This window comes from Xenopus tropicalis, chromosome 3 (assembly GCF_000004195.4).
Source record: "Xenopus tropicalis strain Nigerian chromosome 3, UCB_Xtro_10.0, whole genome shotgun sequence".
NCBI lineage: Eukaryota > Metazoa > Chordata > Amphibia > Anura > Pipidae > Xenopus > Xenopus tropicalis.
In genome coordinates, this window is record NC_030679.2 from 141,198,883 (window position 1) to 141,341,121 (window position 142,239).

The 142,239-nt window shown below is 47.7% G+C and overlaps 9 protein-coding genes and 3 non-coding genes across 17 annotated transcripts in view; 5 read left to right on the forward strand and 7 right to left on the reverse strand.

Annotated features, from left to right (window-relative positions):
* Window positions 1-5,500: 5,500 nt before the first annotated feature.
* LOC116409567 lies at window positions 5,501-12,183 on the forward strand. Its single transcript, XM_031898247.1, has 2 exons — window positions 5,501-5,610; window positions 8,430-12,183. The coding sequence occupies exons 1-2, from the start codon at window positions 5,501-5,503 to the stop codon at window positions 9,235-9,237; spliced, it is 918 nt and encodes a 305-aa protein (XP_031754107.1). The 3' UTR covers window positions 9,238-12,183.
* Window positions 11,234-11,311, forward strand: mir23a-1 (microRNA mir-23a-1). The gene has a single exon (NR_049638.1). It is a non-coding gene; the product is annotated as a microRNA mir-23a-1 (primary transcript).
* mir27a (microRNA mir-27a) lies at window positions 11,842-11,917 on the forward strand. Its single transcript, NR_049553.1, has one exon. It is a non-coding gene; the product is annotated as a microRNA mir-27a (primary transcript).
* Window positions 11,978-12,045, forward strand: mir24b (microRNA mir-24b). Its single transcript, NR_049640.1, has one exon. It is a non-coding gene; the product is annotated as a microRNA mir-24b (primary transcript).
* Window positions 12,184-16,351: 4,168 nt separating the features above from the next.
* Window positions 16,352-30,598, reverse strand: zswim4 (zinc finger SWIM-type containing 4). The gene is made up of 14 exons (XM_002941011.5): window positions 30,210-30,598; window positions 26,924-27,125; window positions 22,991-23,338; window positions 22,730-22,878; window positions 22,299-22,449; window positions 21,960-22,136; window positions 20,405-20,728; window positions 20,167-20,304; window positions 19,784-20,044; window positions 19,513-19,648; window positions 19,272-19,426; window positions 18,850-19,013; window positions 18,660-18,741; window positions 16,352-18,495 (listed from the first exon to the last, which is right to left on the reverse strand). The coding sequence occupies exons 1-14, from the start codon at window positions 30,321-30,323 to the stop codon at window positions 17,618-17,620; spliced, it is 3,279 nt and encodes a 1,092-aa protein (XP_002941057.1). The 5' UTR covers window positions 30,324-30,598; the 3' UTR covers window positions 16,352-17,617.
* Window positions 30,599-35,575: 4,977 nt separating this feature from the next.
* Window positions 35,576-38,858, reverse strand: c19orf53 (chromosome 19 open reading frame 53). Its single transcript, XM_002941010.5, has 3 exons — window positions 38,649-38,858; window positions 35,960-36,015; window positions 35,576-35,831 (listed from the first exon to the last, which is right to left on the reverse strand). The coding sequence occupies exons 1-3, from the start codon at window positions 38,722-38,724 to the stop codon at window positions 35,685-35,687; spliced, it is 279 nt and encodes a 92-aa protein (XP_002941056.1). The 5' UTR covers window positions 38,725-38,858; the 3' UTR covers window positions 35,576-35,684.
* Window positions 38,859-40,661: 1,803 nt separating this feature from the next.
* Window positions 40,662-48,285, reverse strand: mri1 (methylthioribose-1-phosphate isomerase 1). Its single transcript, NM_001016877.2, is given in 6 exon segments — window positions 40,662-40,973; window positions 43,357-43,581; window positions 44,297-44,473; window positions 44,841-45,013; window positions 45,149-45,384; window positions 48,098-48,285. Coding segments are annotated over 6 exon segments (1,065 nt in total). The 5' UTR covers window positions 48,230-48,285; the 3' UTR covers window positions 40,662-40,851.
* Window positions 48,286-52,443: 4,158 nt separating this feature from the next.
* Window positions 52,444-70,736, reverse strand: khsrp (KH-type splicing regulatory protein). 5 transcript variants are annotated; one of them, XM_012953522.3, is made up of 20 exons: window positions 70,418-70,734; window positions 65,362-65,455; window positions 64,566-64,628; window positions 62,832-62,868; window positions 62,669-62,721; window positions 62,518-62,589; window positions 61,884-61,941; window positions 61,606-61,777; window positions 60,530-60,628; window positions 60,020-60,130; window positions 58,274-58,376; window positions 58,045-58,145; window positions 57,793-57,934; window positions 57,541-57,701; window positions 56,993-57,102; window positions 56,775-56,875; window positions 56,075-56,275; window positions 55,267-55,338; window positions 53,825-54,015; window positions 52,444-53,120 (listed from the first exon to the last, which is right to left on the reverse strand). In XM_012953522.3, exons 1-20 carry the CDS (start codon window positions 70,490-70,492, stop codon window positions 53,112-53,114), a joined length of 2,025 nt encoding a protein of 674 aa, XP_012808976.1. In that variant the 5' UTR covers window positions 70,493-70,734; the 3' UTR covers window positions 52,444-53,111.
* A 4,305-nt stretch (window positions 70,737-75,041) lies between these two features.
* Window positions 75,042-90,467, reverse strand: slc25a23 (solute carrier family 25 (mitochondrial carrier; phosphate carrier), member 23). Of its 2 annotated transcripts, NM_001142166.1 has the most exon segments (12): window positions 75,042-77,589; window positions 77,818-78,921; window positions 79,566-81,020; window positions 81,100-81,253; window positions 81,427-81,594; window positions 82,551-82,658; window positions 82,861-83,007; window positions 85,025-85,183; window positions 85,366-85,477; window positions 86,022-86,109; window positions 86,778-86,904; window positions 90,260-90,467. In NM_001142166.1, coding segments are annotated over 10 exon segments (1,404 nt in total). In that variant the 5' UTR covers window positions 90,416-90,467; the 3' UTR covers window positions 75,042-77,589; window positions 77,818-78,921; window positions 79,566-80,835.
* Window positions 90,468-99,152: 8,685 nt separating this feature from the next.
* Window positions 99,153-109,722, forward strand: crb3 (crumbs 3, cell polarity complex component; the record flags this gene model as incomplete). Its single annotated transcript, NM_001012688.1, is given in 4 exon segments — window positions 99,153-99,192; window positions 100,707-100,805; window positions 108,581-108,618; window positions 109,108-109,722. Coding segments are annotated over 3 exon segments (324 nt in total). The 3' UTR covers window positions 109,312-109,722.
* Window positions 109,723-111,057: 1,335 nt separating this feature from the next.
* The window catches only part of tubb4a (tubulin beta 4A class IVa), a gene marked incomplete at its 3' end in the record, with an annotated part of 40,742 nt that continues 9,560 nt past the window's right edge, over window positions 111,058-142,239 (reverse strand). Inside the window, 5 exon segments of the mRNA NM_001037268.1 lie at window positions 111,058-111,093; window positions 132,910-132,921; window positions 134,130-134,140; window positions 138,055-138,072; window positions 141,286-142,239. The exon segment at window positions 141,286-142,239 is cut by the window's right edge and continues 1,252 nt beyond it.
* Window positions 111,351-137,265, reverse strand: dennd1c (DENN/MADD domain containing 1C). Its single transcript, XM_018092563.2, has 22 exons — window positions 136,482-137,265; window positions 133,633-133,697; window positions 129,256-129,299; window positions 127,983-128,032; window positions 126,772-126,888; window positions 126,099-126,168; window positions 125,243-125,323; window positions 123,449-123,502; window positions 122,713-122,823; window positions 122,013-122,113; window positions 121,826-121,871; window positions 121,400-121,501; window positions 120,415-120,540; window positions 119,355-119,456; window positions 118,245-118,332; window positions 117,816-117,856; window positions 116,862-116,933; window positions 116,686-116,742; window positions 114,773-114,880; window positions 114,537-114,595; window positions 114,188-114,395; window positions 111,351-112,516 (listed from the first exon to the last, which is right to left on the reverse strand). Exons 1-22 carry the CDS (start codon window positions 136,496-136,498, stop codon window positions 111,686-111,688), a joined length of 2,550 nt encoding a protein of 849 aa, XP_017948052.1. The 5' UTR covers window positions 136,499-137,265; the 3' UTR covers window positions 111,351-111,685.

Genomic DNA, 142,239 nt, shown 5'->3' on the forward strand with positions numbered 1-142,239 from the left:
ATGTATAGCCATCTCTTTGGCCCCTGAGCCGCTCTATTGATCTCTATGGGCCACCTAACTGCCAGCTGATCCAGAGGAAGGCAAAGCCCCCTATCTGAAGCCTCTCTAATCTGCCCCCGAGTTGCCCCAAGGGATTGGTAAGGAATATAGAGGTACTTGTAGGAATGAGAGCTGGTGATGTTGATGCGCAAGAGGAGGCAAAGAGTTAATGCTGAGTATTTTGCCCAGAATCCGGGGGCGAGATGCAGCGCTACGAGAAAGAGCGGTTACACTCAGGGGGTGGGGCCCAGTCAGTATCGTTGCGTGTTTACTCTCCGCTTCCGTTTCACTTTCTCACAATCTTCCTGTTGCCAGGCAACCAAACAGTGACACAACACTTAGCAGAGTGTGCGAACACGTGATTGTGCCCTTCCACCTGTGTGTGTGTGTGTGTGTCCCCATGGGGGGGCCCCTATTCGTAGCCCACTGCTTAGCTGGGGTGTCAGGGGGAGTGTAACTGTGGGGAATGTGTATAGTAAGGCAAGATGGTGTCAGGGGGAGTGTAACTGTGGGGAATGTGTATAGTAAGGCAAGATGGTGTCAGGGGGAGTGTAACTGTGGGATAGTGAGTATAGTAAGGCAAGATGGTGTCAGGGGGAGTGGAACTGTGGGATAGTGAGTATAGTAAGGCAAGATGGTGTCAGGGGGAGTGTAACTGTGGGGAATGTGTATAGTAAGGCAAGATGGTGTCAGGGGGAGTGTAACTGTGGGATAGTGAGTATAGTAAGGCAAGATGGTGTCAGGGATGGTGTGTAAAAACACAAAATGGGGGTAACTTATGGCTGTAAAACTCCAGAACTGACACCCAAACTTGGGAAAAGCCGGCAGGTGTGAAGGTGCTGGGAGTGCCGCGCCGGTTCCTGCTCGGGGGAGGGGGGATAATAAATGCTGCGGGTAAGTGCAACAGGCTCACACTCGCCCCTACATATAGTGTAAGCACCGACACAGGCAAGCGAGGGTTAAGCACATCTCCTGCGGATATGAGGGATTCCCGCTCACACCCCCCCCTTGTGGTTTCCCTGTCTGAGCTTTGTTTTCTTGTTGCCATGGTGACTTCAATTGTGACGTCATTGGGGCGGGAGGCGGGACTGTCCTATGCTACTGTTTGGAGCGTTGTCTGTATACAGTAACACAGACACCGTATTGGCTCTAATATACAGGCTGCACCCAATCTGATTACTGCTCCCAGGGAATCCTGCCCTGCAGAGCTTACACTCTAATATACAGAGGGGCACAGATACAATACAGGGAGAGGGAACCATTGGGAGAAGGGAATCCTGCCCTGCAGAGCTTACACTCTAATATACAGAGGGACACAGATACAATACAGGGAGAGGGAACCATTGGGAGAAGGGAATCCTGCCCTGCAGAGCTTACACTCTAATATACAGAGGGACACAGATACAATACAGGGAGAGGGAACCATTAGGAGAAGGGAATCCTGCCCTGCAGAGCTTACACTCTAATATACAGAGGGGCACAGATACAATACAGGGAGAGGGAACCATTGGGAGAAGGGAATCCTGCCCTGCAGAGCTTACACTCTAATATACAGAGGGGCACAGATACAATACAGGGAGAGGGAACCATTGGAGAAGGGAATCCTGCCCTGCAGAGCTTACACTCTAATATACAGAGGGACACAGATACAATACAGGGAGAGGGAACCATTGGGAGAAGGGAATCCTGCCCTGCAGAGCTTACACTCTAATATACAGAGGGACACAGATACAATACAGGGAGAGGGAACCATTGGGAGAAGGGAATCCTGCCCGCAGAGCTTACACTCTAATATACAGAGGGACACAGATACAATACAGGGAGAGGGAACAATTGGGAGAAGGGAATTCTGCCCCGCAGAGCTTACACTCTAATATACAGAGGGACACAGATACAATACAGGGAGAGGGAACCATTGGGAGAAGGGAATCCTGCCCTGCAGAGCTTACACTCTAATATACAGAGGGGCACAGATACAATACAGGGAGAGGGAACCATTGGAGAAGGGAATCCTGCCCTGCAGAGCTTACACTCTAATATACAGAGGGACACAGATACAATACAGGGAGAGGGAACCATTGGGAGAAGGGAATCCTGCCCTGCAGAGCTTACACTCTAATATACAGAGGGACACAGATACAATACAGGGAGAGGGAACCATTGGGAGAAGGGAATCCTGCCCGCAGAGCTTACACTCTAATATACAGAGGGACACACATACAATACAGGGAGAGGGAACCATTGGGAGAAGGGAATCCTGCCCTGCAGAGCTTACACTCTAATATACAGAGGGACACAGATACAATACAGGGAGAGGGAACCATTAGGAGAAGGGAATCCTGCCCTGCAGAGCTTACACTCTAATATACAGAGGGGCACAGATACAATACAGGAGAGGGAACCATTGGGAGAAGGGAATCCTGCCCTGCAGAGCTTACACTCTAATATACAGAGGGACACAGATACAATACAGGGAGAGGGAACCATTGGGAGAAGGGAATCCTGCCCTGCAGAGCTTACACTCTAATATACAGAGGGACACAGATACAATACAGGGAGAGGGAACCATTGGGAGAAGGGAATCCTGCCCTGCAGAGCTTACACTCTAATATACAGAGGGACACAGATACAATACAGGGAGAGGGAACAATTGGGAGAAGGGAATTCTGCCCCGCAGAGCTTACACTCTAATATACAGAGGGACACAGATACAATACAGGGAGAGGGAACCATTGGGAGAAGGGAATCCTGCCCTGCAGAGCTTACACTCTAATATACAGAGGGGCACAGATACAATACAGGGAGAGGGAACCATTGGGAGAAGGGAATCCTGCCCTGCAGAGCTTACACTCTAATATACAGAGGGACACAGATACAATACAGGGAGAGGGAACCATTGGGAGAAGGGAATCCTGCCCTGCAGAGCTTACACTCTAATATACAGAGGGACACAGATACAATACAGGGAGAGGGAACAATTGGGAGAAGGGAATTCTGCCCCGCAGAGCTTACACTCTAATATACAGAGGGACACACATACAATACAGGGAGAGGGAACCATTGGGAGAAGGGAATCCTGCCCTGCAGAGCTTACACTCTAATATACAGAGGGACACAGATACAATACAGGGAGAGGGAACCATTGGGAGAAGGGAATCCCGCCCTGCAGAGCTTACACTCTAATATACAGAGGGACACAGATACAATACAGGGAGAGGGAACCATTGGGAGAAGGGAATCCTGCCCTGCAGAGCTTACATTCTAATATACAGAGGGACACAGATACAATACAGAGAGAGGGAACCATTGGAAGAAGGGAATCCTGCCCTGCAGAGCTTACACTCTAATATACAGAGGGACACAGATACAATACAGGGAGAGGGAACCATTGGGAGAAGGGAATCCTGCCCTGCAGAGCTTACACTCTAATATACAGAGGGGCACAGATACAATACAGGGAGAGGGAACCATTGGGAGAAGGGAATCCTGCCCTGCAGAGCTTACACTCTAATATACAGAGGGACACAGATACAATACAGGGAGAGGGAACCATTGGGAGAAGGGAATCCTGCCCTGCAGAGCTTACACTCTAATATACAGAGGGACACAGATACAATACAGGGAGAGGGAACCATTGGGAGAAGGGAATCCTGCCCTGCAGAGCTTACACTCTAATATACAGAGGGGCACAGATACAATACAGGGAGAGGGAACCATTGGGAGAAGGGAATCCTGCCCTGCAGAGCTTACACTCTAATATACAGAGGGACACAGATACAATACAGGGAGAGGGAACCATTGGGAGAAGGGAATCCTGCCCTGCAGAGCTTACACTCTAATATACAGAGGGACACAGATACAATACAGGGAGAGGGAACCATTGGGAGAAGGGAATCCCGCCCTGCAGAGCTTACACTCTTATATCCATAAGTAAGGCATGGAGGCTCCCATAGAGCTGTGGGTGCAGATATGGCGTCTTCAGTTGATGATATAAACACGTCGGGCCCCTCCCGAGCCTCGGGGCAGAATATTGTTAGCAAACAAGCAGAGCCCATAGGGAGTGCCCTCCTATTCCAGTAAGTACAGTAGCTGAGCCCCGCCCCCTCTGCTCTGTAATGACAGGAGGGAGGATGACGCTGGGAGCTGGGTTATAAAGGGATTTCCCCATGTCTGGGCAGTCAGTGACTGGGGAGCTGGGTCTGTGCTGCTGGGTCGGTACCGGCTGCTGCTGCCCACACGTGGCTGCCCATTGGGACCTGCAGGGTATAACTGGGGCCCCTTGCCCCCCATTACTGGATTACTTGCTGCCTAAAGTGGGTCCTATGTGCCAAGGGTAAGTTCCTCTCCGCCTGTGCCCCCCTCTCTGCCTGTGCCCCCCTCTCTTCCTGTGCCCCCTATCTGCACCTATCTGCCTGTGCCCCCCTCTCTTCCTGTGCCCCCTATCTGCACCTATCTGCCTGTGCCCCCCTCTCTTCCTGTGCCCCCTATCTGCACCTATCTGCCTGTGCCCCCCTCTCTTCCTGTGCCCCCTATCTGCACCTATCTTCCTGTGCCCCCCTCTCTGCCTGTGCCCCCCTCTCTTCCTGTGCCCCCTATCTGCACCTATCTTCCTGTGCCCCCCTCTCTGCCTGTGCCCCCCTCTCTTCCTGTGCCCCCTATCTGCACCTATCTGCCTGTGGCCCCTCTCCTGCCTTCCCCCCTATCCCTCTGAATGTAGCGCTCCCATTGGCTGGGTTAATATTACTGGGGGCCTGGGAATAGCTTGATAGTCACAACCTGCAGTTCTGCCAATCCTTGCACCCCTTGATTGCCAGGGGGCCAGGAGACCTTTGGCCCAGAACATTTCTCTAATGAGCCCCCTAAGTGTTGGCCGTAGACGCCTTCTAACCTTGGCCCCGCTGTGGCCCCCCAAGCTCAGGGATAGAAGGGTACAGTATTGGCTGGTAGAACCACTGGGCCCACTTGTGCAGCTATGGCTTTGCCTCCCCCACCACTGGCCAATGGTGCACCCCTTGCTGCCGCGTTGGACCTGTATGGCCCCCAACAGTAATTTCTCTTTGGGGCCCCACAAACCTTGCCCTAGATAAAAAAAAAATCTTCAAACGCTTTGGGCTGTGAGCATATTAGGCGCCACTTTAATTACAGCTTTCTGACTGGGAGGCGCAGCCGCTCCCAACAGGGGATGGGGCCCAATTGTCTGGCCCATTAAGCCTTGTACTGAGATGGGACACTGGGCAGCGGTGCTGTGTCGCTATGGAGGTGCAATTTTAATAGCCGCCCTATGGGGGTCCCTGGGGCAGCAGCAGCTGTGGGCCTCATATTATCCATAATGGTAGCGGTGCCAGTGTAGGGATTGGCAGAGTGGCACGGTATTGCTGTTTCTATGCAAGATACCCCCACTAACCCACCTTCACTTTGGCCCCTCGGCCCTCCTGTTGCCCCAGCCCCTATACAGGCGGCCATGTCTGGCAGTCAGGGAATCTCTGTGATCTTTACCTGCCCCGCCGGGGAGAGGAGGGAAAAGCAGCGAGGCAGCTCCGCGCCACCTGGGCAAGTGGTGCTGCAGGGAGGGTAACCTTTCATCTTTATTGCCTCTGTCTGCATTCTTGCCCTGCCCCAAACACCTGCTCGTCTGTAGGGAAGGGGGGGAAAAGCAGCTTTGTTTGGGCTCTGCCCTACCCTGCGGGGTATCTGCATACTTAGGTGCAACCCACAGCCGCACAGCTTGATATATGTACAGTGCGAGTATTGCCCAACGGGTTTGGCACCTCTGGGGGCACTGATACCAGCCATCAGCCTCCCCTACGGTGGCCATACACTATAAGCTTAGGCGAGTGGATCTTCTCCCAATATGCCCACATACAGGTGGCCAATATCGGGCTCATTTGGTCGTTTGACCCTAGGGTCAAACAACCAAATTACACCGGTGGGTATAGGCGCCACCGTACCGAAGACCATCAACAAACCAACGTAGTCCCCGATCCAATGGCCCTGTATTGGCAGCTGTATGTATGGCCACCTTTATACCTCTGTAGCTTTAGAGCAGGGGCACCCAAACTGTGCGCAGGGTCGGACTGGGCCAATCACTGCTGGGTGCCCCAGGGCCCACAGGTCCCCCTCTTCTGACGCACCTAGTATGCACACTCAGGGGAGGGGATTGGGTGGGCAAGGGGGCCCAGGGGGGGATGTGTAGGGACCACAGTGAGGTCCCTTAGGGGGGTGCAGGGCCCCTGCGGTGGCAGCCCCTGTGGCCCCTGCTACCCCCCCCCAGTCCGACCCTGACCCAAAGCAGTGGCTGGGAGGGCCCAGACTGAAGGTCAGTTAGGGTGAATGTCTCTTTTACTGCAATCCTGGAAAGGTGGGGCATGAACCATGATATAAAGTGCCCGGCTCATTTGCCCCCAGGTATCTATATCCTGGAGCAGCCAACATTGCTCTTATGGGATCATTTCACCCACAGGCTCTGTTAGAAGAGTGCCCACTAGTGGGCAGAATAGCTTTAGGGTGCCCAGCTGTCGGTTCAGACTTGGGAACACTGTAACAGAGCAACACTGCGGCCCCTAGTACAGCTGCTGGAGGGGACGGAGCTCAGAGCCTCGGGGGGATCACACGTGTGCCTATAAAGAATGATATCCGCATTCTGGCCTGGGCCCTGCCCCGGGGGTGTTTGGGTCAGAGGGGGACACGGCGCTGATCCATATGGCTGTGCTTTGTGCTTGGGAGTGTTCTTACTCCGGGCTACACAAGTGTTTTGGAAAATTCTGGTATGTTCCTTGGTGGGTCCCTATACTCTCCCTCCCCGAGGCCCCTGGGTCTGTAAGGGGGACAGTGCCACTGTGCCCTGTGCCTGCCACCCACAATACTCGCTGCTGTTCTCAGGAGGGGAGACTTTCTGCCCCGTGTTACCACTGAGAGGAAGGAGCTCATTATTCTGCCCCTGGGGTGCCTGTGCCTAATGGATGTGCAGCAGTTTCCTGCTCCTGCTGTGCCTGCGGCCTGTTTCCTGCTCTTAGCGTGTATCTGCCCTGTTTCCCACTCTTAGCGTGTATCTGCCCTGTTTCCCACTCTTAGCGTGTATCTGCCCTGTTTCCCGCTCTTAGCGTGTATCTGCCCTGTTTCCCACTCTTAGCGTGTATCTGCCCTGTTTCCCACTCTTAGCGTGTATCTGCCCTGTTTCCCACTCTTAGCGTGTATCTGCCCTGTTTCCCACTCTTAGCGTGTATCTGCCCTGTTTCCCACTCTTAGCGTGTATCTGCCCTGTTTCCAGCTCCTGCTGTGCCTGCGGCCTGTTTCCCACTCTTAGCGTGTATCTGCCCTGTTTCCCACTCTTAGCGTGTATCTGACCTGTTTCCTGCTCCTGCTGTGCCTGCGGCCTGTTTCCCACTCTTAGCGTGTATCTGCCCTGTTTCCCACTCTTAGCGTGTATCTGACCTGTTTCCCACTCTTAGCGTGTATCTGACCTGTTTCCTGCTCCTGCTGTGCCTGCGGCCTGTTTCCCACTCTTAGCGTGTATCTGCCCTGTTTCCCACTCTTAGCGTGTATCTGACCTGTTTCCTGCTCTTAGCGTGTATCTGCCCTGTTTCCCACTCTTAGCGTGTATCTGCCCTGTTTCCCACTCTTAGCGTGTATCTGCCCTGTTTCCCACTCTTAGCGTGTATCTGACCTGTTTCCCACTCTTAGCGTGTATCTGACCTGTTTCCAGCTCCTGCTGTGCCTGCGGCCTGTTTCCCACTCTTAGCGTGTATCTGCCCTGTTTCCTGCTCCTGATGCATGTGTGGCCTCCTTATTGCTCCTGGTGTGTCTTTAACCAATATATTTGTAGCCTGTTTCCTGCTTCTGTGGCTTCTGTGGCCTGTTCCCTGACCCTACTGAGTCTGTGGCCTGTTCCCTGACCCTACTGAGTCTGTGGCCTGTTCCCTGACCCTACTGAGTCTGTGGCCTGTTCCCTGACCCTACTGAGTCTATGGCCTGTTCCCTGACCCTACTGAGTCTGTGGCCTGTTCCCTGTTCCTGATGCATCTGTGGCCTTCTTGCCCCTGGTGTGACTTTAATCTATGTGCTGCTTCTGATGTATCTGCCGCCTGTTTCCAGCTCCTGATCTCTTATTGAACTGTTTCCTGCTTCTGATGTATTAGTGGCCTGTGTCCTGCTCCTAGTGTGCCTCTGGCCTGTGTCCTGCTCCTAGTGTGCCTCTGGCCTGTGTCCTGCTCCTAGTGTGCCTCTGGCCTGTGTCCTGCTCCTAGTGTGCCTCTGGCCTGTGTCCTGCTCCTAGTGTGCCTCTGGCCTGTGTCCTGCTCCTAGTGTGCCTCTGGCCTGTGTCCTGCTCCTAGTGTGCCTCTGGCCTGTGTCCTGCTGTTAGAATGTATTTGGCCTGTTTCCTGCACCTGAAGCATCTATGGCCTCCTTCTTTCTCTTTCCTGGGGTGTCTTTGGCCTGTTTCCTGCTCCTGGTGTATCCGGGGCCCGCTTCTTCTTCCTGGTAGGCCTGTTTCCTGCTCCTGGTGTATCTGGGGCCCGCTTCTTGTTCCTGGTTGGCCTGTTTCCTGCTCCTGGTGTATCCGGGGCCCGCTTCTTGTTCCTGGTAGGCCTGTTTCCTGCTCCTGGTGTATCTGTGGCCTGTTTCCTGCTCCTGGTGTATCTGTGGCCTGTTTCCTGCTCCTGGTGTATCTGTGGCCTGTTTCCTGCTCCTGGTGTATCCGGGGCCCGCTTCTTCTTCCTGGTAGGCCTGTTTCCTGCTCCTGGTGTATCTGGGGCCCGCTTCTTGTTCCTGGTTGGCCTGTTTCCTGCTCCTGGTGTATCCGGGGCCCGCTTCTTGTTCCTGGTAGGCCTGTTTCCTGCTCCTGGTGTATCTGTGGCCTGTTTCCTGCTCCTGGTGTATCTGTGGCCTGTTTCCTGCTCCTGGTGTATCTGTGGCCTGTTTCCTGCTCCTGGTGTATCTGTGGCCTGTTTCCTGTTCCTGGTAGGCCTGTTTCCTGCTCCTGGTGTATCCGTGGCCCGCTTCTTCTTCCTGGTAGGCCTGTTTTCTGCTCCTGGTGTATCATCTGTGGCCTGTTTCCTGTTCCTGGTAGGCCTGTTTCCTGCTCTTAGTATGTATTTGGCCCTTTTCCTGCTTCTGATGTATCTGTTTCTGTTCTCTGATAAATCGGTGGCCTGTTTCCTGCTCCTGGTGTATCTGTGGCCTGTTTCCTGTTCCTGGTAGGCCTGTTTCCTGCTCCTGGTGTATCCGTGGCCCACTTCTTCTTCCTGGTAGGCCTGTTTCCTGCTCCTGGTGTATCCGTGGCCCGCTTCTTCTTCCTGGTAGGCCTGTTTCCTGCTCCTGGTGTATCCGTGGCCCGCTTCTTCTTCCTGGTAGGCCTGTTTCCTGCTCCTGGTGTATCCGTGGCCCGCTTCTTCTTCCTGGTAGGCCTGTTTCCTGCTCCTGGTGTATCCGGGGCCCACTTCTTGTTCCTGGTTGGCCTGTTTCCTGCTCCTGGTGTATCCGGGGCCCGCTTCTTGTTCCTGGTTGGCCTGTTTCCTGCTCCTGGTGTATCCGGGGCCCGCTTCTTGTTCCTGGTAGGCCTGTTTCCTGCTCCTGGTGTATCTGTGGCCTGTTTCCTGCTCCTGGTGTATCTGTGGCCTGTTTCCTGTTCCTGGTGTATCTGTGGCCTGTTTCCTGTTCCTGGTAGGCCTGTTTCCTGCTCCTGGTGTATCCGTGGCCCGCTTCTTCTTCCTGGTAGGCCTGTTTCCTGCTCCTGGTGTATCCGTGGCCCGCTTCTTCTTCCTGGTAGGCCTGTTTTCTGCTCCTGGTGTATCATCTGTGGCCTGTTTCCTGTTCCTGGTAGGCCTGTTTCCTGCTCTTAGTATGTATTTGGCCCTTTTCCTGCTTCTGATGTATCTGTTTCTGTTCTCTGATAAATCTGTGGCCTGTTTCCTGTTCCTGGTGTATCTGTGGCCTGTTTCCTGTTCCTGGTAGGCCTGTTTCCTGCTCCTGGTGTATCTGGGGCCCGCTTCTTCTTCCTGGTAGGCCTGTTTCCTGCTCCTGGTGTATCCGGGGCCCGCTTCTTCTTCCTGGTAGGCCTGTTTCCTGCTCCTGGTGTATCTGTGGCCTGTTTCCTGCTCCTGGTGTATCTGTGGCCTGTTTCCTGTTCCTGGTGTATCTGTGGCCTGTTTCCTGTTCCTGGTAGGCCTGTTTCCTGCTCCTGGTGTATCCGTGGCCCGCTTCTTCTTCCTGGTAGGCCTGTTTCCTGCTCCTGGTGTATCCGTGGCCCGCTTCTTCTTCCTGGTAGGCCTGTTTTCTGCTCCTGGTGTATCATCTGTGGCCTGTTTCCTGTTCCTGGTAGGCCTGTTTCCTGCTCTTAGTATGTATTTGGCCCTTTTCCTGCTTCTGATGTATCTGTTTCTGTTCTCTGATAAATCTGTGGCCTGTTTCCTGTTCCTGGTGTATCTGTGGCCTGTTTCCTGTTCCTGGTAGGCCTGTTTCCTGCTCCTGGTGTATCCGTGGCCCGCTTCTTCTTCCTGGTAGGCCTGTTTCCTGCTCCTGGTGTATCCGGGGCCCGCTTCTTCTTCCTGGTAGGCCTGTTTCCTGCTCCTGGTGTATCTGTGGCCTGTTTCCTGCTCCTGGTGTATCTGTGGCCTGTTTCCTGTTCCTGGTAGGCCTGTTTCCTGCTCTTAGTATGTATTTGGCCCTTATCCTGCTTCTGATGTATCTGTTTCTGTTCTCTGATAAATCTGTGGACTGTTTCCTGCTCCGGGTGACTGGCTTCCTGATGTTGGACTACCTGTGTTTTTTCCCTGCTCCAGGTGTGTTTGGGGCCTATTCCCTGCAGTCACTGCCCCCCCCACCCATGTATAAATGACCCCCTGCTCAATATTGCAGCCTCTTGTTTCTGCCTCGTGCCCCTTACTGACTCCACCCTTCTCTGGCTCCAGGCTCCGCCTCCTGATTTGTGTGACGCTCGCAGTTCTGTGTATTCCCTTATACTGTAACTGCTAAATATGATAACTACAACTCCCAGCATCCCCTGTAGGCTTGTAGGTGGATGCTGCATGTTAGAGTAAAGAAATAAGCTGAATAAGCTATACACACTGTCCCGCAGTTGCAGCCATTCAGAGGTTTATCTTCCCCTTTCTTTCCTTCATCTTCACTCTCACCTTTCCCTCATTACAGCCCTCCGCTCGTGGCCCCAAACATCCGCCCCCGTGGGCCCTTCTTGCTGCTGACAGCGGGGGATTCCTGGAGATGGGATTTTATTTTGGCAGCCAATAAATCACATTGCCAGGGATTTCCAACTGTCGGCCGCCCGGTCAGCGGCGCAACTTTCCCCGGACAGCAGATCTGCACAGTAGAAGCCAATCAGGAGCCAAGGACGAGCAACGTGATGGAGACGGGCTTGGTTACTATGCTTACTATATGGGGGTACGTGCATAGAGTATGTGGGGGCTTTAGAACCCAGGGGCCAAACCTATTTAAAGGGGAAGTACAACCATTTAGGGTCTATTCTCTACCTTCTTCCTTTGCTTCACACAGCCCCTGCCCGTGACACCCCCTTGCCTTACTATACACTGGTCCTACAATTACAGGCCTTTATAATGGGGCCCCATAAGGCATAGGGCCCAGGGAAACCCCAATAATCCCCATTTCCCCTGGGAGAAGCTTTTCCTTACAGATTTAATGTTGCCAAGTCCCAGAATGCAAGCCAGCTTCCCGCCGTACGGCAGCCCCGGGGGGGCGGATAGGAATAAAGTCACGGGTGGCGATTACACGGAACTTTCCATGAGGATTTGCATGTGATTGGACGCCAAGCTCAGAGGAGACGTGCCCAGCCGGCGGCCCAGGGCTTAGCTGTATTGTGAGCACTGTCACTCTCGCACCTGTTCACAGTGGCTAAGTTCCGCGCCTCTCTGGCACACCCTTCCCTCTGGCCACTCCCACTGAAGTCATAGCGCCTGACTGGCTCCGCCTCCCGTACCTACTGGGCTGATAATCAGTGGTTATATCTTCCCCTGGCTCAGTTCAGCAGGACAGGAGTTGCAGCCGAGTACCTGCCGACCGAACCCCAGTGCTGGGGGGCTTTTCTGCTGGGGGGCTCCGAAAAAATGCCCTTTCTGCCCAACCCACTGCAATCTATGTCTGCCTTGCCTGTCAATAAACGATACAGAACTACAACAGAAGTCGTTATTATTATTCGTTAAATTATTTGCCTTCCTCTTCTGCCTCTTTCCAGTGGGGGTCGCTGACCCCGGCAGCCATTGTGAGGCCACAATGTTATTGTTATTGTTACTTTTTATTACTAATCTTTCTACTCAGGCCCTCTACTATTCATAATACCATCTCTTGTTTAAACCACTGTCTGGTTGCTAGGGTAAACAAGACCTTAGCGACCAGACAGCTGCTAAAATACCAAATGAAGAGCTGCTGAACAAAAAACAAAAAACTAAATCACTGAAAAACCATAAAAAAATAAAGACCAATTGCAAATTGATCAAAGTTTACATCGTATTAAAAGTTAATGTAAAGGTGAACCAACCCTTTAAAGGGGAAGTTAAACTCTTAAGTCTGTTGCGGTTGTTTGCAAACAGACATCGCTTTTGGGGATGTCATTGTCTCTGTCAGACTTGCCCTTTACTATCTCCCAATCACGCCACGAAGTATTCCGCTCCGGCGCCAAGTGGTTAAATCATGGCGGCTGAGTTTATTATTCCGAATGACTCAGGTCCAGTCTCCCGAGGTCGGAAAGTTCTGATTTCCTGTTTAGATGGCGATGAGTAATGGAAGAGCCTTGCCAACCTCTCACAGTCTCCATAGCTTGCCACTCCATAATAGGCGCCACGCCTTGCTATTTCTGGGACAAGAGGGGCAGCGCGGTGGCACGGGGCAATGAGTCATTGGTGGGCCCACTCAGAGGAACAGCCGGTGAGTCACTGGTAAGGGCCCCCGGGGGAGTCGGTGAGTCATTGGTAGGGGCCCCCGGGGGAGCCGGTGAGTCACTGGTAAGGGCCCCCGGGGGAGCCGGGCCATGGGGAAGGGAACAAAGTGGCAGTAGCTGGAGGGGAAGGAAGGTGGCATGGAAAGGGATGGGGCGGAGATGATGGGTGAGGAGCGCTGTGTGTGTGAATGGACTGACCATTGTGTCTCTATTGGGTTGGGCACCAAATCCAGTCAGCTGAGGTCTCTATCAGCCCATATATGTGTGGTTGTTGGCCAACCCCTACCATACACGGGCAGATTGTAGCTGCCGATAACGGTCCCTTAGACCCATTCGGCAGCTAATCAGCCTGTGTAGGGGCAGCAACTACAGGCCTGTCCGACCGATATCTGGCCTGAAATTGGGCAGATCTCGATAGGGCAGGTTAGAAAATTTAGTTGGATCGAGGACCTCATCGGCTCGTTGATGCAGTCCCTGGACCGACTTTTCCTATGCCCGTCATCATAATTCGATCATTTGGCCCCAGGGCCAAACAACCGAATTAGCCTGGATTCTCCAGATATTGCCCACCCGTAGGTGGGGATATCGGGAGAAGATCCGCTAGGTGAATGGGCACCTTTAGGCCTAAGGAGCAGATATGGACCAGATGTGACCCAGAACATGGGTGGCTCCATTGAGCGGATATCATTGCCCAGTAACAAGGTTCCCCACATAAAGGAATCCATCCCTGCCACAAGGCCTGGAGACCCCACGGCTACAATGTTTAGAGGGGTGCAAATAGGGGCAGAAGCCTTCGTGCCCCATTAATAAGGCTTGAGGGATAACAGTGTTGTCCATCCTGTAGCCCATTGGTTCATGTTAGAGATGTAACCTTATAGCACCACCTTCTCCACGGTAACCTGAACCTCACTGCAACCCCCACGCCCCATTATCAACTCTCAACTACTCCTGCTTTTCTCCTGGACAGAACTATTATTGCCCTGCAGAGGGCGCTCTACATCTGACTGGGGGAGGCAAGAAACGATGCAACCATATGGTAGTGAGTGCTAATTTGTGCGCTGGGTACCCCTGGAACTATAGCGGGGTGACTGTTACCCCAATGTTTCTATATATCTGTAACCTTGTTATGGGCTAAGGGGGCCCAGCCTGAAGGCCAGTTAGGGGGGGGATTTGGGGTGAGTGCTTATTTGTGCCCTGGGTACCCCTGGAACTATAGCAGGGTGACTGTTACCCCAATGTTTCTATATATCTGTAACCTTATGGGCTAAGGGGGCCCAGCCTGAAGGCCAGTTAGGGGGGGATTTGGGGTGAGTGCTTATTTGTGCCCTGGGTACCCCTGGAACTATAGCGGGGTGACTGTTACCCCAATGTTTCTATATATCTGTAACCTTGTTATGGGCTAAGGGGGCCCAGCCTGAAGGCCAGTTAGGGGGGGATTTGGGGTGAGTGCTTATTTGTGCCCTGGGTACCCCTGGAACTATAGCGGGGTGACTGTTACCCCAATGTTTCTATATATCTGTAACCTTGTTATGGGCTAAGGGGGCCCAGCCTGAAGGCCAGTTAGGGGGGGATTTGGGGTGAGTGCTTATTTGTGCCCTGGGTACCCCTGGAACTATAGCAGGGTGACTGTTACCCCAATGTTTCTATATATCTGTAACCTTGTTATGGGCTAAGGGGGCCCAGCCTGAAGGCCAGTTAGGGGGGGATTTGGGGTGAGTGCTTATTTGTGCCCTGGGTACCCCTGGAACTATAGCAGGGTGACTGTTACCCCAATGTTTCTATATATCTGTAACCTTGTTATGGGCTAAGGGGGCCCAGCCTGAAGGCCAGTTAGGGGGGGATTTGGGGTGAGTGCTTATTTGTACCCTGGGTACCCCTGGAACTATAGCAGGGTGACTGTTACCCCAATGTTTCTATATATCTGTAACCTTGTTATGGGCTAAGGGGGCCCAGCCTGAAGGCCAGTTAGGGGGGGATTTGGAGCGAGTGCTTATTTGTGCCCTGGGTACCCCTGGAACTATAGCAGGGTGACTGTTACCCCAATGTTTCTATATATCTGTAACCTTGTTATGGGCTAAGGGGGCCCAGCCTGAAGGCCAGTTAGGGGGGGATTTGGGGTGAGTGCTTATTTGTACCCTGGGTACCCCTGGAACTATAGCAGGGTGACTGTTACCCCAATGTTTCTATATATCTGTAACCTTGTTATGGGCTAAGGGGGCCCAGCCTGAAGGCCAGTTAGGGGGGGATTTGGAGCGAGTGCTTATTTGTGCCCTGGGTACCCCTGGAACTATAGCAGGGTGACTGTTACCCCAATGTTTCTATATATCTGTAACCTTGTTATGGGCTAAGGGGGCCCAGCCTGAAGGCCAGTTAGGGGGGGATTTGGGGTGAGTGCTTATTTGTGCCCTGGGTACCCCTGGAACTATAGTGGGGTGACTGTTACCCCAATGTTTCTATATATCTGTAACCTTGTTATGGGCTAAGGGGGCCCAGCCTGAAGGCCAGTTAGGGGGGGATTTGGGGTGAGTGCTTATTTGTGCCCTGGGTACCCCTGGAACTATAGCAGGGTGACTGTTACCCCAATGTTTCTATATATCTGTAACCTTGTTATGGGCTAAGGGGGCCCAGCCTGAAGGCCAGTTAGGGGGGGATTTGGGGTGAGTGCTTATTTGTACCCTGGGTACCCCTGGAACTATAGCAGGGTGACTGTTACCCCAATGTTTCTATATATCTGTAACCTTGTTATGGGCTAAGGGGGCCCAGCCTGAAGGCCAGTTAGGGGGGGATTTGGAGCGAGTGCTTATTTGTGCCCTGGGTACCCCTGGAACTATAGCAGGGTGACTGTTACCCCAATGTTTCTATATATCTGTAACCTTGTTATGGGCTAAGGGGGCCCAGCCTGAAGGCCAGTTAGGGGGGATTTGGAGCGAGTGCTTATTTGTGCCCTGGGTACCCCTGGAACTATAGCAGGGTGACTGTTACCCCAATGTTTCTATATATCTGTAACCTTGTTATGGGCTAAGGGGGCCCAGCCTGAAGGCCAGTTAGGGGGGGATTTGGGGTGAGTGCTTATTTGTACCCTGGGTACCCCTGGAACTATAGCAGGGTGACTGTTACCCCAATGTTTCTATATATCTGTAACCTTGTTATGGGCTAAGGGGGCCCAGCCTGAAGGCCAGTTAGGGGGGGATTTGGAGCGAGTGCTTATTTGTGCCCTGGGTACCCCTGGAACTATAGCAGGGTGACTGTTACCCCAATGTTTCTATATATCTGTAACCTTGTTATGGGCTAAGGGGGCCCAGCCTGAAGGCCAGTTAGGGGGGATTTGGGGTGAATATGTATTTGCCCCCTTGAAACGATGACTGGCAAGGACACACTTATTTACCCAAAGAAAAACCAAAACACCAATTCTCATTAAAATGTTTTTTTTTTTTTTTCCTTATCTTCATTAAGAAACAACTGTGACAGATGGATCAATAAATAAAAACAGGTGAACTCAGTCATTATATATATATATATATATATAAATATATATACTTTTATATATATATTTATATATCATAGGAATCCTCCCCCCGCAGCACAGAAAATGGTATTTCCTACGGAGAGACATTCAGATCATAAACGGGATTTCAAAACCTTCATTTTACTACGGAAAGACAGAGGGGTCAGAGGGTGGGGGGAGCGGTGAAACGTGAAGGGAATTAATGTGGGGGTTCAGTGGGGCGGGAAGACACATGTAGGATTAGTCTGGGGGGGTGACAACGTGAAAGCGGCATCTTCCTGAGTTAGAATTCCAGTGTTTACATTGGAACGTGATCACACTTATGGGGGGGGGGGGGGGGTACTGTGAGGTATAAAGCTGAAATATGACCACCACCTTATCCGGAACACTTCATTCAATGCAGAGACCGACGCTGCGGCGCTTTTCCTCCATATAGAATTTTCTCTTTTTTTTTTACTATTTTTTCCTTTTTTCTTTTTGGTAATATACATTTATATATTAAGTATATATTAATATACAATATTTATACATAGCGATCCGGCCACTGGTCGGGCCGACCCCGCAAACTCTTGGTCAGGACGGCCGCCAATAATACTGCTTCACAATCCGCGCAGGCCAGATCTGTCCCAACTCCATGCAGCTGGCCCGCGGTTTGTTTTGTTTTTTTCCTTTTTTCCAGGGCGGGGCAGCGTTTGGGAATGATGTCGGTCGACGCCCATTAAATTAGAACCAATTGAAATTAACCATATTAGAAAAAGTACAAAAAAAAAAATAAGTTAATACAGATTAATCCTTCAGAAATAAATACCCGAGTCCGCGCGCCCTGTGGGGCCCATAGCCGTTCCCCAAAAAAATCCATCCGCCATGGCGCATATGGAGGGACGGCCTGCCCAACGCAGAGGGAGGGGAAATAAAAAAACGAAATCCATAATTATATAAATAAATATAAGTTACTAAAAGCCACAGGCTCCTTGCAGGGATTCTTCAGTACTTCAATGTCCGCCACTATGGCCCCCGCTACCAGCAGGAAGTCCGTTAAGTGTCCAATACTTGAGGGGGGGTGGGTGCAACAGATATTGATGCCCCTCTGGAAGAGAATCTCTATAAAGGAAGTGAGTGTTCTCTCTGCCCTCTCTCAGGCTTCCCTATCCATGGTTCCTCCCGTGGCATCAGCCGAAGCGCTCTCGCACCAGCAGCATCAGCTTCTTCTTCCCTTTGTACGTCTGCTTCAAGTTGTCCAAGAACTGAGAGAACTGGCGGTGCCCGTCGGGCGCCAGCAGGAATGTGTCGCGGGCTTTGGCCAGGAACTCTATGAATTCCCCGTAGTGGCGCGGGCTGATGTGGGTGAGGCGGGAGTGCGTGGTGCTGATGTAGGCTCCGACGGCCGCTTCGAGCAGCTGGCAGAGAGGCGGCTTGTCTGCCCGTCCTCCGGAGCCCCTACCTCGCCCTCCACTGGAAGATGAGAGTGCCTGTGCCAGTCCTGGGGGTGCCAGGCTACACCGGCGGAGGATATCCGAGAGAACAGGGGCACACTGCACACTTTTGATCACCAGAGGTACCACCGTGCTTAACTCCACCTTGCCCAAGGAGTGAGCCAATGAGCAGGCCCACAGCACATCGCTGACAGCCGGGTGGGTATCCTGGCTAAACCCGATGCTAAGGTTCGACAGTGCCAAGGTGGCAAGGGTAAATGCTCGTAGCGGGAGGCCTCGGTGCTCCATGTATCGTGCCACGGTGAAGAGGTGGGAGTGGGTGCCAGGGCCCGAGCTGGCACTGTCCAATACGATCTGGTAAGCAGCCTCAAAGGAAGTGTGGTCCTTTTCACAGAGGGTGAGGGCGGGCAGGGCGCAGCTCTGGGGGTCCTTCATGGCGCACTGCAAAGCCAAGGCGCGGGCGCACGAGCACAGCTCCTCCCGTTGCCGGGGGTCCGGACTGAAGCGCAACAGGGTGGCGGGGGATGTGCAGGTAACGGCAACTATGGTGGTAGCCTCGATGGGGGTGAAGAGGGTGTACCAGTTCTGCATGATGCTGATCAGAGCTTGGGCACCTGTAAGAAACGAGGAAAAATACGGTCAATGTGGTGCAGAGGCCTCAATGCTGCCCCCCACAGTGGCACATCCGGCCAATCAGCCTCTAATACCCCCCATGTGCTCAGTCTCCCTATCCCACAGTGCCCCCCCGTCTGTCAGTAACATTAGTGCAGCCACTTACCAATCTCGGTGGCGCAGGACACGAGCCATCGCACCATCTCTCGGCGTCGCCAGGTCAGGGTGGTCAGAGTCATTCTCATCACCTGTGAAACATAAAGAACGTGCTTGATGTTAGGAACATTGACCAATGAAAGAGAAGCTTTCCCTCCCGCTTGGGCGCCGTGGTACAGGTGCCAAGCATCGGGTCTCACCTGCAGTCCCAGTTCCAGAGAGATATTTAGTAGGGTGGTGTCCGGGGGAGCATTAGGGGGCGTGGCGGTTTTGCAGGCATCCTGGGCCAACTTGAAGAGCAACGCTGGGGAGTGAATGTGCTGCTGGATGGAAGCCAGGACGGTGTGAAGCCACTTGGGGTCCCCTAAACATGCAAAAGCAGAAAAAAAGATTAGATTAACCACTGCCATAAAGCAAGACTGGGCTGCCGAACATGCACTATAGCCTAGATATCAGCCCATCTTACAAATGAGCAGCCACGATTTATGTACAGGCCAAAGCCAATCTCCAATGGGCAGCAAGGGATACACTAAGGAACAGTAGCTAAGGGGACTCTGCCATGGAAAGCAGAGGGGCTACACAAAGAGAGACTCCAGGAACTTATGGGGGCACCAATACCTACCCTTGGCGGTGGTCAGCATGGCAGACGCAAGCTCACACTGGCGAGTCTCCAGGTGTCCCAGGATGAACCAGCGAGGGAAGCGACTAGTTAACATAGAGTCCAGAGGCAGAATGTCGGAGCCGTGGGGTGGGAGGATGGACTCCAGGACAGGGAGCCTGGAAAGAGACAAAGGGTAAGTAAGACCCTCAGGCAGGAGAACAGAGTCCAGGGAAGGACAATGACTCCCTAACAGCGCACTCACCTCATGGCTCTCAGTGCGATCCGATAGGCCAGGTCTGTGTCGTGTGGGAGGAGCGTGGTGAAGAGGAAGCGTGCAAAGGTGTGCATAGGGACGCTCTCGCGGTAGATCACCTCCCCGAAGCCGCTGTAGGGGCCACCTTGGGGAAAAGAAGCGACACGACGTGAGATAAGAACTGGAAACCTATTCAGAACTACAACTCCCAGCAACCCCTGTGTCAGGCTGCGCCCTCCCCCAAATACCCCTAAGCCCTGTGATCGTAACAGATTGCTACCTTCTAACAGCAAGATGGACTGCTTCCTCAGCACTTGTATCAGTCGCTCGCCCATGTCCAATGTGCCCAGGAGCCCGATAATCTGTTCCTCGCTCCGCACCAGCTTGTCCTGGGCATAGAGACCCTCGGGCATTGCCCGCTGCTGCCCCAGGCCCATAAGAGCCACCTCCAGCGCCAAGCACAAGTAGGACTCTCCATTGGCAGTGGCACCGGGTAAGGGCACGTGCTGGTACATCACTTTCCTCTGCTCCCCGCCAATATCTGAAAGAGAGACGGCCTGGCGTTAGCGTGGGTAAGGGGAGGGGTTACCTATACCTTTGTCTGGGGTTTCTACCAGTAGAGCTGCTCCTGGGAGCCAAATGCACAGCTGCCGATATAGGTACCTGGGTATAGCGAGAGTCCCTCGTCCTCGGGCAGGCTGGCCTCTAGGAAGGTGCGGCAGAGACAGCCAATGGGATCCAGCGGGTGCCCCACCCAGCCCTCCAAGTTAGTGAGAGCAGTGCTTCCTTTCAGCTGCAGTTCTGCAAGCACAGGGCAAACGGATTAGCGGGAAGTTTCACATTGTACCGACAGGTTCCAGCTCCTCTCTCTCTAGCGCCCCCTAGTTGTACCCCTTCTTACCTTTCCTCTGCTGCTTTACACTCTCCAGCTGGTGTTGGCGCTGCAGCCTCATGGTGTTTACAATGCAGACGGCGAGTCTGAGCGCTTGTTGTGCGTATCCATGGGAACGCAGGGCGTCAACGCGGGCACAGGCCACGGGAAAGTGGTCTCCCAGCCACAGCGGGCGGCCTTGGGGGTCGTAGGAGAGCATATCTGTGCTGCTCTTTACTCCGCTGCTGGGGGCACCCGTCTCTCCGCTCAGCACCCGCTGAAGGTGCGCGTCTGTCCAGCGAAGCTCCCCGGCCTTTAGGGCCCGAGCGAATACGGTCTGACGTGGAACAGGAGCTGGGGGCAAAAATAAATATATAAACAAATGGGGCAATAGGGGGGTATTAGGCCTTGTCTGTGTCACCCTGCAGTGGGAGGGGCAGACTTCATGTCCCATAGCCCCCTCCTGTCTGTGTCACTGTATCACCCTGCAGTGGGAGGGACAGATTCAATGTCCCATAGCCCCCTCCTGTCTGTGTCACTGTATCACCCTGCAGTGGGAGGGGCAGACTCCATGTCCCATAGCTCCCTCCTGTCTGTGTCACTGTATCACCCTGCAGTGGGAGGGACAGACTCCGTGTCCCATAGCTCCCTCCTGTCTGTGTCACTGTATCACCCTGCAGTGGGAGGGACAGACTCCATGTCCCATAGCCCCCTCCTGTCTGTGTCACTGTATCACCCTGCAGTGGGAGGGACAGACTCCATGTCCCATAGCCCCCTCCTGTCTGTGTCACTGCATCACCCTGCAGTGGGAGGGACAGACTCCATGTCCCATAGCCCCCTCCTGTCTGTGTCACTGCATCACCCTGCAGTGGGAGGGACAGACTCCGTGTCCCATAGCCCCCTCCTGTCTGTGTCACTGTATCACCCTGCAGTGGGAGGGACAGACTCCATGTCCCATAGCCCCCTCCTGTCTGTGTCACTGCATCACCCTGCAGTGGGAGGGGCAGACTCCGTGTCCCATAGCTCCCTCCTGTCTGTGTCACTGTATCACCCTGCAGTGGGAGGGGCAGACTCCGTGTCCCATAGCTCCCTCCTGTCTGTGTCACTGTATCACCCTGCAGTGGGAGGGACAGACTCCATGTCCCATAGCTCCCTCCTGTCTGTGTCACTGTATCACCCTGCAGTGGGAGGGACAGACTCCGTGTCCCATAGCTCCCTCCTGTCTGTGTCACTGTATCACCCTGCAGTGGGAGGGACAGACTCCATGTCCCATAGCTCCCTCCTGTCTGTGTCACTGTATCACCCTGCAGTGGGAGGGACAGACTCCATGTCCCATAGCTCCCTCCTGTCTGTGTCACTGTATCACCCTGCAGTGGGAGGGGCAGACTCCATGTCCCATAGCCCCCTCCTGTCTGTGTCACTGTATCACCCTGCAGTGGGAGGGACAGACTCCATGTCCCATAGCTCCCTCCTGTCTGTGTCACTGTATCACCCTGCAGTGGGAGGGGCAGACTCCATGTCCCATAGCTCCCTCCTGTCTGTGTCACTGTATCACCCCGCAGTGGGAGGGACCATTTGTTCATACCTTGGTTGGCACTGTAGCCCTGTGGTTGAGTCTGTGCCCCAGGTCCATCCAAGCTATAGTTCCCCTCCTCCAGAGGACAGATATCCAATGCATTCCATCTCCGAAGGAGCTCGAGCCAGGATTCCCTTTCTTCTGTCCGACAGTGAGGGCTCAGCACCACACACACCCACAGGGCACCTGTGACAGGAATGCAGAGGGGGGGGGGGTTATTCATGGGGAAAAATGAAAGTTTAGGGCACCGTGTGCCAGTTACAGTATCAGGCCCGCAGCGGCTTTGCCATTAATCCTAACAGAGGCACAGTTATGGCCGCTGTACAGTATTTATGGGTCATATCTCACCGAGCTCATCCCATAGCTGCCGGCACTTGTCCGTCATCCCTGCCCCCTGCTGGCGCCACAGAGCCAGGCGCGGATCCTCCAGGAACTGCTCCGTCATTAGGATCAGCATACGGGCCCCATTGGAATCCCTCATCCGCAGCATCTCCCTCACCTGCACAGGAAGGAAGTAGAGGAATGAGCGGGGCAGAAGGAAGTGCAGTGGGTTATACCACTGGGGGCGGGGGGGGGAACTATACCACAAGCAGTTGTATCAGGGGGGGAACTGTACCACTAGCAGTTGTACCAGGGGGATCTATACTGTATATTATCATATATATATATATATATATATATATATATATATATATATATATATATATATATACACACACACACCGCTGGAAGTAGAATGGGAGGGGGGGGGAGAATGTAGGAAATTCTGGGGAACCCACCTTGCTGAACATGGACTGTAGCTGTTTGCTGGCCCCATAGTAGCCGCCGTTGGCCAGGAGTAGCTTCACCTGTTCCTGAATCTGTTCCTCGTCGAGGTGCCAGCAGTTCTCATCTTCTCGCCCGGCGCCCGCGGTTGGATCTGGGGCCCCTGAGAGTAATGAAGGCAGCGTGTTAGTTTGCACAGTAACACCCATCAACCCAAAACCAGCCAACCAGATCGCCCCACTCCGTAACCCCAGGAACCCAGCGGGTGAGCTTACCGTGCACCCTATTTATCTCCGAGCCCAGCTGTAGGATCTCGTCGGCCAGTCTCTGCGCCGTGGGCAGCACCTCGGTGTGGTGCTCGCTAATAAGGTACTGGACAAACTTCTGCAGTTGGTCTCTGTTCATCTGGGACAGCGTCTCTGAAATAGGGAGGCGTAGCTCCACCCCCCGGGCCCTGCGGATCCGGTGCAAGGACAGGGCCACCACGTGGGCGCAGTAAAAGATGTCTCTGTTCTCGCAGCCGCAGCTGACGGACGTGATCTTGCAGCGGTCGAAGCTGATGGACACTTGGTACGTCCGCTCGGGGTCACCTGACTCTGTCACGGATCCGCTGAGATGGAACCCTGAGTGGGAAGGGCAGAGACATTAGCCACATTTACGGGATTGCTTGTCCGCTCAGAAAATGACAACATGGCATCTTATTGGGCATAGACTGGCAACCAGGGACATGCCAGGGGGGCTGCTGTAAGGTGCCATAGACACTCACTATTTATTGGGCCTATGGGGGGGCTGTTTGGGCCTCTGTGTACTGAAAATCAGGCCCGGACTGGCAATCTGTGGGTTCAGGCAAATGCCAGAGGGGCTGCTGTAAGGTGCCATAGACACTCACTATTTATTGGGCCTATGGGGGGGCTGTTTGGGCCTCTGTGTACTGAAAATCAGGCCCGGACTGGCAATCTGTGGGTTCCGGCAAATGCCAGAGGGGCTGCTGTAAGGTGCCATAGTCACTCACTATTTATTGGGCTGCTGGGGGGCTGTTTGGGCCTCTGTGTACTGAAAATCAGGCCCAGACTGGCAATCTGTGGGTTCAGGCAAATGCCAGAGGGGCTGCTGTAAGGTGCCATAGACACTCACTATTTATTGGGCCTATGGGGGGGCTGTTTGGGCCTCTGTGTACTGAAAATCAGGCCCGGACTGGCAATCTGTGGGTTCCGGCAAATGCCAGAGGGGCTGCTGTAAGGTGCCATAGTCACTCACTATTTATTGGGCTGCTGGGGGGCTGTTTGGGCCTCTGTGTACTGAAAATCAGGCCCAGACTGGCAATCTGTGGGTTCAGGCAAATGCCAGAGGGGCTGCTGTAAGGTGCCATAGTCACTCACTATTTATTGGGCTGCTGGGGGGCTGTTTGGGCCTCTGTGTACTGAAAATCAGGCCCGGACTGGCAATCTGTGGGTTCAGGCAAATGCCAGAGGGGCTGCTGTAAGGTGCCATAGACACTCACTATTTATTGGGCCTATGGGGGGTTGTTTGGGCCTCTGTGTACTGAAAATCAGGCCGGGACTGGCAATCTGTGGGTTCAGGCAAATGCCAGAGGGGCTGCTGTAAGGTGCCATAGTCACTCACTATTTATTGGGCCTATGGGGGGCTGTTTGGGCCTCTGTGTACTGAAAATCAGGCCCAGACTGGCAATCTGTGGGTTCAGGCAAATGCCAGAGGGGCTGCTGTAAGATGCCATAGTCACTCACTATTTATTGGGCCTATGGGGGGCTGTTTGGGCCTCTGGGTACTGAAAATCAGGCCCAGACTGGCAATCTGTGGGTTCAGGCAAATGCCAGAGGGGCTGCTGTAAGGTGCCATAGGCACTCACTATTTATAGGCCGTTTGGATATATTTGTAGACCAGACCAGCACCCTAGAACAGATCTATTCCAGATGCAGAAGTTACAAAATACCGCAGAACATTCCATGCATTGGGGGGTCACTTCCTTGTGCAACAGAAATTCCTTCCCCCGGCCGGCTTTATTCGCACAATAATAAGACATGAGGAAATGCGGCCTTTGTTTTAAAGTGTATGATTCCAGACCCTATATCTGGGAATCTTTAATCATCCTTACAATACAGAGAGAAGGGAGGGGGGGGGATCATAATAATCCGACGCCTCCCCATCTCATGTATAATTCGCGCATCTTTGCATTAAAAGATTGGATGGAGGGTATTTGAGAAAAGCTCCATTACCCATCTGTTCAGACAAACTGACCCCCCGCCCCCCCCATTGACCGCAAACAAGACGCAGATAAGAAAAGGGAACAGCAGGGGAAGCTCTACTAGAATTTCAGCCCCCCTCCCCCAATTACCCTAAGGACACAGGTCTGGATTATTGGCTCTGCATGGGGCAGATTTCCCCCCCCCCCCAAGCCTGAGACTGTTATGCGGAACACTGGTGCAAAACCTATGTCTGGGTGTGGGTGCGTGGGTCCCTCTGTGGGAAGGGGGGGGGGGGTTTAATACAATAAAAGTCACATAATAGGTGAGACCTTTGGAGGAGCAGTCAAGCTGAACTAAAACCCAAAACACAGTGCTTTAGTAGGACACACAGCAGCGCCGGAGCTGTAACCCAAGCCCAGGGAGAACAGTGCCATCTGCCGCCGCTGCTGCCCTGGGACAGCCAAGCAGTGTAGCACGAAACGCGTCGTGGCAGCCATTATCATTATCAGCCCCCGGAAATAATCAAGCTGTAGTGGTTGGATACTAGATTATATATCCCCTTAACTAGGCCAAAAATGACCCCCCCTTCACCCTCCCCTCCTATAATGCATATATCATTATTAAGGTTCATCTTCTGTATCACATGACCTGTGCGTTCATTACATAAGCATAAGAGTGGGCCTGTCCCAAATCTGGAACTGAACCGCAACTCCCATCATCTTCTATGAACCGAAAAGGATGATAAGACAAGAACAAGAGCCGCAGACATGGCCAGGCTGACCTACCCCGCAGTATTACCCCAGCAGCTGGGGGGACAGCCCCCTCCGTGGCATTTATAGGGAGGAGGAAACATGAAATAAATGAATTGTTGACGTGGGCCGGGATAGAGGAAAATGTTAGAAATGGAATGCTCTATTGTAGCGTCACTGCCCCCTGTAACTGATAACACAATGTACAGAGCTGCCATTCAGGAAATGCCGGCTGCCCGAAGCCTGGAGAGCCGCGGCCGTGTGTGGGATCTGTGACGCATGACAGCCTGGTATTGTCCCCGTCACACGCCTCGGGCCTCGGCCGCTCAATGGGACTTTTATCTGCCGTGTACAAAACAAAAAAAATGGCAGGGCGGGGGCCGCCCGGGGGCTCTGTCCGTGCAGAGAATCCAGAGAGAGGATTTAGACAAATCCTAACGAAGAGAAATGGGAATTTCTTCCCAAAAACAATGATGGAGGAGGGGGGGGGGGGGGGAAAGCCGATTTGGGCACTTGTGCCAAGGCCATGCCAGCACTAATTAACTGGGATTGTTCTAATTGAGCTCTAATTGCAGTCGGAGCAACGAAAACAATAAAACCCAGATTGTCATGGCCGGAAATGAGGGCACGGAGTCGGCTGTACCCACAAGCCCCCTGGCACTAGAAGTGCCCATACATGCGAGGGCTGGGAGGTGCCCGGTATCAGCAGAGAGACAGGCCGGGACAGGCGACTGACTCAGCTAGGGGCAAGATCACGTCACCCCGATACGAGGAGTGTCGCCAACTGTCACCAACATGTCACTGCCTGCGCCCGCAGGTGGGGAATGTGCTGCGGCCGAGTCACAGGCAAATCCGGACTTGGGAAAGCGCGGCCGAGGGTGCACCTGTCTGTACAGGTTACGGCTGAGCGGCTTCACCCTAGAACTGGGTCCCCATCCAGTTGTTCAACTGCAACTCCCAGCGGCCCTACATGGGGGGGGGGACAATAAAGGAGTTTTGCTTCCAAAATAAGCAGTTTCAGTTAAACCAGATCTACAAGCCCAGGGTGACTCCGACCCAGGCAGGTAGCCTGTGGGCATCCAACAAAGGGGCGGAAGCAACTGTCACAATCCATAAAGGGCAAGCGAAAGAGAACATATCCTTCTCACGCAGAGTTGGACTACAACTCCCAGCATCCCGCACAGTCAATGAAGTTTTACAGAGCATGTGACATATATAAAAGCAGCATGGTGGAACGTCAGGCCCAGACACTTACCCACTTGTAGCACGCGCTGCACAGCTCCAGACTGCATCAACTGCAGCCCTCGGTTAAAGGGAACCCGGGAGTCCCTCTCCCCCTCGGGAGGGTGGTAACCGAGAGACGAGTACATACATATCTCCTTCTCGCTACGAGGGAAACTCCAGAATATGATTCGCTTCTGCACGGGTTCCGGGACCCTTGAAAAGCGCTCCTCGACCTGAAACAGAGGGAACGGGACTGTGAGAACTGGGGTATCATGCAGCCGCCTCCATTGTAGCGTCACACAGGCTGTATCTATGGTTACAGTATATACACAGCACTCACCCGAACTCTACCCCTAACTGGCCTTCAGGCTGGGCCCCCTTAGCCCATAACAAGGTTACAGATATATAGAAACATTGGGGTAACAGTCACCCCGCTATAGTTCCAGGGGTACCCAGGGCACAAATAAGCACTCACCCCAAATCCCCCCCCTAACTGGCCTTCAGGCTGGGCCCCCTTAGCCCATAACAAGGTTACAGATATATAGAAACATTGGGGTAACAGTCACCCCGCTATAGTTCCAGGGGTACCCAGGGCACAAATAAGCACTCACCCCAAATCCCCCCCTAACTGGCCTTCAGGCTGGGCCCCCTTAGCCCATAACAAGGTTACAGATATATAGAAACATTGGGGTAACAGTCACCCTGCTATAGTTCCAGGGGTACCCAGGGCACAAATAAGCACTCACCCCAAATCCCCCCCTAACTGGCCTTCAGGCTGGGCCCCCTTAGCCCATAACAAGGTTACAGATATATAGAAACATTGGGGTAACAGTCACCCCGCTATAGTTCCAGGGGTACCCAGGGCACAAATAAGCACTCACCCCAAATCCCCCCCTAACTGGCCTTCAGGCTGGGCCCCCTTAGCCCATAACAAGGTTACAGATATATAGAAACATTGGGGTAACAGTCACCCTGCTATAGTTCCAGGGGTACCCAGGGCACAAATAAGCACTCACCCCAAATCCCCCCCTAACTGGCCTTCAGGCTGGGCCCCCTTAGCCCATAACAAGGTTACAGATATATAGAAACATTGGGGTAACAGTCACCCTGCTATAGTTCCAGGGGTACCCAGGGCACAAATAAGCACTCACCCCAAATCCCCCCCTAACTGGCCTTCAGGCTGGGGGTCCATTCCAATACGCTCCACCCTAAGGGGGCAAGCTGCCCAGTATACCCATACAGCAGGGGGGAGGGGCTAAGACATCACAAACAAACAATAATATTTAACTGTCAGCTCTGTGGCACAGGGACAAGCCTTACTGACCATATGGAGTCAATATATCAATGCCGCTATGTCCATCCCCAGCCGGACTATCAATCACTATGAGGAATAACCCATATAGATCAACTTGGGGCTCAGTTAGACAGGAAGTGGGGGGCTCGGATAACAGGAAGTGGCTGCTACAAACTATGGAGATGGTTAAATTGAATAAAACACATCTTGGCTTTATTTCCCCTTTACACGGACTCCCTGCAGAATAGAGAGGAATGTACCTAGCCGTGACATCACGGGAGACAGGTGACACGCCGGCCCCTCCCCTGTCCCCACCTGTGCTGATTAGGCCCTGGGTGCTGATTGATGGGCAGGGAAGCGATGATGCAGGGATGATACTCGGCTGGCACAGATACCGGCGCGCCAACTATACCCTCCCCGGGAACGGGGTGTGTGCCTATTTATATATACACGTAAGGCCCACTCGCTGGTATTTATAGATCCCTGCGCCACGCCAGATGATTATCCTATTGCCCCACGAGAGCCACCCCATTGGCTACCAGCCCAAAACCACATATTATTTATATACATATATAGACAGATTGTAAGCTCCTATGGCCAGGGACTTCTCTGCTACATTAAGTGTATTTGTGACACAGACAGTATTTAAAGCTGTGGGTGAGGGAAACCCCCCCACCAATCTGGGGTAAATGTCACCATCAAGTCCCTTTTCCTATTCAGCCAGAAAAACCCACATCTGACTGTAAGCTCTGTGGACCAGGGACTTAATGCACCCCCCCCAGAGAAACCCACACCTGAGTGTAAGCTCTGTGGACCAGGGACTAAATGCACCCACCAGAGAAACCCACACCTGACTGTAAGCTCTGTGGACCAGGGACTAAATGCACCCCCCCAGAGAAACCCACACCTGACTGTAAGCTCTGTGGACCAGGGACTAAATGCACCCACCAGAGAAACCCACACCTGACTGTAAGCTCTGTGGACCAGGGACTAAATGCACCCCCCCAAAGAAACCCACACCTGACTGTAAGCTCTGTGGACCAGGGACTAAATGCACCCACCAGAGAAACCCACACCTGACTGTAAGCTCTGTGGACAAGGGACTAATTGCGCCCCCTCCCCGGAAAAAAACCCACACCTGACTGTAAGCTCTGTGGACCAGGGACTAATTGCACCTCCCAAGCAAAACCCACACCTGACTGTAAGCTCTGTGGACCAGGAACTAATTGCACCCCCCAGCAAAACCCACATCTGACTGTAAGCTCTGTGGACCAGGAACTAATTGCACCCCGCCAGAGAAACCCACATCTGACTGTAAGCTCTGTGGATAAGGGACTAACTGCACCCCCCAGCAAAACCCACATCTGACTGTAAGCTCTGTGGACAAGGGACTAATTGCACCCCCCCATCCAGAAAAACCCAAGCCAGACTGTAAGCTCTGTGGATAAGGGACTAAATGCCCCCCCCCAGCAAAACCCACACCTGAGTGTAAGCTCTGTGGACAAGGGACTAATTGCACCCCCCCATCCATTCCCTGTGCCTGGGGCTGGCTACACACATGGAGGGGCCACATCCAGCCCCAGGGCCCCCAGCTGTTGAGTGAATGGCTCCATATAAAGGGGATATTATACATGGGCCAATCCCAATATGAGTCATACAAAGGGGCCAATTGAAACCCCTGAGAGGTCTGGGGGGGGCACAATAAGCTCCTGGGGGCCCTGCAGCCCTGATCCATTGCAATGCAGTGTTTGCTATAGAAATGCCCCCCCCCCCTCCCTCCCTCCCTGGGGGCAATGTACAAACACAATGTCACACACTCACACTGATACCCCCCCCCGGGACACATGGCAGCCCCCACTGCCCCCCATACCCAATGCATTAGCACATCATTACATACAGAGATAGAGATATGATAGGAAAATGAGCGCCCCCTGTGGCCGCTGTGGCAGTACAGGCGCTGCGGGGGATGCTGGGAGTTGTAGTCCCACAAGAGCCGAGCTCCGCTAGCCCAGAGGATTCTTACCTGCTCGAAGGCCCAGCACTCGGCCACCTTCTTGGCGCTGAGATCCAGCAGAGAGTCCGGTCGGTACCTGGGGCTGAGGCCCGGGCACCTTCTCTTGGGGGCCGGAGGTTCCATGTCGCTGGCCGGCCCGGGGGTTCGCTGCTATATCCGTCCCAGCCACAATCCCACGTACCTCCGGCACAGGCCCTGCCGTAATCCCCTGGAGCCCCCCCGCGTTATCCTGTTGGGCAAGGCCGGAATTCCGCTCTCCCTGCCCGGCCTGTCCGCGGCCCCTTTAAATCACACTAACAATGGGGCTTGGGAGCTTTATCCTGGGATCCCCGGCCCCGCCCACCAACCTGCGCTTCCGAGTGCTCATTGGCCGGCGCCTCTTGTCACTCTACGCGGGGACCCGCCCTTCGCCTGACCCTGTCTAGGTCAAGCGAGTTAATAGATTGTCATTCATATGGAGCAGCAGCCAATCATGGGCGGCGCTAGGGCTCTTTAACTGAACGGATGCGCCTAATAAGGAATGGAAGGGCGGGGCCAATAATCTACTCATTCATGTGTTCGCCTTGGGTCAAACAGTCGTGTTTGTGTCCGTACCCAGCGCCTCCCTATTCTTTCCCTATTGCTTCATCCTATTCACTGTGTATTAGCCCCGCCCTGTCCCTTCCTATACACACTGTGTATTAGCCCCGCCCTGTCCCTTCCTATACACACTGTGTATTGCACTTCCATATCCCTCATGTATTATAAGGGATAATGTACCCCCTACTGTAAATGATAAGGATATTAGCAGTCACTGAGGGGTTCTGTGCCCCTATAAAGGCACAAGGCTGCAGGCTGAGTTATACAGGGAACTCTGAGTATCACTCATGTATTATAAGGGATAATGTACCCCCTACTGTAAATGATAAGGATATGAGCAGTCACTGAGGGGTTCTGTGCCCATATAAAGGCACAAGGCTGCAGGCTGAGTTATACAGGGAACTCTGAGTATCACTCATGTATTATAAGGGATAATGTACCCCCTACTGTAAATGATAAGGATATTAGCAGTCACTGAGGGGTTCTGTGCCCATATAAAGGCACAAGGCTGCAGGCTGAGTTCTCTCTCTCTCTATATATATATTTATATTGGGGGCCAGTACATTGGGCTACAGTAAATACAGTGGAGGGCATAGTTACACAGTTTGGAGCATGGCCATCTCTCTGGGGTACAGTTATATACATTGGGGGGCCCGGCTGTCTCTCTGGGGTACAGTAATGTACAGTGGGGGGCACGGCCATCTCTCTGGGGTACAGTAATATACAGTGGGGGCACGGCCATCTCTCTGGGGTACAGTAATGTACAGTGGGGGGCCCGGCAGTCTCTCTGGGGTACAGTAATATACAGTGGGGGCACGGCCGTCTCTCTGGGGTACAGTAATATACAGTGGGGGGCCCAGCTGTCTCTCTGGGGTACAGTAATATACAGTGGGGGGCCCAGCTGTCTCTCTGGTGTACAGTAATATACAGTGGGGGGCACGGCCATCTCTCTGGGGTACAGTAATGTACATTGGAGGGCCCGGCTGTCTCTCTGGGGTACAGTAATGTACATTGGGGGGCCCGGCTGTCTCTCTGGGGTACAGTAATATACAGTGGGGGGCACGGCCATCTCTCTGGGGTACAGTAATGTACATTGGAGGGCCCGGCTGTCTCTCTGGGGTACAGTAATGTACATTGGGGGGCCCGGCTGTCTCTCTGGGGTACAGTAATATACATTCGGGGGCCCGGCTGTCTCTCTGGGGTACAGTAATATACATTGGGGTGCCCGGCTGTCTCTCTGGGGTACAGTAATATACAGTGGGGGCCCGGCCATCTCTCTGGGGTACAGTAATATACAGTGGGGTGCCCGGCTGTCTCTCTGGGGTACAGTAATATACATTGGGGGGCCCGGCTGTCTCTCTGGGGTACAGTAATGTACATTGGGGGGCCCGGCTGTCTCTCTGGGGTACAGTAATATACATTGGGGGGCCCGGCTGTCTCTCTGGGGTACAGTAATATACAGTGGGGGCCCGGCCATCTCTCTGGGGTACAGTAATATACATTGGGGGCCCGGCCATCTCTCTGGGGTACAGTAATATACAGTGGGGGGCACGGCCGTCTCTCTGGGGTACAGTAATATACAGTGGGGGGCCCGGCCGTCTCTCTGGGGTACAGTAATGTACATTGGGGGGCACGGCTGTCTCTCTGGGGTACAGTGATGTACATTGGGGGCCCGGCCATCTCTCTGGGGTACAGTAATATACAGTGGGGGGCACGGCCGTCTCTCTGGGGTAAAGTAATATACAGTGGGGGGCCCGGCCGTCTCTCTGGGGTACAGTAATATACAGTGGGGGGCACGGCCGTCTCTGGGGTACAGTAATGTACATTGGGGGGCCCGGCTATCTCTCTGGGGTACAGTAATGTACTTTGGGGGGCCCGGCTGTCTCTCTGGGGTACAGTAATGTACATTGGGGGGCCCGGCTGTCTCTCTGGGGTACAGTAATATACAGTGGGGGGCCCGGCTGTCTCTCTGGGGTACAGTAATGTACATTGGGGGGGCCCGGCTGTCTCTCTGGGGTACAGTAATATACAGTGGGGGGCCCGGCTGTCTCTCTGGGGTACAGTAATGTACATTGGGGGGCCCGGCTGTCTCTCTGGGGTACAGTAATATACATTGGGGGGCCCGGCTGTCACTCTGGGGTACAGTAATGTACATTGGGGGGCCCGGCTGTCACTCTGGGGTACAGTAATGTACATTGGGGGGCCCGGCTGTCTCTCTGGGGAAGAGAATAGGCAGGATTACTAGCAGACAGGATATGGCTGGGATCCACTAAAAGGGATAAAAGGGTCCCGGCGCATTTGGATAAGACCCCCCTGGGGGGGCTGGAAGCTCCCAAACTCATTGTGTTAGCGGCCCCTTTGTGGGGGCTAATTAATCACATTATCTGTGAGCAGACATCACACACAATCCACATGCTGGTGTGTACACGCACACATACACGGGGGGGCACACACATGTGCGGGGGGGGGGAGCTCACACTCAGGAAGTGCCGGCAGCCTATTGTGAAGGAGGAGACATTTATAGGGGTCCATTTGGGCTCTAGATTAACCCCCCGCCCCTCCCTTAAGACTTTCATCCTTACCTAAAGCTATTGTGGTTGCCATGACAATGCAGCACCTGGGATTCTCAATGGCAGCCGGGAGGGGGGGGGACAATAGGTGCCTATTTGCCTGATTAGCCTATGAAGGCGCAGGGATAAAGCCCAAGCACTCGGCCAATTAGAGCCTTTGTGAGGTGCCCGTTAAGCCCCATTCAGCCATAATGCCCGGGCTAGACGGCCCACTGATAAATGGCCAAGCACAGACGCCCAGTAACATGAATGGAGGCTTAGGGGGGGCTGCTGGGAGTTGTAGTACAATGGCCTGTGCCATACACTATGGCCGCTGACAATGGCATTATTATATACGTGCATACCCAGAGTTCCAAGGGGCAGGCTATTGGTTATTAAGTAGCCATATGTGCATCTCTGGTTACATAGCCAGGAGCCATGAGTATAACAGCAGCGTTGCCACAGGGCAGGGGGGGGCGGGGAGAAGAATAAGAGCTGCCCCCCCCCCCCCCCCATTCATTTAATACACATGAAATGTCTATTGTCCGGCAGAGACAATGACCTCAATAACTGGCCGGGCGGATAATGTGACTCCCAGGGGATTGTGCTGAGCTCAGCCCGGGGCAACTCTACTGCGGGAAACCCACTGTGCCCAGCGCATACAGGGCGCCACCTACTGGCCAGGCACAGTAATACCCCAGTGCATACAGGGCACCACCTAGTGCCCAGGCACAGTAATACCCCAGCGCATACAGGGCACCACCTAGTGCCCAGGCACAGTAATACCCCAGCGCATACAGGGCACCACCTAGTGCCCAGGCACAGTAATACCCCAGCGCATACAGGGCGCCACCTACTGGCCAGGCACAGTAATACCCCAGCGCATACAGGGCACCACCTAGTGCCCAGGCACAGTAATACCCCAGCACATACAGGGCGCCACCTACTGGCCAGGCACAGTAATACCCCCAGCGCATACAGGGTGCCACCTACTGGCCAGGCACAGTAATACCCCAGCGCATACAGGGCACCACCTACTGGCCAGGCACAGTAATACCCCCAGCGCATACAGGGTGCCACCTACTGGCCAGGCACAGTAATACCCCAGCACATACAGGTACAGGGTATAGTGCCACCCAATGGCCAGACACAATAATACCCCAGAACATACAGGTACAGGGTATAGTGCCACCCAATGGCCAGACACAATAATACCCCAGAACATACAGGTACAGGGTATAGTGCCACCCAATGGCCAGACACAGTAATACCCCAGCACATACAGGTACAGGGTATAGTGCCACCCAATGGCCAGACACAATAATACCCCAGAACATACAGGTACAGGGTATAGTGCCACCCAATGGCCAGACACAGTAATACCCCAGCACATACAGGTACAGGGTATAGTGCCACCCAATGGCCAGACACAGTAATACCCCAGCACATACAGGTACAGGGTATAGTGCCACCCAATGGCCAGACACAGTAATACCCCAGCACATACAGGTACAGGGTATAGTGCCACCCAATGGGCAGACAACACTACAGCATAGAAATACCTCAGTACATACAGGTACAGGATAAGGCACCACCTAGTGGCTAGACACAGTAATACCCCAGCACATACAGGTACAGGGTAGGGCGCCACCCAGAGGCCAGACAACACTGCAGCATAGAAATACCCCAGAATATACAGGTACAGAGTAGAGCGCCACACACTGGCCAGACAACATTACAGTAAAGAAATTCCCATCTCCTCACTTTTAATGCTGTACTTTTCACACACTCATCGTAGGCTTAAACTTTTTAACCCTTGATTTTATGCAAAAGGATTCTGGGATTTGTAGTCCAGCAATATCCAGAGCCCCAAGTTTGACTGACGAGTAAAAACAGGCTTGGGCATGCAGCTGTGCAAAAGGAGCCATTTGCAACAGGGATACCGAGCTTGACTCTTTCCAACTGGTGTTGAACTTCAACTCCCATAATCCTCTAACAACTGCCTACCATCAACGGGTTGTGGGGATTCGTCCTTCAGCAACCAGTGGAGAAGGACAAAGCCTGATCTTTAGTGTTTATTTACACAGAGCAGGAATAATCCAGCTCAGAATAGGATTACAGGAACGCCTGCCATAAAGCAAGTTAGCGCTGCTGTTTTCTGCCAGAGAGGAAGTAGAGTTACAAGTTGCTGGAAATACCCTCCCAATATAAGTTGATATTTAATAGTAAAGGAAAACGTAAAGCACATAAGAATTGGGAAATATTTACTGGATAAAACACAAGAGGCCTCCCATTATAGGGTCCTGCCCCAGCCGGGGCAAACTGTCCGTATCAAGGGCAGCCCCCCCCCTTTGCTTCAAGCCTTGCTCCCTCCGGCCGCGCTCCCTTTATCCTTCTTGCCCTGATCCGGAGCCTTAAGCAGCGCCAGTTTCTTGGGCATGTTGGAGCTGGCTTTCTGGGTCACGTCGTGCTCAATCTTCTTCCGGATTTCCACTTCCAGGTTCTGCCAGACACAGGGAAAGGAACATTATTGTGTGGCCCCGGCACCCCCAGTCTGTGTGCGAGGATACCAACGCCCAGAGGTGCATTGTGGGCTGAGCCCAACCAGCCCTATGTCTCGCCATACTGTACCTTCTTTAGTTTCTGTTGGTGGATTATGCGCGATTTCTTTGGTGCAATAATTCGGCCTGCAGGGGGCAGAAAAGAGCAAGAGAGTTTACATGTTAAAGGGATGCAGGCATCAAATGGTTACATTTTATTTTCTCAGCAGTCCTGCCCTGCTTTATGGCTGAGATTCTAGCTATCTGTATAACAGAGCATTCTGTCACAGTGGCACAGATCCTATCTGATCCCCCCCATTGTAAGCAGCAGTCCTGCCCTGCTTTATGGCTGAGATTCTAGCTATCTGTATAACAGAGCATTCTGTCACAGTGGCACAGATCCTATCTGATCCCCCCATTGTAAGCAGCAGTCCTGCCCTGCTTTATGGCTGAGATTCTAGCTATCTGTATAACAGAGCATTCTGTCACAGTGGCACAGATCCTATCTGATCCCCCCCATTGTAAGCAGCAGTCCTGCCCTGCTTTATGGCTGAGATTCTAGCTATCTGTATAACAGAGCATTCTGTCACAGTGGCACAGATCCTATCTGATCCCCCCATTGTAAGCAGCAGTCCTGCCCTGCTTTATGGCTGAGATTCTAGCTATCTGTATAACAGAGCATTCTGTCACAGTGGCACAGATCCTATCTGATCCCATTGTAAGCAGCAGTCCTGCCCTGCTTTATGGCTGAGATTCTAGCTATCTGTATAACAGAGCATTCTGTCACAGTGGCACAGATCCTATCTGATCCCCCTTGTAAGCAGCAGTCCTGCCCTGCTTTATGGCTGAGATTCTAGCTATCTGTATAACAGAGCATTCTGTCACAGTGGCACAGATCCTATCTGATCCCCATTGTAAGCAGCAGTCCTGCCCTGCTTTATGGCTGAGATTCTAGCTATCTGTATAACAGAGCATTCTGTCACAGTGGCACAGATCCTATCTGATCCCCCTTGTAAGCAGCAGTCCTGCCCTGCTTTATGGCTGAGATTCTAGCTATCTGTATAACAGAGCATTCTGTCACAGTGGCACAGATCCTATCTGATCCCCATTGTAAGCAGCAGTCCTGTCCTGCTTTATGGCTGAGATTCTAGCTATCTGTATAACAGAGCATTCTGTCACAGTGGCACAGATCCTATCCCCCCCATTGTAAGCAGCAGTCCTGCCCTGCTTTATGGCTGAGATTCTAGCTATCTGTATAACAGAGCATTCTGTCACAGTGGCACAGATCCTATCTGATCCCCCCATTGTAAGCAGCAGTCCTGCCCTGCTTTATGGCTGAGATTCTAGCTATCTGTATAACAGAGCATTCTGTCACAGTGGCACAGATCCTATCTGATCCCCCCCATTGTAAGCAGCAGTCCTGCCCTGCTTTATGGCTGAGATTCTAGCTATCTGTATAACAGAGCATTCTGTCACAGTGGCACAGATCCTATCTGATCCCCCCCATTGTAAGCAGCAGTCCTGCCCTGCTTTATGGCTGAGATTCTAGCTATCTGTATAACAGAGCATTCTGTCACAGTGGCACAGATCCTATCTGATCCCCCCATTGTAAGCAGCAGTCCTGCCCTGCTTTATGGCTGAGATTCTAGCTATCTGTATAACAGAGCATTCTGTCACAGTGGCACAGATCCTATCCCCCCCATTGTAAGCAGCAGTCCTGCCCTGCTTTATGGCTGAGATTCTAGTTATCTGTATAACAGAGCATTCTGTCACAGTGGCACAGATCCTATCTGATCCCCCCATTGTAAGCAGCAGTCCTGCCCTGCTTTATGGCTGAGATTCTAGCTATCTGTATAACAGAGCATTCTGTCACAGTGGCACAGATCCTATCTGATCCCCCCATTGTAAGCAGCAGTCCTGCCCTGCTTTATGGCTGAGATTCTAGCTATCTGTATAACAGAGCATTCTGTCACAGTGGCACAGATCCTATCTGATCCCCCCCATTGTAAGCAGCAGTCCTGCCCTGCTTTATGGCTGAGATTCTAGCTATCTGTATAACAGAGCATTCTGTCACAGTGGCACAGATCCTATCTGATCCCCCCATTGTAAGCAGCAGTCCTGCCCTGCTTTATGGCTGAGATTCTAGCTATCTGTATAACAGAGCATTCTGTCACAGTGGCACAGATCCTATCTGATCCCCCCATTGTAAGCAGCAGTCCTGCCCTGCTTTATGGCTGAGATTCTAGCTATCTGTATAACAGAGCATTCTGTCACAGTGGCACAGATCCTATCCCCCCCATTGTAAGCAGCAGTCCTGCCCTGCTTTATGGCTGAGATTCTAGTTATCTGTATAACAGAGCATTCTGTCACAGTGGCACAGATCCTATCTGATCCCCCCATTGTAAGCAGCAGTCCTGCCCTGCTTTATGGCTGAGATTCTAGCTATCTGTATAACAGAGCATTCTGTCACAGTGGCACAGATCCTATCTGATCCCCCCCATTGTAAGCAGCAGTCCTGCCCTGCTTTATGGCTGAGATTCTAGCTATCTGTATAACAGAGCATTCTGTCACAGTGGCACAGATCCTATCTGATCCCCCCATTGTAAGCAGCAGTCCTGCCCTGCTTTATGGCTGAGACTCTAGCTATCTATCTTTAACTACACTTCCCATCAGTACAAATCCTAGCAGACCCAGAATTCTAGCCTAGGAGACACACACACAGACTGAGTCTGTATATAGAGCTAATGCGGATAGAAGCTGCGCAAACACGTTCCCCTCACCTCCTTTCCTCATAGGCACGGACTTTTTGGCAGGCTTCTTGGGTTTAGCTTTGCCTTTTACCGCCCCCTGTGCCATGGCGGAGTACAGCCGTGTGAGGAGACTGACACGATACCGGCACGTATAACTCTAATTCCCTCCGCAGGAACTGATCACAAGTGCGTACTAGTTACATGTGAGGCGGCAGCCATATTGGTAGGGGAAATAAATATGCGCGCAAACTTCCTGTCGCATACGTCACTTTCTGGGAGGCGCCATTAAGCTGGTGAGGAGCCGGACGCTTTGGCCGCCATCTTGGTGGAGGCACATTTGAAAACTGCACCAATTACAAAATCATAAATCTCTAGAAGTTCTGTATTACCAGCATTGACTTTAGGGAAAGCTATAAGTGCTGCAGTCTTAAAGTCTCTGTCTGATTCATTATGAAACATTGTCTGCAACTGAGTTTTACTTCATAGATTCAGAGCTCCTCAGTAACTCTAGAGCCCAGGCATGTTAGCTTCTTTATACTACAACTCCCAGGCACCTTTAAAGTGACATGGAAACCATACCTCACCCCTACTGTAAATGATAAGAATCTAAGAAATCACTGAGGGGTTCTGTGTTATACAGGGAACTCTGAGTATCACTCATGTATTATAAGGGATAATGTACCCCCTACTGTAAATGATAAGGATATTAGCAGTCACTGAGGGGTTCTGTGCCCATATAAAGGCACAAGGCTGCAGGCTGAGTTATACAGGGAACTCTGAGTATCACTCATGTATTATAAGGGATAATGTACCCCCTACTGTAAATGATAAGGATATTAGCAGTCACTGAGGGGTTCTGTGCCCATATAAAGGCACAAGGCTGCAGGCTGAGTTATACAGGGAAACTCTGAGTATCACTCATGTATTATAAGGGATAATGTACCCCCTACTGTAAATGATAAGGATATTAGCAGTCACTGAGGGGTTCTGTGCCCATATAAAGGCACAAGGCTGCAGGCTGAGTTATACAGGGAACTCTGAGTATCACTCATGTATTATAAGGGATAATGTACCCCCTATTGTAAATGATAAGGATATTAGCAGTCACTGAGGGGCTCTGTGCCCATATAAAGGCACAAGGCTGCAGGCTGAGTTATACAGGGAACTCTGAGTATCACTCATGTATTATAAGGGATAATGTACCCCCTACTGTAAATGATAAGGATATTAGCAGTCACTGAGGGGTTCTGTGCCCATATAAAGTCACAAGGCTGCAGGCTGAGTTATACAGGGAACTCTGAGTATCACTCATGTATTATAAGGGATAATGTACCCCCTACTGTAAATGATAAGGATATTAGCAGTCACTGAGGGGTTCTGTGCCCATATAAAGGCACAAGGCTGCAGGCTGAGTTATACAGGGAACTCTGAGTATCACTCATGTATTATAAGGGATAATGGGATAATGTACCCCCATACAAGCTACCTCCAAAAGTACTTACTACTCATGTTGACCGTTTTCCCCGGAAAGCACTTGTTTTTTAAATAAACGCTTCTTAATATCCTGGACACAACTGTGAGACAAACCTGTCTCTGTTCCTGAGCGCCGACGTGTACGTGATGACATTGCGCACTGAAGCAAGAAAGGGCAGCGCAGGACCCCTCGCCGATTGGTGGAAAGGTAAGCATTTTTTTTATTGCAGGGGCGGCGGTTCCAGGAACCCGGAAGAGAAGAAAGAAAATGGCGGCCTCGTGGGACTTAGATTCAGAAGGTGCGGACCAGCTGGACCGTGGGATTTTTTTCAATAGCGTTTCAGAAGCTATCAGGTAAGTACATAATATGGCAAGATAAAAAAAAAAATATTCTAACTCTGTCACAATCGCTTTAAGGGATATATATTACAGGATATGCATTACAGTTGTGTATTATATTGTGATTGTGTCACAGTTTAGTCTCAAAATGACCCAATAATTATAAAATCAGGGAGGAAAGGGACACATATGGCCAAAACAGAGAAACAAATATACAATCACTACGTATCATTCGCTCTATTTTTTAATTCCTGTAAAAAACTAAAGTCACAGTTACAGATTCGGATGATTTCTTACAAAGCATTTGCCCATCAAGTGCCGCAGACTAAGGGGCAATAAGGGCAGTAAGTGTAGGAAGGGCAGTTCCTTGGCTCCATGCTGAGCCCCCAGCCCTGGGAATACTGGTCTCAGCCCCAATTTCTCACTGTCCCTTTGTCAGTCCGTCTCTCAGCTCCTCGGGTTTAAAGACCCCTCGCTCGGTTATTATCCCAGTGATCAGCTCGTGGGGGGTGACATCAAAAGCCGGATTCCACACACCAATCCCTGCAGGAGAAGGAATAAGCAACAGCTGATAAGACACATTGGGAGGAGAGGAAATCCCTACTTAGTTGCCTCCCCGCCCCCTGCTCTCTGGCACTCCTGTGTTTGTACAGAGCCCCAGTGCAACCAGCACCTCATTATTGGGCGTTAAAGGGGTAGGTTCCCCTTTAATTTACCTTTTATTAAGTTATAGAATATCCCATTCTTTAATTGGTCTTCATTTTTTTCACTTTCCAGCTTTCAAAATGGGGGTCACTGGTCACTGACCCCGGCTGTTCAGGTCCTCTCCTATTTTTTTTTATTACTTTTCTTTTTGTTCCGCCAAATTCAATCGAATGCCTGGTTGCTAGGGTCGTTTAAACCCTAGCAATCAGTTTAGTGCTTAAATTCCAAACTGGAGAGCTGCTGAACAAAAAGCTAAATAAAAAAAAAATAAGAAAATAGAACTGTAATATAGAATACAGTGGTGTGAAAAACTATTTGCCCCCTTCCTGATTTCTTATTCTTTTGCATGTTTGTCACACAAAATGTTTCTGCTCATCAAACACATTTAACTATTAGTCAAAGATAACACAAGTAAACACAAAATGCAGTTTTTAAATGAGGGTTTTTATTATTTAGGGAGAAAAAAAATCCAAACCTACATGGCCCTGTGTGAAAAAGTAATTGCCCCCTGAACCTAATAACTGGTTGGGCCACCCTAAGCAGCAATAACTGCAATCAAGCGTTTGCGATAACTTGCAACGAGTCTTTTACAGCGCTCTGGAGGAATTTTGGCCCACTCATCTTTGCAGAATTGTTGTAATTCAGCTTTATTTGAGGGTTTTCTAGCATGAACCGCCTTTTTAAGGTCATGCCACAACATCTCAATAGGATTCAGGTCAGGACTTTGACTAGGCCACTCCAAAGTCTTTCATTTTGTTTTTCTTCAGCCATTCAGAGGTGGATTTGCTGGTGTGTTTTGGGTCATTGTCCTGCTGCAGCACCCAAGATCGCTTCAGCTTGAGTTGACGAACAGATGGCCGGACATTCTCCTTCAGGATTTTTTGGTAGACCGTAGAATCATGGTTCCATCTATCACAGCAAGCCTTCCAGGTCCTGAAGCAGCAAAACAACCCCAGACCATCACACTACCACCACCATATTTTACTGTTGGTATGATGTTCTTTTTCTGAAATGCTGTGTTACTTTTACGCCAGATGTAACGGGACACGCACCTTCCAAAAAGTTCAACTTTTGTCTCGTCGGTCCACAAGGTATTTTCCCAAAAGTCTTGGCAATCATTGAGATGTTTTTTAGCAAAATTGAGACGAGCCATAATGTTCTTTTTGCTTAAAAGTGGTTTGCGCCTTTGGAAATCTGCCATGCAGGCCGTTTTTGCCCAGTCTCTTTCTTATGGTGGAGTCGTGAACACTGACCTTAATTGAGGCAAGTGAGGCCTGCAGTTCTTTAGATGTTGTCCTGGGGTCTTTTGTGGCCTCTCGGATGAGTTGTCTCTGCGCTCTTGGGGTAATTTTGGTCGGCCGGCCACTCCTGGGAAGGTTCACCACTGTTCCATGTTTTTGCCATTTGTGGATAATGGCTCTCACTGTGGTTCGCTGGAGTCCCAAAGCTTTAGAAATGGCTTTATAACCTTTACCAGACTGATAGATCTCAATTACTTTTGTTCTCATTTGTTCCTGAATTTCTTTGGATCTTGGCATGATGTCTAGCTTTTGAGGTGCTTTTGGGCTACTTCTCTGTGCCAGGTAGCTCCTATTTAAGTGATTTCTTGATTGAAACAGGTGTGGCAGTAATCAGGCCTGGGGGTGACTACAGAAATTGATATTGAAATTGAAAATTGAAATTGATAAACCACAGTTAAGTTATTTTTTAACAAGGGGGGCAATCACTTTTTCACACAGGGCCATGTAGATTTGGAGTTTTTTTTCTCCCTTAATAACGTAAACCTTCATTTAAAAACTGCATTTTGTGTTCAATTATGTTATCTTTGACTAATAGTTAACGGTTTTTGATGAGCAGAAACATTTAAGTGTGACAAACATGCAAAAGAATAAGAAATCAGGAAGGGGGCAAATAGTTTTTCACACCACTGTATATAGTAGGGGGTACATAATCCCTCACAGAAACCCTTGGTCACTAAAATATCCTTATATTACACAACAGGGGATACATTATTTCCTATTTAAATCACATTTAATAAGATCACTCTGTATCTCTCTCCCATTAGATCGCTAGGCAGACTATACCCAGGCACATCGGCATATGTTTTGCCAAATGAGGCCACCTTAAGCTCGAGCGGATCTTTGCCCGATATGCCCACCTACTGGTGGGAAACATTGGCTAATTCGGTCGTTTGGCCCGAGGGCCACCTTTATTCACCCACCTGGTGCTGCTATCCTGACGCCATTGATATCTGTTAGTTCATGGCTGGGCCTCTCCTCAATGACAATGCTGCCACCTGTTGGCAGGCTGAGGTCACATGATGTGCTGGGCGCAGCCACATAGAAAGGGATTCCATGATACCTGGCAGTGATGGCCAACTGGTATGTTCCAATTTTATTGGCTGTGTCTCCATTTGCAACCACCCTGTCTGCACCCACCACAACGGCTGGGGATAGAAGAAAAAGGATAGGAGACATAACCATACAAGAAACCGTATTAGAAGTAGGCTATTGAGCAGTTTTCACTCACCCCAAATCTCCCCCTAACTGGCCTTCAGGCTGGGCCCCCTTAGCCCATAACAAGGTTACAGATATATAGAAACATTGGGGTAACAGTCACCCCGCTATAGTTCCAGGGGTACCCAGGGCACAAATAAGCACTCACCCCAAATCCCCCCCTAACTGGCCTTCAGGCTGGGCCCCCTTAGCCCATAACAAGGTTACAGATATATAGAAACATTGGGGTAACAGTCACACTGCTATAGTTCCAGGGGTACCCAGGGCACAAATAAGCACTCACCCCAAATCCCCCCATAACTGGCCTTCAGGCTGGGCCCCCTTAGCCCATAACAAGGTTACAGATATATAGAAACATTGGGGTAACAGTCACCCCGCTATAGTTCCAGGGGTACCCAGGGCGCAAATAAGCACTCACCCCAAATCCCCCCCTAACTGGCCTTCAGGCTGGGCCCCCTTAGCCCATAACAAGGTTACAGATATATAGAAACATTGGGGTAACAGTCACCCTGCTATAGTTCCAGGGGTACCCAGGGCACAAATAAGCACTCACCCCAAATCCCCCCCTAACTGGCCTTCAGGCTGGGCCCCCTTAGCCCATGACAAGGTTACAGATATATATGGGGTTTGCAGGGATGTACGTACCGGTAACCTTGCGATCCCTGATAGCGGCGGAGGCCATGCTGTCGGTGATGAGTGTGGCTGGGATCTTCTCATACACCAGTTCATAAGCCGTAAGCCTGGAGCCCTGGTTGTAAGGACGGGTCTCAGTGCAGAATACGTGAGAGAGGCGGCCAAGCACATGGAGGGAGCGCACCACACCTACCCCAGCGGTGGAGAAACAGGGTAAGAAAGCATCCTGCCCACAAACCTAGGAGAGACAGGTTTAAGAGCAAGAAAAAGCAAGGAGCGGTGTATCGAGGGGGGCACCATTAGCAAGGAGTAAAGTAATAACAGAGCATAACTTGCCTAGGTTTCAGTTATACACATCAACCAATCAGCATAACCAACTAGTCCGCTGCAACAAAATCTAATATCTGATTGGCTGCTGTGGAGAACACCACCTGGACAGGATTGGCCCTTGTTATTACATTTTGCAACGCAGCAGGAAAGGAAAAGAAGACCAGATTTAGAGAGGGCCAATCATTCTTTTCGTTGTTGATTAACCCTTTGATAACTGGTGTCTCACCTAGCGCAGTCCCATAGCCTGCAGTCGCCAGCGAGCCAGTGTTACAGTGAGTCAGCATGCAGACTTTCTCCGTGGGCCCTGCCGTCTCCAGTATGTGCTTAGCACCGAAGTCCCCAATCATCTGATTATCCTCCACGTCCTTCTTCAGGAGGGCCTCTGCCCATTGGATGACACTGAGGAGAAAAATGGGAGGCTTCTAAAGTAATACCATACCAGGATAACACACATTGAGTTTTCCATAAGGGAATTTTAGTTCAACAGCATCTACAAACTGCCCGTCCCTGGCCTAGGGCCTGATCCAGACTCACCTTTCAGCCAGCCCTTGAGTAGTGGCTCCTGCTTTCTCAGCCTCCTTAGCCAGGAATGCATTTAGCTCATCTGCTGCCTTCTTCATATTGACGGCCGTGGGGCGGGCATCCACCAAGTGGCACAGAGACTCCTGGACAAACGCGATGAAGCTGGGCACATCCTGGCACGTTCTGCTGGTCAGTTCCACAGCCAAGCTCAGCACCCCCACAATGGCGATAGCCGGGGCCCCACGAACCTGAAGGTACAGCAGATTAAGATATACATGATTAACAAGGGCTATGTATTAGAATTAGGGTAAAACAGTGATAGCACCCATGGGTGCCAAGTCCAAGGATGTGAGTGCACTAGGGGAATTAAGACCAGGACTGGCAATCTGTGGGTTCAGGCAAATGCCAGAGGGGCTGCTGTAAGATGCCATAGACACTCACTATTTATTGGGCCTATGGGGGGGGCTGTTTGGGCCTCTGGGTACTGAAAATCAGGCCCGGACTGGCAATCTGTGGGTTCAGGCAAATGCCAGAGGGGCTGCTGTAAGGTGCCATAGACACTCACTATTTATTGGGCCTATGGGGGTCTGTTTGGGCCTCTGTGTACTGAAAATCAGGCCCAGACTGGCAATCTGTGGGTTCAGGCAAATGCCAGAGGGGCTGCTGTAAGGTGCCATAGTCACTCACTATTTATTGGGCCTATGGGGGGGGCTGTTTGGGCCTCTGGGTACTGAAAATCAGGCCCGGACTGGCAATCTGTGGGTTCAGGCAAATGCCAGAGGGGCTGCTGTAAGGTGCCATAGACACTCACTATTTATTGGGCCTATGGGGGGCTGTTTGGGCCTCTGTGTACTGAAAATCATGTGACCTGTGCTCTGATAAACTTCAGGCACACTTTACTGCTGCGCTGCAAGTTGGAATGATATCCCCCCCTCACCCCCAGAATTTTTTTGGCCACGCCCACTTTGTGGCCACAACCCAATTGCCACACCCCATTTTAAAAATAGTTAAAATAGTGCCCACGATGGCCGAATAGACAGCACCCCGATAGACAGTGCCCCCCATACACAGTGCCCCATTTGCCCCCATAAACAGTACCCCCCCATAGGCAGTGCCCCCAATTGACCCCACAGACCATGCCCTCAATTGACTCACAGACAGTAGCCCCCATAGAAAGTGCCCCCATACACAGTATCCCTCCTTACAGTGTCCCCCCATACAGTTCCCCCCATACACAGTAGCCCTCCTTACACATTGCCCCCCCATACACAGTAGCCCTCCCATACACAGTGCCCCCCCCATACACAGTAGCCCTCCTTACACAGTGCCCCCCATACACAGTAGCCCTCCACACACAGTGCCCCCCATACACAGTAGCCCTCCTTACACAGAGCCCCCCCATACACAGTGCCCCCCATACACAGTAGCCCTCCTTACAGTGCCCCCCCCATACACAGTAGCCCTCCTTACACATTGCCCCCCCATACACAGTAGCCCTCCTTACACCGTGTCCCCCCATACAGTGCCCCCCATACACAGTAGCCCTCCTTACACAGTGCCCCCATACACAGTAGCCCTCCACACACAGTGCCCCCCATACACAGTAGCCCTCCTTACACAGAGCCCCCCCATACACAGTGCCCCCATACACAGTAGCCCTCCTTACAGTGCCCCCCCATACACAGTAGCCCTCCTTACACATTGCCCCCCCATACACAGTAGCCCTCCTTACACAGTGTCCCCCCCATACACAGTGCCCCCCATACACAGTGCCCCCCATACACAGTAGCCTCCTTACACAGTGTCCCCCCATTACACAGTAGCCCTCCATACACAGTAGTCCTCCACACACAGTGCCCCCCATACACAGTAGCCCTCCTTACACAGAGCCCCCTATACACAGTAGCCCTCCTTACACAGTGCCCCCCATACACAGTAGTCCTCCTTACAGTGCCCCCCATACAGTGCCCCCCATACACAGTAGCCCTCCTTACACATTGCCCCCCATACACAGTAGCCCTCCTTACACAGTGTCCCCCCATACACAGTAGCCCTCCTTACACATTGCCCCCCCATACACAGTAGCCCTCCTTACACAGTGTCCCCCCATACAGTGTCCCCCATTCACAGTGCCCCCCCATACACAGTAGCCCTCCATACACAGAGCCCCCCCATACACAGTAGCCCTCCTTACACAGTGCCCCCCATACACAGTAGCCCCCCAATTGCCCCCATAGTGAGTACCTCCAATAGAAAATTCCCCCATACATAGCGGCCCCCATAGACTTCTTGGGCTCCTGCTCCTTATTTGGTTCCTTGTACGGCGGCGACAGGACCTTTTTGTTAAGGTTGCGCCCGTGCGTACGTGTGACGTCACACCCACAGGCGCAACCTTATAAAAGGACCTGTCTCCGCCGTACGAGGAGCCGAATAAGGAGCAGGAGCCCAAGAAGAAGGAGCCGGAGCGCTCTGCTGTAGCCAGCGCGTCCCACTGGCCTGGATAGTTTAATGAATGTTCTACATTTCCGTAATGCGGGACATTCATTGAACAATCCGGGACAGCGGGGACGCGCTGTAAAAACCGGGACTGAAAAGCGTGACAGTTGGGGGGTATGGCTACAAATACATTGTTGGTTCAAGTATAAAAGGTTAAATGGCAGAGGGAATTATTTGCTGTGTAACAGTGTCATTTAGAAATACAAAGTGCCCCATAAATGTCAATATCCCTTTAGGGACCATGCGAATCATGCAGTGGGTAGCAGTGTATGAATGGCTGCCTTTGGGGAGTGGGACTTTTACATTACACAGACTTCCCACATGGCTTCGCCACACAAACCAACCACTCCCAGCATGCATAGCGCCCCCGCCCTTTGCCGCTCATTCATTCGACCGCAACCACGCCCACTGCACGCATGCGCACTCCCATCCCCATGAGGATTTTTCTGCTGGCATTTCCCTTGCCTTCATAGTCCGGATGGCGTCGGCCCCCTGCTGCACCCCTGTAACGGGCTCATACTCGCTCTTGTGCGGGAGCAGCAGTTGGTTGAGCACTTGCAGGGAGCCGCGGCTGTACCGCACCGATTCCAGAGACATGGCGGCTGCGTCACTTCCGGGGGCGGGGATACGGGTTCAGGCGCTTACTGTTCCGTGGGAAATGATACCCGGAAGTGAGGGAAGCCCAGCAAGGGGGTCACAGTTGTAGTTTCCTGGGGTTGTGTTTTTTAAATGTTTAGAATCGTGTAACAGTTTCCTCTGAGGCTCCCTGGTTTGGAATTCAAGCTGGAGAGTTTTACATACCATAGCAACCAGGGAGTGTGTTTAAATGCAAGACTAAAACCTGCTAGGGAGGCTCTGCATAGAAACGTTGCCTCTATGGGACAGGTTGCTAAGGAGAGTTTTACATACCATAGCAACCAGGGAGTGTGTTTAAATGCAAGACTAAAACCTGCTAGGGAGGCTCTGCATAGAAACGTTGCCTCTATGGGACAGGTTGCTAAGGAGAGTTTTTACATACCATAGCAACCAGGGAGTGTGTTTAAATGCAAGACTAAAACCTGCTAGGGAGGCTCTGCATAGAAACGTTGCCTCTATGGGACAGGTTGCTAAGGAGAGTTTTACATACCATAGCAACCAGGGAGTGTGTTTAAATGCAAGACTAAAACCTGCTAGGGAGGCTCTGCATAGAAACGTTGCCTCTATGGGACAGGTTGCTAAGGAGAGTTTTACATACCATAGCAACCAGGGAGTGTGTTTAAATGCAAGACTAAAACCTGCTAGGGAGGCTCTGCATAGAAACGTTGCCTCTATGGGACAGGTTGCTAAGGAGAGTTTTACATACCACAGCAACCAGGGAGTGTTTAAATGCAAGACTAAAACCTGCTAGGGAGGATCTGCATAGAAACGTTGCCTCTTGCCTCTATGGGACAGGTTGCTAAGGAGAGTTTTACATACCATAGCAACCAGGGAGTGTGTTTAAATGCAAGACTAAAACCTGCTAGGGAGGCTCTGCATAGAAACGTTGCCTCTATGGGACAGGTTGCTAAGGAGAGTTTTACATACCATAGCAACCAGGGAGTGTTTAAATGCAAGACTAAAACCTGCTAGGGAGGATCTGCATAGAAACGTTGCCTCTTGCCTCTATGGGACAGGTTGCTAAGGAGAGTTTTACATACCATAGCAACCAGGGAGTGTGTTTAAATGCAAGACTAAAACCTGCTAGGGAGGCTCTGCATAGAAACGTTGCCTCTATGGGACAGGTTGCTAAGGAGAGTTTTACATACCATAGCAACCAGGGAGTGTGTTTAAATGCAAGAGTAAAAGTTGCTAGGGAGGCTCTGTATAGAAATGTCCCTTGCCTCTATGGGACAGGTTGCTAAGGAGAGTTTTACATACCATAGGAACCAGGGAGTGTGTTTAAATACAAGACTAAAACTTGCTAGGGAGGCTCTGTATAGAAACGTCCCTTGCCTCTATGGGACAGGTTGCTAAGGAGAGTTTTACATACCATAGCAACCAGGGAGTGTGTTTAAATACAAGACTAAAACTTGCTAGGGAGGCTCTGTATAGAAATGTTGCTTCTGTGGGACAGGTTGCTAAAAAGAGTTTCACATATCATAGCAACCAGGAAGTGTGTTTAAATACAAGACTAAACGTTGTTAGGGAGGCTCTGCATAGAAACGTTGCTTCTATGAGACAGGTTGCTAAGGACAGTTTTACATATCACAGCAACCAGCAAGACTAAAACCTGCTAGGGAGGATTTGCATAGAAATGTTGCCTCTTGCCTCTATGGGACAGGTTGCTAAGGAGAGTTTTACATACCATAGCAACCAGGGAGTGTGTTTAAATGCAAGACTAAATGTTGCTAGGGAGGCTCTGCATAGAAACGTTGCTTCTTGCCTCTATGGGACAGGTTGCTAAGGAGAGTTTTACATACCATAGCAACCAGGGAGTGTGTTTAAATGCAAGACTAAATGTTGCTAGGGAGGCTCTGCATAGAAACGTTGCTTCTTGCCTCTATGGGACAGGTTGCTAAGGAGAGTTTTACATACCATAGCAACCAGGGAGTGTGTTTAAATGCAAGACTAAATGTTGCTAGGGAGGCTCTGCATAGAAATGTTGCTTCTTGCCTCTATGGGACAGGTTGCTAAGGAGAGTTTTACATACCATAGCAACCAGGGAGTGTGTTTAAATGCAAGACTAAAACTTGGCTAGGGCGGCTCTGCATAGAAACGTTGCCTCTAGCTCTCCAGAATATCTATGGGACAGTTACATTTTAGGGGCAAAGCGCTTTCTGCCAATCCCTTGTTATGGTAAACCCCTAGCAACATTAGACTAGACCATGGCTCATAAAGGACACGTTAACCCTCAAAACAAGTGTATCATCTTTCAGAGCCCTCTTATAAGCATTTTTACAACTTACACAATTGAATTCTAGTTTTCAAGATATTAGCATTTTTAAAAAGGAACACAATTTGAGAAAACAGCACCACCTGCTGGTCATGCCAGGGAATGTCAGGTTACACTGAAACATCATTATTTTATCCTACACGCAGTCAGTGATTACACGGAGCGGAATTTGCACTCTCGGTGCTGCTACAAGTCTCTCATTGGGCCCAGTGCCTCCTGATGGATTGTGAGCGTCTGTATAACTCTATAACTATATAAAATACACTGAAACAGGCCTAAATAAATCACTGTTTCACCTTTGCATTAAGGAGTGCTGCAGTATTGCTTCTTCTATACCAGTGATCCCCAACCAGTGGCTCAGGGGCCACATGTTGCTCCCCAACCCCTTGGATGTTGCTCTCAGTGCCCCCAAACCAGGGAGTTATTTTTGAATTCCTGACTTGGGGGCAAGTTTTGGTTGAATAAAAACAAGATTTCCTACCAAATAAAGCCCCTGTAAGCTGATTGGCTATTAGGGGCCTCTATGCACCCTATCACAGCCCTTATTTGGCTCCTCCATGAACTTTTATGGTGCTTGTGTTGCTCCCCAAGTCTTTTTACATTTGTCTGTGGCTCCCGAGTAAGAAAAATTGACCCCTGTTCTAGTTGAATGTCTCAGCATAAAAGTGCATTTTTATTGATCCTCAGTCTCCATATTTTTGATCAATGATTTTGCAAGGAAGGGAACAGTCTGTGGAACATGTGGATTCAGAATTTCCATGTTCAAGGTCACGTTATAGAACAGCAGTGCCAACCTGGCATAACCGGAATCCTTTACCGTCTCCTCATCCAGCAGAAAAGACCATTGCACTGTATTTTTCATTAGTCACTAAGTAACAAATTACCCACTACTTTATAAGGGCCAGCGGCAGCAGCCACTGTGGGATACCGCTCATGTTACACCAGCTAAATAGCTGCTCTGTAGTCATAAAACAGTACCTGATCCCAACTAAGATATAATTACCCCTTATTGGGGCAGAACAGCCCTATTGGGTTTATTTCATGGTTAAATGATTCCCTTTTCTCTGTAATAATAAAACAGTACCTGTACTTGATCCCAACTAAGATATAATTACCCCTTATTGGGGCAGAACAGCCCTATTGGGTTTATTTCATGGTTAAATGATTCCCTTTTCTCTGTAATAATAAAACAGTACCTGTACTTGATCCCAACTAAGATATAATTACCCCTTATTGGGGCAGAACAGCCCTATTGGGTTTATTTCATGGTTAAATGATTCCCTTTTCTCTGTAATAATAAAACAGTACCTGTACTTGATCCCAACTAAGATATAATTACCCCTTATTGGGGCAGAACAGCCCTATTGGGTTTATTTCATGGCTAAATGATTCCCTTTTCTCTGTAATAATAAAACAGTACCTGTACCTGATCCCAACTAAGATATAATTACCCCTTATTGGGGCAGAACAGCCCTATTGGGTTTATTTCATGGTTAAATGATTCCCTTTTCTCTGTAATAATAAAACAGTACCTGTACTTGATCCCAACTAAGATATAATTACCCCTTATTGGGGCAGAACAGCCCTATTGGGTTTATTTCATGTTTTTTAGTAGACTTGTTATAGTAAGGTTACCCGTTATCCAGAATGCGCGGGACCTGGGGGTTTCCTGATAAGTGTTCTTTCTGTAAATTGGGTCTCCATACCTTATGCGGAAAACCCCAGGTCCCGCACATTCTGGATAACAGGTCCCATACCTGTATACAGAGCAAGAGAACAACTGGTTCCCCCGGGGTATCCCGAAACACACATTGCAAAGTATTCATCACGAGAAACTTTTATTAACAGGCATTTCTCACGGAAAAAAAAAAGGGAGGAAAATAAAAACCTGGAGAGAAAGTAACGTGGAAGCTGGGAGAGTTTTCTCATTGGTTTATTGTGAAGTTAAAAACAGGCAATAAAAAGTAAAAACTCAGCGTACAGTTTCCATGTCTCTGAACAGACAAAAACACATCACGACCCCCCCAGCTGTGAGACGGACCAGCTGACTCCACCGCCCCCCCGAGGCACTGGGGAGGGAGCTGCAGCCTTCACGGGACCCCAGTCGTAGGGGAGGGAGCAGCAGGCAGCATGGGGGGTGATACCAGGGAATGTTCAACTAAAAGCACAGGGACATGGGGAGGTAACCTTTACTTTAAAAAAAAAAAATAACAAAAAAATTTATATATTATATATATTACTCACAGGACGGTTCCAGTGAATAAAACCGTGTGTCTTTGCTGGGGAAAGAAGGTTTGTAAGGGGGTTTCGGGGGGGCGGGTTGCGCTCAGATTAGTCCTAATTCCTACACCTGCTTTGCACTGAACAGGCCTCTGGGGGCTCGCGTTTGGTTTCTTTTTGGAAAAAAGATGACATCCTGGGTAAAGTGGAGGAGAGGGCGGGTCCTAAAAAAAATAAAATGATAAAATAAAAACGACTAGACGACTCTTCAAACAACTTCTCCCCACTGTGAGAACAGCAGCAGCAGAGGAACGCTCTCCATCAGACTGGCAACGGGTCAGGGGACATTCATTGGGCCTGTGGGGGGGGGGAACCAGAACACGGATATTAGAAATAAGCCACTCGTTTAGTGGTACATGCAGTCAGGAGCAGCAGTGCAGAGACATTAAAATGGGTGGTTCATCTTCAGGTTAACTTTTAGTATGTTATATAGAGTGGCCCTTTCTTTGCAACTTTTCAATTGGTCTTCATTTTTAATTTGTTTTTGAATTATTTGCCTCCATCTTCTGACTTTTTCCAGCTTTCAAATGGGGGTCACTGACCCCGACAGCCACAGAACTGCTGCTCTGTGAGGCTCCAGTTCTATTGTTACTGTTTATCTTTCTATTTATGCTGCCTTCTATTCATATTCCCCTGTCTTTCAAACCACTGTCTGGCTGCTAGGTTAAACTAGACCCTAGCAACCAGATAGCGTCTGAAATTCCAAACCGGAGAGCTGCTGAATAAAAAAAGCTGCAAACAATGAAGACCAATTGCAAATTGCCTCAGAATAGCCCCCTCTACATAATACTATCTTTTTATTCAAAGGTGAACAAACCTCTTTAATAGGGGTTTACAGCCCACAAGTCAGAGGCTTGTGGGGGCTATAGGATTATTCAATATACAGCAATATACAGCTTGGAACAATCCAAATATGGCAACAGAATAATGACTGCCACATACAAATGCTATGTAAGTAAGAAGCCATTTCCAAAGAATAAGAGCTGTTATTGAATGCATACCTGTGGCCCCGGCTGTGCCGGTGGGGGCTGTGTGGGGGGAGCTCCCGGTGCCTGTCCGTAATATGCTGCTTGCTGTCGGTAATATTCTGCCCATGCCGCGCTATAGTCTGGCTGTGCTGCAGGTGGAGCCGCTGTTGCTGCTGCTGCCGCCGCCGCCGCCGGTGCTCCTGGAGTTGCTGCTGCTTGAGCGGCTGCTGTAAGGGAGTCCAAAGAGTTAAAATTGGCTGCACAGCCACCAATCAGCATCCTGTTGCTGAAATATTTACTTACAGTTTAAGAGGAAAGTTACTTAATCTCAATTTTTTTTATAATGGACAATTAAAAGTACCGGTTCTCCAGCTGGCACTAACGCAGGACTGCTCCAAGAGCCACAGCTAAAACTACACAGCTGACAGTTGGGTTTGGCACAGCTATCTGACTAATAAACCCACGGACCCCAGCAACCAATGAATTATGAATACGGTGGCCAGGTTGGGGAGCAAATTTAATGGGAACCACCAAACCCCAACCAGTGGTGGCAGTACAGCCCCATAGACTTCTCACGCTAAAGGCCATACACGATACGTTCTGCTCGCTTGGATCTTCTACTGATGGCCAAATGATCAAATTAGAACGATTGGTATAGGTGCCGTAGGTTTGGGGGCGGCATCAATGAACTGATGCAGTCCTCAATTCAATGAAAATCAAACCTGCCCGATTGCAGGCCCATCATTTGTGCCCATACACTAAAGGTCTAAAGGGCCAATATATATGGCCAACTTAAAGGAACATTTCAGCGTAAAAATAAAACAATATTTCCAATATAGTTAGACAAAAAAATGTAATCTATAAAGGCTGGAGTGGGCAGATGTCTAACATAATAACCAGAACTTTACTTCCTCCTTTATAGCTCTCTAACCTCTTAGTCAGTGACGTTAGTGGGGGACTTAACTGTCAGTTTGTGAGCATGCAGGTCAGATTCAAATGCAAACTGACCGTTATGTCCCATGTGGCCTCCACTAAAGTCACTGATTGGCTACCGACTACTAACAGCTTACAGAGTTGTAAAGCAGGAAGTAGAGTTCTGGCTATTATGTTAGACATCTGCCCACTCCAGCCTTTATAGATTACATTATTGCCTAACTATGTTAAAAACATTTATTTTACTCAGTCTATTTTACCCAGTTTCATTTTTACACTGAACTGTTCCTTTAATAAACAGGTTGGTCCAATTTTCAGTCAACGGAAGGCAGCAAGGGTGGGATTAGGGCAACCCACTGGGCCTATTTGATTCAACCAGTCTACAGCCTGAAGAGAACACTGCTGATGCCCCCCCATCACTGTTTAATGTCCATTGCCCCCCAAATGACTGCAGCAGCATCCTATCCTATTCTTCATTTGTGAAGATGAGTGCAATTTGGCAGCAAAGCCCCGGCCTATTGCCCCAATACTTCCCAGCTCACCTTGCTTCTTGTAATATTCCTCCCATGCTTTTGTGTAGTCTGGCTGCCCCGCCGGCTGCGGAGTTTGCTGACCTATTAGGAAAGAGGAGACAATATCAGCATCCAGTCAGGATACATCCTCATAACACAGATGGATTAGCACAACATTAAAGGGGTTGTCCACCTTTGAGTCCGAGTAGGATGTAGAGTGATATTCTGAGACAATTTGCAATTGGTCTTCATTTATTTGTGTATTTTTTGTTATTTCAGTTTTTGTTCAGCAGCTCTCCAGCTTGGAGATTCAGCAGTTATTTGGTTGCTAGGGTTTAAATTACCTTAGCAACCAGGATGAAAGATGGATCTCTATCATCATCATCATCATCATCTATCTCTAGCATCATCATCATCTACCTACCTCCATCATCATCTGCTATCTCCATCATCATCATCATCTATCTCTCTATCATCTATCTAAACAGGAGAGGACTCAAATGGAAAGATAAGGAATATAAAGCAACTATAACAAGACTGGAGCCTCACAGAGCAATAGTTTTTGGCTGCAGGGGTCAGTGACCCCTGTTTGAAAGCTGCTAAGAGAAAAGAAAACTAAAAAAAAAAAAAAAAAAAAAAATGAAGACCAATTGAAAAGTTGCTTAGAATAGGCCTTTCTATAATGTACTAAGAGTACTAAGAGTTTCTTGGCAACAAAAGTCCTTTTTCTATCAGGAAAAAAAAAAAGTTTATTCCATAGACCTATGACAGATTTTTGGCGTTTCTGGCCCTTTATTTGCTGGGCAGAAGCATTTCCGTATAGCTGTAAGGAACTCACCCATTTTCTTGTAATATTCCTCCCAGGCCTTTGTGTAGTCAGGCTGGCTGGCAGGCGGGGGCTGTTGTGGGGGTTCTCCTTGGGGTGGGGGTACAGGAACAGCTGGGGGTTGCCCTGGGACGGGAGCAGGGGGCTGTTGGTAGTAGTGAGAGTAGTAAGCAGCCCATGCAGCGCTGGGGTCCGTGGGAGCAGGTGGTTTTGCTGGAAAGGGAAAGTCAGAAAGTACAATGAAATCCTCAGGCAGGCAATGAGCCTGTAATAAAGGGGTGGGTTCCCCTTTCATTTAACTAAGTATGATACAGAATGAACAAGTCTAAGCTACTTTCCAACTGATCATTATTTCTTATAGTTTTTGATTTGCCTTCTTCAAACTTAGGGGTCACTGACCTCAGCAGCCAAATAACTATTGCTGCAGTTTTATTGTGAATATGTTACTTTATAACTTTCTATTCAGTCCCTCTCCTATTCATATTAACCTCCCATTCAAACTACACTGGTTGCTAAGGTAATTTGGACCCTACCAACCAGATAACCATTATAACTCCAAACTGGAGAGTTGAATAATTAAAAAAACCACAAATTAAAAATGAAGACCAATCGCAAATTGTCTCTGAATATTACTCTTTCCATCATACTAAAAGTTAACTCAAAAGGTGAACAACCCCTTTACGATTCCAATACACACAGAGAATAAACTTACTGGGGTCGTGAGGTGCTGGGGGCTGGCCCCACTGGGGATATGTGCTTCCCCAGCCTTGAGGAGGGTACTGATGAGGTGGAGGAGGAGGAGGGGGTCCTTGGCTGAAAGATAAAAACATCAATGTCAGTCTGTCAACATTAGCAGAACTACAGCTCCCAGAATGACCTTCCTGCACAGTAGGTTGTATGCTAAAGGCATTATGGGTGTCTCATACTTACTGTGGAGGGGCTCCTGGAGGACCGGGCTGGTAGGGGCCTGGGTTATAAGGTCCCATGGGACCCGATGGGCCTGGGCCAGGTGGACCAGGTCCGATTGGACAAAGAGGACCCTGTAAAGAATAAAGTTCTCTTTAAGTATAGTAGCAGTGCACACATTTTGTCCATTATATATAAATAACTTCAAAGATCTGCCCTAAATTCAAAGCCATTTACACAGAGCTCCCCAGCCTCACAATAAAGTAGAAGTCCAACCCCCTCTTGTTTAGTCGGCTGCACCGGTACCACCCATTACCTCAATCTTTTCAACCGCTCTTTATGGTTTAAACCACATGTAGATAAGGCTAGGAGTACTAGCAACCCGAAACCAGCATGATATTAACTGCTTGTGTTTCTAATTATACCCTCATCTCATTCAAATATCCAGATGCCAGGGCCAGCGAGCCGAGCAAGCAGTTGAAGATTTAATGCTCGGAACGCACAGAACCGACACCCAAAACACAGGCAACTGAAAGAACAGCTTGGAAGGGAATTACAGTGGTTCTTATTACCTCAATCTTCTCCTCAATCAGCTGCTTGGCGTGGTCGATCTGCTGGGGGTTGCCTCTAATAGTAAACATCTTGAAATTGGGGTCCCCGTTGGGCGGCGGCTGCCTGGAGATCTCCACAAATGCTCCAGTCTGCTGATTAATTGCCTTCACATTTTCCCCACCTTTTCAATAGAAGAGAAGTTAATTGGCTGACCCTTCTTCTTGCTCATCCCCAGATATCCATTAGTTCTTGGCTGATAAAAAGGGGCTTACCTCTTCCAATCACCAGTCCACACTTGTGAGTGGGTATAGAGAACGTCATTTCACCACCAGGAGGACCCCAAGGACCCTGCCCCCGACCCCTTCCTCTGCCACCAGGAGGCATTCCTGGACCTGGAGGACCCGGGGGCCCAGTCTGAAGATAACGAAATACAAATTTTAAAAACCACCAATGGCCTACCCCGAGTCCCAATGCCAGTTATTGTTCTAAACAAACAGAACTACATGAAACCTTGTGCTGCTCACCTTTAAACTCTGAAGGAGATCGCTAATAATCCTTGCTGCGTGCTCGCACCTATCTGGGGGCCCCATGATGTGAGCGATTTTGTCAGGACCTGTCCCATCATCTGCAGATGGAAGAAGTAATTCAGTACAAAACTCTGCACAGCAGTTCATGTAAGGGAGGAACCAAGAGAAATAAACCCCCCCCCCCCCCCCCCCTGCAATTTTATCAGCTCTGTATCGTTCTTTTTACCTTGTTTGAACTGTATCCTGACACCGGCATCATTCTGGATCTTCTTAATCATATCCCCATTGCGTCCTATAACAACCCCCACGGAGTGTCGGGGGACAGGTACCTGCAGGCACGAGAAACACAGTGGATAGTAAAGGATCAGTATTGCCATAAAGTGAATAGATTTCGAAGTTTATATCAGTTCAATCAACCTTATGTCATATAAGGTCTATAGTTCTGTTTACAGGGGTTTTGCACGATTTAGTATGTTATAGAATGCACAATTCTAGGCAACTTTTCAATTGGTCTTCATTATTTCTTATAGTTTAATTATTTGCCTTCTTACAACTTTTTAAAAGCAGGTCACTGCCCCCATCAGACAAAAAATGATTGCTCTGCGAGGCAATAGTTCCATGGTTACTTTTTGTAACTTTCTTTTCTATTCAGCACCTCTCCTATTCATATACCAATCTCATCCAAACCACTCCCTGGTTGACAAGGTAATTTGGACCCTAGCAACCAAATAACTGCTGAAACTCCAAACTGGAGACTTCCTACACTGAAAATGAAATAACTACAAAAAAAAAATAAAATAAAAATAACGAAGACCAATTGCAAACTGTCTCAAAATATTACCCTCTACATCAGTAATCCCCAACCAGTGGCTCAGGGGCTCATCAACACCTTCGATGTTGCTCCCAGGGGCCTCAAAGCAGGGGATTATTTTTGTTTCTGGCTTGGAGGCAAGTTTGATAGTACACTTGGCCTAGAGTGTACTGTAGGCTGCCAGTCCACATAGGGGCTACCAAATAGTCAATCACAGCCCTTATTTGGTACACCCAGGAACTTTTCTCATACTTGTGTTGCTCTCCATCTTTTTTTTTTATATTTGAATGTAGCTTACAGGTCATATCATACTAAAAGTTAACTTAAACTGAACAACCCCTTTAAGAGTCTAATTGTTTCATCTCTGGTTTGTCTTTGCTCCTTGAACATCCTAATAACCCCCCCCCCCCCCCATGTGCGCCCTACCCTGGCCATTACACAGTGCAAGGAGTAACATAGTAAGTTAGGTTGAAATAACATGTCCATCACGTTCAACCATAATGCCTATATATAACCTGCCTAACTGCTAGTTGACCCAGAGGAAGGCGAAAACCCATCTGAAGCCTCTCTAATTTGCCGCAGAGGGGGAAAAATTCCTTCCTGACCCCAAGATGGCAATCGGACCAGTCCCTAGGGCAACTTGTACAGAGAGCCATCTCCCCTACCCCTGTATTCCCTCACTTGTACTGAGAGCTATCCCCCCCTACCCCTGTATTCCCTCACTTGTACTGAGAGCTATCCCCCCTACCCCTGTATTCCCTCACTTGTACTGAGAGCTATCCCCCCTACCCCTGTATTCCCTCACTTGTACTGAGAGCTATCCCCCATACCCCTGTATTCCCTCACTTGTACTGAGAGCTATCCCCCTACCCCTGTATTCCCTCACTTGTACTGAGAGCTATCCCCCCTACCCCTGTATTCCCTCACTTGTACTGAGAGCCATCTCCCCTACCCCTGTATTCCCTCACTTGTACTGAGAGCTATCCCCCCTACCCCTGTATTCCCTCACTTGTACTGAGAGCTATCCCCCCTACCCCTGTATTCCCTCACTTGTACTGAGAGCCATCTCCCCTACCCCTGTATTCCCTCACTTGCTAAAAAGCCATCCAGCCCCTTTTTGTATCTATCTAATGTATCATATCCATTAAATCTTCCACTTACATCAATACCACCTCCTCCTCCTCCTCCTCCACCTCGTGAACCATACTCATTTCTGTCAAAGTTGGCCTGGTCCCTTTCCCGCAGAAGATCCATCACCATTTCACAGGCTTGCTGTTGCAACACAAAACACAGAAGGTTAACGTGAGTTTAATCAATATGCCAAGTGCAAGATATAACATTAGGGAAAATATAAAACATTATCTATTACTATCTTATAGGAGCACTTCCGTCTATGCAGACACATTCAACTCTTACAATATGATTAACACAGGAGATACAGAACTGGTTTTGAAGTAGCCTGCCCCCAAGTGGTGGAAGCTAAAAGTGCCCTAAAGAGACATTGCAGCTTTTATTGCCCTCAACCTGAAAGGTTTATTGTTAGTGTATTTCATTTATTGTCCAGATCCCTGTTTAACAGCCATGGTGCAGAAATGATGTTATTTAGAAAACACACATCGTGGGAAATATTGGCTGGCAAGGACATAGAACATGCAATTAAAACTTAATTACCTGCACTTTGAACGGTTCTCCCACTATACGCAGAGGCTTATCCATGTTGGTATTTTGGGACCCGTCCTGTATCAGAATCATCTTGACACCAGCTCGTTCCTGGGAAGAGAAGGCAAGGAATATAGATGCCACTGCTATAATACTGATTTTAATTCTGCAATACTGGACTTTGCACTGGGCATAATACAAACCATGACAAGAGAACAAAACATGAGGCAAGAGGGACAGGACACCAGAGCTTACACTATACTGCAGGACACACTACGCTTGCATGGATTATTTTTATTTCTAAATGACACTGTTACACAGCAAGTAATTCCCTCTGCCATTTAAACTTTTATTCTTGAACCAACAAATGTATTTGTAGCTGTAATATTGGTGTGTAGGTGCCATCTCAGTGCATTGTGCCTGAGTCTGAGCTTTCAGCCAGCGCTACACATTAGAACTGCTTTCAGCTAACCTATTGTTTCTCCTACTCCCATGTAACTGGAGGAGTCCCAAGCCGGACTTGGATTTCTTACTATTGAGTGCTATACTGATACCTACTGGGAGCTGCTATCTTGCTCCCTTCCCATTGTTCTGCTGATCGGCTGCTGGGGGGGAGGGGGGATATCACTCCAACTTGCAGCACAGCAGTAAAGTGTGCTTGAGTCTGAGCTTTCAGCCAGCGCTACACATTAGAACTGCTTTCAGCTAACCTATTGTTTCTCCTACTCCCATGTAACTGGAGGAGTCCCAAGCCGGACTTGGATTTCTTACTATTGAGTGCTATACTGATACCTACTGGGAGCTGCTATCTTGCTCCCTTCCCATTGTTCTGCTGATCGGCTGCTGGGGGGGGGGGGGGGGGGGAGGATATCACTCCAACCTGCAGCGCAGCAGTAAAGTGAGACTGAAATTTATCAAAGCACAGGTCACATGGCTGTGGCACCCTGGGAAATGAATATGGCTAGCCCCATGTGAAATTTCGAAATAAAAAAAAAAAAAACGGACAACACGATTTTCCATGACAATATTCCTTTAAAATATACCCCAAGAATTAAGTTCTATTAAGTTCTAAAATTCTTTCAACTCACCTGTAACTGCTTTATGGTTTCTCCACCTTTGCCAATAATCAGTCCGGCTTTACCAGCAGGGATCATAATTTCCTGTAAGGATCCATTCTGCCCATTGGAGTTGTCATGGAATTGGCTAGGGGGACCACCTCGACCTCTTGCAACAATGTCATCAAGCAACATCTTAGCTTTCCTAGACGCAAAAGGAGCGCTAGTCAGACATTTAACAGAAGACACGTGGGTAGGTGTGGCAGAGGTGTACACTTGTGTTGGCCCAAAGATACACAAAGTCTACTCACTGCACAGAATCAGGGCTTCCAGTCAGGGAAACTACCCTCTCAGGCATCCCGCCGCTGTCTGAAAATCAAAAGGAAGAAAACTTTAGGTTTTTGCTTCTTTCCAAACAAAAGTCAATCTTTAGGACAACCTGCCGACATAGGCAGCACCTCCCAAAACAGACACTTTTACACCATTAAAAGGGGTGGTTCACCTTTAGGTTAACTTTTAATATGGTATAGAATGGCCTATTCTTAGCAACTTACCAAATGGTCTTTTTTTTTTTTTATAGACTTATGACCTATTTGCTTCTCTCTTCTGACACTTTCTAGCTTTCAAATAACTCTTGCTCTGTGAGGCTAGTTTTATTGTTATCGTTACTTTTTATTACTTATTAGTCTATTTAGACCCTCCTCTATTCATATCCCCGTCTACTTTTCAAATCACTGCCAGGTTGCTAGGTTAAACTGGACCCTAGCAACCAGATAACGTCTGAAATTCCAAAAGGGAGAGTTGCTGAACAAAATGCTAAATAGTTCAAAATCCGCAAATAAAAATAGAAGGACCAACTGCAAAATTTTCTACATCATACTGAAAGTTAATTCAAAGGTGACCATCCCCTTTTACTGTGCAACGTGGTACAGCACAAGCGCTCACCTGGTGATATCTGTACTTTGCACCCAGACTCCTGCTGAATCTTATTGATCTGTTCTCCTCCACGACCAATGACTGCAATGGAAGGGAACGTTTACCAAAAATGCCACCTAATAAGCCCACAGTGTGCAGTAAGTAGCAAGTATATACTCACTGAGTCCCACCATGCCATCTGGAACACGATACTCTTCTGTCATGGAAGACGACCTGGGAATGGCACATCAGTGGGATTAAAGCAAGTTGACTAAAAGGTGATTCAAGCAGGATACATAACAATGGATAAGAGCTATTTATTTGCTGTGGGGTTAAGTGCTTACCTTGGAGGATGAACTGGAGCAAGCGGAGGGGGAATGGCTAGGAGAGGAGGAAACATATGGGTCACAATATTATCACCTTGAAGGATTGGAAAAATCTGTTATCTAGCCTTATTTATAAGCATTCAGCTTCAACATTATTCATATGGGAGAGCTACAATATTACTCATCTTCTATATAAAAAAAAAAGTTATATATTAAAGGAGAACTAAAGAAACAGGCTGGTTTTCTGTACCAGCCCAAATCTAATTAAGATTCACATTACACAGCAGCTCACATATTAGCACATTCTGCACCAGCACTGAATAATCAACCCTGAACCATCAGCTTTACAACCATTCTATTGTCTGTTGGTGATTTCCCACAATCCCTAAACTAGTCTTCTCAACTGCAGCCCAGAGCACACTGAGCATGTGCAGTGCCGCCGACACAAAAGATGGTCTAACAAAACCCAAGATGGGGAGTGACTGAACAGCACTGAATGTATGGATCATTACGGTTATAGGGCTGCCGTCCCTGTAGACTGGTTACTAAATAAAAGATTTACTAGCCACGGGCTTTACTTCTCCTTTCTAGCTAATATTATTTAAAAGTACAAAAAGGATTGTTCAGTGCACATTATCCAAATCACGCCTGTCAAGCTGAGGCCAGAAGATTTACCAAGATGCCCATGAACTACCAAGACGTCATTTGCCAGGGGCCACCAAGCGAGCGGATCTTCTCCCGATATCCCCTTCTCCCTTTTAGAATGTAAGCTCTTGTGAACAGGGCCCTCCCCCTAGTGTCTCCAATCCTCATCCAAATGTAACTGTAAACCGTTTTTTTGTGAATCGTCTATATGTACATGTTAACTGTTTTGGCTTTTCTACCCCTTTATTCTGTAAAGCTCTGCGTGAATTGATGGCGCTATATAAATAATATGATGCTAATTTGGTCGTTTGGCCCTGGGGCCCGGAGGGTATAGGTGCCGTCTGTTCAGGGACCGCATCAATGAGCCAATGCGCTCCCTGATCCAGGCCGGCCCATGGTCAGTGCCTATATACAGGCCAATAAGCTGCTGAATCGGTCTAACGGACAGATATCCGCAGCTAGAATCGGCCCGTGTACGGCCACCTTTACAACATAGTCTTATTTTTTTGGGGGGGCGGTGGGCAAGACTAGAAAATCCCATAGATGACCCACAAAAAGAAAAAATTCTGCCCAGCGCCGTTATTCAACTTTTGTGCTAACACGCATAACAACAAAACACTAAGAAAAATGTTAACCTTGATAGACGTTTGTCTTTTTCCACATCAACTATGCAAAAAATATATTTTTTAAATAAAAGAACTAGCAGTACATACAGCAGAACCCCCACCCCAGTAAAACCCCAATTTTACACTTTCCTGGAATAAAACACATCTTTTCCCAGATCCATACAAGAAAACTCCATTTTTTCTTTCTTGGATTTTTTGGGTTTTCCAGGTGTCAAACACAGTAAAAGCCTGATTTTCAATGGGCCCTGCTAAGCAAAGGCAGAGTAATAGCTTGCACACCTTAACCCACAGGGACTACCACTTCTTTAAAAAGTTCTGTTAATATTGTGACAAAAAGGGTTGCCTCAGTGGGAATTGTCTGCTTGATGGCAGATATATAGCACCCAGGCCGAGGTACTGGCTCCTAGTACTACTGGCCGCTAGTTTTTGTTGCAAACCAGAGTGGCCTTTATTAATACCCTAGTAAGCTTTGGCTACTTACGTTCAGGTTGGGTTGCCAGTTTCTTACACTCTGGCTGGTCTGGAGAAGGAAACCCAAACACATCTAGAATACATAAGTACAATATGAAGCCAAAGACAAGACACCTTCATTTACGGATTAAAGGGGTGAATGTGACAGTGCAGTGACCCACATTAAAGGGGATGTTCACCTTTTCCATTAACTTTTAGTATGATGTAAAGTCATATTCTGAGACAAATTGCAATTGGTCTTATTGTGTTTAGTTTTTTTTTATCATTTCAACTTTTTGTTCAACAACTCTCCAGTTTAGAATTTCTGCAGTTATCTGGTTGCTAGGGTTCCAGTAACCTTAGCAACCAGGGAATGGTTGGAACGAGAGACAGGAATATGAATAGATGGGGGCCTGAATAGCATGATAAGTAATGAAAAGCAACAACAGCAATAATATTGTAGCCGCACAGAGCAAAAGTCTTATGGCTGCTGGGGTCAGTGACCCCCATTTGAAAGCTGAAACAGTCAGGAGGCGGCAAACAAATTATAATAAATAATGATGACCAATGGAAAAGTTGTTTAGAACTGACCATTCTATAACATATTAAAAGTTAAAGGTGAACCACCCCTTTATCCAGATATTTGATTCCATGCTTGTTGCTGTGGGTAATGCACAGCAGTAATGGCAGGGCCACTCTGGAACACTGCATGGTGAGCCACTTGGGCAGCAGCATGGGGGGGGGGGGGGGGACTGCACGTGATCTAGCTGCACCACGCAATGTTACATGCGACCACGGTATTGCAAATTCTCATAAGCGCAACTTACCTCCATCCTCTAACTGCCTTTTCTGCCCTCCAAAGTTGAACTCTGGGGTGTTGTTAACTCCGCCGGTGGCTTCGCCTCCTATCTTCGCGGCAATCTGTAGGAAGGAACGAGACCGATATCAAATGGCTGCTGATCAATTACATAAGTGTCTGGCACAAACTCCTACATACACCCATACAAACATCCTGCCGTCTCTTCACAGCAAGTAAATGGCAAAAACTGGCAGTTCATAGGCTACACAGTGATTAGGGGCTACGGCTTAAAGGAACAGTTCAGTGTCAAAATGAAACTGCGTAAAATAGACTGTGCAAAATAAAAAATATTTGTAATATAGTTAGGCAATAATGTAATCTATAAAGGCTGGAGTGGGCAGATGTCTAACATAATAGCCAGAACACTACTTCCTCCTTTACTGCTCTCTAAACTGTTAGAGCAGTCATTAACCAATCAGTGCCTTGAGGGGAGGCCACATGGGACATAACTGCTCAGTTTGCATTTGAATCTGACCTGCACCCTCACAAACTGAAGTTATGACCCATGTGCCCCCCCCCTAAAGTCTGCCCCTAAACACTGCACGTGCTCAGTGTGCACGGGGCAGTCGGAAGGTCAGCTCAGGGGGGGGTCACTGCAAAAGTAGAAAATAAGGTTTGTCTATCATAGAAAATGATTATTCAATTCTGGTGCCAATTGGCCCGGTTTCTGCCAAGTAATAATATGAATGACTAATCAGCCTTGTATTGTGACTTAGGCTCCATATATACACACACACAGTGTATTGTGACTTAGGCTCCATATATACACACACACAGTGTATTGTGACTTAGGCTCCATATATACACACACACAGTGTATTGTGACTTAGGCTCCATATATACACACACACACACAGTGTATTGTGACTTAGGCTCCATATATACACACACACACACAGTGTATTGTGACTTAGGCTCCATATATACACACACACACACACACACACAGTGTATTGTGACTTAGGCTCCATATATACACACACACACACACACAGTGTATTGTGACTTAGGCTCCATATATACACACACAGTGTATTGTGAGTTCCTAAGCCCAGGTAAGCAACAGTAGCACAGAGACTGTGCAGTGAATCAGCAGGGGAATTTACTTTTAGTATGATATAGAGACAAATTGCAATTGGTCTTCATTATTTTTGGTTTTTGAATTATTTAGCTTTTTGTTCGGCAGCTCTCCAGTTTGGAATTTCAGCGGCTATCCAGTTGCTAAGTTCCAATTTAACTTAGCAACCAGGCGGTGGTTTGAAAGAAAGACAAGAACAGAATAAATGAATAGAGGAGGGCCTAAATAGAAAGATAAGAGATAGAGAATACAAAATAAAAATACAATGGTGGTTTCCAAAGCAATTACGGCACACCAAAATATAATATTCAACATTTCTCCCCTAAATCCTTGTTACGCTTTAAGGTGCCCATACACCTTCAGATTCGCTCGCTTGGCAATGTCGCCAAGCGATATCGGGAGAATCCAGGCTAATTCGATTAAATTATAATGACAGGTATAGGCAGAGCCGACGCGGCCCCAGATCCGACTAGATTTTTTAACCTGCTCAATGGTTTTTTGGCCGATTTCAGTGCCCATACACGGGCCGAATCTAAGGGACCTATATCGGCAGCTAGAATTGGCCCGTGTATGGCCACCCTTAGTTACCCTTTAAGCAGAGGGTTGCCTGCCACTACAATACCTGCTTTAGGCAACACTTTCCCCATGGATCATTGAGAAGGGATAACAGGCACTTGGGGGTGGGGAGGCTCTAACCACAGCTGCTTACAATAGTAGTCAACTTGCCCCAGGTGCCATTAGCCAAAAAGGCAATCTTAGTTTTATTGTGCTCTAGACAGAGCTAGTGTGTGCAGCTAGCCCTCAGGCTGATTTGTGAATCCTTCGCTTTCTATTTAGTCTTTAAAATGTCATTTAGTATGCCTTGTGGTTGCTATGTCCACTGACCTCAGCAACCATAAAGCAGATTGACGGTCAGGTTATTCTTCATCTCAATCTCTCCCAGCAGGCACCTGTTATTTTCTATTAGGAGCCAGTGGGCTGTTTAAAACACCAAAATGGAGAGCTGAAAATAAGTGAAATCAAATGAAAATGACTAAAAAGTCTGATGTATGTGATCCATGCGTTTCCTTTAGTCGCAGCAGGGCAAAGTACGACCAATATAAAAACATAGAAACAATGAAAACCCTCAATGCGTTGTAAAAGCCTAGTGGGTTGTTCCCCTTGGAATTTACAATGTAGTAGACAGTAGTCTGACAATTTGCAATTGGTCTTCAGTTTTTTGTTTTTTTTTAATTATCCCACTTTTTGATCAGTAGCTCTCCCGTTTGGAATTTCAGCAGCTATCTGGTTGCTAGGGTCCAAATTACCTTAGCGACCAGGGAGTGGTTTTAACGAGAGACTAATATGACTAGGAGAGGAATACAAAAATAAGTAATAAAAAGTAACAATAATAAAGCTGTTGGGGGGGGGTCAGTGATCTCCATTTGAAAGCTGGAAAGAGGCAGAAGGCAAATAATTCAAAAACTAAAAAAAAAATAATGAAGACCAACTGAAAAGCTGCTTAACACTGACTGCTTAACATTCACTGATATTACTGGTAGTTCCCCTTGGCTTGAAAAACAGAACTCGCCCAGAATAGTTCCACCATTGTCTCACTTGTGTTCTAGAACTGCGCTGCCTCCTCTCTCCTGGGACAGCACCCAATGCCGGTAACCCAAGCTGCTATTATTCCTACCCCATCTGTCCCGCCTTAGCCAAGGCCTGATAACCCAGCATGCAATGCTGTTAGTAGGGGGTCTGTGCTTAAGATTGGCTATCTGGGATAGAATAGAGCTGCTAACCAGCAAGGGGGAACCAGCCTATTCTTAGCAAGTGGTCTTCATTTCTTATAGTTTTTGAGTTATTTGTTGTCTCATTCTATTTCCAGCTTCCAAATGGGGGTCACTGACCCCAGCAGCTAAAAAAACTATTGCTCTGTTTTATTGTTAGTTATTTTTTATTAGTTATCCTTCTCTTTTAGCCATTCACTATTCTTATTTCTGTCTCTCTTTCAAACCACTGTCTGGTTGCTAGGTTAAATTAGGACACTAGCAACCAAATAGCTGCTAAAAGTTCCAAACTGGAGAGCTAGAAGCTAAATAATGAAAAAACTGCAAATAAAAAATGACGACCAATTGCAATTTGTGTCAGAATAGCACTCTCTATAGCCTACTAAAAGTTAATCGGAAGGTGAACAACCCCCTTAATATACGGTCTAACTCAAGGAAATATGAAACTTTCTAAATGTAATCAATAAAAAAATTCAGCAGTTTGTATAACATTCAAGTTCTTCGCTGTTCCCCTCTGCGCAGCCGCTCTCTCGTCATGCAGAAGTCAGGGTCTGATTTTGATTGACAGATTGGGCTAGTACGTCTCTTGCTTCTTTTCTTCTTTCATTTTTAATTGGATTATATTTAGAAAGTTTCTTATTTCATATTAGTTTCATTTTATTTAATAGTTCCCTTTTGTGCAAATTCCCTAATTCTTAATATCCTTGTTTGTAATCAACAGGGAAAGAAACTGCCAAAAAGCAAGGATGTGCTTATAAACTAACTCCCCCTATCCAACCCCCCCACAATGAGCACAGCCATATCAGCCCTTTCTGCCAGACTGTCCAAAGCCACTGACCCAAAAGCCCATACAGTATACAGGCCACTGACCCCCTACCCATTGCCCACTGTACCCCTACTCAAGCCCCATACAGTATACAAGCCATTGCCCCCCTTCCCACACAGTATACAAGCCATTGCCCCCACCCAAGCCCCATACAGTATAAAGCCCATTGTACCCAACTCAAGCACCCTGTAGTATAAAAGCCCCTGGCCCCCCTACAAGCCCCTGCCCCCCCCCTACCCCATACAAGCCACTGCCCCCCCTACCCCATACAAGCCACTGCCCCCCCCCCTACCCCATACAAGCCCCTGGCCCCCCCTACCCCATACAAGCCCCTGGCCCCCCCCTACCCCATACAAGCCCCTGGCCCCCCCCTACAAGCCCCTGGCCCCCCCCTACAAGCCCCTGGCCCCCCCCTACAAGCCCCTGGGCCCCCCCCCTACAAGCCCCTGCCCCCCCCCTACAAGCCCCTGCCCCCCCCCTACAAGCCCCTGGCCCCCCCATACAAGCCCCTGGCCCCCCCTACAAGCCCCTGGCCCCCCTACCCCATACAAGCCCCTGGCCCCCCCTACCCCATACAAGCCACTGCCCCCCCTACCCCATACAAGCCCCTGGCCCCCCCTACCCCATACAAGCCCCTGGCCCCCCCTACCCCATACAAGCCCCTGGCCCCCCTACCCCATACAAGCCCCTGGCCCCCCTACCCCATACAAGCCCCTGGCCCCCCCTACCCCATACAAGCCACTGGCCCCCCCTACCCCATACAAGCCCCTGGCCCCCCCTACCCCATACAAGCCCTGGCCCCCCCTACCCCATACAAGCCCCTGGCCCCCCCTACCCCATACAAGCCCCTGCCCCCCCTACCCCATACAAGCCCCTGCCCCCCCTACCCCATACAAGCCCCTGGCCCCCCCCTACCCCATACAAGCCCCTGCCCCCCTACCCCATACAAGCCCCTGGCCCCCCCTACCCCATACAAGCCCCTGGCCCCCCCTACCCCATACAAGCCCCCGGCCCCCCTACACAAACCCCCCTCACGGTACCAAGCAATAAGCCCAAACACACCACAAACCTAATCAGCCCCTAGTTCCCCGGTTATAAAGGGAACTACAACCCCCAGCAGCCCCCGCTCGCCTGAGCTTCCCTTTGGCTCCGGGCACCATTATCTCAGAAGCAGATAAAGGGCCTCCCCATTCCCGGCAGCACAGCGGGCCTGAGGCGCCAAACACAAGCCCCAGCACTGTGCCGGGACCATAAGGAAGCGCAGCACACCCGGCCCGGCCGCCACACGCTTCCATGGCTTCCCGCTCCCCATTCCAGCCGCCCCTCTATCTCCCCATTCCGGCGGCCTTACCTGGCGGGCCCTCTGCACAGCATCGGCAAACGCATCCTTGCGGTTCCCGGTCTGGGCTCCGGGATACTCTGACATGGCGGCAGGGGCTCTCCGCGGGCTGAAGGCGCGAACAAGGCCGCGACACGCACAGCACCCTGGGAAGAGATGGGGGAGAACGAAGAGCGCTGAGCGACAGGGGTAAAAACCAACCACGGCTCCGAGACGTTTTGCAGCCAACCAACTGCAGAGCTGGGGCGGTGCTTGTAAAAATCTGACTGACACCCACTAGAGGCCTATAACAAGAGGAAACGCTGCGTCGTAGGGAACAAAGACAAGAGGGTGGGAAGGCGCTGATTGAGACGCGCAATAGCCATTCAGCGCAGAACACGGGGGTAATTGACGGACAGTGCGACCAATAGTTTGGGCATAAGCGCCGAAAGGCGGAGCTATTCTTTGTTTTATTCACTGGATTGGCTACAAATAAGAGACTGGCACCACAGGCCTCCAATCACAGTTTAGAATTTTACATTGGCGAGGTACCGTAATACAGCCGTAACTGTAGTCACCATATAATATTAGATGTTCGCGTTTAGCTTATGAATTGGTAATTTAAACAATCGTTTTACCGCATTCAGTTGCAATTTGCCCACTACAAGGCGCTTTCTTATTGCTCTCTGCGAACGGCATGGCTTTGTGTGACTAGCGCAACCAGTATGGCAGCTCCAGCAGATAATGATAAAGACAACATATTAGTTTAGGAGAGGATGCTGGGATTTGTAGGCCAACTGTGCCTGGGAGTTGCAGGTTGGATAGTTAAATGTGGGGGGTTGGTATTGTGTTAGGGCCTTTCCCACTGCATTCCACCTGTGGCCCCTTCCTTGTTGCCACTGAAATACCTGCCCCTAAACGTGGCTGTACATGTTACAATAGCGATCCTTTGGCAACCATTGGTTAAATTGCTAGGTTAAATTGGACCCTAGCAACCAGATAGCTGCTGAAATTCCAAACTGAAGACCTGCTGAACAAAAGGCTAAATAATTCAAAAACCCAAAATAATAAAAAAATGAAGACCAATTGCAAATGGTCTCAGGATAGCTTTCGCTTTATCAAACCAATAGTTACTGAATCGTCACATATGCAGGTGGAAACAATAGGAATTAACCCCTATGTGAGGATTCAGCACTAACATACAGGCGAAGTTTGGGCACCTGATCCAAATTTTCAGACCTGCCCGGTCAATGAGACGACTGGTATCCAAGGCTTTTGCCATATCAGTCGCCTCGTCCACACACCATACATGCACTGAATACTGTGGGAAACCTTCGCTCATAATAGGGATGCACCGAACCCAGTTTTTCAGATTTGGCCGAACTCTCGAATCCATTGTAAAGGATTTGGCCGAATACAGAACCAAATCCTAATTAGGATGCACACGCGGCAAAAAAAAAATCCGCTTTCGGAAAAGGCCGAATCCTGGCCGGATACCGAACTGAATCCTGGATTCGGATTTCATACAATAATATCAGTGATTCGGACAAATTCTGAATCCTGAATGAAAGATTTGGGCAAATACCGAATCGGATCCTTCAAACGCTAATTCGGATTTGGTTAGGCCAGGACCATGGATTCGACCAAATCCGAACCCTGCTGAAAAAGGCCGAATCCTGGCCAGATACTGAACCGAATCCTGGATTGGGTGCATCCCTATTTCGTACGATAATATCGGTGTGTGTATGGGCAATAGGAATGCACCGAATCCCATATTATTTTGGAATTCAGCCGAATCCTGAATGAAAGATTCAGCCGAATGCCGAACCGGATCCTAATATGAATACACAAATCAGAAAAAGGAAGGGTTAAAGGGAACCTTGCGCTGTGTGCGTGGCAAAAAAATGTCAACTTCCACGTTTATGTGACAAAAAGTCATGTGATTTTAAGGATTCGGTTCAGCCAAATTCTTCTGAAAAAGTCAAAATCTGGAACTGAATTCTGGATTCAGTGTATCCCTAATGGGCAACTCTATATCTCCCTTAACTTCTGCACTTGGGCTGGGTTATGTGTTTGACCCTTGAAACTGAGATGAATATACAGAATCTTAAGGTGGCCATACACGGACCGATTTTTTACTTACAAACGACCGATTCCCGAACGATCCGATGCTATCGTTAAGTTATCGTATAGTTGGTGGTGTACGAACGATCGTCGGCCCACTAAACGAGCCGACATTATCGTCCCCAAAATCGATCGGCCAGGTTTAAAAATTTTGGTCGTTTAACGATAAAATCTGCCAGTTGGTGTGAGTGTCAGACATTTGTCTTTCAACGATTGTTCTCTGCGCATGTCACGATTGCCAGCAACGACATCGATCGTACGTAGATGTACGATCGTAGGTATTTTACGATAATGATGCGACAAAATCTTTCCCGAATTATCGTTGCCCGTGGATGGCATATCGTATGGGAACTCGATCGCCATACGATCGTTTGTCGATATAATCGTTCATCGCACAACGAGCGAAATCGCCTCGTGTATGGCCACCTTTAGTTTCCTAGATCCTAGGTTCCAAAGTAGAAGGAAAGGTAAGGGGGGGGTGCCAAAATGTTAATTACCCTAATTGTGTATTTGTACCCAGATGAGCACTATGTCGCCCTCTCCTGGAGATTTCTATTATTATTATGAACATGATGACTGTGCCCCGCACAGGTTATTTTTTGCTGCTTGTAGGGATAGGGCATGCTGGGATGTTCTTTGACCTTGCAGCCTTTTGGTAAATAAGATACATTCTCCTTTTTGTAATGTATCGGCATATGTTTTATTGCCTGATGCCCGACGGACCCACTGTGGCTGGGAAGCTGTCCTATTGAGGGACTCATTTGCTGTTTTCTCTGGGACCCATAGATCCCACTGGGGCTCGATTCCAAAGCAGGTGAGTTCTGGTGAAGGAGGAATATTTGGCCATGCCTTCCATGGTATGGGCTAGGGCCCCCGCTGCCACCATATTGCACTACTGTTACCATTTTGCACTACTTGTTCATCTCACGCTGCTGTATTTATACTACCCTACTGGCATCTTGTCATACTGTATCTACATAGCCATGGACAGCTGCCACAATTTTGAATGACTATATATATAAATTATGGCAGGGGTGGGCAAAACGTCAATTGTGGTCCACCAGTCGATCCCCCGAGGATTTCTGGTAGACCGCGTTGAAGCCAGGAAGCAGTTCCGTGTGTTTATTGGGTATGTGTATATACGCTGCGTCACATACTTACGCAGGGAGAAGTCAGAAGTTGATCGCCGCGGGAAAAAGTCTTATGCTTTATGGCATAGGCCTGTAAAAATACGGGCAACAGCAGACTATTAAATGTTAACGTCTGATATGCTGCTATGAGTTAAATAAACAAACATGGCTGAAGGTTAATTTATATCAACCAATCAGATTGTTGCTTATAGCATTTAACACAATCCTGATATCCTTATATCTAGGTGGGTTTTCACCTCCCAAATAACACCAGGGGTGGGCAAACTACCGTTGGTCTTTTTAATCCGGCCCGCCAAGGATTGGTGTGTCTCACTCTTCCTCACAGAGACCACAGTCCGCAATCTTCTGTCTTTCATAAAATCCCGACTCCGCAAGTCTCATCACACGAGACTTGGAGTAAAGACTGCATGTAAGCGCAGCGACGCAGAACCTAGGGGACTGACGAGCGGAGATGGCGCTGGCTCGGCCCATCTGTCAAATTTTAAAAGTCAATGTGGCCCCTGAGCCTAAAAGTTTGCCCACCCCTGCAAATACCATGTCACACACATATAAAATAATGGGAGGGGCCTGTAACAAGTAGTTTATATGAGGCGGTCACCATATCTAGGCAGGTTTTACCTCACAGATACACTTATACCATGTGACACATACACCTAGAATGATGGGTAAGCGGGGGTCTGTTTCTTGAATCTTGGTGGATTTTCACCTCACAGATACACTTATACCATGTGACACATACACCTAGAATGATGGGTAATCGGGAGGGGCCTGTAACAAGTAGTTTATATGAGGCGGTCGCCATATCTAGGCAGGTTTTACCTCAGAGATACACTTATACCATGTGACACATACACCTAGAATGCTGGGTAATCGTGAGGGGCCTTTAACAAGTAGTTTATATGAGGGGTTCCCCATATCTAGGTGGGTTTCACCTCACAGATACACTTATACCATGTGACACATACACCTAGAATGATGGGTAATCGTGAGGGGCCTGTAACAAGTAGTTTATATGAGGCGGTCGCCATATCTAGGTGGGTTTTACCTCAGAGATACGCTCATACCATGTGACACATACACCTAGAATGATGGGTAAGTGGGAGGGGCTTGTAAAAACTCTTTTATATGAGGGGTTCCTCATATCTAGGCGGGTTTGCGCCTCACTGATACACTTATACCATGTGACACATACACATAGAATGATGGGTAAGTGGGAGGGGCCTGTAACAAGTTTATAGGTGGGTTTGCGCCTCACTAATACCACATGACACTAAAACAGAATGACATTTACATACAGGCTAGAGTGGAAGGTGTTGATAGAACATATGGACAGTCACATGTGCCTTCCCAAAGAAGAATATAATAAAAAACACAAAGACGACTCCATTGAAATGGTGTTTATTTAGTGAACTAATAAAAATCTGAGCGTGCCAAGATCCCCGGCTGCCCCCCACACCACAGTGGAAACAGCAAAGATGGTGACAGTACAGTACTATGTGTGGGGCCCTTACCTGTGACAGGCCGAAAAAGCATTTCTCTACATTACAGTACCGGATAGTGCAGGAACCTCAGGGTCATTCTGTTCATGGGCATGGATTGTGCGCTGCGTTTACCTAATCGCTACCTACCCATGGGCCTTTACTGCTGCCCCGTGGCACATTCCAGCGGCCGGCAAGTTACTGTACCATTCAGCCATATGGCTCTGTACCCATTGCTGAGGTACAGAAACATGAAACTCAATGTGGAAAGCTGATCCCACTAGAACCCACTGGAATATGCAAACCAGTGACTACCATCCCATTAGCTGGCTAGCCGATGGCCTAGTCCAGGGGTGGCCAAACTGTCGATCGTGGCCCACCAGATCCCCCGCGGATTTCTGGTTGGGAGGGGTCAAAAGTGACCGCCCGAGGAAAAAGTCTGGGCACCCGTGGCCTAGTCAGATACCAGAACCCATTGGTTATTTACCATAGTACAATACTGCATCTGCCGTAGACAGTGTGTCCTCCATACTTTGGGAAGCAGCGACAGCCAGTCTGTTCTAAATGCAACTATTTTCCTCAAAAGCACAGAATACCCCATATGCTACATGCCCAGAAACAAAATGGAGGCCTCCATAATAAACAAGTACAATGCCAAAAGGTACAGTTCTACATAACAAAATGAATATTGCCGACATGGACATACTTTCCTATCAAAAGTGAAACTGCTACCTGAGACAGAAGGAGGTTCTGGGGTGAAAAACAGGCAGGAAAGAAAGTTTGTTCAGAGGCTTAGTGCATCGTCACTAGACATGGCAGCTCTGGGTTACTGTGGGGATCAACCACATCCATGCATTCAACAAGTTGGCCAAATTCTACAGGCCACTTTGGTCACTGTTTGACCAAACAGGCCAGAGACTGCACCAGAGCATGGTCGGCACAGGTCAGCGCTGCACAATAGAAATTAACTATAAATAAATAGGGTTTGTTCTGCAGCTTCAGCAATCGGATCCGCTCTCACTCAACATCAGAATAAATACACATGCACACATCTCTTCTCTTATGGGCGGCCAGTTCCACTCCCGTCACGCAATCCCCCCACAGGTTAAAAAAAGCTGAGCAATATGTTCTTTGTTCTATGCATTAAATAGACTCCCCGTAGGAGTAGAAAATACCATGGCAGTGCTTTGCAAGTCTGCAGGGTTTCAGAGCTGCCTGCTGTAACATGGGACTCTATAGGGGCACAAATGAAGGCTCAAAGGGGTAGTTCAACTTTAACTTTTAATTTGTTATAGAATGGCCAATTCTAAGCAACTTTTTAAATGGTCTTCATTATTTATTTTTTATCGTTTTTGAATTATTTATCCCTATTATTTCAAATGGGGGTCACTGACCCCGGCGCAGGTCTTTGCACTCTGCAGTATGCTCGCGGGGTGGGGGCACAAATGGAGGCAGCCTCGGTGCGCCCCGATAACAAATCCGGCGCTATGTGTGTTGCAGGGGTCACTGACCCCCAGCAACCATAAATCAAGAATACAAAATAAAGACCAGCTGCAAATGGCACCCTCTTCATCCTAATGCATGTGAATTTCAAGGTGAACTTCCCCTTTGAAACTGTAAGGCCCAGAATCCATTGCACCAGCAGGACAATCCTTTACATTCATAGCACAGAAAAGTAGTACATTCAGAGGCAATGGCCTCACATTAAGCCCTTTTAGGGGGTAATGGCAGCGATTTTCTGCCATTTCTATTTATTTTAAAGGGGAACTCTACCTAAAGACACAAGCTTTTTTGCAAAATGACAGAAATGTCATTCTAAGCAGCTTCCTAATATACATTCATTACTTATATTCACTGGTTATACAGGTATAGGACCCGTTATCCAGAATGCTCGGGACAAAGGGTATTCCGGATAAGGGGTCTTTCCGTAATTTGGATCTCCATACCTTAAGTCTACTAAAAAATTAAAAAAACATTAATTAAACCCAATAGGATTGTTTTGCCCCCAATAAGGGGTAATTATATCTTAGTTGGGATCAAGTACCGGTACTGTTTTATTATTACAGAGAAAAGGGAATCATTTAACCATTAAATAAACCCAATAGGGCTGTTCTGCCCCCAATAAGGGGTAATTATATCTTAGTTGGGATCAAGTACAGGTACTGTTTTATTATTACAGAGAAAAGGGAATCATTTAACCATTAAATAAACCCAATAGGGCTGTTCTGCCCAATAAGGGGTAATTATATCTTAGTTGGGATCAAGTACAGGTACTGTTTTATTATTACAGAGAAAAGGGAATCATTTAACCATTAAATAAACCCAATAGGGCTGTTCTGCCCCAATAAGGGGTAATTATATCTTAGTTGGGATCAAGTACAGGTACTGTTTTATTATTACAGAGAAAAGGGAATCATTTAACCATGAAATAAACCCAATAGGGCTGTTCTGCACCCCATAAAGGGGTATTTATATCTTAGTTGGGATCAAGTACAGGTACTGTTTTATTATTACAGAGAAAAGGGAATCATTTAACCATTAAATAAACCCAATAGGACTGTTCTGCCCCCAATAAGGGGTAATTATATCTTAGTTGGGATCAAGTACAGGTACTGTTTTATTATTACAGAGAAAAGGGAATCATTTAACCATTAAATAAACCCAATAGGACTGTTCTGCCCCCAATAAGGGGTAATTATATCTTAGTTGGGATCAAGTACAGGTACTGTTTTATTATTACAGAGAAAAGGGAATCATTTAACCATGAAATAAACCCAATAGGGCTGTTCTGCCCCAATAAGGGGTAATTATATCTTAGTTGGGATCAAGTACAGGTACTGTTTTATTATTACAGAGAAAAGGGAATCATTTAACCATTAAATAAACCCAATAGGGCTGTTCTGCCCCCAATAAGGGGTAATTATATCTTAGTTGGGATCAAGTACAGGTACTGTTTTATTACTACAGAGAAAAAGGAAATCAGTTTTAAAATTCTGAATTATTTGATTAAAATGGAGTCTATGGGAGACGGGCTTTCCATAATTCGGAGCTTTCTGGATAAGGGGTTTCCGGATAAGGGAACCCATACCTGTATTGTAAATACACTTTGTCCCTTTCTGTTGCTTGCAGGCCTGGACTGGCAATCGGTACATTCAGGGAAATGCCAAATGGACTGATGAAAGTTGCCATAAGCAGCCAGGTTTTTAAGTACCTCTGTGCCCAACCCGGACCTGCCGACCCGTACCCACAAACCTTCTCTTCCCCCTACCCAGACTGGGGCTAGAAGTGGAGGAGAGCTGGCTTCTGCTACATTGTTTCAAGAGTCAGAACTAGAGAATAACAATTACAGCTGTCAGTAGCAATTACATTTCATCAAGTTGCTAAGAATGAGCTTTTCTTTCTATTTACAAAAAGACATAGTATCATGTCGGCACAGAACACGTGTTATCTGTACACGTGTGTTAGGGGCTGCCATACTGCCCCCGACCCAACCCTAGTGCCAATAAAGGTAAGCCCCCATACTGTTTATGTAAGGGGAAATAAACCCTAGTGCATATAAATTCACTCACCCCGCGGATATGAAACTGGATACACCATGAGGACCTATAAATTAACATTACAGTAGTCATGCTAAACAGTAGTCTGCGACTGTGCAATGAGAGTATGTAGCAACAGTTACATGGCCTGGGTAGAAAACACCTTATACACACACATGATATACTGTATGCAGACATTCAGGTGATTTCGTAGGACAGGGCCATATTTGCACTGGTACGAATGGGAGCTGCCATAGTGTTTTCCCTGTGGATTAAATGTACAAGTATCATCTATTCATAATCCATTGCATTCCACAGGGAAGGTTTCAGTGGCAATGAACAATATGGCAGCTCCCACCCATGCATTTTGCCCCAAAAAGTTTTTCATCTCCATAAAGGGGGAATATAAACCCAACATTGGGGCTCATTTATAAACACTGGCCAAATCTGCACCTGGGCAATAACCCATAGCAACCAATCAGTGATTAGCTGCAGGTAGAACAATGAAAGTGAACATCTGATTGGTTGCCATGGGTTACTGCCCAAGTGCAAATCTGCCCCAGTAATTATAAATGACCCCCAATAACTTATTATGAAAGAAAATAGAAGCAACTTCCCAATATCCATTCATTCCTTATTTTAATTGTGTTTAAAGCTGTGTGCAAATAAACTAACCGTTTGTCCTTTTCTGCCCTGCTGGTTTGGTCTCTTGAAACAGTAGCAGTTCTCCCCCAGCCAAGACTTCATTTCCCATAGTGCATTGCATGCTTCTTCACAGGGGCTGTTAATTAGTCGGCTTCTGCCGAGTTGTTTCAAGAGCCATAATCGGCAGCAGTTACACAAACGCATTACTGTATATTGGCAAGTTGCTTGGAATTATGCACAAAGGGAGGGAATTCACAAAAAATGTTGGTAAATGTAAAAATGTTGTATAAAATTGTTGCCACAGGCCAATTTCCCTTTATTTGTCTGCCTCTACCATCAGTGGGCGTGACTAATTTGGCATTTAATTGCCAATAAATGCATTAGTGCCACCTAGAACTGCAGAAAGCTTTACCATACCTGAGTAACAGCCCTAGAAGCTCCCTGTGTTTGCTTAAGATAGCAGCTGCCATTTTAGCTTGGTCTCAGTAGCTTCCTGCTGCAGCTCTAGCTGCTGGTAGCTCAGATTACACACAGATTGGAGGGGGAGCAAATTCTGATGGGGGGGAGGAGAAGGGAGGGGGAGAGAGAAGTAGCTAACTGAGCAGACTAGTGCTGTGCCCTGAAGAATTTTTCTAAGAGCAGGAAGTCTGACACAGAAGAACATGTGACACAAAAGAAGACAAGATATCCTGTGTTTCTTTTGATAGAGGACTCAGCTATGGCTTACGACTGTATTTACATAGACCTTTCTGATAAAGCTTAGTTAGTTTTTACCTTTCCTTCTCCTTTTTGGTGCACAAATGTCATTTTCACAGCGCAAGTTGTTTACCGCATATGCAACACTTTTACCAACACTTTTGTGAATTCCCCCCAAATTGCTCCTTTTGGGTTTACATCCCCTTTAAGAGAAAATGGAGTTCTTCTAGAAGCAGGTGGTCTTGTGCGTATTACAACATCATCTCTCATTCAGCAGCAACTTAAAGAAACCGGGGCCAACTTGCGAGCCCTCTGCTTTTTGCTGCCTGCAACTCCCATGATCCTTTGCTGGTGCCTGGAGTCATGATCGACAAAGAGCTGGGGGGCAGCAAGTTTGGTCCCTGTGCTTTAAGTACAAAGACGGGAGCCATGCAAAATATACAATCATATTCTAGTTTCACATTGTGACCCAATGCAGATAAGGGGAGGGGCTTGGGCAGATCATATAGCCCCTCCCACCTCCATATATCAGTGACCTTAGGCATGAGAAAGTCTGTGCAAAGAGCAATAAAACTCCCCCAAACACCCAAAATTAAGGTTTGATCTGTGGCCGGGAGAAAGGGAATGGTGGGACTGGATTGGTTCATTGTTCCATTTAACTTGCCTGCTTTCATTTTTGGGGGGTTCTGGGTAAAGGAGGATGAATCAGGGTGTGTGCTACTGGGAAAACCATTTGGGGTATTTGCAGGGGGGCTGGGTTTCACCATTAGTCTTTGGGGGTGATATCCATGTTGGGGGGGATCAGTAGGCTGCTTGTTCTCTCACCGACTCGTTACCCCCAACAATCTTTTCATGTTCTCGTAGACCACGTAGCTGATGCTGACGGCGGGGATCACCTTCATGAAGTTCGGAGCGATGCCTCGATAAAGGCCCAGGAAGCCCTCCCTTGCCACAATGTGGCGAAATAAGGCCACCATGGAGAGCTGCGGGGAACCCTGCACAGAGGCTGGGAAGGACAAAGGGACAATCAGCACCCCGGCACAATGTTACCCCAATAGCAGGGCTCATTATCTACTGCTTCTTACCCTGGGCTTGCATTCGCGTCCTGACCAAGGCCAGTGGGTAACTGGCGATCTGCCCACACGTGCTGGATACGGTGCCACACGCCAACAACACCAAAACTCCAGGGTCGGCGCTGGTGCTGGATCTGTACCGCTGTAACCATGTGTTCTTCAGTGTCTGGGCAATGGAGACAAAAGTGCTAAAGGCTGGCAGTTGGTAAGGGGGGGGGGGGTTGGTAGAAGAGGAGCAAATGGGCACAACGTTGGGCAAGACAAAAGATGTTTATGCGGTATCTGGTAAGCAATGACATTAAGGCATTTACAGGGGTAACCAGCATAATTGTGCCTCACCTCATATACTGCCAGGTCAATGCCTGCATAGGGCACGATGCCCAGTAGATTGGGAATGTAGCCCTTGAAGAACGCTCTGACGCCCTCATTTCGCAGGATCTGACGGGCGCAGTCTGACATCCCCGAGTACTGGCCAGTCCGCCGCAGAGCCATCCTTGTCTTTAGCACCTAAAATGAATACAACAACCTATTGAAATAAATGATTAACATACATATTCTGCTTTCTCATCATTCGGTCTAGTTGTCCCTGGCAACCATAAATACATAGATGGAGTGGGTTCAGTTTTATAGTTTGTCTTGTTTATTTAATGGCTTATCTTTCTTTTCAGACCCTCTCCTGTTCATCTTCCATTCTGACTGCACAACGGCTGCCTTGTTGCTAGGAAACTGAAGCCCCTAGTCCCCGCCATAAGAGGGGGTATGGTTGTGCCGGGCCCCGTGAAAATCTATTCATACTGTATGAACTGATTTATTTTGGGATCTATTTACTGAATTATATTATTGCTCCTACATGAAGTTCCTGCAGGGGAATGACTGGTTATTGGTCCCCACAGTAACATCATTGGGCCCCTACGCTTACGCAATTTATGTAACAAAAAGTTACGTTACTTTTATATCAAGCAATGACAGCGCAGAGCAGGGGCAGGAAGGAGATTTACCTTGGGGCAAACTCCACTGACCTATAACATAGTAACATAATCACCTAGTAAGTTAGGTTGAAAAAAGACGTACGTCCATTACGTTCAACCATAATGCCTATATATAACCTGCCTAACTACTAGTTGATCCAGAGGAAGGCAAAAAACCCCATCTGAAGCCTCTCTAATTTGCCACAGAGGGGAAATAAATAATTATCACAATTAATGAAGCTCTTTCTATAAACTGCTTATTATAGAGTAACATCAGCTGTTTATATAATACACACAAGAGGGCGTGGCTAAAACTGTGTGCTTGTGGTCATGGGGGGCCCCATATAAATAATTTGTATGGGGCCCAAAAGTTTCTGATGGCGGCCCTTCCCCTAGTGACCAGATAGCAGTTGAATTTCCAAGCTTGACCAAACGAGAAGATTTGTATTAGTATATAACTACCCCTTTAGCCCTGACCCTGGCTCCACCTCTCACCTCCATTGGATAGATTGCAGTCTGAGCAATGGCCCCGGCCAATGATCCGGCGATAAACCTCTCTCTGACTCGCAGAGTCTCATGCTGCCCACGAATCAGCTTCTTTATCTGAAGGAGAGAAGTGCAGTCATGGAGATTTTGGGGTCATGCATGGGCGTCAATGGAGGGGCAGTTTCCAGTGTCTTGCACGTGAATCACCGCATCTACCATTGCCCTAGGGGGGTCACAAAACTGGAATAATGGTAACCCACAAGAGGAACCCAGAGCAACCAATCAGAAATCAGCTCTGTGAGTGGTCTCGCTCTCTTACCTGCTCATACGCCATGAATTTAATAGCAGATTCAGGGGCAATTTTTATTACGTTAATCCCATTCCCACGCCAGAGTGAGCGCACACCTCCTTCCTCTATCATCACTCGCAGACCCCGCAAAATGGATAAACCTTGTGAGCCGTGAACCTTTAAAGAGAACATATGTAAGTAAAGTTTAATATTTTTTTAGTATACTTTTCCTGATATTATCAGTTTTGCACTGTTAATATTATACATTTGGAACAGGAGCACCCTCTGCTGCCTGGCTGGATAGAAGGGAAACCAAAAGCTTCATTTACTGATGCAGGAAACATTTCCTGACATTTCCCTGCTCATTTCCTCCCTCCTAACATACCAAGTAATCAGCAGAACAGCATCACGAGACTTGCCCTGCATCAGTAACCTCTGTTTAGGACACCAAACAGAACAGCAGGGGGCGCTCCTGTTTCAAAGTGATAGTATTAACAGGGTAAAATGCTAACATCTAGAAAAATACTTCACCGTAGGATCTATGTCACTGTGACAGAATGCTCTTTTATACAGATAGCTAGAATCTCAGCCATAAAGCAGGGCAGGACTGCTGCTTACAATGGGGGATCAGATAGGATCTGTGCCACTGTGACAGAATGCTCTGTTATACAGATAGCTAGAATCTCAGCCATAAAGCAGGGCAGGACTGCTGCTTACAATGGGGGGATCAGATAGGATCTGTGCCACTGTGACAGAATGCTCTGTTATACAGATAGCTAGAATCTCAGCCATAAAGCAGGGCAGGACTGCTGCTTACAATGGGGGGATCAGATAGGATCTGTGCCACTGTGACAGAATGCTCTGTTATACAGATAGCTAGAATCTCAGCCATAAAGCAGGGCAGGACTGCTGCTTACAATGGGGGGGGATAGGATCTGTGCCACTGTGACAGAATGCTCTGTTATACAGATAGCTAGAATCTCAGTCATAAAGCAGGGCAGGACTGCTGCTTACAATGGGGGATCAGATAGGATCTGTGCCACTGTGACAGAATGCTCTGTTATACAGATAGCTAGAATCTCAGCCATAAAGCAGGGCAGGACTGCTGCTTACAATGGGGGGGGGGGGGGGATCAGATAGGATCTGTGCCACTGAGACAGAATGCTCTGTTATACAGATAGCTAGAATCTCAGCCATAAAGCAGGGCAGGACTGCTGCTTACAATGGGGGGGATAGGATCTGTGCCACTGTGACAGAATACTCTGTTATACAGATAGCTAGAATCTCAGCCATAAAGCAGGGCAGGACTGCTGCTTACAATGGGGGGGGGATCAGATAGGATCTGTGCCACTGTGACAGAATGCTCTGTTATACAGATAGCTAGAATCTCAACCATAAAGCAGGGCAGGACTGCTGCTTACAATGGGGGGGATCAGATAGGATCTGTGCCACTGTGACAGCTCTGTTATACAGACAGCTAGAATCTCAGCCATAAAGCAGGGCAGGACTGCTGCTTACAATGGGGGGGTCAGATAGGATCTGTGCCACTGTGACAGAATGCTCTGTTATACAGATAGCTAGAATCTCAGCCATAAAGCAGGGCAGGACTGCTGCTTACAATGGGGGGGATCAGATAGGATCTGTGCCACTGTGACAGAATGCTCTGTTATACAGATAGCTAGAATCTCAGCCATAAAGCAGGGCAGGACTGCTGCTTACAATGGGGGGATCAGATAGGATTGGTGTCACTGTGACAGAATGCTCTGTTATACAGATAGCTAGAATCTCAGCCATAAAGCAGGGCAGGACTGCTGCTTACAATGGGGGGGATCAGATAGGATCTGTGCCACTGTGACAGAATGCTCTGTTATACAGATAGCTAGAATCTCAGCCATAAAGCAAGGCAGGACTGCTGCTTACAATGGGGGGGATCAGATAGGATCTGTGCCACTGTGACAGAATGCTCTGTTATACAGATAGCTAGAATCTCAGCCATAAAGCAGGGCAGGACTGCTGCTTACAATGGGGGGGGTGGATCAGATAGGATCTGTGCCACTGTGACAGAATGCTCTGTTATACAGATAGCTAGAATCTCAGCCATAAAGCAGGGCAGGACTGCTGCTTTAGCCATTAGATTACTATTCCCTACAAACAAAAACAGACACATGTCCCACTGACAGTTCATATTAGTCACCTGCATAAGGACTTTCAGTCGGTCCAGAGGTGCCGTCCCAGTTCTAGATACAGCCCCGGCCACGCCCCCGGCCAGCAGCTGTTTCCACCACATTCCAGAGCGGATCTCTTTCTTTGAGAATTCATCTGGAACTGCCAGCGATTCGCCGATATCCAGCATCTGTAGGTTTAAGATTAACAAATAAGATTAACAAAATGCTTGTTGGGTTTGCGATTTTGTCCCAGCCCAAGGCCCCCACACTTATCAATAACAACCAATCAGCAAAATGAAAGCAAAGATCTGACTGGTTGATATTGGTAACTGCATTGGAGCCATTTTGTATATGGCAAAGGAATACATACAGACGAATGCTTCCAGTAAGTGATAACATCCTCCATGTTGTGCAGGGGGTTTAGCAGGAAGTGATCTCTCCATTCCAGCCAATCGATGGTCAGGGTTCCGTCGCGGTCCATGCTGTCAACAAACATGTTTAGAGTGTTACATAAAATATATCTATAATAGCCATTGGTGGAACAAAGAGAATATTGATGACAGGGCAGCTATAGGTGTGGGTGCAAATGTAATGGGACCCTTTATTGGGGTAACAGTCACCCTGCTATAGTTCCAGCGGTACCCAGGGCACAAATAAGCACTCACCCCAAATCCCCCCCTAACTGGCCTTCAGGCTGGGCCCCCTTAGCCCATAACAAGGTTACAGATATATAGAAACATTGGGGTAACAGTCACCCTGCTATAGTTCCAGGGGTACCCAGGGCACAAATAAGCACTCACCCCAAATCCCCCCTAACTGGCCTTCAGGCTGGGCCCCCTTAGCCCATAACAAGGTTACAGATATATAGAAACATTGGGGTAACAGTCACCCCGCTATAGTTCCAGGGGTACCCAGGGCACAAATAAGTGGCATTCAGGCTGAGCCCCAACTTGCACTGCTCCAAGCTGTGGCCAATCACGTGCCTAGGAGCGGCCATATTGCTAGCACACTACATTGGCGCCTCACCTCTGCAGAACCTTCTTGGCCTGTGCCAACGTGATGTGAATGCCAAGGCCGTGGAAACATTCCTGGATCTCGGAGATGTCGATTTGACCTGTGCGAGAGAAGGACGGGGGGTGAAACCCAATGAACAAAAGGAGCGGCCCCTGCGTCACATGGCTGCCGGGCACCGTGCCACAGCCTTCGCTATCAATATAAACATTCCCTTGGTTGGCACATCCAACCCTGAGTCTCACTGGCTGCTCTGAACTACCATTCCCAGCATCCTTAGTGGCAGCTGCTACTTGACACGTGACACTCCATTGAATCTAATAATAATGACTGGCTCCCTCCTATACCCCCTGCCCCTCCCCCCAGCAGCACCTGAATAGGCCTAAACCCTAGGATCCCACCCCCTTATTATACATAACCTGTGTTTTGAGGTGGCCCCTTCTTGCCTGGGGTCCTGTCAGACTTGTCAGACCTCTTTGAAAAAAACAAACTGGGTGGGGGGTTGGCAGGATGTCCTGAGGGCTCAGCAGCATATGGAAGATGGATGCTGCATGGCCACATAAAAACCGGTGCAGCCTGCAGCAGGCACATATACTGCTTGTGCAAATACTCACTGGGCAGTCACACACACATACATGTACACACACACATACATGTACACACACACATACATGTACACACACACATACATGTACACACACACATACATGTACACACACACATACATGTACACACACACATACATGTACACACACACATACATGTACACACCGTCATTGTTGCGGTCCAGGCTGTTAAACATGATTAGCAGGCGCCTCTCTCTCTCCTCCAGATAGTGGGTGAACTCCTCGAAATCCAATTGGCCGTCCTGGTCGGTGTCCCCGGCGCGCAGGATCTCCTGTATGCAGACGGGCACCACCCATAAGTACTACATATATATGTGTATGTGGCAAGATAGGGCTAATAATGATTGGCGCTCTCAAATGAAGCCTGGCTATATCCTGTTCAGTTTAGAATGTAAGCTCTTTGGTTCAGGGAATTGTCACTGTATATACTGAAGCCATGTGTGGAAATGCCCCTGTGGGGGGGGGGGGGGTGTTATACAGATAATTACAGATAGTGGATTAAGACTTAATGCACCCTGAGGGCCACGCGCCAGTCTGTGGGCACTAATGCCTGGCCGATAGGATGGGATTAATAGCTCCCGGCCAATCACAGGCAGCTCAGTAAATCCCTCAAACAAATCAGGTTCATCTTATCCACAGGCTTCCCAGGCTCAGGCGCTGCTGTGTGTGCCCACACACGTGTGATACTCAGCACCTCTCACAGGCTTTTAACCTTCACTGCTCACTAGTACTGCAGCGCTCACTGGTACTGCCCCACTCACTAGTACTGCCCCACTCACTAGTACTGCAGCGCTCACTGGTACTGCCCCACTCACTAGTACTGCCCCACTCACTAGTACTGCCCCACTCACTGGTACTGCCCCACTCACTAGTACTGCCCCACTCACTAGTACTGCCCCACTCACTAGTACTGCCCCACTCACTGGTACTGCCCCACTCACTAGTACTGCCCCACTCACTAGTACTGCCCCACTCACTAGTACTGCCCCACTCACTGGTACTGCCCCACTCACTAGTACTGCCCCACTCACTAGTACTGCCCCACTCACTAGTACTGCCCCACTCACTGGTACTGTCCCACTCACTAGTACTGCCCCACTCACTGGTACTGTCCCACTCACTGGTACTGCCCCACTCACTGGTACTGCCCCACTCACTAGTACTGTCCCACTCACTAGTACTGCCCCACTCACTGGTACTGTCCCACTCACTAGTACTGCAGCGCTCACTGGTACTGCCCCACTCACTAGTACTGCCCCACTCACTGGTACTGTCCCACTCACTAGTACTGCAGCGCTCACTGGTACTGTCCCACTCACTAGTACTGCAGCGCTCACTGGTACTGCCCCACTCACTAGTACTGCCCCACTCACTGGTACTGTCCCACTCACTAGTACTGCAGCGCTCACTGGTACTGCCCCACTCACTAGTACTGCCCCACTCACTGGTACTGTCCCACTCACTAGTACTGCAGCGCTCACTGGTACTGCCCCACTCACTAGTACTGCCCCACTCACTGGTACTGTCCCACTCACTAGTACTGCAGCGCTCACTGGTACTGCCCCACTCACTAGTACTGCCCCACTCACTGGTACTGTCCCACTCACTAGTACTGCAGCGCTCACTGGTACTGCCCCACTCACTAGTACTGCCCCACTCACTGGTACTGTCCCACTCACTAGTACTGCAGCGCTCACTGGTACTGCCCCACTCACTAGTACTGCCCCACTCACTGGTACTGTCCCACTCACTAGTACTGCAGCGCTCACTGGTACTGCCCCACTCACTGGTACTGTCCCACTCACTAGTACTGCAGCGCTCACTAGTACTGCCCCACTCACTAGTACTGCCCCACTCACTGGTACTGTCCCACTCACTAGTACTGCAGCGCTCACTGGTACTGCCCCACTCACTAGTACTGCAGCGCTCACTGGTACTGCCCCACTCACTAGTACTGCAGCGCTCACTGGTACTGCCCCACTCACTAGTACTGCAGCGCTCACTGGTACTGCCCCACTCACTAGTACTGCAGCGCTCACTGGTACTGCCCCACTCACTAGTACTGCAGCGCTCACTGGTACTGCCCCACTCACTAGTACTGCCCCACTCACTAGTACTGCCCCACTCACTAGTACTGCAGCGCTCACTGGTACTGCCCCACTCACTAGTGCTGCCCCACTCACTAGTACTGTCCCACTCACTGGTACTGCAGCGCTCACTGGTACTGCCCCACTCACTAGTACTGCAGCGCTCACTGGTACTGCCCCACTCACTGGTACTGCCCCACTCACTAGTACTGCCCCACTCACTAGTGCTGCCCCACTCACTGGTACTGACCCACTCACTAGTACTGCAGCACTCACTAGTACTGCCCCACTCACTAGTACTGCAGCGCTCACTGGTACTGCCCCACTCACTAGTACTGCAGCGCTCACTGGTACTGCCCCACTCACTGGTACTGACCCACTCACTGGTACTGTCTCACTCACTGGTACTGATCCACTCACTAGTACTGATCCACTCACTAGTACTGCAGCTCTCACTGGTACTGTCCCACTCACTGGTACTGACCTGCCCAATACTGCATCACTCACTAATATCCCTGCTCACTACTAATACTAGTACTGCCCCACTCCCTTACACCCCACTCATTAATACTGCCCCACTCACTGGTACTGACCCACTCACTATTACTGCCCCACTCACTAATATTGCCCCACTTACTAGTAATTCCCCCCTCGTTAGAACTGCCCCAGTCACTTTTCTGCTCACTAATACTGCCCCATTTACTTATACTACTGGCAGTACCAGTATTTAGAGCAGTACCAGCATATGGAGCAGTACCAGTATATGGAGCAGTACCACAGAGGGAGAGAGTAGTATGACAGACTTATCAGTACCACAGAGGGAGAGAGCGGTACCAGGTATGACAGACATATCAGTACCACAGAGGGAGAGAGCGGTACCGGGTATGACAGACATATCAGTACCACAGAGGGAGAGAGCGGTACCAGGTATGACAGACATATCAGTACCACAGAGGGAGAGAGCGGTACCGGGTATGACAGACATATCAGTACCACAGAGGGAGAGAGCGGTACCAGGTATGACAGACATATCAGTACCACAGAGGGAGAGAGCGGTACCAGGTATGACAGACATATCAGTACCACAGAGGGAGAGAGCGGTACCAGGTATGACAGACATATCAGTACCACAGAGAGAGAGAGCGGTACCAGGTATGACAGACATATCAGTACCACAGAGAGAGAGAGCGGTACCGGGTATGACAGACATATCAGTACCACAGAGGGAGAGCGCGGTACCAGGTATGACAGACATATCAGTACCACAGAGGGAGAGAGCGGTACCGGGTATGACAGACATATCAGTACCACAGAGGGAGAGAGCGGTACCAGGTATGACAGACATATCAGTACCACAGAGGGAGAGAGCGGTACCGGGTATGACAGACATATCAGTACCACAGAGAGAGAGAGCGGTACCAGGTATGACAGACATATCAGTACCACAGAGAGAGAGAGCGGTACCAGGTATGACAGACCAGCAGTACCAGTATATGGAGCAGTACCACAGAGGGAGAGAGCGGTACTGGGTCTCACCCACCTGCTCGGCGTTATGGCACGGAGTCATGCCCAGGGCTTGGAGTCCCTCCCGCAGCTCGTTGATATCCACCCTCCCGTCCCTGTTGGAGTCCAGCTGGCTGAAGAGCAGCGCATATCGCTTCTCCCTATCGGGATCCAAGGAATCAGGGCCATGCATGGCTGCTGCTGGGGTGAGAGCCATGTGGCCCCCGGGGGCCTGTGCCGGCTCTTAGCCTGTTACACGCACACTGGCTAATACTGATCCAGCCTGATTGTGTGTGTGCTGGGCCCGCCCTGAGCTGCTTTCGGCATCTGCATAAATAAGAGGCTGAGTGCAATGACTACAAAAGAAGCCCCATAAGGGCTGTGTGGGTAAGCTGCAGGAACAAACCAGGCTGGGTGGGGGGGGGGAATTGTTGACTAGAGAAGTATAGGCTGCTGGTTAGGCACTAACAGTGAAACTAGTCTGGGGGGTTAAAATAAATGGTGAAACTGATCCCACTAGGGATTTCACAGTGACTCGTGTAATGAAGGGATGGGCCAAGCGGCTGGGTGTATCCAGAGATGCTAGTGAACCCAGTGAACTAGAGATAGCTTAGCAGAGTTAGTTTTGCCTATACAGCTGCCTTTTGCATAGCTTATCATGGGGCACTACCAGGGCCGCCATCAGAAATCATGGGCCCCCCTCCCACAGGGCCCCTCCCCCAATGACCAATTCCATACACAGTACTCTATGTTGGCCGGGGCCCCCCATCCACGGTGCCCCCATCCTCAATGCAGGCCCCATGTGGTGTTTGGTATGCTCTGGAACTGTGTGGAGGTAACCAATGGGAATCCACCTGGCATGGATTCTGCTTTCTGGCCTTGGGGATAAACCAAATGAAGCCTGAGGGACAACCACTGAGGGGCTCACTGGCACTGGTTCTGCTTCCAGGCAGGAATCCCTACAGGAGAAGCCCATATATGTCTCCTATGATAACTGGTGGTGGGCCTGCCCATTTGCAATGGTGCAAAATAAATTAATTATGTTGTCTGAGTGGCTATTTTGATGGAAACACTTGGTGGTGGGGTGTTTTTTGTTGTTGAGTGACAGGAGGTTGATTACACACTACAGACCTTATGTGCCCTGGGCTAGGGTGGTGGGTATCAGCCCCACCAACAGGGGCACCCACCAACTATACACAGGGCACCCACTATATACAGGGCGCTATGGCAGAGGCACTGTCAACCACCCCAACTGTGGCATTGTCTCACATACACACATTAAGGTGGGGCATTGGCACAGAGATACCATGAGGCATCTGTTATTCCCTGGTATAGCATAGCCACAGGTATAGCATAGGCACAGGTACCCCTTATGCCTCATAGTTTGGGGTAAGCACCCTAATTCCCCAATACCAACCAAAAAGGGCACCCACAGCGGCACAGACAGTTATAGAGGCACCCACATATACATGGGCACACTCACCTACACACATTGGGGCACCCTCACCCATAGACAAGACAGCCCCCATTTGAACAGTACTTACCCTTGAACAAAGGGTAATCATTATATAAACTGGGGGGCCCTCCCATAGGACAGTCACTTGGGCTGAACCAGGTTTTAAAAATGAATCTAAAGGACACAGAAAAATCTACCACTATGGTGAGGCTCTTCCCCTGCAGATCATTTGCCCAATTTGGCTGCCCAGGGGGCAGAATGCACTGAGCTGATCCAATGTGGGCAGTGCTTCTTTTTATTCATTGTCATGTGGTAAGGCACAGATTAAAGGAAAAGTAAATTCCATGGTGCTTGCCATTGGGTCCTGACTGCCGGCTCAATAGAATTTCTGAGTGACAGAAAGCAAGAAGTGAAACTTGGCCAGTAGATATCTAGCTGATCTCTGGCAACCGTTCCGTTGGGCCGATACTTGTGCCAATAGGCTGCTAACTGCCATGATCTTGTTAATGAGCCACTCCTTGTGCATACTAAACATAATGCCCTTAGGGCGGGGAGCAGGGCAAGAGCTAAGGATAGTAGAACAGGGCAATTGTTGCAAACAGCACCGTATAAAGGCATGTGTGTACAGGGTATGCCTAACTTTGGAGCACAGGTGTGAGCACTACATGTCTCTGCTATGCAGGGTGCCATCAGGGTGCAGGAAGGGTTACACAAAGAGGCAGCTGTAACATCAGGGGCGGGCCAAGCCGACCGGGCGCCCTAGGCAACCCGGTCGGCCACCTTGCCCCTCCCCCAATCGCTGCACCCTAGGCAGCTGCCTCATCTGCCTACCCCTAGTTCTGGGCCTGTGTAACACCAAAGGTTCCATTGTGCTGCAGGGGGCACTAAAGGCCAGCTGAGACAGGGGGCTGTAGGGGCTTTATTGCAAGGCTTACATTACAGATATGTGAGATATTTGGGTCAAATGCCAAGCACGGCTCTCTACAGAACTCCCAAGCCCCCCAATATAAAGGTGGGAATAAACAGTGCCAAGAGCAACTGATAAACAGTAACATGTGAATAAAAACCACTAAATATATGCTGCTAAATGTCAGCTGCTACTCCACTTGGCATCAGTAGGTGGCACCCTATCGGTATGTAGTGCCTCTATGTAAGTGTATAATGCCTACACAGGCACGGTGTGTATGGGGCACTTCATCACCATCAGGACTGGGCCAGAAGAAAGGGAAAAAGGGCAAGTTATACACTGTGTGTGTATGGGAAAGGAGGTTAATTCATTATAATCAAGAATTTCAGCAGTTATCTGGTTGCTAGGGCTCACTTTAACCTAGCAACTAGGTAATGATTTGAAAGAGAGACAGGAATATGAATATCAATTGAACAAATATTACTTGAATTGATATTGAAATAATATTAATTGAATATTAATATAACGATAAGTAATGAAAAGTAACAATAACAATACATTTGTAGCCCCATGGAACAATTGTTTTTTGGCTGCTGGGGTCAGTGACCCCTATTTGAAATCTGCAAAGAGGAAGACAAATAATTCAAAATCTATAAAAGATAAAAAATTGAAAAGTTGCCAAGAAAAAAAATGTATATTTATATAAAAATGGTTTATTTAGATGACTGGTCACTAGTAGGGCTTGGAGTAGTGCAGAGAGATCAGGGACGGGCAAATTTGGGCCACCTCTAGCCCTGCGACCCACTGCTGGGGGAAATTAGTTACCTCTCACATCACTAGTATCTAGTAAATCTCCCATAATTCCATTTGGCTCTGTCCCCACCCTGTTCAATAGCCACAGTGTTATTGTGTAATCCCTTGTAATTTGATAGATAAGGTGTCAAATTAAAGGGGAGTTATTAGGCCCCACATACAGAAACCTATTTATGGGCCTTGTAGAAAAAAAATGTTCCATTTTTCCCTCTCGGTTTACTAAAGCGTCGCCCCCTGCTGGTGAGGATTTCAGGGTGATATGTTTGTGGCACAACCTTTACACCATTCTGTCCATACTGCCACCCTCCCTCTCCAAGCAACATGTTAATTTTTAAAGAAAAGGTCAGTTTGTTGCCAATGGAAGTAATCTAAGTACCTCTGCAGCTGTAACTCATCATTTATTTATTCTCTGTCTGTATATTCCCTGCAAAACTGTGCCCAGCAACCTCAATGCACAGTAATAGCACTGCCTGCTTTAGTATTGCTTCCCATGCGTCTGTCTGTCATTCAAACAGATCCCCTGGAACTATAGCAGGGTGACTGTTACCCCAATGTTTCTATATATCTGTAACCTTGTTATGGGCTAAGGGGGCCCAGCCTGAAGGCCAGTTAGGGGGGGATTTGGGGTGAGTGCTTATTTGTGCCCTGGGTACCCCTGGAACTATAACAGGGTGACTGTTACCCCAATGTTTCTATATATCTGTAACCTTGTTATGGGCTAAGGGGGCCCAGCCTGAAGGCCAGTTAGGGGGGGATTTGGGGTGAGTGCTTATTTGTGCCCTGGGTACCCCTGGAACTATAGCAGGGTGACTGTTACCCCAATGTTTCTATATATCTGTAACCTTGTTATGGGCTAAGGGGGCCCAGCCTGAAGGCCAGTTAGGGGGGGATTTGGGGTGAGTGCTTATTTGTGCCCTGGGTACCCCTGGAACTATAGCAGGGTGACTGTTACCCCAATGTTTCTATTTATCTGTAACCTTGTTATGGGCTAAGGGGGCCCAGCCTGAAGGCCAGTTAGGGGGGGATTTGGGGTGAGTGCTTATTTGTGCCCTGGGTACCCCTGGAACTATAGCAGGGTGACTGTTACCCCAATGTTTCTATATATCTGTAACCTTGTTATGTGCTAAGGGGGCCCAGCCTGAAGGCCAGTTAGGGGGGGATTTGGGGTGAGTGCTTATTTGTGCCCTGGGTACCCCTGGAACTATAGCGGGGTGACTGTTACCCCAATGTTTCTATATATCTGTAACCTTGTTATGGGCTAAGGGGGCCCAGCCTGAAGGCCAGTTAGGGGGGGATTTGGGGTGAGTGCTTATTTGTGCCCTGGGTACCCCTGGAACTATAGCAGGGTGACTGTTACCCCAATGTTTCTATATATCTGTAACCTTGTTATGGGCTAAGGGGGCCCAGCCTGAAGGCCAGTTAGGGGGGGATTTGGGGTGAGTGCTTATTTGTGCCCTGGGTACCCCTGGAACTATAGCAGGGTGACTGTTACCCCAATGTTTCTATATATCTGTAACCTTGTTATGGGCTAAGGGGGCCCAGCCTGAAGGCCAGTTAGGGGGGGATTTGGGGTGATTGCTTATTTGTGCCCTGGGTACCCCTGGAACTATAGCAGGGTGACTGTTACCCCAATGTTTCTATATATCTGTAACCTTGTTATGGGCTAAGGGGGCCCAGCCTGAAGGCCAGTTAGGGGGGGATTTGGGGTGAGTGCTTATTTGTGCCCTGGGTACCCCTGGAACTATAGCAGGGTGACTGTTACCCCAATGTTTCTATATATCTGTAACCTTGTTATGGGCTAAGGGGGCCCAGCCTGAAGGCCAGTTAGGGGGGGATCTGGGGTGAGTGCTTATTTGTGCCCTGGGTACCCCTGGAACTATAGCAGGGTGACTGTTACCCCAATGTTTCTATATATCTGTAACCTTGTTATGGGCTAAGGGGGCCCAGCCTGAAGGCCAGTTAGGGGGGGATTTGGGGTGAGTGCTTATTTGTGCCCTGGGTACCCCTGGAACTATAGCAGGGTGACTGTTACCCCAATGTTTCTATATATCTGTAACCTTGTTATGAGCTAAGTGTGGGACCCTAACCAAAGGCTGGATCTCCATGAGAGGTTTGAACTGAAACCCCCCCCCTTAGTCATTTTCTCTTTATTTCTGCATTTTGCCTTCCTTCTAGTGCTTATATAAGTGCATATTTCATTCTCTTTCCTCTTTAGGTTATGTAAGTAGTTCTAGCTCACTTTCTCTCTCTTTGCAGCCCGAACTTTCCAATGTCTTGTATACCAAGAGCCGACTCTGACTACCTGTATGCAAAGCCTTTAAATGGAGGCTGGGATGGTACATACATATTCTGATCTAATGGATGCTATGCCACACCAACTCTTTAGACCCTTTTAGGTTATTAAGTTACTCAGCAGCATTCTGTTTGATTGCTAATGTTGCTGTTTATAGAATCTATGCCCCTAAAACATAATAAAATATGTTGAAAATGTGCTATAATGTGACTGTGCCCACAATAGCAGGAATATAACGCACGGGATACCTGCTGCAGACACCAGTAATGTACTTGCAGTCCTTACGTGACCTCTCTTCCGGCCAGACACAGGCTATATGATACTTCAATATTTCCTAACTCGCCAAATGTCTGCCAAAATAATCTCTGTAACAATGTCTTAGCAAAGCCCTGTCCCTCACATCAGCCCCATCAGCCTGCAGGCTATAGCATAATATCACCACCTTTTTGCACCAACAACCCCAATGTATTTGTATTTGAGCTGTTTTTATTTGTGAGAATTCTACAAAACACGCTTTACAATACCAATTTGCCCTCCCGCGCCACTTTACTGATTACAGCTGAGAGTGAAAAGCAGATTTACACTACGGGCACTTCCTGGTGAGCGGTGATTGGAGATAGAGGTTTGTGTCCCCTCCCACAGCTAAATGTGACAATGCCAGACAAGGTATTCTGTATACAAGAGTATCAGCTGCTTCCTGCCATGATATATTGCCCTGCCATTAGTGCGTGCGTGTAAGCGTGTACATCATCACCAGTTCGGGCGATCTTTAGGTAACTGCTTGCCGGTATACAACCTTCATCAGCTGGCAACATGAATGTGGTTAAAAACATAATTAAAAAAAAATAACATAATTTTTGTACAGTTTTTCTGGTCCATACATTCTGAGCATGGATTTCATTATTTGTCCACTAGTGGGTGCTGTTGCATTACAGTGTGTGACCAAGGTTACCTTATCGGAGCAAGCCACGGCTCCCATTCATATGAATAAGCCTAAATACACACTTTAAAGGGGTAGGTCCCCTTCAACATAACTTTTAGTATAATATAAAGAGTGCTATTCTGAGAAAATGTGCAATTGGTCTTCATTTTTATTATTTGTGGTTTTTGAATTACAGGTATGGGATCCATTATCCAGAATGCTTGGGACCTGGGGTTTTCCAGATAAGCGATCTATCCGTAATTCGGATCTCCTACCTAAAGTCTGCTAAAAACATTATTTAAACAGTAATTAAACCCAAAAGGGTCTTAGTTGGGATCAAGTACAAGATACTGTTTTATAATTACAGAAAAAAAGGAAATCATTTTTAAAAATGTGAATTATTTGATTAAAATGGAGTCTATGGAAGAAGGCCTTTCCGTAATTTGGAACTTTCTGAATAATGGGTTTCCGGACAAGGGGTCCGATACCTGTATTTAGCTTTTTATGCAGTGGCTCTCCAGTTTGGTTGCTAGGGTCCAAATTCCACTAGCAACCAGGCTTTGACTTGAACAAGAGACTGGGATATTAATAGGCCATGGCCTGAATAGAAGGGTAAGTAAAAAGTAACAATAACAATAAAACTGTAGCCTCACAGAGTTGTTTGGCTGCCAGGGTCAGTGACCCCCATTTGAAAGCTGCAAAGAGGCAGAAGAAGGCAATTAATTTAAAAACTATATAAAAAAAAAAAACAATCGAGAATCTGCTTAGAATTAGCCATTCTATAGCATACTAAAGGTTAGCATAAAGGTGAACTCCCCCTTTTAAAGGGCCAGTAACACCATAACATATTTGTAACACAAGGCAGGATTATTTGCAGTGAATTGCACAGTAGAGCTAGGCATACACTGGCAGATCTGTTACAATGGCGAGGTTGCCAAAAAAGGAGGTCTTTGCCTGATCCAAGCTGAGCCAAAATGGACTGATCCGCTCATAACACACAAGTGCATTTCTCATCCAACTGTTTTTTTTTTTTTGCCTGCCCCATAGATGTGCCCCCCTCCTATTCTTACTCCCATTCAACCTACTTCCTGGATGCTAAGGTAAAGAAGACCCTAGCAACCAGATAGCTGCTAAAATTTGAAACAGAGCTGCTGAACAAAAAGCTAAATAACTGAAAAAAGCATAAAAAAATTAAAAACATTTACAAATTGTCATTCTGGGGGTATAGTTTTCCTTTAAATTCATGCAACTGCCCCTTAACCCTTCTCCTTTCAAGCAACAACAAAAGAAGGTGCCAGTAGTACCTACTGTAGAACTCACCAAATCCGATAAGTGGTCCGGGCCCAGCAGCCCCTCAGCTTAGGAAGCAGAAAGCTGTCAGCAACAGTTAAAAGGGGGAGCCTGCAGGGACTCTAGGAATCCACAGGGCAAAGTCGGACTATACCCGGTGGGCCCCGGCGGCCCAGACCCAACCCTATTGCTGCTTCCTCTGGCCTCCAATGTCCTCTCCTGATGCGTTTCACATACACGCGTTCAGGGGAGGACGTCGGACAGGGGCCCCTGCGGTGAGAGTTAGGGGTGCGCGGTGGCGGGGGATGCGGGCAGAGAAGGCACCTTGGGCCTGTGGCAAGGTCAGACTGGGGGGTGCAGGGGCTACCGCCCCAGGGGCCCTGCACCCCCCAGTCCGACCCTGCCACAGGGCCACAAAAAGGAAAATGTAAAAAGATCTTCTTTATTAAAACTGAATTCAAAAATAAAAATCACCTGTGGCCTTACGTTAAGTACCCATAAGGCACTGCAAAGCCCCCATCCCTTTTAAACAGTGTTACAAAGGTCTGTCTCCTCCAGGTCTCTCAATCAGTCGGCTAGTGTAACAATGTTTCATAAGCCCAGTGTCGGACTGGCCCACCAGGATACCAGGTGTCAGTGGGCCCTCCTTCCCACTCAACCATTTGCCTTGTATGCCTCCACCATGGCCATTACCAATTCTATATGACAGAAGAAATGGAGGAAAGGATAGATAGTAGTATGTAAAAAGAAGTCATTAAGAAATTAAAGAAATGAAGGAAAGGTGGTCTGGAGAGTGGGCCTAAGGTTTTCTAGCGGGCCCTTAGAACCCCAGTCTGACACTGCATAAGCCAGCAATTATATACAGCAAAATCCATTTCAAATTTGTAATAAATGTATATCCCAAAGTTGCTTAGATCCTTGGTTTCCTTTATTATGAAAAAAAAATAGATTTTGCGTTGACTTGTCCTTTAATGGAACCTGTGTTACTGAATAAAAAGAAATCCACCGTCCACCCAAGGGTTAAAGCCACCCTATTCTCCTCACACCTACTCCATACATTATATGAGCGCCCCCCCCCCCAGTCCTACGTTTAGCCAGTGCCCAGGTACGCTCCCGGAAATGACGTCTCATTCCAGCCAGGTGAAACCCGGAAACGCTCTGTGTTTTGCTCAGGTAACTCCGGAAGTGATGCAAAGGCTTCTCTGGGTGTGTTCCCGGATGCGTCTCAGGTGTGCGGGGAGCTGATCATGTGACCGAAAGTGAGGGCGGGGCCAGTGTTTTCCGGACAGGTGAGTGGCAGGCGTTTCGCTACAGAGCGGTAGGTTCCTATATTCCCCCCTAATACTGGCACAGCGGGGGGGCTGGTATGTCAGGGTATTATGGTCTGTATGGTCCGGCATTAGCATTCCCATAGCTGCGAGTGTGTGCCGCCTTCTACACCTACATTTACCTGCACAGCCGGGATATTACTGACAGGAGGGAACTGGGGATAGTATTGTGTGCTACCGGGGTGTAATCCTGTGTGTATTATATGCACTTGTGTGGCTGCTCACCTGTTGTAAGGGGCATGGGGGCCGTATCACTCATGTATTATAAGGGATAATGTACCCCCTACTGTAAATGATAAGGATATTAGCAGTCACTGAGGGGTTCTGTGCCCATATAAAGGCACAAGGCTGCAGGCTGAGTTATACAGGGAACTCTGAGTATCACTCATGTATTATAAGGGATAATGTACCCCCTACTGTAAATGATAAGGATATTAGCAGTCACTGAGGGGTTCTGTGCCCATATAAAGGCACAAGGCTGCAGGCTGAGTTATACAGGGAACTCTGAGTATCACTCATGTATTATAAGGGATAATGTACCCCCTACTGTAAATGATAAGGATATTAGCAGTCACTGAGGGGTTCTGTGCCCATATAAAGGCACAAGGCTGCAGGCTGAGTTATACAGGGAACTCTGAGTATCACTCATGTATTATAAGGGATAATGTACCCCCTACTGTAAATGATAAGGATATTAGCAGTCACTGAGGGGTTCTGTGCCCATATAAAGGCACAAGGCTGCAGGCTGAGTTATACAGGGAACTCTGAGTATCACTCATGTATTATAAGGGATAATGTACCCCCTACTGTAAATGATAAGGATATTAGCAGTCACTGAGGGGTTCTGTGCCCATATAAAGGCACAAGGCTGCAGGCTGAGTTATACAGGGAACTCTGAGTATCACTCATGTATTATAAGGGATAATGTACCCCCTACTGTAAATGATAAGGATATTAGCAGTCACTGAGGGGTTCTGTGCCCATATAAAGGCACAAGGCTGCAGGCTGAGTTATACAGGGAACTCTGAGTATCACTCATGTATTATAAGGGATAATGTACCCCCTACTGTAAATGATAAGGATATTAGCAGTCACTGAGGGGTTCTGTGCCCATATAAAGGCACAAGGCTGCAGGCTGAGTTATACAGGGAACTCTGAGTATCACTCATGTATTATAAGGGATAATGTACCCCCTACTGTAAATGATAAGGATATTAGCAGTCACTGAGGGGTTCTGTGCCCATATAAAGGCACAAGGCTGCAGGCTGAGTTATACAGGGAACTCTGAGTATCACTCATGTATTATAAGGGATAATGTACCCCCTACTGTAAATGATAAGGATATTAGCAGTCACTGAGGGGTTCTGTGCCCATATAAAGGCACAAGGCTGCAGGCTGAGTTATAAATCCTATAGAGAGCGACCATGACGCTGGTAGTTTGTATAAATAATTCTGATTTTCTTTACTATACACAGGCTGAGCCCCTGGGCACATGCGCACTTACCTACTCACCATGGAGGAGTACAGATTCCCCCTGATGCTCATTGCCATCTCCAGCCTCTCATTAGTAAATGGTAAGTGTCCGGGGCTGATTGTATCTTGGTATCATTAGCCTTTTATTGTAGCAACAGCGAGACCCTTATTATCCTTAAACAGGGAAAGCCAATAATACAAGCCCCAGCAGTAACCCGTAGCAACCAGGCATTTAAAGAGACCAATGAATGATTAATACTGATTGGTTACTGTGTAGGGTGTAAAAGTCTCTCTAAATCTTCACTTTCATTTTTAGTATGCTATAGAATATAGAACGTCCTAAATCTAGCAACTTTGCAATTGGTCTTTATTTTGTATTTTTTCTATAGTTATTGAATTATGTGCCTTCCTTTTATGCCTCTTTGCTGCTTTCAAATGGGGGTCACTGACCCCTGCAGCCAAAAACCTATTGCTCTGGGATGGATTCAGGGGTTCGGCCGAACCCAAACAACTGGGTTTGGTACATCCCTAATTATTATTGTTACTTTTTATCACTTATCTTTCTATTCAGTCCCTCCCCTATTTATATTGCAGTCTCTCATTCAACCAGCTGCCTGGTTGCTAAGGTAAATAAGATCCTAGCAACTGCCATAGCTGCTTAAATGCCAAACTGAAGAGCTGCTGCATCCATCTGGGCAGGTGTTACCACAAGGGGGGTTGGTTGGGGGTAGTTTTATTTACAACTCCTGCCCTTCTTAGCCCTCGGATGGGGCATCGGCCCAACAGGTTGTTCAAAAATGTCATTGTCCAACCCCCTTGCTGCCCCCGATAATGGCTTAGCTATAGATTTATTAGCAGTCGCTGCCTGCAGCTATTCATGCCCAAATGTCATAAATTGCTTTGTACAGGGCCGAGGAGGGAGAGAATGATTAACCCAGAGAGTAATATGATAACGCTTGTTTGCTTTGGGTGCCCAGGCCAGCACATACTACCCCTTCTGAGCCAGTGTTTAAAGGGCAAGTAAACTCAAAATTCTGCTTAATGAAACTCTAGGCTACCTCCTCAGTATAGAGCCATTACATATTTGTAAGGAGTATTTGTTTAGGCATGTTTTACCCATCACTCACTGGGCCGGCTATACCCCAGGGCCCCCCCATTAGCCACCGGCCGTGTAGTCCCTGTTTTATGCCACGTTTTTCATCGCTGAGACGAGGCACTTTCTGATTATTTTTCCATTCAGCCCTTTGGAAAATATTCAGTTTGCACTCGGTCAGTAAGTAAGGGAATGGCACACAGGGGAGGAGCTTAAGCTGAGTCTCTTACAGCTGCTTCCAAATAGGCAGGGCTGGACTTTGGGGGGGGGGCTACCATCATAGAGAAGAACATATCTCCCATAATTCCTGATTTTAGTAATGTTTTGTTTACTTTTTTTTTGTAAAATGAAAATTCAACAGGTTTGATCTGTCAAGTACCATTGTGTCCTATGGAGGCTGAGAATAGTAGGAATAGTATAGTCAGTGACAGCCTGTGCTTGCGACATTGTCAAGGAGAAGTTAACCCCTCTTTGTTTTCTGTTTCACCCAGTTTCAAGGGGAACTTAACCCCCCTCATTGTTTTCTGTTTCACCCAGTTTCAAGGGGAACTTAACCCCCCTCATTGTTTCAGTTTCACCCAGTTTCAGGGGGAACTTAATCCCCTCATTGTTTTCAGATTCACCCAGTTTCAAGGGGAACTTAATCCCCTCATTGTTTTCAGATTCACCCAGTTTCAAGGGGAACTTAATCCCCTCATTGTTTTCAGATTCACCTAGTTTCAAGGGGAACTTAATCCCCCTCATTGTTTTCAGTTTCACCCAGTTTCAAGGGGAACTTAATCCCCTCATTGTTTTCAGATTCACCTAGTTTTAAGGGGAACTTAACCCCCCTCATTGTTTTCAGTTTCACCCAGTTTCAAGGGGAACTTAACCCCCCTCATTGTTTTCAGTTTCACCCAGTTTCAAGGGGAACTTAATCCCCTCATTGTTTTCAGTTTCACCCAGTTTCAAGGGGAACTTAACCCCCCTCATTGTTTTCAGTTTCACCCAGTTTCAAGGGGAACTTAATCCCCCTCATTGTTTTCAGTTTCACCCAGTTTCAAGGGGAACTTAATCCCCTCATTGTTTTCAGATTCACCTAGTTTCAAGGGGAACTTAATCCCCCTCATTGTTTTCAGTTTCACCCAGTTTCAAGGGGAACTTAATCCCCTCATTGTTTCAGTTTCACCCAGTTTCAAGGGGAACTTAATCCCCTCATTGTTTCAGTTTCACCCAGTTTCAAGGGGAACTTAATCCCCTCATTGTTTTCAGATTCACCCAGTTTCAAGGGGAACTTAATCCCCTCATTGTTTTCAGTTTCACCCAGTTTCAGGGGGAACTTAACCCCCCTCATTGTTTCAGTTTCACCCAGTTTCAAGGGGAACTTAATCCCCTCGTTGTTTTCAGATTCACCCAGTTTCAAGGGGAACTTAATCCCCCTCATTGTTTTCAGTTTCACCCAGTTTCAAGGGGAACTTAATCCCCTCATTGTTTTCAGTTTCACCCAGTTTCAGGGGGAACTTAACCCCCCTCATTGTTTCAGTTTCACCCAGTTTCAAGGGGAACTTAATCCCCTCGTTGTTTTCAGATTCACCCAGTTTCAAGGGGAACTTAACCCCCCTCATTGTTTTCAGTTTCACCCAGTTTCAAGGGGAACTTAACCCCCCTCATTGTTTTCAGTTTCACCCAGTTTCAAGGGGAACTTAACCCCCCTCATTGTTTTCAGTTTCACCCAGTTTCAAGGGGAACTTAACCCCCCTCATTGTTTTCAGTTTCACCCAGTTTCAAGGGGAACTTAACCCCCCTCATTGTTTTCAGTTTCACCCAGTTTCAAGGGGAACTTAACCCCCCTCATTGTTTTCAGTTTCACCCAGTTTCAAGGGGATCTTAATCTCTTCATTGGTTTTAGTTTCACCCAGTTTCAAGGGGATCTTAATCTCCTCATTGGTTTCTGTTTCACCCAGTTTCAAGGGAAACGTAATCCCCTCGTTGTTTTCAGATTCACCCAGTTTCAAGGGGAACTTAATCCCCTCGTTGTTTTCAGATTCACCCAGTTTCAAGGGGAACTTAATCCCCCTCATTGTTTTCTGTTTCACCCAGTTTCAAGGGGAACTTAATCCCCTCATTGTTTTCTGTTTCACCCAGTTTCAAGGGGAACTTAATCCCCTCGTTGTTTTCAGATTCACCCAGTTTCAAGGGGAACTTAATCCCCCTCATTGTTTTCTGTTTCACCCAGTTTCAAGGGGAACTTAATCCCCTCGTTGTTTTCAGATTCACCCAGTTTCAAGGGGAACTTAATCCCCCTCATTGTTTCAGATTCACCCAGTTTCAAGGGGAACTTAACCCCCCTCATTGTTTTCAGATTCACCCAGTTTCAAGGGGAACTTAATCCCCCTCATTGTTTTCAGTTTCACCCAGTTTCAAGGGGAACTTAATCCCCCTCATTGTTTCAGTTTCACCCAGTTTCAAGGGGAACTTAATCCCCTCATTGTTTTCAGATTCACCTAGTTTCAAGGGGATCTTAATCTCCTCATTGGTTTCTGTTTCACCCAGTTTCAAGGGAAACGTAATCCCCTCGTTGTTTTCAGATTCACCCAGTTTCAAGGGGAACTTAATCCCCTCGTTGTTTTCAGATTCACCCAGTTTCAAGGGGAACTTAATCCCCCTCATTGTTTTCTGTTTCACCCAGTTTCAAGGGGAACTTAATCCCCTCATTGTTTTCTGTTTCACCCAGTTTCAAGGGGAACTTAATCCCCTCGTTGTTTTCAGATTCACCCAGTTTCAAGGGGAACTTAATCCCCCTCATTGTTTTCTGTTTCACCCAGTTTCAAGGGGAACTTAATCCCCTCGTTGTTTTCAGATTCACCCAGTTTCAAGGGGAACTTAATCCCCCTCATTGTTTCAGATTCACCCAGTTTCAAGGGGAACTTAACCCCCCTCATTGTTTTCAGATTCACCCAGTTTCAAGGGGAACTTAATCCCCCTCATTGTTTTCAGTTTCACCCAGTTTCAAGGGGAACTTAATCCCCCTCATTGTTTCAGTTTCACCCAGTTTCAAGGGGAACTTAATCCCCTCATTGTTTTCAGATTCACCTAGTTTCAAGGGGAACTTAATCCCCCTCATTGTTTTCAGTTTCACCTAGTTTCAAGGGGAACTTAATCCCCTCGTTGTTTTCAGATTCACCCAGTTTCAAGGGGAACTTAACCCCCCTCATTGTTTTCAGATTCACCCAGTTTCAAGGGGAACTTAATCCCCCTCATTGTTTTCAGTTTCACCCAGTTTCAATGGGAACTTAATCCCCTCATTGTTTTCAGATTCACCCAGTTTCAAGGGGAACTTAACCCCCCTCATTGTTTCAGTTTCACCCAGTTTCAAGGGGAACTTAATCCCCCTCATTGTTTTCAGTTTCACCCAGTTTCAAGGGGAACTTAATCCCCTCATTGTTTCAGTTTCACCCAGTTTCAAGGGGAACTTAATCCCCTCATTGTTTCAGTTTCACCCAGTTTCAAGGGGAACTTAATCCCCTCATTGTTTTCAGATTCACCTAGTTTCAAGGGGAACTTAATCCCCCTCATTGTTTTCAGTTTCACCCAGTTTCAAGGGGAACTTAATCCCCTCATTGTTTTCAGTTTCACCCAGTTTCAGGGGGAACTTAACCCCCCTCATTGTTTCAGTTTCACCCAGTTTCAAGGGGAACTTAATCCCCTCGTTGTTTTCAGATTCACCCAGTTTCAAGGGGAACTTAACCCCCCTCATTGTTTTCAGTTTCACCCAGTTTCAAGGGGAACTTAACCCCCCTCATTGTTTTCAGTTTCACCCAGTTTCAAGGGGAACTTAACCCCCCTCATTGTTTTCAGTTTCACCCAGTTTCAAGGGGAACTTAACCCCCCTCATTGTTTTCAGTTTCACCCAGTTTCAAGGGGAACTTAATCCCCCTCATTGTTTTCAGTTTCACCCAGTTTCAAGGGGATCTTAATCTCTTCATTGGTTTTAGTTTCACCCAGTTTCAAGGGGATCTTAATCTCCTCATTGGTTTCTGTTTCACCCAGTTTCAAGGGAAACGTAATCCCCTCGTTGTTTTCAGATTCACCCAGTTTCAAGGGGAACTTAATCCCCTCGTTGTTTTCAGATTCACCCAGTTTCAAGGGGAACTTAATCCCCCTCATTGTTTTCTGTTTCACCCAGTTTCAAGGGGAACTTAATCCCCTCGTTGTTTTCAGATTCACCCAGTTTCAAGGGGAACTTAATCCCCCTCATTGTTTCAGATTCACCCAGTTTCAAGGGGAACTTAACCCCCCTCATTGTTTTCAGATTCACCCAGTTTCAAGGGGAACTTAATCCCCCTCATTGTTTTCAGTTTCACCCAGTTTCAAGGGGAACTTAATCCCCTCATTGTTTTCAGATTCACCCAGTTTCAAGGGGAACTTAATCCCCCTCATTGTTTCAGTTTCACCCAGTTTCAAGGGGAACTTAATCCCCTCATTGTTTTCAGATTCACCTAGTTTCAAGGGGAACTTAATCCCCCTCATTGTTTTCAGTTTCACCTAGTTTCAAGGGGAACTTAATCCCCTCGTTGTTTTCAGATTCACCCAGTTTCAAGGGGAACTTAACCCCCCTCATTGTTTTCAGATTCACCCAGTTTCAAGGGGAACTTAATCCCCCTCATTGTTTTCAGTTTCACCCAGTTTCAAGGGGAACTTAACCCCCCTCATTGTTTTCAGTTTCACCCAGTTTCAAGGGGAACTTAATCCCCTCATTGTTTTCAGTTTCACCCAGTTTCAAGGGGAACTTAATCCCCCTCATTGTTTTCAGTTTCACCCAGTTTCAAGGGGAACTTAATCCCCCTCATTGTTTTCAGTTTCACCCAGTTTCAAGGGGATCTTAATCTCCTCATTGGTTTTAGTTTCACCCAGTTTCAAGGGAAACGTAATCCCCTTGTTGTTTTCAGTTTCAATTGAAACTTAGGGTGCATCCCTACATTTTATAAATACAGCAATGATCGAGTATAATACAAATTTATACCATGACAAGGATAAGGTCTCAGGTGGGGACAATAGGCAGAAGAGCTCAACCCGAACCCACACAGGACCCATGGGTTCCGTGGGTATATATATATATAAGTATACAAGGCTTATTAGTAATCATATAATCAGCCCTATAGCACCAGTGAATGTGACAGATGAACCCCATTTTCTGCTTGATGATTTCCCACGACCCCAAAGCTAAGCAGCCCAGAGCTCACTGAGCATGTGCAGTGCCACTGGCACAAAAAAAGCCTAACAAAATGGGGATAACTTTGAAGGCTTGGATCATTATTTATAGCATTAAAGAGGCTGCAGAACCTCTGGGCTGGTACAGTGAGTAAAATGCAGCCTTTCCATTTGTATTAAGGTATTAGTTTGCCTTTAAACCTTGTAAGCGCTAACAAGCCGCACAGGGTCACACACAGTAAGATCTATATATTTCAGACTCTAGTAGTTCTAGTCTAATGATCAGACCCAGTAGACAGGGAGGGATGGGACAAATGAGTAGGAGACCGAGGGCAGGGGCACAGCGGAAGGACCTTGTATTGTACACATAATAAAGGAGCCTTTCAGCCCTGCTACATTGTATCTGCGGTGCCAATCTATCCCACGTGTGCCCAAGGTTACCTCGTTCTCTCTTAAAGGGCCCTCGCGCTTATATAGGGCAGGTTGGACAATGTGACTCATTGTAACCCAATCTCCTCAGTCTCCATGGGTGGGGGCGGAGGTGCTTGGTAATAGTGGCATTGCCCGCTGCTATTGTAGGCTGGCATCTGTGTCAGTGTTCTGTTTCACCCCCCTCACTGGCCTGCTGGCCCGGCTGGCAGTTGCAAAAGCTGAAAGAACAACAGGGAAGTAAATGTAAGGGAAAGCGCACGTATAGCTACAGCCTCCTCCTCTGTGGCACGGAATGTTCTGGCATGTACAGATCTGCATAGGAATCTGCCTTGGTACTCTGACACCTACCTCTCTGCGTGAGTAGTAGGGACATGTTCTGTATGCCCTGGGCTTAGTACAGGGGAATCCCTATGTGCCATAGTTTTATGGTATCTCTCTATACAGGCTATGAGCAAACTTAGGGGGCTGTTCCTGCTGAATTGTGCTTAGTACAGGGGAATCCCTATGTGCCATTGTTTTATGGTATCTCTCTGTACAGGCTATGAGCAAACTTAGGGGGCTGTTCCTGCTGAATTGTGCTTAGTACAGGGGAATCCCTATGTGCCATAGTTTTATGGTATCTCTCTGTACAGGCTATGAGCAAACTTAGGGGGCTGTTCCTGCTGAATTGTGCTTAGTACAGGGGAATCCCTATGTGCCATAGTTTTATGGTATCTCTCTGTACAGGCTATGGGCAAACTTAGGGGGCTGTTCCTGCTGAATTGTGCTTAGTACAGGGGAATCCCTATGTGCCATAGTTTTATGGTATCTCTCTGTACAGGCTATGAGCAAAGTTAGGGGGCTGTTCCTGCTGAATTGTGCTTAGTACAGGGGAGATCCCTATGCTGCCATAGTTTTATGGTATCTCTCTGTACAGGCTATGAGCAAAGTTAGGGGGCTGTTCCTGCTGAATTGTGCTTAGTACAGGGGAGATCCCTATGCTGCCATAGTTTTATGGTATCTCTGTGTATATATCTATAATAAAACCCTGCAGAATGGCATCATTTGATGGTATTTATCGTTACAGGGTTATGAGCAAACTCAATGTTACTTTTGATTCTACTTTATTATTATGTCTCTTTTCCTATTGCCTGTTTGTGACTGTCTGTGTTCTCTCCGTAGCTGAGAATTCCACCACACCAGCCCCATACAAGCTCTCGGTGAGTGAAACGCGCTGCGCCTCACATCTCTGCCGCCATGTTTGTAATGTAATGTGGCTAGCAATGCTGTATTTTATATAATGAACTTTCCTACCAGCCTAGAGCTTCGGTAGCCCTATAGCCCTCATTATTCCCAGCAGCTCCCCATCTTGGCTCTTGTTCGGCCATCTTTTGCGTGTCAGTGGCACTGCACATGCTCAGTGCGCTCTGGGCTGCTTAGGGGTCGTGGGAAATCATCAAGCGGAAAATAAGTTTGATCTGTCATAGCAGAATAGTAGAGAGGGAGGGAGCATGAATAGAATGAGATGTAATAAGCCTATAAATAATACTATTCTAACCTCCCTCTGGTTGCTAGCCTTGCAGGCCCTGGCAACTAGATAGCACAGAAAGGGGCTGAATAGGCAATTGTAAGATGAACTTCCCCTTGAATAATAAAGGGGCGGTATCGCAGGTTATTACGCCATTATTTCAGTGTCCCCTCTCTCTCAGGAGTCGGCACGGCTAGCCGCCATCATCGTTCCCTGCGTAGTGGGCGGCCTTATTCTCATCGGCATCCTCGCCTTCATCATTATCAAGATCCGAGAGAGGCGGCGGACGGAGGGAACCTACCGACCAAGCAGCGAGGAGCACAAGGAACCCCGCGTGGAGCCCAACATGGCTCTCAAACTGCCCCCCGAGGAGAGGCTGATATGAGGGACTCTAGGATGGATTCCTACCCACTTATTGATTCACAGCTGACGGGGGAGGTCAGACGGTGACACCAGAAACGGGTCAGAACCAAGCAGGGGTTTCATGTGACTCCAGAGATGGGTCAGAACTGGGCCTTACACACCAACAGGGGTTTTATGTGACTCCAGAGATGGGTCAGAACTGGGCCTTACACACCAACAGGGGTTTTATGTGACTCCAGAGATGGGTCAGAACTGGGCCTTTCATGTGACTCCAGAGATGGGTCAGAACTGGGCCTTTCATGTGACTCCAGAGATGGGTCAGAACTGGGCCTTACACACCAACAGGGGTTTCATACGGCACCAGAAATGGGTCAAAACTGTGCCTTACACACCAACAGGGGTTTCATACCGCACCAGAAATGGGTCAGAACTGTGCCTTACACATCACGTGACTGGCAAGCACCACTGTCTTGTCTTCTCCTTCTCACACCTGGATGGAGACCTGGATTAAAGGGGAAATACAGCATACCCCGCTACATAGTTAGTACCTGCCCACCACTAAATACCTGTAACTGTAGTTTCAGTATTATCCAGTATTTAGCTCCTCCCCTGTTTGTGCCTTCCATTTGCAAGGACCTCCCAGATACAAAGGACCCGGAGCAGGCCCGGTTGGGTGTGTATCAAACAACAGTATTAGCATGGAGGCCTATGGAGTGCAGGAAACCTTATAGAAACCCCCTGCTTATCTGGGACTGGGCCTGTGTTATCCAGTTGCAGGGCTTGCCTGGTGGTGGCATAAAGGCTCCGATATAAACATATTTATATATTGTAATTATAAACCCGCTGGAAATGGAGCGCTACAGAACCGGGACTTTTATTCAGTAAAACACTACTTTTAATCTATTTTATAGCCCAGTCTCATCAGTAAAGGGCACAGGGCTAGTGCATAGTCACTCCAGCTGCTATAAATAATAATCAGCTCCAGGTCTAGTTACCCATAGCAACCATGCTGCTGATTGGTTGCTATTGGAGTCACTAGTAGGTGATACTTTTATTACTTTACCCTATAAATGCCGTAGTTCCGTAGCAGCCGACGTGAGAAACGTTCCCCGTTTTGGGGAATTTGTGGGCGATGTCGGGGGTTCTGGACGAATGTCACAATGTGTATTATCTATGTATTTACTTTCTGTGTACATGTGTGTAAATCTATGTTTATCTTTCAATTGTTTGGCGTGATGCCAACGTGTTCTTACCAGAGGCGCCAGTATATGTATGAACCAAGCTGACCAATCGCTGCAGCCTCTGTGACGTTGGCAGCGGTGGGGACTGGGGGGGGGGGGGGGGTTTATAGCCCCCCTGCTCCCTAAGCTGGTTTTGCTGTTTCATCTGTTGCCGCGAAGGCAAGTGGGGCTAGGGTGGCCGCCTTTCCTTAGTCTTTTTTGAGGGGGCGGGTCTGTGGCATCAGGGGCGGCACTGTGATGTAGATGGGGGCGGGCATAACATTGGTGGGCAGAGCAGGCTAGAAAGGGAGCTGGGGGAGGGGATAGGAGGCGGATTAGGGGTGGATCGGAGGCGGGTCAGAGGTGAGCGTTATAACAGATTTACCAGCCATTAATAGCCCCAGGCCGGTCACTATTGCCCCCCAGATATATTCTGTGATTACTGATTATTGCAAGCCTGCCGCAGTCCGCTGAGTTTTGATTGGCCCAAAGCCTTAAATTTGCATCCTGTAAATATTTTTATCTTAGCCAGCATTTTAGTAAGAACCCCTCCCCCCCAGCCTTGTATTTTGGGGGTGGAGCTTTCAGATCATGTGGCCCCGGAGCAGCAGGGATCGGCCCCAGACCTGGTGCCTTGTTGAATCATGTGGATTACACGCCCCGCCTTTTTACTGCATTCCCGCCAAAGGATCTTCTTTCAATTTGGCGCCGTATTTTATACCAATATATTGTACATCTCATTGCTAAGATAATAAAAATATTTTATCAGAAATGTCTCTTTTTGCTCTCTTTGTGTTTCATTGGTTGGTTAGCAAAAGGAAAGGAGCCGCAGATAACAATATATATTGTGAAGTTTATATTGTTCTTTATATGCAATAGGCTGTTGTCAGAAAACCACTGCACATACTTTACAGTATATTATAAATTGTCATGAAATGTGGAGGCTGTTCCTCCCCCTATGGGCAGTGGGGTGCTTATGTAACTGTAGGCAGTTCAGGGAAAGTAGCCATCATGGATTTTAAACTGTAGAGAGACCTTGACATTCCCAGGGCCCTAAAACTTGCAGAGCGCTAGAGGGGGTCTCGCCATAGGGCTGTAGGTGGGGAGAAGGGGTAGCCTCCGTCAGGGTAGCCTCCGTCAGGGTAGCCCTCTTTAATTTAGCCGATTGCCAGTATCTTAGGCCTCAAATCTTTTCTTCAGCTCGGAGACCTTATGGGAGTGAACGCCATCTGGTTGTGGGGTTGATATATTGTCTAAATTTGGGGCATTAATGCCTATTTTGGTATCGGCTGCGGGGATGTTATTTGACTGGGTGCTCTCTTTGGTGATAGCATTTGGGCTGTTGGCTCGTAGCTGTTGGTCATTCCAACTTATCACTCTCTGGGGTGGATTTTCCGCCCTCCTATTTCCTCTCCATGTCATCCGAGGGTCCAGATCCAATGTCTGGAAGCGAGATATCGCTGCGCGAACGCTGGGGCCTGACACACTGGGTGCAACGCCGCCACTTTCTCTCTTCCCCTTGCAGCACCGGCTGGCTGGCTGGCCAGTTGCAGGCTGGCTAGTTGCAGGCTGGCTTTCTTCTTCTGTGCTGGGTGGCATTAAAGACTCTGGCACGGCGGGTACAGTAGTCTCCTGGGTATGTGTTTGCACCGTAGGGGTTACTGATAACACCTGTGGGTTTGGGGGTTTCGGTAAACTGCTCTCTGTTACGTCGTCCATGTTGTTTGTGGTTGGCGAATCCAAGATGGGCGGCGTAGCTGCGGATTTAATATCGCCAGGAAGAGGTGCCGCCTTTGAGGGCAGTGAAGTGTCTTCGGCCGTTAGTGACTCTGCATTGAGCGAGGCGATCTCTGGAGTCAGAGGCTCTGAGGACAGGGAAGTGACTTCTGGGGACTCGCTGGAGAATCCAGGGGGCTCCTCGTCTTCCTCCTGCAGGTACCAAAGGCTGGAGTCCCTGGGCTGGCTCATACTGAGGTCTTCATCACTCGTGGGGTTTATAGACTGGAACTAAGAGACATCTATGTTAGATATGTGCGCCCAGCATACCTTCTACTGGAGGAGCTGCCCCAACAGGCCTGGCATTCTGTTCCGCCAGTATCTGGCTCTAGTGTCTGTGCATAGTTACCTGCCAGAACCTGAATGTGGGTCACCCTTTGTGCCTTTATAGGCAACAGTCTCTTAGTATTTAATGTAATCGCTCACGAGAATTGGCTCTAACCTGTTTCTGTATTTACACTGCTCTGGTAGAGCCGGTAGGGTTGTTTTGGAAATACCCTGGAACGGGCAATATCAACAAATGTAACTCCCCCCACCTCACATTATTACAGAGAAAAGGGAATCATTTAACCATTAAATTAACCCAATAGGGTTGTTCTGCCCCCAATAAGGGGTAATTATATCTTAGTTGGGATCAAGTACAGGTACTGTTTTATTATTACAGAGAAAAGGGAATCATTTAACCATGAAATAAACCCAATAGGGCTGTTCTGCCCCAATAAGGGGTAATTATATCTTAGTTGGGATCAAGTACAGGTACTGTTTTATTATTACAGAGAAAAGGGAATCATTTAACCATTAAATAAACCCAATAGGGCTGTTCTGCCCCCAATAAGGGGTAATTATATCTTAGTTGGGATCAAGTACAGGTACTGTTTTATTATTACAGAGAAAAGGGAATCATTTAACCATTAAATAAACCCAATAGGGCTGTTCTGCCCCCCAATAAGGGGTAATTATATCTTAGTTGGGATCAAGTACAGGTACTATTTTATTATTACAGAGAAAACGGAATCATTTTTAAAAATTAGAATTATTTGCTTATAATGGAGTCTATGGGAGATGGTCTTTCCGTAATTCGGAACTTTCTGGATAATGGGTTTCTGGATAAGGGATCCTATACCTGTATATGTATATAATATCTATATTAGCACCTGGGTGCTGCCCCCCCCCCCCCCCCCTTCACAAAGCTGCTCCCTAGGCACTGGCTCATGGGTTCCTATATAGAAAATATGGCCTAATAAAATGCATAGCGAGAGAAAGAAACCCTTCTGGATGAACGGAACCCTTTGGGTGCCATTTTTAGAAAGCACAGAGACAATTACACTTCTTTAATCTGTCCTAACAAGGTCTGTCTAGCCCAGGGATCCCCAACCTTTCTTACTTGTGAGCCACAGTCAAATGTAAAAAGACTTGGGGAGCAACACAAGCACCATAACAGTTCATGGAGGTGCCAAATAAGGGCTGTGATTGGCTATTAGGCAGTCTCTATGCACCCTATCAGCTTACAGGGGCTTTATTTGGTAGGAAATCTTGTTTTTATTCAACCAGAAGGAATTCAAAAATAACTCCCTGGTTTGGGGGCACTGAGAGCAACATCCAAGGGGTTGGGGAGCAACATGTTGTCCTGAGCCACTGGTTGGGGATCACTGGCCTAGCCTATAGGTGGCCACCATAAGAGCCGCTCATTAGGTGAGGTCGCCAAACGGGCAGATATTTCCACCTAAGATTGGAGCGATCCAATCATTTGGCCCTTGGGCCAAACAAATCAAATTACAATGATGGGAACTGGACCCGTTGTAGAGAGAACCACATCAATAAGTTGATACCTTCCCTGATCCGATCTGCCTATGTATGGCCACCTTAACCCAAGAGAACTACCATGTGACCTCCCTCACTCACTCGTGTGAAGTACTGGCTGTCCTCTAGATTGAAGAAGTCCAGGCTGCGGGTCCCATACAGTGCCCGTTCCTCGCCAGGCGCTCTTGTGTTCAACGTCTCAAAGATTTCCTCCAGCAAGTCCATACCCTCTTCTTCTTGGAAGAGTGGGAAGTCGTCTTCAGCCGCGGGCGTGGGGGTGGTCTCGACTCTTCCCTCAGCCTGGGGGTTACTGGGAAGAAAGGACAGTCACATCCGAGGGGCAATAAGGATTATTTTCTGTGCTTTACCCCAATATTCACTATGGGACTTCCTACAATAAGACATAAAAGCATAATAATAATCCACAGGGGTAAGAGGATGACCCCCTTACCTTTCACTGTCCCACGTGTCGCTATCAGAATACTTCTTCCCCGGCCTCCTGGGACGTGACTGAAGCAGCGAAATAGAGAGAAACAGAAACAAATGGAGTCAGATGCATTCTGAGGGGGCAAACCCTGGCACAGCCTATGTGCATTATATGTTTGCTGTACCCAGAGGCGTGGGCATATGTGGGCACAGCAATGGGGCCCATGATTGTATTATGTACTGATGATGGCGGTCACTCACATGACCAAAGTGCTGAGTGATGGGCAGCCGGCTCTGTAACCTCTCGTGATTATGTGTTGCTCCTCCCTCTCCACGGAGTGAGCCTCCGCGCTGGAGCTGACGCAGGTCCTAAACGGCAAGGAAGGTCCTGGATTGGTCAATGTTGCCCGTTTAATCAAAGTAGATGAAATATATGTACTCACTGGTGATATGGGCACCATAATAGTAGTACTACCTGCACTACATACCCCCATACTACCTGCACTACTACACACAGAGCTGCTCAGTAGCAGCTACTTGCTATGACTACTAGTGATGTGCGGGTTTATAAAAACTCAACCCGCACCCGACCCTAACCTGCCCACTCCCAACCCGAACCCTACCTGACCCGGCTTCTCCTCCCTATTTATAGACCCGAGCCTGCCCCGCAATGATGTCACTAAAGGGGCTGGGTGTGCTGGGGCGCCCAATACCCGCAGGTTAACCTGAGGTGAGTCAGGTGCAGGTCTATAAATAGAGGGAGAAAGCCGGGTCGGGTAGGGTCTGGGCTTGGAGTGGGTGGGTTATGGCAGGGGTACACAGGGAGATTAGTCGCCCCGGGACAAATCTTTGTTGTCGCAGGCGACTGATCTCCCCACAATTGCCTTGAGAGGAAACTTCGGGCAACTGCAGGACATCGCAGTGACGCGTATGCCATCCCACCGGTGATTTACATTCTAGCCGGTGGGATGGCATTGCAGGGAGATTAGTCAGATTTGTCACAGGGCAACTAATCTCCCTGTGTACCCCTGCCCTTAGGGTTGAGTATTTCTCCACCTGCACATCACTAGCGCACACCTATAAAATCAGAAGCCAGAAAAGGCAGCCGGCAAGTGATGTGCTGAGGTCGGCCTGAACCTGTCCGACCCGCGGGTCCCACAGGTATCAGTCTGGCCCGCACATCACTAATAAAGGCTGCTCAGCTGGTGTAGACTGCAGGTAGTACAGCTACATTAGGTGTTCATTACAAGAAATGTAGCTATGAGAGGCTATTGAAGACTGGTGTAGACTACTAGTAGCAGCTACTTGTCGTGGATACCCTTGGTGGGTCCCACGGGTATCAGGCTGGCCCGCACATCACTTAGGGTGATTGTCTATGGCAGTGAATTGCCTGGTGTTAGGGTGAAGACACACAGAGCTACTAGTAGCAGCTACTTGTCGTGGCTACTAAAATAGACACTGCCGATCATTTACTGATAATTGTCTGTATGTGTGTTTAGCAGAGGCAATTCTCGGTATTGTCTATGGCAGGGGATTTTCTGGGGTTTAATAGCTGTGAAAAAGTAGCTGCTACTAGTAACTCTGTGTGTCTTCACCCTAACACCAGGCAATTCACTGCCATAGACAATCACCCTAAGTGATGTGCGGGCCAGCCTGATACCCGTGGGACCCACCAAGGGTATCCACGACAAGTAGCTGCTACTAGTAGTCTACACCAGTCTTCAATAGCCTCTCATAGCTACATTTCTTGTAATGAACACCTAATGTAGCTGTACTACCTGCAGTCTACACCAGCTGAGCAGCCTTTATTAGGAGTCATACAACCATTCTTATGGGTCCTAAGATTACCTATTAACTACCCTAGATTACCCAAAAGGGGTTTTAGGTCATACCGATCTAGAAAAGAAGCACACAAGATGCACCAACAGGAATGTATGTTAGGGTGAAGACACACGGAGCTACTTAGTAGCAGCTACTTGTCGCGACTGCTAAACCCCAGACAATACCCTGCCATAGACTATACTGGGAATTGCTAAAACACACATAGAAACAATTATCAGTAAACGATGAGGTGGTGAACCTACGCCACTATCATCTACTCCTAGCGTCTCTCCCCAGAGAGGATTTGTATATACGTGCCCCACCCCAGGGAATGCCTCCTCATTGGCTCTTACCTTCTGTTTGATGCGGGATCTCATTCCCTGTAAACCTGTCTTTGCCTGTCCTTTGGCCTGAGGGATCCATGGGAGAGCACCCCGAGTAGGACATAGAAAGTAGGAGAGACAATAAGGCATTAGCGCATCTGTTTAGAAATAGACTGAGGCCCTTAATGGGGGGGTCGGATACTCACGTATCTCAGCATGTTCCTGACAGCCGGGTGTGTGCGACTCTTTACGTTGTTTATGAGGGAACCACCCCCTTTCTGGTAAAAAAGCAGAGATGTCAGTCAGTGCATTAGTGCAAAATAAATATCAGACAAATATTTTAGCCAATGAGCAGCTTGTCATGTGAATACGGTCTGACTGGCCAAATGGCTACTAGGTCCCCAGTCTTTGTGGTCTCTCTAGTCCTGGTCTATAAGGAAACTGGGGACAGGCCGGGACTGGCAAATGCCAGAGGGGCTGCTGTAAGGTGCCATAGTCACTCACTATTTATTAGGCCTATGGGGGGCTGTTTGGGCCTCTGTGTACTGAAAATCAGGCCCGGACTGGCAATCTGTGGGTTCAGGCAAATGCCAGAGGGGCTGCTGTAAGGTGCCATAGACACTCACTATTTATTGGGCCTATGGGGGGGCTGTTTGGGCCTCTGGGTACTGAAAATCAGGCCTGGACTGGCAATCTGTGGGTTCAGGCAAATGCCAGAGGGGCTGCTGTAAGGTGCCATAGACACTCACTATTTATTGGGCCTATGGGGGGGCTGTTTGGGCCTCTGGGTACTGAAAATCAGGCCCGGACTGGCAATCTGTGGGTTCAGGCAAATGCCAGAGGGGCTGCTGTAAGGTGCCATAGACACTCACTATTTATTGGGCCTATGGGGGGGGGGCTGTTTGGGCCTCTGTGTACTGAAAATCAGGCCCAGACTGGCAATCTGTGGGTTCAGGCAAATGCCAGAGGGGCTGCTGTAAGGTGCCATAGACACTCACTATTTATTGGGCCTATGGGGGGCTGTTTGGGCCTCTGGGTACTTGGAATGCCAGGGCCTACTGTGAATCCCAGCCCAGTATATCAGTACTGTACAGCAAATATAATGATACATGGATATTAAAAAACCCAATTCTTTCCTTGGGCATAGATGGGATCTGTACCTTGAGGTTTTCCAGCCACAACTGATAGGATTTTGAGTTTCCTGCAAGAAAAATAGAATGAATGAATTGCTCAACCCCATCATACAACTAAGGGCAAAGACACACAGAGCTACTTAGTAGCAGCTACGGCTACGAAATGCCAGAAAATCCCCTGCCATAGATAATACTGAGAATTGCCTCTGCTAAACACACGTAGAGACAATTATCAGTAACTATCAGCAGTGTCTGTTTTAGTAGCCGTGACAGGTAGCTGCTACTAGTAGCTCCGTGTGTCTTCACCCATAGGGGTATAATAGCCTAGTGTATGTCAGGAAGCAATGTCAGAGGAATATCGTTTGTATATGCGTATGTATTGGGTGTATCGCCCTCTGCTGGGCAGTAATTTGGTGACAACGGTGACCCCTGTGCATAATGGTAGGTGCCACTCACCTGAGAGGCCGCAGTTGGTAATCTCCTGCTCAAACACATCTGTGAATCCAAACCCGGCGTTTAACTTCTCCAATCGACTGTCTATGAACTGGGAGAATATTTCCCTTTATTGACACGTAGTAGTGACAGGGTGTTAAACAAGGGGGTCAGGAAACATAAGGAGCTAACATATCTGCCCATTTCGCTGCATTTTATTAATGGTAAAATAGCAACCAATCAGTAATGACGTCTAATCAATCTGCTACTGTTATGCTACTAAAAGCAAGATTCTGATTGGTTGTAGGTTACTTCTGAATACCAGCCTCAGAGTTCAGGTCACAGGGGGGGCCCAGACCAGGGGGCTGCTTCCACTATAGCTTTAGTGAACTCTCCCTCCCCGCCACTCTCCTACCTGATAGATAGTGGGCAGGGAGGGGGGACGTGAAGGAGGGGTGGGCGGGGAGTTGGGGCATGAGGGTAAGTGTAGAACACTAGGGGCAGGTGAGTACTAATTGCCTTGCACGCTGGGCCCCTCTGAAGATTGTTTTGCAGAGGGGCCCGGCATGGTCTAGGAACACCACTGGATAGACACTCAAGTTCCCTAAGGGTGAAGACACACAGAGCTACTTAGTAGCAGCTACTTTTTCATGGCTACTAAACTCCAGAAAATACCCTGCCATAGACAATACTGAGAATTGCCTCTCGTAAAGACAATTATCAATAAATGATCAGCATTGTCTATTTTAGTAGCCACAAGAAGTAGCTGCTACTAGTAGCTCCGTGTGTCTTCACCCTTAGAAGTCATACAGCAGGATCCATTACCCCTTATCTGAAAGGTAGGATTACCTTTGCCTCTAAATGCACACTACTTGTGGCTGCTGCCTGCCCCTCAATGCTTCCCCCTCACCGAGTGCCTCTGATTGGTGCTCGAAAATGCAGCTGAGAGCGAATCACAGGGAGCAGTGGACCGACAGTTCTTACATTTACATTACAGAGGGAGCATTTAGCCACAGGCAAATAAGTGGAAACATAAGCCCGTTGGTCCATGTTGGCACCAGTCCATATACTGAAATGTCTGTAAGAGCCATAGAAACCCCCCCAGAAACCATATGCCACCTCTGATTGGCTGACCTGGGTAAAGAGCTGGAGATGAACGGCGTTCTGCAGGAAGCTTCTCATCGCGCTGCACTTGTGGCTCAAAAACGACTCCTGGCAGAACGATATCGGCTGCCCCTGTACGGAAAATAATTACATACCATAATTGGAATAAACCAAGGGAAGGGTTCAAGTTAAAGGGGAACTCCGGCTTCCGAACCAAAATTAGTTAAAGAGCCCCACACAACACAGAAACCCCTAATTTAACTACCAGTAATCTGTTCCATTAAAAAGTATGAGAAATCCAGCTGCCAAACAGTTCTTCTCTTTTCTGCATTATATGAAATCCTGGCAGGGGAGGAGGGACTAAAACACTGATGTTATAAATTGTAATCAACTTCTCCACAGCTTACAGACAGCCTGCAGGAATTACATAACCCACAATGCATTGCACTGTGATGTTCCTTTCCTTATTGGCATCACGTGAGCAGGGAATTGTGGGATTGGGAGGATGCAGGCTGAAGGCAGGCTGAGGGCAGTCGACTACTGTTACCTTTCCTTATTGACATCAAGTGTGCAGCAGGGGATTGTGGGATTGGGAGGATGCAGGCTGAAGGCAGGCTGAGGGCAGTCGACTACTGTTACCTTTCCTTATTGACATCAAGTGTGCAGCAGGGGATTGTGGGATTGGGAGGATGCAGGCTGAAGGCAGGCTGAGGACAGTCGACTACTGTTACATTATATTTGAGTCTCAAAGTAGCCAGCCAGATCAGCAGGGGAACAGGGGGCGGGGCTTAGGGAACTGTTCCAAACCATAGTATTACATTACAAATCAGGTAATTGTTATATATTGCAAATTTGCTTGGAATTTTCTGAAAGCTTAAGCTGTGATTGGTGGGGGGTGAAGTTCCCCTTTAAAAAAAGAATGTTCCTTGGCGATGCAGCTGAAAATGGAGAATCCACTGACCAATGGGGCACCAACAGCAGCTGCAGTGCTATGGGTTGAACTTCATGTAATGGAGGGCTAACAACCATTACGCCATATATTTGATCAGTATTCAGATATACAATAAGAGTGAGGCTGGCAGGTCAGTACCGGGGTATAGTCGAGGGCATCTCTGTAGCCTCCAAAGAGCAAAGCCTGAGCCTTAAGGAAGACATGGGACAGCCCATCACCCATGACGGCACACTGCTTTTTGAGTCTGAGCTTTAGGAGAGACACCTGAAATAGAAATGATACAACTTAGCCATCTCTGTGCCATTCCGCTGCCAGTATGCCATTCCATAATACTGATTAAAGGGGAACTTAAACATAGAAACCCCTGATATCCCTATCACTGTAAGCTGTTCCTTCAAACAGTAGGAATAAATAAAATTTTTATATGCTGAAATCCAGCTGCAAAACCAGCTTCTCTTTCTGCATCATTTGGAATCCTGGCAGGGGAGGAGGGACTAAAACACTGATGTTACAAATTGTAACAACTTCTCCACAGCTTACAGACAGCATGCAGGGACTACATAACCCACAATGCATTGCCTTGTGATGTTCTTTTCCTTAAGGTGGCCATACACGGGCTGATTGTAGCTGCCGATATGGGTCCCTTAGACCGATTCGGGAGCTTATCAGCCCGTGTAGGGGCAGGAACGTGGGGCATCCCCGACTGATATCTGGCCTGAAATTGGCCAGATATCGATCGGGCAGGTTAAAAGATTTAGTCGGATCAGGGACTGCATTGGCTCGTTGATGTGGTCCCTGAACTGACTGCCCCATTGCTCCTGTTATAAGGGTCCAGGGCCAAACGACTGAATTAGCCTACATTTTCCCGATATTACCCACCCATAGGTGGGGATATCAGGAGAAGATTGCGACCTCGCCAAGCGAGCGGATCTTAACATGTATGGCCACCTTAACTGACATCATGTGTGCAGGGGATTGTGGGATTGGGAGGATGCAGGCTGAAGGCAGGCTGAGGACAGTCGTCTACTGTTACATTTTGAATATAGTTCTAGCCACAAAAGTGAAGTATAGTTCTCAGCATTTAAGGGAGAAGGGTGGGAGTAAGAAACCGAGGTCACCCTACCACGTGAGGAGGGAGATTGTCCAAGTCCTTGAATGGAGTCTCCAAGTTGTTTGTGTCCACATTAAATATGACTACATCTTCCAGGCTCTTAATGTTCACTTTCTGCAAGACAAAGAATGGATTGAGGATGAGTACTGGGGAGTCCAACCTCCATTTTCAGTGGTTCGGCACTAGAGTAGACATCATTATTACCCATCACCTCTGTTGGAGAAATCAAGGAGCAATGCTAGTACGTTGCAATGGTTGGGTTGGTACGGTGCTGGGTTCTAAAATCCCTTTGAGTGGTTTAATGGTATAGAATAATGCTCTGTAGAGTTTATGGCGCAACATAGGTGCTGCATACCTTTAGGCCTATATGGTCAGTTGTTATACCTCGGGCTCCTGAAGGCAACAGACCTCTGTGATTGATTCAGTGTATATACTCACCTCCATCAAACTACTGTGAACTCCGATCAGGTAAGGCATAGGGGCACTAATGGGCGAGAGGGAAAGAGGTACAAGATGAAGTGAATAATCATAGACGTAGCAAAGGGTGCAAGTTGAGTAGACAGAGGGTATACTGAGAGACAGTGAGTGGCTATAGAGTAGAAAGATCAAATCCGCAGCTTCTAACCTGCAGTAGTCCAGCAGATGGGGTGGTAGTGTGGGGATGTAGATGTGCTGCCAGTACATTGGGTACAGGAGGGCCGCAGAGGCATGGACACAGGCTGTGAGCTATCATGGGAATATATGGAAAACATGAACATTATTTTAGCTATGAAGGAGAAGGAAAGGTAAAAACTCAGTAAGCTTTATCAGAAAGGTCTATGTAAATACAGCCATAAGCTCTTGCAGAAATGCTGCACTGAGTCCTCTATCAAAAGTAACATGGGATTTCTTGTCTTCTTTTGTGTACACATGTTCTTCTGTGTCAGACTTCCTTCTCTAAGAAAAATCCTTTAGGGCACGGCACAAGTCTGCTCAGTTTGCTCCTCTCTCCCCCTCCCTTCCCCTCCTCCCCCTCCTATAACCTCTCTCCCCCTCCCAACTGTGCTGTAAATTGAGCTACCAGCAGCCAGATCTGCAGCACGGAGCTTCTAGGGCCGTGTACTCAGGTATGGTAAGCTGTTTACTCAGGTATTGTTTCTACAGAATACATATAACGTTCTAACTTGCACTATTGTGACTAATCTACTGGCAGAAAACTGCCAAAATGTCTTTCCTTCTCCTATGAGCACATGCTTAGTCATTTTATTGCCATAAATGTGACAAAAGTGTGCGATACAGGACACAAAACAGGAAGCCCATTAGTGCAAATGCAGGCCACAACTCACTGTGCTGAGCTTGCTGGAGGTAATGAGAATCCTTCTCTCACACAATAGGCTGGAATATAAATGCAGCATGGTGTCCACTTGAACGGCTACCAGGAACTCTGTAAGATTTCTCTAAGACAAATAACCACCCATGAGTCTTAGTAAGAGACCTTTTTGGAAAACAAAATCCACCAAAGAGCCAAACAGAGCAAAAGAAAACATGTGACCAATGGATGTACAATGTCCCACAGGCACTCTAAAGCTCAATTATATGGATAGCCTCCGATGCTCAGGACTGAGGGGGCATCGGCACCCACCTGATTATATATTTCAAGAATTACTTTTCCACGGGGTGATCCCCTTGGGAAGGGGCTGAAACATTGTGTGCAGTCTAATGACACAATAAGCACAGGGGATCACCCTGTTGAAGAGCAACTTAGGGGTATATTTATTATAGTGTGTAAGTCAACATCACCAGTGATGCTGCCCATAGCAACCGGTCATCAATTAAATTTGAACTGTCATGTTAGATAACAAAAGCAAAGATCTGATTGGTTGCTATGGGCAACATCACCAGTGATGTTGGCTTACACACCATAATTAATATGCCCCTTAGTGTTTCGGGCGGTTCATTTGAACTGACCAATGGAGGAACACTGTCCACCGGCCCTTAGAGTTCAAATTAAAACTCAACTGGGCATGAGCTAGAGAGTAAGAAAGAACCCACCAATCCCAGACAGAACGCTAAAGGACTTACATTCTCTGGTACTGATGGAAGTCGAGTGGGGTCAGGAGCAATGAAATACGAAAGCTGTGGGAATACAGAAACAAAGAGGGCTGTAGCATGGAGCGGTTCTGTCCAAACTTTTCAGTTTATAGGCTCAATCGATCATTATACAACATGCGCGAGGGCTGAATCATATCAAACTGATAATATCATACAAAGAACTCAGAGCCTATACTTTTTTATTTCACCACGGCGGCACTTAGTCCCCATCACGGAACAGTCTTCCATTTGCACATATTGGGTCCACTTGGCCAGCATCCAGGCAAGGTTGGGCAAATGGATTGTTCCAGGCTGCAGTTCTTTCTGGTTTCATTCCCCCTGCTGCCCTGTGATTCTGCTCCTAAGACATCTTTATGCCACGTATAAGATTAAGTAGACAAGAGACCCAGTAACTATTGGAAGGTTCAAGGAGTATGAAGGATCTGATGGACACATCACTGCAAGCATCGCCGATATGTCCTTTGTTCTGCTCAGGTTCTTCTTTTCTGTAAACATGTTCTTCTGTGTCAGACTTCCTTCTCTCAAAAAAATCCTTAAGGGCATGGCACAAGTCTGCTCAATTTGCTCCTCTCTCCCTCCCTTCTCCTCCTCCCCCTCCTATCATCCCCTCCCAACTGTGCTGTAATTTGAGCTACCAGCAGCCAGATCTGCAGCACAGAGCTTCTAGCGCTGTTTACTCAGGTACGGCAAAGCTTTCTACAGAATACAAATAACATTCTAACTTGCACTATTGTGACTAATCACCCAAATGTCGTTTCTTCTTCTATGAGAACATGCTTAGTCATTTTATTGCCATAAATATGACAAAAGTGTGCGATACAGGACACAAAACAGGAAGTCCAAGTGTCCTTTGTTCTGCTAAGGTTCTTCAGTAAATATACTGGACTAGGGATCCCCAACCTTTATTTTACCTGTGAGCCACATTCAATTATAAAAACAGTTGAGGAGCAACACAAGAATGAAAAAAGTTCCAGGGGGGGCCAAATAAGGGTTGTGATTGGCTATTTGGTAACCCCTATGTGGACTGACAGCCTATAGGAGGTTCTGTTTGGTGGTACACCTGGTTTGTATGCAACCAAAACGTGCCCCCAAGCCAAGAATTAAAAAATAAGCTTTGAGGCCAATGGGAGCAACATCCATGGGTTGTGAGCAACATGTTGATTACTGCTTTAGACTCATGGGAATCAGTGGGGAGAAATGTCCACTAATACTGCCCACATCCATGTTCTTCCAGAGCTTCCTTAGGGGCATGTTTACTAAGACTGGAGATAAATATCACCGGTGATGTTGCTTATAGCAACCAATCAGTAATTAGATTTGAACAATAACCTACAAGTAAAGGTCCCCATACACGGGCCGACTATAGCTGCCGATATGGGTCCCTTGGACCGATTCAGCAGCTAATCGGCCCGTGTATGGGCCAAAAGATCGGAATTTTTTTTTTAAAGTTACTTGCTACCCGATATAGCCCACCCGTAGGTGGGGATATCGGGTGAAGATCCGCTCGCTTGGCGACATCGCCAAGCGAGCGGATCTTATAGTGTATGGGCACCTTTAGAAACCAAAAGCAAAGATCTGATTGGTTGCTACGGGCAACATCACTGGTGATATTTATCTACAATCTTAGTAAACATGCCCCATAATTTTTTAAAAGATTGGGGGGTTGCTAGAACCAAGAACTCCATTCCTCCCACACTTAATTTATACAGCCTACTAGTAAACTGCTACATTAATAGTAAAAATAAAGATAAACCAATAACCTACCATTTCTGGGCTAAGCGCTGTGTTTGCTTGAGGCACAGGATGCTGATACAGAGTTTGTAATAAATGCCATATCTCAGCGGCCTATGGAACAAGGCAAGAGATTATCACTCCATGAAGAGAGTAAATAAATAAATAAAAGGAAGGAAAGTGAGGATGGAATGTGACATTTGTCACAAATAGCAAACCAGACTAAAGGTCCCCATACATCTTCAGTTCCGCTCGCTCTGTGATGTCACCAAGCGAGCGGATCTTCTCCCGATATCCCCACTTATGGGTGGGCGATATCGGGAGAATCCAGGATAATTCAATCGTTTGGCCCTGGGGCCAAACGATCGAATTATAACGACGGGTATAGGAAAAGTCGGTTAGAAAATCAAGTCGGTTCGGGGACTGCATCGGCTCGTTGATGCGGTCCCCAATCCGACTTGATTTTATAACCTGGCTGATCGATATCTGGCCAATTTCAGGTAGTCCCCATACACGGGCCAATTAGCTGCCGAATCGGTCTAAGGGACCCATATCGGCAGCTAGAATCGGTCTGTGTGTGGGGACCTTAATTTCTGCTTTGACATAAGAAGATAAGGCTCCTGGACCTGATTGCCAAATGAATGTATCTGTGATACATGTGTCCATACAAGTAGAGAGCCAAAATGGGCACAGATTCCACACATTCATCAAATAGGATGAAAGAAAAATGCACAAAAGGATGGGACCTGCAAAGAGAACCATTGAGAAGACAAGAGATGAAAGGGTTTGTATAGTTTGAGAAGGTAAGAGCTTCAGGATGGATACAGGAACCATCACAAGTTAGACATTGGAGGAAAAAGAGAATAAGCCTCCTACATGTCTGCCTCACCTGATCCTTGGCTAGATATTCTGCAACGTTGTTGAGAAGCTTGTAGAAATGCTCAAACCAGGGGAGACAGCTGCAAAACAAGGAAGAGGTTATGAGCAGGAGCAGCATCAGGCCAGGCCCTGAATCAGTATTGTTATGTGGGGTTTCTCACTTGATATGAACGGCTCACCATAAACAGCATTTAGAGTAAGGAGACTGTCTCCTCATTTGCATGCAAAGCAGAAGGAATCATGGGAAGCAAACCAAGGTTCCCTCCTGAAATGTTCTTCTTTATGGAATACCCTATAGAATGAAGTTCACCCACTGGGTTCTTAAGGACAGGCGGGGCAGCTGCTGATAAGATTTCACCTACAGGCCCCTTTATAGGGACTGTGTATTGCAGGGTTTTCTGATCAACATATACCAGGCCAGGAAGGTAACACCACCATTAGAACTAGAACATTTCTATCTGCCACTACAGGTCTTCCATGGAGAGATTTCCAGCTCACATTGGTATGTAATATTTGGTGAAGCTCCTCTGAGCCTAAAGGCTTATGCTAAATGCCTTTCAGTAAACTGGTCCAAGGGGCTACAGGGCATGTTTTGAGACCTGGCTCAATGCTAAGTTCCCATTCCCACCCATCGCTACATAGAACTTTACCCAAGAACAGACCCCCCCGCCCATAAGAGTCACCTGAGGATGCAGAGACAGCTTCTGGAGCCAACAGACAGACGGCAGAACCCAAAGCGTTGATAGCCTAGGAGATCTGTCAGTGTAAAGCTGAAGTGCTGGACAGATGGATTCTCCCATCTAAAAGCAAAAAATTATGAAATGAATAAACCTTGTATATACTGTATATATATAAGGAACATATTTATTTAGGTAAGGTGTAAGGTTTTGTGGAGTAGAGGGCATCATCTATGAAGCTATTCCATTCACAGCCATTGCTGGGCTAAAGGGGTCCATACATGTGCAGATATTGCTGTCAGATATATGGCTTCATAATCTACTGGTATTTGTTGAGCAAATGATAGGGACCTATTTCGCTCTATGGGTATTGGCCATCTTTGTGATGGGACTGGTTAAGACGTTTTAGTCATGTAACCTCATAAGTCAGACAATATCTCTAAGTAAGTGCAGTTTGATCTTTCCAGATGATGACATCCTAGCCAAAAGCCTGACTCATGTCTTTGTGTCCATGGCTGATCTTTTCTACAGTTATAACTCCATGACGGCAGTCTTGATGTTAATGATACATCAAACTCAAGACCTATTTGGTATCCCACGTTAAGCAATAAATGACATAGGTTATACATTCAAGGTCTCAATAAGCATTTGAAATGGAAAGTTTTCCTGGAAGGAGGCTAGTCTACAACTGAAATCCCTGCCATTAAGCAGCAAACACTTTGGCCACCACATGATGGTATTGGGTGGCAAGATGGTCCCATTTAGAATGCATAGATCTGATTGCGGTCTGATTGCAGACCTCATTTTTTATAATCAAGTAAAGGTGCCCATACACGTTAAGATCCGCTTGCTTGGAGAGGTCGCCAAGCGAGCCGATCTTCTCCCCTGGTGCCAAACGATTTAATTCTAACGGTGGCAATTGTACAGTCGGTTCGGGGACCGCATCGGTACCCCATACGACTAAATCTTTTAACCTGCCCTATCGATAGCTGGCCAATTTTAGGACAGATATCGTTCGGGTATGGCCGTCGTTTCTGCCCCTACACGGCCCGATAAGCTGCCGAATCGGTCCGAGGGATGTGTATGGCACCTTAAGTATAAATAATGTTTCTGTGTCCGTAGTCAAGTGATAGGAGAGAGGGTAGAAAATGAGCACAGGGAAGGAAATGGGATGGAGAGCGCAGAACACAATGTATGGGTCAGTACACACATCTCACCTCTCAACATCAAACGGGAAGCAGAACCTTGTTAGCGTAGTTACAGAATCCTAGGAACAGAGCAGACACTTTAGTTTACGCCCCCCATGGATAACGATAGACATGAGAAATGCAAGGGGAATGGAAAAGACAAGTTTTAGTGGTTCTCTTGTTCCCTGAGTGGCTGGCTAGGCAATTTAGGCTAAGCACGGCCCCACCAGTGCCTATATGGTAAATACAGCCCTGTTATACAACAACAACAAATCAGTTATCTGCCTTCTAAAGGGACCCAAACTGAGCCCGACCTTCCCCGAATCATATTTACAGCCAGTATTTTAGCCAACAGGCCTCTTGGCGCTATAAGAACCAAAATATGTATTCAAATATATGCACAAAACAAAATTCCATAGAAATATATAGATGAACATATTATAGTACATTGGCAAAAACATGATAATATGGAAATGTTAGGGATGTATCAAATCCAGGATTCAGTGAAGATTCTGCCGGATCCAGGTGTCGGGCCAAACCGACCGACTCTTGGTCACGTGAACACAGAAATAAAAAAAAAAATTTTCACATAGGATCCGAGGTTTGGCCGAACCCAAAAATAATGGTTTTGGTGCATCCCTAGTAAAGGTACACTCCCCCCCCTACAAAACCGGACTACAGGTAGCAAAATGTTGCGGTAAAGCACAGCTAGGCCTCTCTTTTCAGCTGAAATCATGAAATCTCCCATTTTGGTTACATTTTCGGAAAATACGCCTCCCAAGAAGTTTGCCAGCTTTTAGCTTCCCATTATGTTTCTCAAGTTCTTCGGTTTTTTTAATGTTAATCTTGAAAACCCAACAATGGAAAAACTCAAATTATTGCTATGAAAATCTCAAAATTTGGGGATTTTTAAGTATATCGGCTAGGGATACTCTGAATCAAGAATTCGGCTTGGGATTCGCCCAAGATTTGGCTTATGTTTGCAGGATTCAGATCCGGCCGAATCCACGTGCCTGGCTGAACCGAATTCTTTAAATCACGTGACTTATGGTAAGTAAAACATTTTTGAGTGCACACTACCCTTGAGTAGCCTAATTTGCAAAGGCAAATTAGATTCAATATTTAGCTGAATCTTTTACAAAGGATTTGAGGTTTGGCCGAACTCAAAATTAGTTGATTTGGTGCATCCCTAACATTGGCCCCTAGCTAATACCCCTGAAGGTACTATCCTGCAGTATAACAGTAATAGTAGCAAGTAATTAGTATCTGACAGAAGGCAGGTTTGGAACTGAGTTTAACTCACCTGGTCATCGAAATGTTCAGGAAACTGCATTTGCAACACCGGCTCTGTAGGCGAAAAGAGAAAAGGGAATCATTTAACCATTAAATAAACCCAATAGGGCTGTTCTGCCCCCAATAAGGGGTAATTATATCTTAGTTGGGATCAAGTACAGGTACTGTTTTATTATTACAGAGAAAAGGGAATCATTTAACCATTAAATAAACCCAATAGGGCTGTTCTGCCCCCAATAAGGGGTAATTATATCTTAGTTGGAATCAAGTACAGGTACTGTTTTATTATTACAGAGAAAAGGGAATCATTTAACCATTAAATAAACCCAATAGGGCTGTTCTGCCCCCAATAAGGGGTAATTATATCTTAGTTGGGATCAAGTACAGGTACTGTTTTATTATTACAGAGAAAAGGGAATCATTTAACCATTAAATAAACCCAATAGGGCTGTTCTGCCCCCAATAAGGGGTAATTATATCTTAGTTGGAATCAAGTACAGGTACTGTTTTATTATTACAGAGAAAAGGGAATCATTTAACCATTAAATAAACCCAATAGGGCTGTTCTGCCCCCAATAAGGGGTAATTATATCTTAGTTGGGATCAAGTACAGGTACTGTTTTATTATTACAGAGAAAAGGGAATCATTTAACCATTAAATAAACCCAATAGGGCTGTTCTGCCCCCAATAAGGGGTAATTATATCTTAGTTGGGATCAAGTACAGGTACTGTTTTATTATTACAGAGAAAAGGGAATCATTTAACCATTAAATAAACCCAATAGGGCTGTTCTGCCCCAATAAGGGGTAATTATATCTTAGTTGGGATCAAGTACAGGTACTGTTTTATTATTACAGAGAAAAGGGAATCATTTAACCATTAAATAAACCCAATAGGGCTGTTCTGCCCCCAATAAGGGGTAATTATATCTTAGTTGGGATCAAGTACAGGTACTGTTTTATTATTACAGAGAAAAGGGAATCATTTAACCATTAAATAAACCCAATAGGGCTGTTCTGCCCCAATAAGGGGTAATTATATCTTAGTTGGGATCAAGTACAGGTACTGTTTTATTATTACAGAGAAAAGGGAATCATTTAACCATTAAATAAACCCAATAGGGCTGTTCTGCCCCCAATAAGGGGTAATTATATCTTAGTTGGGATCAAGTACAGGTACTGTTTTATTATTACAGAGAAAAGGGAATCATTTAACCATTAAATAAACCCAATAGGGCTGTTCTGCCCCCAATAAGGGGTAATTATATCTTAGTTGGGATCAAGTACAGGTACTGTTTTATTATTACAGAGAAAAGGGAATCATTTAACCATTAAATAAACCCAATAGGACTGTTCTGCCCCAATAAGGGGTAATTATATCTTAGTTGGGATCAAGTACAGGTACTGTTTTATTATTACAGAGAAAAGGGAATAATTTAACCATGAAATAAACCCAATAGGACTGTTCTGCCCCCAATCTCCCACATGTTATTACAGGATGGTGATTTGTAGGTGATATACTGGGGGGGGGGGGGTCATTTACTATCCTTCTGGAGCAAGAGTGTGTCCCTAAGTGGACATATAGGGAGCGATTCTGCCCAATGGAATGAATACGCTCTACACCTTGAGTGAGGTGAAGTAAGGGATTCTGTCATGATTTTTGTGGGGTACTTTTTATTACGCTGTTTACACAGCAAATAATTCCCTCTGCCATTTAATATTTTATTCTTGAACCAACAAATGTATTTGTAGCTGTAATATTGGTGTGTAGGCGCCATCTCAGTGCATTGTGCCTGAGTCTGAGCTTTCAGCCAGCGCTACACATTAGAACTGCTTTCAGCTAACCTATTGTTTCTCCTACTCCCATGTAACTGGAGGAGTCCCAAGCCGGACTTGGATTTCTTACTATTGAGTGCTATTCTGATACCTACTGGGAGCTGCTATCTTGCTCCCTTCCCATTGTTCTGCTGATCGGCTGCTGGGGTTGAGGGGGGGGGATATCACTCCAACTTGCAGCGCAAGTAAAGTGTGCCTAAAGTTTATCAGAGCACAGGTCACATGGCTGTGGCACCCTGATAAATGAAGAATATGGCTAGCCCCATGGGAAAAACAGATTCCAAGTGCAAAGCGGAGGGGCTGTTACTTGGCTCGCACGTATAAGCAGGCAGAGAAACAGCCCAGTGTGCCAGAAGCCCGAAGAGAATAGGTTTGTTTCTCCTCCCTGCTTCCTTCTCTTGCCGGATGATGGGATTATGAAATCTGACTGAAGTCTGTACCCACAAATGCAGTGCGTCATTCAAACCACTGTAACTTACGTCTTGCCTCATGTTCTAATTAGGGCACAAAATGAAAACAACTAAAGGAAAGAGAAAAAATAATAATGGATCTGATGGTGCAGGGAAAACTGCAGCACGTAGATATATTTATTTACTATGAAGAGAGCTGCCTGGGCATGTACATATGGAAACCTTTATACAGTGCTTAGAACCTACTGCAGTCTGTATAATTATATAGATTGTAATCCATATAGATCGTAAGCTCTACGGGGCAGGGACCTCCATCCTCTTGTGTCTTTGACTCTTCTCTTATTGCAACAATATCTTATATTTATCTGTATTTATTGTTATACTTTGTATTTATCTATTATTATCTTTGTTTGTATGAATGTATCCTACTGTACAGCGCTGTGTACATAAGTAGCACTTTATAAATAAAGATATACACACATAATTCCTGAATAACCAGGCAGCACGTACATGGTTTCCCCTTATTAAAGCTAAAATGGGTCCTTTAAAGGACAAGAAAAGAAGTAATGTCATAATAAATCTGGAAGTTATATCATTGGCGATAGGAAAAAGATAAAAAAGAGCCAATTGTGTCGAGGCTTGCACACTGGCCAATCACACTCCTTCATGCATCCGTATTTTTAACCCACTCAATAACCAGTAAACTTTGGAAATACGAAATAATTTTTCATATACTGAAACAGATTAACAGCCAGTGCCCCCCTTTATCTCCAGGGTCCCCCCCAGTGGCAGGGTTTGCTTCTCCTACAATTACACCCCTGTGCTACAGGACTCTTCCTTATTCATGTTGTTTATTAATACCCATCTCTTAACACTGGCACTGCCCATAAAGTGGGTGAAGTAGAACATGCAGAAACATAAAGCAGTAATTAATAATGTGGGGTGGATTTATTGCAACAGCTTTGATGGTTTGATTGTGTAATGTCTTGTGTGGAAAGGAAACGACAACTTTGCTACATAGAAACATAACATTTGCGCATGTTTTGTTCCTGTTCTATCCCAGGTCCTGGTCCTGCCAAGGTCCCTGAATGTATATTCTGTCCCATGCTACTTTAACACCAAGGCCTAGGTCATGCTGGGTATTTTGGCCACAACTGTGGGGGTCAAAACCCAATAGTCATTGCTTTTCATGAAGACGTATGGGAAATGCGTTGCCTACAGAAGGCAGGCCAGTGCTGAAGCAAGTTGACGTTGGCACATATGCCACTGAGCGATTCCTACACATCTATATGGGGAGTGCTGACCAGAAATTGGGGGACGTGAGCGTAGCTCTAGGCTAAATGTTCCACGTGCCACCGTCCATTCTGAGCATAATTAGGAATATCCTTTAGATACAATGATTTTTATAGTCACACACATCCCATGCTGCTCTTGGCTAAGATCAAATGTAGTTCTTAAGGGCCCCTCCTGATGCAGCAGATCACAAAAACCTCATCCTCTGGCCAAGGGGCAAGACACTAGGGAGCCTAAGCTCCCCAAGATTTGCACCCCTGATGTGATTGGATTAAAGGCACAAGTGTACTTTTACCTTGATACCTGGTCTCTACCCCAACCTGCTGGGCATTGGGAGGCACTTTTTCCACATTCTTAGCACTTATCTGGTGCAATAAACCTCCAGGATACTGACTGATCTAGTGGCCATTAGGCCCCCCACATATACACATACATTTTTGGTCTTTTCCCCCCTGAAACCTGGCCCTGCTGTGTGCATGTCAGGACCACTTTGGAGATCCATTTTTGTGTTGCCGACCCCTTATATGCCTTCAGGCTAGAGGGGGAAAGATAAACCTTTGTGACAAAGGAGGTCTGAGGACCCTTGCCTCCTGGGGGCCTTCTGGCTAAGTAGGTCATGGACAAAGAGGTCTGCCATAGTCTTGGGACGAAGGCAGGCCTGAAAAGTAAAGTCATTTCAAACCAATCGTCTGGGTGATCTTTAGTTTTAAAAGTCTCAGGCCTCAGCCTTATTTAAGTCATTTCGCCCTCATTGCCCTTGTGTTGCTGTTTGCACTTGGCTAAATTAAGCGCTGTGGGCTTCAATAAAGAAAACACCCCACAGTCTTAAAAAGAGAATAAACACAAACCTTGGTCCAAAGCCGTGGGTCGCAAAACTTCAAAGAAGCCATCAAATATCTTGTCTGGATTCTCCCTGCAACAAGATATATTATGTCGGTCAGAAGCCCCCGTGAGTAGAGTGATGTTTTACTTACCCTGGAGATCTATCGTAAGGATTATTTTACCAACCACAATCACAAATTCATAGAATAAATCCTTTGTCCTTGATTATAGAACTCGTTTAATACCTAGGTCATCTGGGCTATAAGATATTTGTACTAGTATATAAATTGTAAAAAGCTCATTCTAAGGGTAGAGGGAGTTTTGGCTCATACAGGTAGTGCTGCTCAGGAACCTGCTGAATTAACTCCCCATAGTGCTCTGTGTTGGCCAGGAAATACTAGTGCGTCTGTATTTAGAAACCATGAATCATAGCACAGCGCTGGCAATCACTAAAACCACTTGTGCAAGTCCGGATGTTCTATCACCGCAGCAGGTAAAGCAAATGCAGAGCCAACAGGTTTACTGGCACTCAGTCTTACCGTTCAGCAACGAGAGCTGAAATTCTCTTTAGGGTGTTATTGTACAAGTTTTCTCTATTAGGATTTATTATGGTGTTTCGATGTTGTTTGCACCTTTACACAAGAAGCAGAACAGATTAGGCATGTTTTTGGCAGAATGTGCCCGTGGACCCCAGCTGAAACAGGTCATCTGCTAAAAAAAGTGTCACTTCCTAGGGCCATTAGTGACTGGGCCCCCTTTGGTACCCTAGCAGGTCAGTCTAATGCTGGCCCATAACTATTAGGCGGGGGTCCTCAAACTTTTTAAATAGGAGGCCAGTTCATGGCCCTTCAGACTGTTGGGGGGCTGGACTATAGTCTTCAAACTACGCAATCCCCCCCCCGCTGCGTCCTCACCTCTGGCTACTACCTGTCTGCCTCAGCGTGGTCCCACCGGCCGACGCTAATGACACAGGGACAACACTGAGGCAGACAGGTAGTAGCCAGGGGTGAGGACCCAGCAAGGGCAGGGGCCGGGTAAATGACCTTGGGGGGCTGTATCTGGCCCGCGGGCTGTAGTTTGAGGACCCCTGCTATAAGGGATAGGATTCAGATCGATTGAACAGTCCCAAGCCGGACTTAGATTTCTTACTATTGAGTGCTATTCTGATAGCTACTGGGAGCTGCTATCTTGCTCCCTTCCCATTGTTCTGCTGATCGGCTGCTGGGGGGGAGGGGGGGGATATCACTCCAACTTGCAGCGCAGCAGTAAAGTGTGCCTGAGTCTGAGCTTTCAGAAGGAGCCAGCGCTACACATTAGAACTGCTTTCAGCTAACCTATTGTTTCTCCTACTCCCATGTAACTGGAGTAACTGATCGGCTTCTGGGGGGGAGGGGGGGGATATCACTCCAACTTGCAGCGCAGCAGTAAAGTGTGAGTGAAGTTTATCAGAGCACAGGTCACATGGCTGTGGCACCCTGGGAAATGAAGAATATGGCTAGCCCCATGGGAAAAACAGATTACAATGCAGGATTCTGCTGGAGAAGCTCTATTAACTGATGGGTTTTGAAAATAACAAGTTTTCCCATGACAGTATCCCTTTAGCTGGCCATAAGCATTAAAGTTTTTAAAAGATCTTTTCGTTATCGTAGGACCAGGCTTATCTTGAAACAATCGTTTAAAAGTACGATTTGTCCGTCAACGAAAACGACCATTTCAAGCAATATCGCCTAGCTGAAGCTGGGAAGCCTACCTGCTTGGTGCTGCAAACAGTTGGACAATGGGCAAATTTCATTGCTAACAATGATTGTTCGGTGCCCACTATCCTTCCAATAATTTGACGGGTGTGTCACACCTTAGCTCTCGACTCCTATATTTATTACACAGAACTAGAGGGATTGTCAGCCTGCCCCAGAAGCTGTAACAAATGACCCATTAGCTATGTATTTATATATATGTATACAAAATAAAATGAAAATAGCCTAGCTCTGCTCATATACAGAACAGCCCTATTGGGTTTATTTAATGGTTAAATGATTCCCTTTTCTCTGTAATAATAAAACAGTACCTGTACTTGATCCCAACTAAGATATAATTACCCCTTATTGGGGCAGAACAGCCCTATTGGGTTTATTTAATGGTTAAATGATTCCCTTTTCTCTGTAATAATAAAACAGTACCTGTACTTGATACCAACTAAGATATAATTACCCCTTATTGGGGGCAGAACAGCCCTATTGGGTTTATTTAATGGTTAAATGATTCCCTTTTCTCTGTAATAATAAAACAGTACCTGTACTTGATCCCAACTAAGATATAATTACCCCTTATTGGGGCAGAACAGCCCTATTGGGTTTATTTAATGGTTAAATGATTCCCTTTTCTCTGTAATAATAAAACAGTACCTGTACTTGATCCCAACTAAGATATAATTACCCCTTATTGGGGCAGAACAGCCCTATTGGGTTTATTTAATGGTTAAATGATTCCCTTTTCTCTGTAATAATAAAACAGTACCTGTACTTGATCCCAACTAAGATATAATTACCCCTTATTGGGGGCAGAACAGCCCTATTGGGTTTATTTAATGGTTAAATGATTCCCTTTTTCTCTGTAATAATAAAACAGTACCTGTACTTGATCCCAACTAAGATATAATTACCCCTTATTGGAGCCAAAACAACCCTATTGGGTTTAATTAATTTTTATTGATTTCTTAGCAGACTCAAGGTATGAAGATCCAAATTACGGAAAGACCCGAGCATTCTGGATAACAGTTCCTATACCTGTACTAGAAAGAAGCCAACAGAAGATGAAGGAAGAAGTTCAGAAAAGATAACGGATCTGTTTTTAAGATGTATAAAGATCATTTTCTTACTTAATTCGGGAGCCCATGATGTGCTGCTGTGTCAGCCCTTACAGACCCGTGCATCTCAATCGGAGCAAAGACGAGGTCTCTACGGTGCTTTACTCTCCCATGGCAAAGTATGGTTTGTAATGCTCTCTGCAGACTTATCTATCTGTGCCTGGTTTCCTATAGGCTCCTAGGTAGTCCGGCAGCTCTCTGTGTTTAGAGAGTCGCCATAGGCTGTCATTGCTGCTTGATCCGAGTTGTACGTCTGCAAAGGTTTGAGATGGGGCGATGGTGAGGCAGAACTTACATTTCCTGTGTGGCTTTGGAGAGGAAGTTCAGTTCTATGAAATGACTTGAAAAAATATGATCAGGCAACAAGACAAACATGTATACCTGGTTTGTAGCCAGACCTACTGGAGAAGTACATACATTTTTATTTTACTAATGCCGTGAATTCCCGTCAACCAAAAACCGTCACAATTACCCAATGTAAATGGTGTATTAGGGCGGCCATATATATGCTGATCTGGTAGGCTCTCCAACTGATTGGTCCATGGACCAAACGGATGGAAAGTGTCAAGCAGCAAGAGTAAACAGAGTTCTGCCTTTTGCTCCCACACTACTTCCTGTTACAGTTAGAGCTGCATCACTTCCTGTCAGCTGATCTCTGAGGGAACTCAAAGACCATCACTAAATGGCGGCTCAAGGGAAAGGATGTAAAAGGGCAATATTTACTGATATATATATATTCCAGTTTGGGGAGATTCTTTAATAGGCCACTTAACATAAAATAAACTATGTGTTGATTAACTATTCATTCTGGGGTATAGTTTTCCTTTAAAGGAGAAGGAAAGGCCAATACATTAGCCACATTATTGCCATCTAGAAAGCTATTTTTATCCTGCAGAAAGCTTTACCATACCTGAGTAAACAGCCCTAGAAGCTCCCTCTGTTTGCTTAAGATTGCAGCTGCTATTTCAGCTCAGTCTCAGTAGCTTCCTGCTGCAGCTCTAGCTGCTGGTAGCTCAGATCACACATTCGTATGGGAGGGGGAGTGAATTCTTATAGCAGGGGGAGAAAAAAGGCAGGGGTAGAGGGAGAGAGCTGCACAGACACCTGCCCATGCCCTGAAGGAGGGGAAGTCTGATATGGAAGAACATGTTTACACAAAAGAACACAAGAAATCGATTGATGGAGGACTCTCTCTTTACTTGGTTTTTACCTTTCCTTCTCCTTTAAAAACAAATAAGAATTTTTCTATTGGCCCCCAAATGGGAATGATGACCTCCCACCTACTTGCAGAAATGTAGGGCACATTCTCTCCAATTCTTTAGATACTTACAATTGTGTTGTGTCTTTCAGGCTCAATTTCTCAGTGGAATATGTCACCCCCTGCCATGGAACTTGTTTGTCAAGACCCCAACTATATGCTCCTTAGCACCATGTTGCTCCCCAAACCCTTGGATGTTGCTCCCAGTGGCCTCAAAGCAGGTGCTCTTTTTTGACTTGGAGGCAAGTTTTTGAGGCATAAAAACAATGCTAACAGTCAAACAGAGTCTCCTGCAATTACAGCCCATATTGGGAACCCCCTAGGAACTTTTCTTTTTTTATATTTAAATGGGGCTCACAGGTAAAAAAAAGTTTGGGGACCCCTGCTCTATCTAGTAATCAGACATCATGTTCATATAGGACCTTGACTGATACAGTCCCCTCTCATTTTGTTAGAGCAAATGCTAAAGGGCTACAATCGCTTCCTACTATCAACAACGAGCAATAGGGAGGAGGCAACTACAGTAATTACTTATAGAGGGATCTACCATGACAGAATAATTTTATTTAACTTCCTCCATTGTATTTATATTACTCTTATGAGACTACAAAGGATGACTGGTCGAGCAAGGTGCCATGGCCTGATTGCATCCTTTCTCCACTTGGAGTGGGAATGCCCACCACTACAGGTTTCCTGTAGGAAAACTTGGAGTTTCCCAATCTCTGCACTCTGGAAATATGTTTATTATGTTTATAAATCTAGGTCTCTTGCTTGGACTTTCCTGTACTGTGAAATTTTTAACTGGGTTAATCTTGTGAATAGACCTCTCCCCTCTGTCAGACTTACCTACAAAGCTTGGGGTTGTCCAGCTAAATTTGAGAAGATATGGTCCCCTTGGTTAGATATCCACCCTTCTAATGATTATGTGATATTGTAATAACTGCAGATTGAGATGATCAGGAATCTGCCTTAATGGGCCTAGGCTACGATACGCAGCAGGCACTTTACCAAGCAGTATAACTTGGCAAGATCGCCAAGCGAGTGGACCGTCTCCCGATATCCCCCACCTACGGGTGGGTGATATCGGGCGAATCCAGGCTAATTTGAATTAGAACGACTGGTATAGGCTAAGTCGGTTCATGGACAGCAACATCCGACAAAATTTTTTAACGTGCCCTATCGATATCTGGCCGATTTCAGGCCAGATATAGGTCGGGCATGCCTGTTGTTACTGCTCCTACACGGGCCAATTAGCTGCCGAATCGGTCTAAGGGACTGATATTGGCAGCTAGAATCGGCCCGTGTATGGCCACCTTTAGCTAAAGGTGTCCATACATAGGCAGATTTAAGTTGCTGATTCAAGTCCTTCAGCCTGATTTGACAGCTTATCTGCCGGTGTATGGGGACCCCAGATGGGCCTCCCTGACCGATACCTGGCCTAAAATTAGGCAGATGTCAAACAGGCAGATTTGATTATCCCATCGGATCGGGGACCACACTGGCTCATTGATGCAGTCCTCACTCTGACCGCTTCTATACCCGTCATTGTAATGGGCCCAGGTCCAAACGTTCAATTAGCCTGAAATCGCCCACCTTAGGTGAACAAATTGACTCATTTGGTCATAGGTGGCTCATTTAGTGACCTTGCCTTTAGGGACTCCCAATGTTAGTGCTAATGTTAATAATGCCTGAAGATGCTCAGATGATGTTTTATTTTATTATGGCTCTTTTTCTCTGCAGAATCGTCCTTAAGCGGGGATGAGACCGCGATCGTTGCTGCAAATTCTACATACATCGAGTTTTCCTTCTCATTGCAGATCTTCTGACGTTTCAATTGTGCTATCTCAACTTGTTTGGTTGTTTCTAGGTACACTGTATGTGGTGCTTCCTTCTTTCCTTCCATTAATTATCAAGCTATTCTGTTGGGTGTCTCACTAAAACCGTCGTACTATCTTGTTTTTAAATCCCATCCTAGCTTCTGTGTTGGCTTCATATGTTCTGTTTCAACTTTAACATATGACCTAAATGTCCACCAGAGGAGGCTCTTCTCTAACACATGACACTCCACCCCTCAATCTGAAGCTTGCAGCTGTCTTTGTGGGAATGTCCCCAGCCAGCACCAAGTGAGCAAAGCCTGCAAGGAATGTCATGTCACAGCAGCACAGGAAAGGCCAAGCTTATGATTAGTCTTTAAGGGAGAAGACATGGGAAAGGCAAGGACATGCTGAAAGCTAGAGTGCACAGATAAGATTGTGCATAAAATATATCACATATCAGCATTTAGTAAAACAAAGAGGTAAGGAGAGATTATTTTCTGAATAAGGCAAGGGTGTGAATTCACAAGGGGCACGAGATGTTGTGCAAAAGCAAGGGTGTGCGGTCAGTTAAGCAGAAAATATTTTTAGAGAAACATAACAGCGTTTGGTCTTGGTTAGGGATGTCACATGATGCAGCAGCTTTTCTTCACTTCCTGCTGGTCTGTTTGTTCATGTGCTTTGCATGCACGGTCAGAATAATAGAAAAGCAGCTATACCGTGCGTGGCCTCGTTGGTTTGGCCCAGAGCGCAAAGGAGGTCAGAGCCTGTATGGACGCCTTTAGTGAAAATGACAAAAATAAAGGTACAGCCTTTTACTTTTGCACTCTGCATGAATGATTGGAGGAATAGAAAGGTGGCCTTACCATATGGATCTTCAATATGTTCTGTGTGTGGTTCAGAGCAAGTAGGAAGTCAGCATGTGTGTATGGCCGTGGTATAACGGCAACTGAAACTGGACTTACTACCCAACCATATTACTCAAGTTGGCAGCCTTACTTAGCCACCTTTTAAAGATATCTGATCAGTACATTTGGTCCACATATATACTGTAGATTACACTGACCATCTTAATGAGTGCCAGATTAGCCTGTAATCCCAACTATGATAACAGTCATTGGTAAGTCCAGTATTTTGAAATAATCGGAACAAGTTTAAAGAGTCTAAAGGTGGCCATAAACTGTAAAGCTGGCCAAACATGCACCAATATTATCGTACAAAACTAGGTTTCGGACGATATTTGGTGCGTGTATGGTGGATCGACGAGATGTCAGATATCATAAAAGCCTTGGATATCAACCATCTTGTCGATCAGGCGGGACAAAAGATTTTGATCAGGCACCGTTGAAGCACCCGATCAAAATCTTCTCCCGATCTAACCACCTATGCCGTTCCGGCTAATTCAATCAAATTAAAATGGCAGCATAGGTGCTGTTGGATCAGCTAGCAACTAGCTGATTCTGTCCCCGATCCGACGGAAAAATCAAACCTGTCCGACTGAGATCAGGCCAATTTCAGGCCAGATGTCGGTCGGGGAGACCCGTTGGTGGTGCCCATACATGGGCAGATAAGCTGCAAAATCGGTCTATGTTATATCGCAATGTTATTGGAAGCTGAAATCATCCCGTGTATGGCCACTTTAGGGATCTTAAAATTGTATGAAGGGGTTGTGAGTGAGTTTGGGAAACCCCAGAGCCTCAAAAGCAACATTCAGTAACTCCATATTTGTACACAGGACGCAGGATTTGATTGAGCACAGGCGTTTATTCAGTAGTGTAATGTGCAAACATGATGATTACTTTGCTAGGGTAAGTGCTTCCACCATGTGCGACACGTTCAATGACTCAGGCCACAGATTCACAAATCACATGTATGTACTCACGGAACCAAACTGTACAGAACACAGAGAGGTAGGAGAGGATGAAGCTTTCTGGACAGCACAGCCGTCTGATCTGCATCCTGGAAATATTAAGATTCTGCCCTCTCAGTATATTCCACATCTGTGTTAAACAGCACATAGGGCTATCAGCTTAACCTCTTCCCTGACATTTATCATTCTGGTGGCTGCAAAAGGCAGTGTAGTGGAAACCCTGTTCCTCTCGATTCTGGTTAGCCCTCGGTAACCAGTAAAACGTGGCAGCAGCGCACGTGTTGGAAACAGGAAAGGTTATCATGCTCATGAGCTTAAGGTGTGACATTACTGTTAGCACAGAGACAACGAGAGGAGAGTGCTTTCAGTTAACCCCTAGCAGTGCTGGAACTACGAGCAGAAGAGCTTGCAAGCAGCTACAGCACAAAAGGGGGAATGGTCTTAGGGACGCTGGCAGTGAGAAATGTTGGCAGCAGAGCCTCCTTCTGAAGCAGCAGAATAGAAAATACGACTGGAAATTGGCAAATGGGTGCTAACCACATAACTACACGGCATTCCCTACTTGTGCTGCACTTTTGGGAAAACTTCTGTTCACCTTACAAAATGTAAAATTCCACTTAAAAGCAAATAAAATCTAGAGTCCCTCAGATATTCTGTATAACAACACTGGCTTACTGTCTGGCAGTGATTCATGAATAGGAAGTCTGCTGACAATAAAGGGAGAAAGTTTAAGAGGGTCGTCAATTGCAAAGTTGCCCAATGTAGGGCAATACCATTTACGGAATTCTTAAGAGCAAGCTGCTTCCCTAACTATGGGTAGACAGTTGG

Coding starts and splice junctions, on each gene's coding strand:
- LOC116409567 (XM_031898247.1), top strand. CDS start 5,501: ATGTCTGGCAGTCAGGGAATCTCTGTGATCTTTACCTGCCCCGCCGGG. Junction 5,611..8,429: donor CAAGTGGTGCTGCAGGGAGG/GTAACCTTTCAT, acceptor CTGCACCTGAAG/CATCTATGGCCTCCTTCTTT.
- zswim4 (XM_002941011.5), bottom strand. CDS start 30,323: ATGGAACCTCCGGCCCCCAAGAGAAGGTGCCCGGGCCTCAGCCCCAGG. Junction 19,014..19,271: donor CATGCTGACCACCGCCAAGG/GTAGGTATTGGT, acceptor TTGCATGTTTAG/GGGACCCCAAGTGGCTTCAC. Junction 18,742..18,849: donor CTCTGGAACTGGGACTGCAG/GTGAGACCCGAT, acceptor TATGTTTCACAG/GTGATGAGAATGACTCTGAC.
- c19orf53 (XM_002941010.5), bottom strand. CDS start 38,724: ATGGCACAGGGGGCGGTAAAAGGCAAAGCTAAACCCAAGAAGCCTGCC. Junction 36,016..38,648: donor CGTGCCTATGAGGAAAGGAG/GTGAGGGGAACG, acceptor TGCCCCCTGCAG/GCCGAATTATTGCACCAAAG. Junction 35,832..35,959: donor ACCAACAGAAACTAAAGAAG/GTACAGTATGGC, acceptor TGTGTCTGGCAG/AACCTGGAAGTGGAAATCCG.
- khsrp (XM_012953522.3), bottom strand. CDS start 70,492: ATGTCAGAGTATCCCGGAGCCCAGACCGGGAACCGCAAGGATGCGTTT. Junction 58,377..60,019: donor GAGGAGGAGGTGGTATTGAT/GTAAGTGGAAGA, acceptor TCGTGCCTGCAG/GTACCTGTCCCCCGACACTC. Junction 55,339..56,074: donor GGAATATTACAAGAAAATGG/GTGAGTTCCTTA, acceptor CTTTCCTAATAG/GTCAGCAAACTCCGCAGCCG.
- slc25a23 (XM_018091974.2), bottom strand. CDS start 85,476: ATGGACCGCGACGGAACCCTGACCATCGATTGGCTGGAATGGAGAGAT. Junction 83,008..85,024: donor GACTGAAAGTCCTTATGCAG/GTGACTAATATG, acceptor TTCTCTTTAAAG/GTTCACGGCTCACAAGGTTT. Junction 82,659..82,860: donor AATTCATGGCGTATGAGCAG/GTAAGAGAGCGA, acceptor TCTCTCCTTCAG/ATAAAGAAGCTGATTCGTGG.
- dennd1c (XM_018092563.2), bottom strand. Junction 126,889..127,982: donor TTCCCGTTTGATGTTGAGAG/GTGAGATGTGTG, acceptor TTTTGCTTTTAG/ATGGGAGAATCCATCTGTCC. Junction 119,457..120,414: donor ATGCCCTCGACTATACCCCG/GTACTGACCTGC, acceptor TTTTCCGTACAG/GGGCAGCCGATATCGTTCTG.